Source organism: Sphaerodactylus townsendi, linkage group LG07 (assembly GCF_021028975.2).
Source record: "Sphaerodactylus townsendi isolate TG3544 linkage group LG07, MPM_Stown_v2.3, whole genome shotgun sequence".
NCBI lineage: Eukaryota > Metazoa > Chordata > Lepidosauria > Squamata > Sphaerodactylidae > Sphaerodactylus > Sphaerodactylus townsendi.
In genome coordinates, this window is record NC_059431.1 from 24,154,635 (window position 1) to 24,298,813 (window position 144,179).

Consider the following 144,179-nt stretch of genomic DNA (forward strand, 5'->3'; position numbering starts at 1 on the left):
TTATAGAAACTACTTCAAATCTAAACACATAATTGAAGCTCTTTTCTCCTTTGCATCAGTTTTGGTTTGCACCATATTGTTGGAAAATGACTCATAAGTGTTATATACAAGCTCTGTTTGAAGTAAACCATAAGAAAATGTTCATTAGGAAGAGTAGGCTGGTAAAAATGTGGCAAAGGCAGCTTAGTCAAGATGTACTAATTCTTAGGCAAGATGGATAAGGCCAACGGCTGCTATTTCTGGCACCTTTTGAACTGTCTCAATTTTAATAGCTCAGATTGGATTCTTGTATCCCAGAAACGTGATACGAGTAGACAATTTGAGAAGCTGCACCCCACATACGGAATACTGCATCACCTGCAATATAAAATTTATCAAAGAATGCATGAAATTTTAATTCAAACCAAAGCAGTATTCCTTCCTGCTTTTGGAATTTAAGCATGTATTTAAAAAGCAGATAAAAATATGAAGGTGATCTGATCAACTAATTGGCAAAACCTTCTGATGTATATTGGGGCAGTTTCAGAAGACAAGGACAAAGGGAAACTGAATTTTCAGTGGAACACATAGGAAAAAAAAGAGAAGGGGTCTCATAAACAGTACCAAATAAAGAGTGCTGGGAAGGAAATAGTAATGGGGTATATTTTCCTTCTCAGTGTTGGCTACACAACTAAAGCTTCGTAAACATGAGTACAGCCAAACTGAATATTCTTCCATTTTAATTTCATGTAAAAAAAATATTTTGGTGATGAGAACAGATTTCCCTAACAGCACCAAGCAAGTGATGCTAAGTAGGTCTACTCAGAATCCCACTGAAGCCTATTCAATGGGAATACTCCTAGGAAAGTGTGCTTATAATTTCCCTTTCAGGCCCATACTAGATGTGACATCTCCCAGGTGGCTACCACAGAGACTGGCAGTTACACTGCAGTTGAAAGTTCTCTGTGTAAACTCCATTCGGAAGCACCACAGGGAGTCCATTCAGATTGGCACTTCAGAATGGTTTCGGCCTTCAACCCCCCTCCCCCCAATTCCATTTTCCTGACCTCAGATGGCCTGCAGGTACTATTTACTTCACTAAAGAGCTGAATGTGTAGTACACATTTTAACTTGCGCAATATGTAGCATTTTAAATTCTTTTTGGAAATATACACAAGGTTTATTTGCATTGGACACAAATGAGTAAATCAGGGAAATTATAATTGTGTCTAATGTATACAAGGGCTGGATGGTGAATTAGCTCTTTTTCATAAGAAATATCTGAAATGTTATAACAACAAAGCTGTGTGCATGGTGCCATTATTAAGAACATAAGAACATAAGCTGGATCAGACCAGAGTCCATCTAGTCCAGCACCCTGCTACTCGCAGTGGCCCACCAGATGCCTTTGGAACCTCACATGCAGGATGTGAAAGCAATGGCCTTCTGCTCCCAAGCACCTGATCTGCTAAAGATTGTACAAGATTATTGGTGCATACCAGTTTCAGAAATGGTTAAAATTAAGTCCTCCTGTATAAAACTTTAATGGAGGCCTATATAGACAGTGCTCTTAATCAGCTAAAATGTGTGTGAAGCAGTTGTCTTTAAAACTTGAAATAGCTATGTCATATACCAGTGGTGGCGAACCTATGGCACGGGTGCCAGAGGTGGCACTCAGAGCCCTCTCTGTGGGCACGCAAAAACAGAGTGCTTCCCCACACATCTAGGCTGGCCTGGGCCACTGAGCTCGATTATTAGCATTAAACCAAAGACCTAGTTGTGGGAAAGCAGTGTAGGTAACCCTGTTAAGCACTGTTAAACCCCACTGATTTGAATGTGAAGAACTAAAGCACAATCCTTTACCTGGGAGTAAGCTCGGTTGCTGGCAATGGGACTTGTTTCTGAGTAAACCCTCCTAGGGTTGTGATTCACCCATTGGAAGAGTTGCACTGTTGCTCCAAAGCAAAGCCACCAACTACCACCAAGCTTACTCCTGAGTAACGCACACCGCGGAGCCAACCATTTTTTCTAAACTAAAAACTAAGTATCCAGGTTAAATTGCCGTGTTGGCACTTTGTGATAAATAAGTGGATTTTGGGTTGCAATTTGGGCACTCAGTCTCGAAAAAGTTCACCATCACTGTCATATACTATCCCTCAAACCCTGAATATGTGTGAAAATACAAATGTGGTTTTTTTTTTTAAAAAAAGAAGATTTAATACAGCATACCAGAAAGGGATGAATTATCAGCTTGTCCACATTGCAAAAGAACATACTGTGGATTTGACAGCGAGCTATCCAAGTTAAGCCACTGAAAAAGACAAGCTTAAAATGTGCCTGGTTACTAAGATAGAATACAAAAATTGCTCTTTCAGGTTTTAAAGACAAAAGGCCCATTTTCTGGTACAGCACAACCAGGACAGTCTGACTCTTGATTCTTAGTAAGAACTGACACTACCAGCAGGGGTGTAGCTACAGAAAATGGTGCCTGGGGCAAGAATTACAATTGAGGAGGCCTCCAACATCAGGCACCCAATTTCAGATAACTGTATCAAAGCTATGTGCCCCCCCCCCATCCCCTTTCTCTAAAATACCTCCATACACAGGTTTCTTCATTCATATGCAGAATAGGCATAAAATAAAGATCATCTTTACAGTAGGCATCTATACTCCAAGGATTTTTTTCAATTATCAGTCATCTTCCTATCATAATTCTTCTCTTTTCTACTCCCACCCAAATAACCCCCCAGTTCTCATAATTCCTCCCCATTATTGGGAAGAAAAGCCTGTGAAAGCTAAGGTTGTATATGAGGAAGGAACATTCTTGTGCGCTCTTGAGATCTAATAATAATAGTAAAGGTAAAAAGTCTGGAATCCATGCCCTACAAGGAGAGACTTAGGGAGCTGGGGATTTTTAGTTGGTGAAGAGAAGATTAAGAGGTGACATGATAGTCGTGTTTAGATATTTAAAGGGATGTCATGTTGGTGAGGGAGCAAGCTTGTTTTCTGCTACTCCAGAGACTAGCACCAGGAGTAATGGGTTCAAGATGAAGGAAAAGAGATGCCAGCTAAACATCAGGAAAAACTTCCTGACAGCAAGGGCTGTTCAACAGTGGAATGCACTACCTCAGAGTGTTGTGGAGTCTCCTTCTTTGGAGGTTTTTAAAGAGAGATTGGATGACCATCTGTCAGGAGTGCTTTGATTGTGTGTTCCTGCATTGCAGGGGGTTGGACCTGATGGCCCTTGGGGTCTCTTCTAACTCTATGATTCTAATATTGCTAATAATGTTATGATGTTTGGGGAAAGATAGAGTCTGTGATTCTGGAAAGGAAAGGGAAAGAGAGAAAGAAAAATGATGTAGATGGAGAGATAGATGAAAAGAGAGAAAGAAGGAAAGGAGAGAAAGATGACAAAGAGAAAGAGGGATAGATGAAAAGAGAGAAAGTAGGAGTGAGAGGTGGAAAGAGAGAAGGGAAAGCATGAGCTTGAATATTTTTGAGGCTTGGTCGCAAAACTTGCATGGTAATTGACACCAGGTTGTTAAACCCTGAACAAAGTGTCTCTTCTAGGGCAAGAGAACTTCTGAACATGGACCAGAGAACCTTATGTAATTAATAGTGTCATTCTAAACAGAGTTATGTTCTTCTAAGTGTATTGACTTCAATGGACTTTAAAAGGATGTAATTCTGCTTAGGATAGCACAAATCCAGCTTTGACCAACCAGCTATTGCTAAAATGAAGCCCAGTTGCCCATCGTGCCTGAACCAAGCCACAAATGTGTGGTTCTGCCATGTCAAATTAATGACAGAACAGCTTCGTAAACTGCAAGGGTGTTTAATTTGAACAGTGGGTAAGGACCTGGAGTATTGTCATTAGGGTAATGGATTCAGTGGCCTGGGTTCAGATGAATGCCAACGAATTCAGGATTGTAGCATAAGAATCACTTTGGAAAAAGAACAATGCCATTGTGATTAATCTATTTAAAATCCTGGCTGGCACACTAATGGGTAAAAGAGAACAGGTTGACAATGTGCTCGTACTTAAAGGCCTTTTGTAAAATTGCTTGGAAAGATATTATTAAAGAACCAATTACCCATAAATTGAGATGTCTTAAATCAAAAAGTAGCCACAGAAGACAGGAGATGCATTAACGCCCAGAACCAAAGCACTGCACCAGGATTTCTGCGTGTCCTAGAGATCGTAAGATAAGCACGACTGGATTACTCAAATGTCAGCTGTATTGGCACATTCCTATAATTTGATATTACACAGCTGGAGAAAGGAACTCCTGTGCAGTGAAAGAGTCAGTGTAGTGTAGTGGTTAGAGTGTCAGAGTACTGGCTGGGAGACCCAGGTTCGAATACCCCCCTCTGCCATGGAATTTTACTGGATGACCTTGGGCAAGTCATACACTCTCTGCCCAACCTACGTCACAGGGCTGTTGTGAGGATAAAATTTAAGACAGGAGAAGGACTTCAGCCACTTCAGATCCCCCATTGCTAAGAAAGGCTGGACATAAAAAAAATGAACATTTCCTTTCTAGGGAAATCAAGGAGAATTGAATGAAAGAGGTCATTACTGTTCTGTATCCATGCACATGCATTTAGTTGCACGCAACCTAAGGAAATGGTGCATACGCCTTCTGGGGGGTGCCAACCTCCCGGCAGGGTCTGGAAATCCCCTGATTTTCAGACTATAGAGATCAGATCCTCTGGGGGAAAAATGGCTACTTTAGAGGATAGATTCTATGCCATCTCACCCATTCTGTCAATATAGGTGAATAAGTTGGCCCCAGCTGGTGGTTGGCATGCGTTCAACTTTGCAGGATGGGTCACAATTCAGGTAGGCCAGTAGGAGGTTGTGGAGGAAACTGGAGGAAGCTCTGTATGTCTGGTATATTTTTCTACGTTTAAGACCAATAAGGAAAAACAGTGGAAGACAAGAGGAGAAGCACATCTCAACCAGTGAACATCTGAATTCACCTTTTAGCCCTTCTTCCCCTATTCATCAGCCCAAAGTACTGCTCTATGATTACCGTGTGGCATAATTTGGATTAATCCTTTCAAGGCATTGCTATGCAAAATCCTGATTCACTAGTCTCACTGCCCTGGAGGCTCTTCCACTTCTATAATTCTAGAAGATGGACCAGCCACTTCTTAAATCATTCCCTTTGTGAACAGTTCTGCTCTCCCACTCAAGGGTTGGCCTTAACAGTATACTCCTCCAATAAACAACTACTGCATACCCAACCGGCTTTTAATCAACCCAACAAAATCTAAGGTCCTGATTTTCTCAAAAACTCACATCCCCATGATTTGGTCTATTCAGGGCTATTGAGCAAGTCAGATCCTTCAAATATCTAGGGGTTGTCTTCCAACATGAGCCTGGCTGGGCTAAACACAGGGATAACGCCTTGAAGGGTAGTAAATGCGCGTCTGCTGCTGTTCTGAAGTTTTTTACCCTCAATGGTGGCAGATTCATTCCAGCGGCCTTGAAAGAATTCCACACGAAAGTGGTTCAGCACCTGTTGTATGGGGTTCCTGTGTGGATCCACACATGGAAACCCAAGCTTGAACAGTTGCAGTCCAGCTTCTTGTATAAAATCTTTGGAGTTCCACACCGTGTTTTCTACACAGTCCTCTGCCTTGAGGCAGGACAGCACCTTTTGGAAACCAGGGTGTGGGCCGCCACTTTCAATTTTTGGGTGTGCCTCTGCTTCCATTCTGACCCGCACAGTCTGGTCCAACATGTGATTTGTGAACTCCAGACTTCCGACTGGTGGCTACTCATCAAGGCTCCTCCCTGGGCCTTTCCTGGAACTCCTTGCTCATGCTCACTGCCAACGAGATTTATCTTCAACTTAAAAGCAAATTATTCGAGCAGGAATATCATTATCTTCTCAGCAAGGCACAGAGTTCCTGTTCACCCTTGCACTTTGGGAATGTTCCCTGAAAGCTCTGTATTGCCCATTATCTGAACAAACTCCTTAATTATATACCCAGATGGGCATTTTCAAGAGCAAGATGCAATTCCTTTCCATCGTCACTACTTCAAGGCTGGTTCTCAAACATCCCTCAGCATGAGAGACACTGCTCTTTCTGCCCTTCTTATATTGACTTCTGTGATCATACCTTGCTCTTCTGCCTGAGGTACAACAGCTTAAGGCCTGACTTCTCTGCCTTAACCTCGGTTGGGTTCTCGGATCTTTCCATCAATGCAAAGGTGACTCTTTTGCTCAACAATCCTGAGGCTGAAATAACTGAAGCAGTAGCAACATTCTTACTGCCATGTTTTGAACTAGGTATCCTTGGCTTCTTCTGCTAAAGAGTGACTGGGATCTTGGATTCTAGAGATTCATTAGAATGGGCTCTGATTGGTAAAAGCAGCCTCAGACATCAGAGATGGGGATTTGCATGGAATTGACACTCTTGGAAAGGAGCCTGGTTAAGGTCCAACTCCATTTTGCATAGATATCTGTGCCTTTGAGGTTTTCCCTTGTTTTCAGTCTTCAGAGGAAACTGGGTGCACACGAAGTTGGGTAGGGGTTAAGGACTTAGAATCATAGAGTTGGAAAAGACCACAAGGGCCATCAAGTCCAACTCCCTGCCATGCAGGAACACACAATCAAAGCACCCCTGATAGATGGCCATCCATCCTCTGCTCAAAAACCTCCAAAGAAGCAGGCTCCACAACACTCCAAAGTAGTATATTCCACTCTTGAACAGCCCTTACTATCAGGAAGTTCTTTCTAATGTCCAGGTGGAAATCTCTTTTCCTGCACCTTGAATTCATTACTCCCTGTCCCAGTTGCTGGAGCAGCAGAAGACAAGCTTGCTCCATCTTCAACATGACATTCCTTCAAAAATCCTAGAACTTGCTAATGCTGAAGAGCTTCTTTGACTTCTTGTTACCTCAAGAACTCTACACATGCTCTCAGAAATCAGCTACAGCATAGGTAACATATTTAGTTTATTAAGTTCAAATGTACGGCTTTTCATTTGAAAACCTCTGTGTGGTTGTTGCTGTGTGCTTCCCATGTATTTTGTTTTGTCATTTTCCACCCCTTATTTAATCCAACCACTCTTTTCCTGGTTTTTCCTTTTACAATAAACCTTTTCCGAAACACTGTTTTTCAGTTTCGCTTAGTACAATCTATATATCAGGGATGTTTCTCTTAGTCGCTTCCCCATGTGCCAACTGCATAGGTGCTATCAGGTTGGCTATAAGTTATTTTGTTATAGCTCTGATATTGCTCTGGATGACTAAATTCTCCGTAGGTCAGTGTAGAGGTTTTCAGCTGGTTACCAGGTATTTTCCAGGGTATCTTTGATCTAAAGCAGTTTCCCAGCAAGGAAAGGCACCATTCCCCCCTACTGCAAGTCTCCTTTGTGGATAGTTTTTCAGCTGTTGATGTTTAATGGCTTGTGTTTTTAATGAACTGTTTTTAATAGTCCATGTTTTGTACTGTGGGTTTAATTGTAAGCTTCATGAAGCAGGACTCCGAAGCAGCAGCAGAGAATTAATCTAGACAATAAATTTTACATCATCCTATGCTGCATTATTATATTTTTTTTTACATTTTGCAAATCACTCCATTCAGCTTGATTAATCCCCATTCGCATAAATCAGCTTTGCAACATGATCACGGTAGTTACTAAACACTGAAAACACACGATCCATTTGTAGATAGATATTCACTCTCCCAGATCTCATTCAGGTTAACCAGCAAATGAAGTTAAAAGGGAGACAGCTCTGATCAACTCTGTTGCCATCTATCCTGCTGAAATGGCTGAGCACAATTTTAAAGCCCCCTCCCCCCCCCCCCGGGAACAAACCTATTGGGCACTTGTTGCAACAAATCAGCACTTGTTTGTAGCAACCTTTGTTATTGCTCACAGGCAATTCAGAGATCTTCCCTGCTGCCTTTATATTTTTTTTCTCTGTGTATTTACAGAAGCATGGTTCTCTCCATGATTTTTTTATTATGTGCCAGTTTGTACTCAGAATGACTTTGTAGTTGGTAGCACTGCATGAAACACATTCAGTACCAGGGAACCATTAAATCAAATCACTAACTTTTGTGCCTCAAGAATCACAAAGCTCCTACAGCTTTGCAATGTTACACATCTCTCTCTCTCACCATTTTGGTCGTTATAGAAGAAGAGGAGTTTGGATTTATATCCCCCCCCCCCCTTTCTCTCCTGTAGGAGACTCAAAGGGGCTTACAATCTCCTTGCCTTCCCTCCTCACAAGAAACACCCTGTGAGGTGGGTGGGGCTGAGAGAGCTCCGAGAAGCTGTGACTAGCCCAAGGTCACCCAGCTGGCGTGTGTGGGCTACAGGCTAATCTGAATTCCCCAGGTAAGCCTCCACAGCTCAGGCGGCAGAGCAGGGAATCAAACCCAGTTCCTCCAGATTAGAATGCACCTGCTCTTAACCACTATGCCACTGCTGCTCCTATACTTAGTGGGGCTTGGATCAAAAGATTTCCTCTCATGTATGGAAGCTGGTTCCCCACTTCTCTGGCCTCAAGAGCACTCACACACTCAAGGGGCTTAGCCCACTCTGAGCAATTTACGTTTGAGAGGAGACTGCCATTGTGTCTTGGACTGGTTTGGGTTTGAGCTAAGGCCTCTTCCGCACATGCAGAATAATGCACTTTCAATCCACTTTCAGTGCTCCTTCCAGCTGGATGTTACTGTGCAAAATAGCAAAACCAACTTGCAAACAATTGTGAAAGTGGATTGAAAGTGCATTATTCTGCATGTGCGGAAGAGGACTCTGTTTCTGTGTCTGTGACTCAAAATGTGGGGAATGGGAATGCTGATATCCAACAATTTCTTCTTGCTTCCTTCATACAGCTCTTGCTTGCTTGATATGTGCATGCAAAGTGCTGGCAACTTGTAGTGAACTATTGGCGACCCCACAGGGTTTTGAAGACAAGAGATGAACAGAGGTGGTTTGCCATCCCCTGCCTCTGCATAACAACCCTGGACTTCTTGGTGGTCTTCCATCCAAGTACTAACCAAGGCCAACCCTGCTTAGCTTCCAAGATGAGACTCGCCTAGGCCATGTCATTCCAGAGAAGTTCTCATTCTATCAGGACAAGCTTATGAGGGGTACACCATGACTCTAAGGAACCATGGGCCTTTTCTGTCACTACTTGCCTATGCACCAATTCTGGATTCTCTGGACTGCCAGAAAAGGGAATTGGGCTGGAACATGAGGACAGAGGGGGACAATTTTGCTTTCTCCCTCCCTTACTGCAACCACCCATGTTCTTGCTCATGTGTGTAACCCCATCCCCAGCATCACTGTTACAGAACAGCTGGCAGTAGAAATAGATCTATCTCGAGAAGAAGAAGAAGAAGAAGAAGAAGAAGAAGAAGAAGAAGAAGAAGAAGAAGAAGAAGAAGAAGAAGAAGAAGAAGAAGAAGAAGAAGAAGAAGAAGAAGAAGAAGAGTTTGTATTTATATCCCCCCTTTCTCTCCTGCAGGAGACTCAAAGGGCTTTACAATCTCCTTGCCCTTCCCTACTCACAACAAACACCCTGTGAGGTAGGTGGGGCTGAGAGAGCTCTGAGAAGCTGTGACTAGCCCAAGGCCACCCAGCTGGCGTGTGTGGGAGTGTACAGGCTAATCTGAATTCCCCAGATAAGCCTCCACAGCTCAGGTGGCAGAGCTGGGAATCAAACCCGGTTCTTCCAGATTAGATACACGAACTCTTAACCTCCTACGCCCCTGCTGCTCCTTCCATCTCTGCCAGCTCCTTCCATTGGCAGTGCACTGGATTAAATACCTTGTACCCTAGAGTAAAAAGGGCCATACAGGCTATCTAGTCCAATCTCCCGCTCAATGCAGGAACCATAAGAACATAAGAAAGAGCCTGCTGGATCAGACCAGAGTCCATCTAGTCCAGCACTCTGCTACTTGCAGTGGCCCACCTTTGGGAGCTGACATGCAGGAGGTGAAAGCAATGGCCTTCTGCTGCTGCTGCTCCTGAGCACCTGGTCTCCTAAGGCATTTGCAATCTCAGATCAATGAGGATCAAGATGGGTAGCCAAAAATCGACTTCTCCTCTCCAACATATACCATCAAAAAAACAAGGGGGCCATCTTAGATCTGCAAACAAGTCACAGTTCTGTATAGTAGTCAGAAATCTTAAGTGTAACTTTTTTAAAGGGGAACAGTTTAAAATTAAAGGTTTATCTCCCTTTCTGGCAAATATGGTAGGTAACAATCATTTCCCAGGGGCTCCTTAAAGACTAACATTTATGCCAACACGAACATTCATGAGTCAGAGTACGCTTCTCCAAATGCAGATCAGAAGTAACACATTTTTGCCCACACTTATAAGGGAAATTACAGGGAAGGGGAAAAGGAATCGGAGCAGAGAGGTTTAACGGGGAGCCTGTCATTAATATCCCAGGTGTGAAAATCTGCATAAGAGAGCGAAGACTGTTATACATAATGGATGATGAAAGAAATCAGAGGTTCCAGCCTCTCTCTCCTGGTGTGCAGATTACCTGGCTTGAAACACACTTGGCAAAACAAAACATCATGAAGAAGCCCCTGTCCCCCACCAAGTATTTAAGAAAAAGTACTGAGCGATTTGGATGATATTGCAAGTATTAATGCTCCACATCTGGCTTTGCCTGTGAAAATCTGCACTGATGCTACTCCCCCACCCCAAGAAGCCAAACATACACAAATGTGTAAGCGCTGTGACAATAAAGCTACAGACTAGTAACAACATCCTTCTCTTCCATGAGGAAAAGCGGTCAACTGTGCCTTGCTTTCAGTTATAATCCAGCAATCACAGAATTTGGAAATTGGATCTTTTCAAACATTTTTATCGGCAGAAGGGGTGATCCTGCCAAATCTCTCATCTTCATTGCAGCCTTGGACCATATAACTTTTTGTCAGTAGACTTGGTTATGCTTGAAAGTCATTGGGGAGGACTGGGGGAAGGTGGAAAAAGATCCGCTTCTGCCAGAAGAAAATCTTCTGGATCTAACCAACCCTGCCCTTCCCCCCAGCCCGCCCACCGACCAACACCCAGTGCTCATCAGGTGTTTGAATTAATTTTATTTATCTGAGGACCAGGATGCTTAAATGTTGCAATAAATCACTAGGACATGCCCTTTTCAACAAATCCACCCACAGCAAGATTTTCTTAAAACAACCCTCACACTGCAATTCTTGTGCGACTTGTTTTATTGACGGTTTGCAAGTACATATAAAAAGACATGGATGCACAGTTGCCAGTAAGTTTGTTGCACAGGCCAGAGGTTCACTTTTGTCTTCTGAAAGAACAGAACCAAGTATAATGATACACAGGCTATGAAGGAAAGTAACATTTGTGAAGTGGAGGGGAAAATACATAGTCTTGGGAAATCTGACAGGATTGGTTCAGTTTTGCTGTTGTCGTTATTTAGTTTTATACATTTTATATTATGTGTAGTCTGAAAATTACTAAGTGCTTTCAGACTCCTCCTGCTCTGAAATGCCTCGCCACTCATGGTAGTCATATCATCAATAACCCATAAGGACCTGGGGCAGGGATCCAGGGCTTCACACATACAGTGAAAGGGAAGAGAGAGTCAGTATATATCTTTCCAAAGCCCTTTGAGGACTGTTGAATGCAAACTTTTCAGGACTGCTGAATGCAAACTATTGAATGCAAACTTTTCAGGAATCAACCAGGCTCTCCTAACATTTTTTGTGGGGAAAAGGGAGGTGGGGTTGCCTTAAGTGCAACTGATCCCTCATAATATGAGGTACCAGCAGAGAAGTCAAGGGGCTAAGTTGTAGTGTTGACACAAACGATAGCACAGCAGGAGCTGCCATGTCTCAACATACTTGTCCCCAGTTCAACATGAGTGAAAAAATGCCAACCCTCCTCTTTAGGTATAAAGTTCCTGAGCAGCAGTATGGTGATTTGGCATGCACCCTCTAGTAATGCACTGGAAACCCAATCCTGAAATGTTGATAGGCTGCTGGTACTGCCCTGATTCTGATGGGTTCAAGTACCAGTAGCCAGAGATTGGGAAAGGAATAGACTCTACCAAAGTACTAAAGTTCAACCTCAAAACCTCAAAACAAGAGCGGCAGAAACCAATACACATTAAATAATGTACTGGATCATACAGGTGAAGGGCAGAGTTTCTTGAAAAAAGGTTCCTCTCTTGTTTCCTCAGCGCTATCACAGAGTCATATTTTGGCAGAAAATGGGACTCCGGTGGGTAGATAAGCCCGTCTGCGCAAGCTTGATGAAATGAATGCAGTAAAAGTATGGATCTCACAGACAGAGGAACTCATAGAGTCCCACTGACATCTGTCCAAGATGCTTAAATTATTTGTAGCCTAACATACCTTACAGGGTTGCAGACACTCTGTGATTGCCTTATTGCCCAGTGAGATTTGTGTATTATCCAAGAATGTAAGGGTCTCTCATGGCCAAGCCCACCAATTTGTAGTTGGTTCTCAAGAATCAATCATCCCACTGCACTTAAATTATGGTGCAGACATTCCCTTTGTTCTAAAACCTCCCTCATTTAAGTGGTGCAAGTTTCAACCTCAACAGCTCATTTAAATAGACTCTGTAGGTGTAGAACTTCTTGGGACTCTTCCAATGGGGATTTCTGCAAGCCAGAAAAAATTCTGCACCGACTTTAAAGTCCAGAAGAAGGGGTTTGGCTTCAGATAGTGCAGGGAAAAGCTTTACAGCTTACGGATGACACAACAAAAGCCCCAGTGCAATGCCACTTTACTGACTTTACGGTGTAAACAATCTACTGCTCAAAATGGAAAAGCAGAATCCAGACTTTAAATGAGCTATACAATTGTGCGTGTATTTATTAAAAGGTCAGTAAAAAAGACTCACAGGGCTGTTACAGCAGCTTCTGTTCTAGTTGACCTGAAATCTAGTATGTCCCACATACAACCAGAGCTGTATATATTCTGCACAAATTATAACTCTATGCCAAGGGGCGCCAGATTCTGCATAACAAAAGCTGGATTGTCTGATCTATGTCATTGATTCCAATGAAGTATATCTGCATTACCACTTCTATATTTTATTCTGCTTTTGCTAGCCATTTGTGAAGCAGGGAAGCTACTAAGCAGTACACTGAAGTTTCATCCTCTTGTTTCTGAAAATAAAAAATTATTTTCCTGGTTTCTCAGACTTTACCTGTCATTGTCCATCTGAAAGATAACCTTCCAGTCATAAGGAATTAGACATTTGCTTGGGGGGAGGAGGGCGGGAGGGGGGGCGGTCATCAACTTCTGCTCTTGTTATGTTGCGATCACAGAATATAAACAACTCTATATACAGCTTTTCATCTATGTGACCTTCTGGAAATAAGGGTCCTTTTTAGGCAAATACCTAATTACACATATGTTTTTAGATCACTGCCACATCACCCTGTGACTTTTCCCCTTTTCTGTGTGCGCAATTGCAGCCAATGTACAGGCACTTGCAGTTTTGAATTATCTGTGCGTGGAAAATGAACCTCTGCCTGTGCCCAAAGTTATGGTATTAAGATCATATCTGCAAGGCATTGTCTCTTGCTAATGCTTACTAACAGTGTAACGATTAATAAATAAGCTAGGTACCAAATGGGTTTTATTTTCTGGGAACTGTACTGCAATGTCATGTGCAAACAAACATTTACATAGTTATAACAAAGAGTCAGCCTGATGCTAACTACCAGAAACTACTTACAAAGACCTCTTTTTAAAATGCATAATTGCAAAAACAAGACGTTTGATTCCCCTTCGCTGGAAGCATGGAAGTTAAGCCCCACTGTCTACTCCTCAGGTTGAAATCTGCTTCATTGGTTGGAGATTTGGTGATACCTAGGAGGGAAAGAAAAAGGATTTGACACATACTGTGATTTTCGATCATTTTTACTGCAGCATCAAGCTAACAGTAGTGCCATTTTACATAACACTGCCAATGAATTCAGGGGGAAAAATATAAGCCTGTTGACCCCATTACTCTCTATAGATATCCAAATGAATCCAGTTTGGCACCATAAATTAGAAGTTTCAACAGTTTCAATGGAAGTTTAAGCTTTGGCGTGAATTTAGGAAACAGCTAGTGCCAGTAATTAAAAAAAAACTATTTTCCTGTTTCTCCAGCCACCATCAGCTGACAACTCTTGCTAAAATAAATCCACCACAAATGCCAGTTTCTCTCTGTATATTTAACCACCTATGGCTCCAGTGGGTGACAAGCCAATGCACCACTCTCTGTGCCTGTTCTCTGTTGGCAAATTGCCTTATTGCAGATTTCTACACAACCCTCTTGCCTATGGGATGTTGGCTGTGTGGGACAATTGATAATCCATAGGATTTGGGGACTATTGTTTCTGAATCCTAATTCAGAGCGCAGTGTGATGGCACTGGGCTACGCTTGGAGAGAACCAGATTCAAATCCCTATACAGCCATGAAGCTTGCTGGGTGTCCTTGGGCCTGTCTTCATCTCTCAAGACTAACCTACCTCACAAACCATGCATCCCGCCCTAAGCTTGTTGGATGAAACATAGGATATAAACAAATTCAAGACATAACAAATATCAAAGTTCAACCACAGTTTTGGATGCCCCAGCAACAGGCAAGTGTTTATTTATTTATTCATTTATTTTATTCCATTTCTAGACTGCCCTACCCCCGGAGGGCTCAGGGCGGTGTACATCCACATAAGACAATACATATCAATAAAATCAGCCTGATAACAATTTAAAATTCACAGTTCAACGTTCCTCCATGTTAACCGATGGTGACTCGTCCCAACCACATTCCCGCCCACGGGAGACCAAGATGGTATGAGGGTCCGATGGTCACCCCGGCTGGCCAAAAGCCTGGCGGAACTGGTTCGTTTTACAGGCCCTGTGGAAGCTCTGTAAATCCTGCAGGGCCCTGGTCTCCTTAGGGAGCCTTTTCCACCAGGTAGGGGCCAGGGCTGTAAAGGCCCTGGCCCTTGTTGAGGACAGCCAGATCTGTTTTGGGCCAGGAATTTCCAGCAGGCGCTCCCCCGTGGATCGGAGGGCCCCAGTAGGGCAGCACGGGGAGATGCAGTCCCTTAGATATGTAGGCCCAGTGCCGCTAATGGCCCTGAAGGTCAAAACTAGCACTTTGAAAGAGGCGACACAGATGGGCTGAAGGACAATCTGATTTTTGGAGGCTTCCACCCCCAATATGTCAGTTGCCTATGTCAAAAGCCTCATGTTGCTACATTTATAGTGAGCCCTGGCTTTTAGACACTCCTGAGACTCTGTAAAAAACATCCCAAGAACTTCTCCTTGTTTTTACCCCTCTTTGCACAAAGCCAGTCCCCTGTTGACTGTTTATAGCAAGTATTCTCTTCGTTCAGCTTTAAAACAAGAGAGCGGGGAAGGTTTCAACAATCCCCCATTTCCTGAAAGCCTGCTGGGACCGACCACATTATATTCCACTGTCTATAACCCTAACCCTAACCCCAAACGGATGAGAAATCAACTATCGCCTAAGACAGACGTGACTTGCTGCACAATTTGTTGTGCACGTTGCTAAAAGTCAGGAAAGAGTTTGTAGATTACAGCCTGTTAAAAGAGCAAGGGTGACAAATTGCTTTTATTTGAAGCTGGCAAGACGATTCACATTATTGTTTTGTGGATGCACACTTTTGACCAATTGCATTCGTAATCTTGCAATGGCTTTTGCCACACGATAAAACTTGACATTTAGAAGAAAATACGACACAGCATTATCGCATCATGCAGAAGCTGCACTCTTTCAAACTTTTGTTTTGTTTTTCCTGGAAGCAATTTCTTTGCAAGATCAATCATGGGAAAAGTTTGCTGACTCAGCCTGGCTTCTTGTAAAATTCTGTAAAATAAACATTATTGGAAGGGCCTAATTATAATACCGAGAAAAGTTTAAGCAGCTAATTACATAGCCTCACAGCTGAAGTTCCTTTTGCTTCCCTTGTGGCTCCTAAAGCTATTTTGAACGAAGGAATCAAATGCTGCCAATCATATGGAACTCATTTTTTTAAAAAACAAAGGCTCCTTCATGCCTTGTTTCCAAATCCACCAAGAACATTTTCTCCAGAAGACCCTCCACTAGAAGACCCCCTCACCAGTATAAGCACATCATGGGCAAAAAAAACCTGGCTACCCCTTGCCAGACAGAGACCGTCATTTGCTTGTTTATCAAGCTACTCCTGAGATACAAGCGGGCTACAGTTTATCAAACAAACAAGTGACTTACAGCAAATTCACAGCCGGTGCTTTTCTTGATATCGTCCACAGACAGACCTTCCCAGATTTCAATCAGAGTCAATCCCTTTTTCTTATCCACGTCAAAAACAGCCTAAGGGATTTAGATTGTTGGTTAATAGTTTTGAACAAAAAGGGAAGCTATATCGATTACAGCAGAAGGCTAAAGCTAGTGTTTGAACTGATAAGTAAGGGCAGTTCAGAAGATGGTTCTTGAAATCGCTTCCATGGAAGAGAAGTGGGCGAGCACTGCTTCCCCTTCAGCTGAGATCTTAACAACAGCAGGTGATACTGGGTTAGGGTGATCTCATTTAGGCAATCTCTCCCTTCTCTCCAACCCACCCTGATATTACAAGTAGGGCTTCTGTCCACGTGCCTGTCAGCATCCTGTTCACAGACACAACAGTCAGCAAAACAGTAGGTTGAATCCTGTGAACATTTTTGCTCATTGTCACTTAATTCCACTCCTTGTTAGCGCCACCATTCCAAATGATGTTCAGTAAGAAGGGTCTATATACAGTTCCCCTTTAAATCTTTCTAATGCATTGGCTTTCTAAGGTATCCTGGGATTGTCTGTAGGTCATCATAATTGCTACATCTTAATTGGGGTATAACTTATGGGTTGCTCACCTTATTATAAATCTGTTACATGTGCAAATGGGAGTGTATACTGTCAAAGGCTTTCACAGCCGGAATCACTGGGGTGTTGTGTGGTTTCCGGGCTGTATGGCTGTGTTCTAGTAGCATTTTCTCCTGACGTTCCGCCTGCATCTGTGGCTGGCATCTTCAGAGGATCATTCAGAAGATACCACCCACAGATGCAGGCGAAACATCAGGAGAAAATGCTACTAGAACACGACCATACAACACCCCTGTGGATGGATAGACAGATATACACACATATATATAAGTGCACACACCTTATTGTTTCTACTGGTACTGATACAAGCAGTTTTTTAATTTCAGATTCTTGAATAAAACTGAATCCAAATACCATACTGGTATTGGAAATCACGGATATCAGGAATACCAACATTTTTTTAATTCCAATATACCCAAATCTGAAATGTGAAGGAGTGAGGGGTCCAAGCTGGTTCTCCAGATCTGAGTTCAGTGCTCCTCACCACCACACCACACTGGCTGATTATGTCACTGGAACTGATAGCTTATTAAAACAACATTTAGAGTCATCTCTGTTTCTTTAGAAAATATCTGGCTTCAGCTCCTAGCCTGTTTTACTCCAACGCCATCCAGCTGAAGCCACGAGTTTCTAGAATATATGATTTAAGGATGTTACAGTGGACTTACTTAGGGGTGGGAAGGTTCCTAATTTTGAGCAGCAATTGGGAGGAAAAAGGACATAAAAGAAAGGTGGTGCTCACTCATTTTCTTGGACAAGTTGACATCTCAATTTTGCCTGTGTTGATGAACACGAGCTCAGCTATAATTTACAGCTTGCCACTTGTGCAACCCAGTCTGCATAACCAGCCTGTCAAAGATCCTGGACATAAACATCAACGGGTTTGCCTTGGGCCCCTCAACTTGAATCCAGTCAACCACCAAAGGATTTGCTGTGTGCTTCCCTCCCCAGCAGTCTTTTTTTGGGAAAAGTTATTGTTATTGTTAAGACTCACATTGTTAAGACTCACATTGTTATTGTTAAGACTCACATGAACTAAAAGCCACACCAGGCAGAGGATGACAGTGAGTACTGTGGAACTGTACTTCCTCCCCCTTTCGCAAGTACAGCTCCACTTATGGAAAACTGAGAAGGGAAAATGTCATTTGCTTCCTGGTCCTTGCAGCAGCTGCCTGGTTGTACTGGATGCAAACCCTACAAAAATATTGTGAAGGTAAAAATGGTTACCTTTTCCGTTATGATGCGATCCACACAATTCTTCCCCGTAATTGGCAGCGTGCAGTTTTCCAAAATCTTATGGGCATTGCCCTAGAACAAAAACAAACTACAGTTGAATGTTCTGCATTTCAAGAAAGCAGGTTTAACTTTGAATACACAAGGCCTGTGGGAGAAGAAAATCACTCGCCACAAATATATGCCAATTCCACTGTTCAACTATGGACGATCCCTTTCTAAAGGTATATTTGCACTCATTACTCAAATACTTCGGGCTTGCATGGGATATGGATGAGGACCCATGGATGTCGGCGGTAAAGCTGCTCAACAGTTAAGACTTCTGTCAACTGCTGTATTATGTTTCTTAAGCAACTAGTCCATAGGTGTCAAACGCGCAGCCCTCCAGATGTTATGGACTACAGTTCCCATCATCCCCTGCCAGCATGATGCTGGCAGGGGATGGTGGGAACTGTAGTCCATAACATCTGGAGGGGCACGACTTTGACACCTGTGAACTAGACTATGACTCATCTATCTGATCGCCCTAATTCCTAACATTTTGGGACTCTATATTGTCGAAGGCTTTCACGGCTGGAATCACTAGGGTGCTGTGGGTTTTCCGGGTTGTATGGCCATGTTCCAGTAGCATATTCTCCTTTGATTATGCAACTTCAGTGTTACATACATATGCTACAATGGGTGGATTCCACTTAACACATGCAAATTTCACTTGCAAATTGAACACTTAACACTTTTAACCAATGCAAATGGTTCTTTCTCCCACCCTGGACATTCCACGGGTATAGATACTCCACTTGCTTTACTATCATCAGATCCTCTGAAGATGCCAGCCACAGATGCAGGCGAAACATCAGGAGAATATGCTACTGGAACACGGCCATATAGCACGGAAACCCCACAACACCCTATTTGGGGGCCAGTTCTTACTGACTTTCGTGCTGTCTAGCATTAGTAGTTACTTTGTACAGAGCAACCAAATGATGTAGATAAATTATATGGTTGCTTTCCGTGTTGGTGACGCTTCTCCCTGGGATAAGCAGTTGCCCAGTTACTCCCTCGGTGCTGTAAGAGGGGACCACCCCAACGCAGTTCCCAAAACTGGAATCTATCCATTCAATTACTCTGGTTTATTAATAAAATACTAAGGAAAGCTCTCCTTCACTTCATCCACAGTGCATTTTTAGAAAATCTTCCAGCAGCCTTGTCTAGATAATTGGTTTTTTATTGTTTTTGGATGAGGACTCACAAGTTCAAATTTATTTTGTATAGTGACCAGTTGATTTGCGATCACATAACTTTTAGACCATATGTTTTTGGCAGCCATTACTTTCATATGTTTTAACTGCAAGGCTGCCTGTTTTATAACCATCACTTGCCTTATCCAAGCTGACATTTACTTAACACACCTATAAATGTTGAAACATTTATCTCAATTACAAACTTGGTCACAGTTTTGTTCATGCAAATCCTATGCATATCTACTCAGAAGTAAGTTTTTGTATTCAACATTCTGAAAGTAGCCTGAATCTATGAACCAACATACAACATTGCACTCAATTATAATACCAGAAACTACCTTTTATATCTGTTCACAGCCTGAACTGTTCTGGTAACATTTTGCCCTCGAGATTTTATTTTCAATTTTTGTTTGCATTTGTACATTTCAGAAAGAAGGTTAAAAGAATGTTGTGTATTTTTAGAGTGGACATGGTTGTTTTTAAATTCTTGTTCATCACGGGAGGATAAGTGTATCTCCATAGGTGTCAAATTTGCGGCCCTCCAGATGTTATGGACTACAGTTCCCATCATCCCCTGCCAGCTGGCAGGGGATGATGGGAACTGTAGTCCATAACATCTGGAGGGCTGCAAGTTTGACACCTGTGATTCTATTCTTTCATTCAGTGTGTGTATTCTTCCACGCTGTAAGGAATGATTGCTCAAACATTCCTTTTGTGCGGGTGTTCAGTGCTGCAAGCAATTGTTACGTTTTTAATTTCTATCAGTTAAGATCTACATCTCTCTTTCAAGGCTGCTAGATTGCTCAAGTAACATGATGGATCTTAAGGAAAAATGGTTGGAACACCAATGACAATATTGCTACATTAGTTACATTCAAAGACCTTCCAGGTTTCAGTCTCTGGCGCAGTAATGATTTATCTGAGCTATTTTTAAGAAAAGTGTTCCTCAACCCATCAGGTATATTTTTAAGGTCATGTAATATCTCCTCTGAGTATCTTGCAGAGACTGAAACACACAGACTCGTGGAAAAAAGAGACAGCTTTTAAGATAGCGGCCATAACCCCAAGAACTGATGCATTACAGAATGCTGAAGTTAAAGATTATCTCACTGCCACCCGTTATTACAGCTGTGGTTAAAACCTAGCCATAGTCATATCTACAGAAAATTATCAAGATGGAAACGGAAGGATCAGCGAACACCAGGACTTCACAAACAGCAGGGCAATCTCCCAAAAGAGGTGGAAATGGTTATGTTATCTTCATCCCTAACTTCCATGCCAGCCCAATGTCTGTGAATGCTTTATCTGTGCTGAGAGCCAAAGTCTTCTTTTTTTATTATTTCTAACACGTTCACTGTATATTCCTAATTTGCGGGCCTTTCAAAGCAGCCTACCCCTCACTCATCTGTTTGCTTCACTGTATCCTCTGTACTCATGGATATTTTTGCAGGCTTTGGAATATTGCTAATTCCTGAGTTGTGACTGCGCCAGAACACAGGTACAAAAATCATATCCTTATGTTACCTCAAAAATCATATCCTTATGTTACCTCAGCAGAGCCTCCAAGGGCCTTCATGCGAAAACCTTCCCCCTCACATCAAGAAGGCCCAACTCAACGTTGCATGACAATAAAGCCTTTGACTGCCCACACCATAGGCTGCCAAGGTTGACCAGCAGTCCCTAGCCAATCCCCCCACCCACCCACCCCCACCCCACCTCGCCAGCAGCCCTGCCATTCTGGTGTTTTATTCTGCCACAAGAAACATCTGCATACCAGTATATACAAGCAGGGACAATTATTGATTTATGAAGAAGAAGAAGAAGAAGAAGAAGAAGAAGAAGAAGAAGAAGAAGAAGAAGAAGAAGAAGAAGAAGAAGAAGAAGAAGAAGAAGAAGAAGAAGAAGAAGAAGAAGAAGAAGAAGAAGAAGAAGAGGAGGAGGAGGAGGAGGAGGAGGAGGAGGAGTTTGGATTTATATCCCCCCTTTCTCTCCTGTAGGAGACTCAAAGGGGCTTACAATCTCCTTGCCCTTCCCCCCTCACAACAAACACCCTGTGAGGTAGGTGGGGCTGAGAGAGCTCCGAGAAGCTGTGACTAGCCCAAGGTCACCCAGCTGGCATGTGGAAAATATGTCGCCCACCTCTCCAGACTTGTTCAAAGCTTCTTATAATCAAAACCAAACAAACAGGATAATAAATTCAAGTCAATTAGAAAAGACCAATAGAACAAGATTAGTCAATAAAATAATTTAGAATAATAAAATACTTCAAGAAAAAATCAATAAAGCAAGTCAATATAAAGCACATGCAACAAATAGACCAGACTGTCCTCCCACTATGGAGGACATCAACAGAATTGGATCTTTTTGCCTACTCTTGTAACTGCTGAGGAAAGCGTCAAAACTCGAATCAGGAATTCTCCTGACACCTTGAAGGCTATTAATTCATAACATGGTCAACACATGAAGGCTACTCAGAACTTCCTCAGGATGTTGGTCATCCCATAAGAAAAAGTATTTGTCTGCCATACAGATAAGCCTTCAAAGCAGGCCTACAAGATCTCTCTCCACATTCCCACCAAAGATATGTGGCTGGCAGCTTAGAAAGACCAGCCACACATAGTGACTTGTCACTATAGCAGATAAAGGGCACTATAATGGACAACTATTCCCTTTTCCCTTTCAGGGGACTGACTAGAGAGACGCATAAAAGCCGAATACGCTTTTGGATGTTAGAACAGCCTAGCATTTTAAGGGGTTGGGTTTTAATATAGCTCCTGAGAGCTGTTTCCTAATTCCAGATTCTTATAGCTGATATTACTGTACTCTATTGTCCTTGTTGTTCCGTAAGCCTTAGGCCCTTCGTGGTAGAGTACGGCTTGCGTAACATATATATTAATATTAATATTGGAAGAATATTAATGACAATATATGCTAACAACAACAACAAATACAACAACAATACAACAACAAATTAACAACAACAACCAGCAACCAAATGCGCCAACAACAACTGGCTACAAAGGGGCATTATCACTTTCTCTAGGAGTATATGAAACATGGCGGCTGGCCCGGGGAGTTAAAAGGCATTTGTCTGCATTGAAAGAGCTGGCAGTTGCTTAATAAATTCCAGAGCACAGATACTGTCTGGGGCTGGCACTGCTTGCTTACTTTTAGGCCTGCTGGATGCGTTCTCAACTTATGCATCTGCAAATTGGACATTCCAGCAACATTAAATTAGCAATGCTTTTTTTCTTCCAAGGAAAGCAATCGTGTAAAAGATGCTGGGCAGAGGAACCAGGAAGCAATGTGCAATTTGACTTATTGACAGCGTACGGTACCGATCGAATTCTAAGCAGCCAACACCTAAAAAATGGCGTCCCTGTTCTTCCGCGGACTTTGCAACTAACGTTAGAACTTTCACACAGTGCTCACAGCGTGCTACAAACTCTAAAGAATATAGAAGTGGCCTGACCTTTTTCTGAAGGTTGCTCAACATACAGAAAATTAACGCAAATGGGCGATGATAGGGGAGAGTAATGGGCGAAGTTTGCAGGGATGATATATGCAAGCGGTAGAAAGGCACAGGGAAGGTTCCAGGGGAAAGCTTTTGTTGCAGAAGTTGACAAAGAGATTTGGAGGAGGCAGAGGGATTGGCTCAACCAAGAAAGAAGGAGACTGCTTGTTCTGCAGGGCATGCCACAAGGCAGAGACGGGTGGAGAAGGAAACAGCCAAAGGAGGCAGGCAGACAAGCTTCAGCTGAAGCAATATTTTCAGTCTCAAGAAACCAGAATGGAGAGACCAAATTTTACCTTTGCTGAGTGCTCCATGGTGACCACCACTTTGGTTCTTGCACTGGATACCAAGTCCATGGCACCCCCCATCCCTTTCACCATCTTGCCCTAAAAAACACGTGCAAATAAAGAGGTTAAAAAAAAACTCTAAAAAAATGTCAAGAACAGTCTTGCCTTTTGAAGTCTGAATTAACACACCTAAAAATCTGTACCAAAAAAAGATACAGAATTACGCAAATGTATGTTAAATTTCCCCGGATTTTCCCAAATTTTAATTTTTTTATTGATTCATCCCTTTACGCATCAGAAGTGTTTCATAATCTTACATCCATCATCTTTGCATCAATAATCCAAGGAGGGACCAAAAACAAATGCTATAGCTAATAAGAGCAAATCATGTTTCTGCCCCTGGTAACATTTAACATGAAAAAAAATGCACATTGCATGGGTGGGAAGTTTCCCTAATCTGCAAAGAAACTGTCTGAAAAGTAAATGTGTGGAAATGTGTCTAATAACTGGTCTAAATACCGGTAATAAAAGATTCACCTCATACATTCATATTTCATCAAGGTTTTAAATCAGTGTTGCCAATCCCAGCAGGGAAATTCCTGGAGACTTTTGTGAGTGTGTGTGTGTGTGTGTGTGTGTGCGTGCGTGTGTAGTGGGGGTGGGGTATCCGAGAAAGGCAGAGTCTGGGGAGAGAAGTGAGCTCGGCAAGAATGTGATACTACAGCGTTCCTCCCTTCAAAGCTGCTACATCCTCCTGGGAAACTGAGTCTCTGTAGTCTAGAGATAAACTGTAATTCCATGAAAGCTCCAGACTCTACCTGGAGGTTGGCAACCCACCAGATCCCACTCTCCATTATAAAGGTTCAGTACTGAACAACTTGGCTTTGCTAAAACTATTCAACAGCAAGACAGAAATAAGTTACCAGACTATCATACTAGCTTCTAAGTTTATGTATTCAAGTCTCGGTGTTTGGATATTTTCCACAAGGTTAGAGATTCTAATGGAACATTCAATGACATTTGCAACAGAAATAAAACAGACACCTGGTATGTGCAGGAACAGCCCAAAATTCTATACTTATTTATTTACAAAAGTATTTGCAACTCTCCATTTCTCCAGGCATTCAAGATGACCAGCCAATCGTAATGGGCAGAGATTACAACGAAGCAGAGAATAAACGGCAAGCCCAGGACAAAAACCAGTCTGCAAAGAATCTATCGCATCAAATCTGCCTCAGTTCTCCTGAACGATTCAGCAGAGCCGCGCTACAGGCAGCCTCAAGTAAGGGTCACCTGAAATGAAACGGTTTTGCAAGCTTCCCTGAACCCTTTGAGTGAAGGTGTTTCAGCCCCTTCTAGAAAGTCATTCCACGGAATCAGTACAATGAGCAAATCAGGCCTAGAGAGGTAAGAAGAGAAGCACTGTGAGAAGAACATGGTCAGAGGTGCACAATCGGTGCATGGATTCATACATGGAGATGCAGTCCATCAAACAAACAGGTCCCAGATAAATTCCCTCTACCCCGTGAATAATTCTACAAACCTCCATCACGTCTCTTCTTAGTCATCTTTTCTAAACTGAAAAGTCCCAGGCTCTTCAGCCTTCCCTCAAAAGGAACGTGCTTCGATCCTTTAATCATCTGGATTGTCCTTTTTTGTACTTTTTGAGATATGGTCACCAGAAGTGCACATGGTATTCCAAATGAGGTCACACCATAGATTTATACAAGAGCATTATAATATTGGCTGTTTTATATTCTCAATCCCTTTCCTAACAATCCCCAATGTAGACTTGGCCTCCTGTTTATTTTACTAAAATCAAGAATACCACTTAATTTTATAAAATCAAGAATACCACTTAATCACACAATATATACTTCTGTCATATTGTGCATGCTGCTTTCTCAACATAAGCAACTCATCAAATGGATTGGTCTTATTATGAGGAAGGTCTCCATGTCTGGTATCAAAGGTAAGCAGGATGAGCAAATGCTGTGGTTCAGACCCGTGCCTATCAAGCGAGAACCAGTACGTCCATTCTGGCTCTTTCTTGGTAAGAAATCTAGCCAGGCTAGAGAGAGCAAACTTTGCCTCTAACCAAAGGTGTCAAACTCACGGCCCTCCAGATGTTATGGACTACAGTTCCTATCATCCCCTGCCAGATGATGGGAACTGTAGTCCATAACATCTAGAGAGACGCGAGTTTGACACCTATCATAGGGGATTCTAGAATGTTCTCCCAGTTCAGTTTCCACTATCCTCCATCCTCACTAGGTTGGGTCCTCTTGACAAGGACTTTCTACACAAAGTTACCCAAAGATTCCTAAAGGTTGATGCGTACTCTGAAGACCGCATCAGCGCTTCCGGAAGCAACCATGCCACCATTACAACATAGCATGGAGCTCCCTTATCCTGAGACAGTCCATCAGGGTCAGTATTGTCTCCTCAGACTGGCAGTAGCTCTCCGGGGTCTCAGAGGGCTTTCACGTCACTTTACTGGTTGGTCCATTTAACTGAGGGCGTGAGGGATTGAACCTGGGACCTTGTACATGCACAGCAGAAGATCTTTCATTGAGCCACAGCCCCTCCCTGAGCAAAGGGAACCCAAATAAAAACATTTAGAAATGAGTCCGGTAGTTAACTAGACTCAGCTCTGCAATATGTACTGCTACCCAAAGGTGTTAAATGAGATTCTATTTATACTTTCCTTGCATTGAAAGAGCTCACAAGGCTTAAAAATAACTGCAAGAAAACCAGTGTTCAGCAGTATGTTACTTTTTCGCAGGTTTAGAAATCATTAAAGTTATCAACAACTAACAGCAAGGAAATCCTGGATGGTTGTGTGTTCTTCCCTTGAGAATACGTTTCAAATATACATTTACTGTAAAATCTAACAAGGAACATTATTAATATCCACTGCCCAGAACAGCAAGTACATTTTTAAAAAAATAACAGCCTGTCTTTTTACAGTACTGTGATTTCCATTTTTCCCCAAACGGGAAAAAAAATTGCAGGCGTTGGACTAGACCGAAGATTAATTCGTCTGAAAATATATTTATTCTGTCTCTTTCCCACTGACTGAAAGACTCAAAAACAGGACAATTACAAAATTATGGTGATTTCCCAGGTCAGTTCCGACAAACAGATTAGCTTTATCAAAGGGGGAAAGAGAAGAGAAGGAAAAGAAAGGCCAAAGAACACTAGGAAATTGCAACAGAATGGTATTTTCTCTGCAGAAGAATTGTTAAAAGTAGTATAATGGCAACTGGTTAAAATCGCATGATGCATACTGATCAATACATGCCGGGTCGGAACACTAATAAAAGGGAGAATTTGTTCTTATATCCTCAGTGCAACAGCTCTAGCCTCTTGGTCATGGCAACTACCAAGACATTTTTTTTAAAAAGTCAAGCTAGATAGGTGTGATCTTGTAAATAACCTAATTCTGTGGGTTTTGGAGATGGCAGAATGGGAGCGGGTTTATCTCTGCAGGTAACAGTAAAGGGCTGCCCAGGATGCTTTGGAAAGAAGGTAAACAACCCAGGCCTGTGTTGATAACCACAATGATTGTAGAGTATGAAGTCAGAGTAGAAGCAGGGAAACCAATTCAAATACCCTTCTGAAATGAAGTTCAGAGAGTGACCTTCAGCTGGTGAATCTTTGTCTCACTATTATATTTACTTCACAGGACCAATGTAAGGATAATATCCAGGGCGGGGAGAGGGCGGGGGAAGACCACGGCTTGAATCAAACACAACATGAATAGAACTGTTACACATTAATCATACCTGTCCCATCACTCTCCTTCCTAAAAAATTATTATATTCCCTAAAATTATATTCCCTGCACTATTATATTCCCTGAGATTTTGACCATGAACAGAAAGGAGGTTAGAATTCATGCCCATGTAACTCCTCTAAACTCTGGCCCTTTTTGCACGGCGGCAGCAGCGCTTCTCCACCGGCATAATTTATGCCGGTGGAGGTATGGGGATTGCTTGCACGAGCAGTCCCGGCTCCCTCCCTAGTCAGAGAGGCAGCTCCGCACGGAGCCGCCTCTCGGTCGCCCTCCCCCACTCACCTGCCTCTCCAGCATCACTCTCGAGGGCTGCAGGGACCTGCCCATGCTGCCCTCCGACCCCTGGAGGTCAGAGGACAGTGTGGGCGGGTCCCTGCAGTCCCCCAGAGCAACGCTGGAAAGGCAGGTGAGTGGGAGCGACGGGAAAAGGGGCGGCTTCCCTCCGGTACGGTTCGCACCGTGCCACCAGGAAGACGCAGTTTTTTGAAAACCTCACTCAATGAACGAGGTTTTCAGGGACGGCTTCACGCCACCCGGGGAAAGGCAGGCCGGCGTGCTGCGATGCAGCAACGCCGGCCATGTGAATGCTCTCCCAGTGATGGAGTTTTTGCCATCCCTGGGACACTTCATTTGGCCTGTGCGGAAAGGGCCTCAGTTCGGGAAGGGCAGGAAGAGCAGGTTGGCAAAATCATAAAGTGTGTATATGTTCCACTTGTGGCTAGTATATGTTCCCTAGCAATCCAGAAAAACTGTTATGGGTAGATCTCTGGGATCAAAAGGGCGGGGGGGGGGGGAACCTACTATGAAAATCTTACAAAGACTGAGAGCCAGCATGGTGTAGTGAATTAGAGCAGTGAACTCTAATCTAAAGAACTGGGTTTGATCCTCCACATGAGCAGTGGACTCTTAGCTGGTGATTGGATTTGTTTCCCCACTCCTCCACATAAAGCTTGCTGGGTGATCTTGGGCTAGTCACTGTTCTCTTCAAACTCTCTCAGTCCCACCTACCTCACAAGGTGTCTGTTGTGGAAAGAGAAAGGGAAGGAGTTTGTAACCTTTTTTAAGACTCCTTACAGGAGAGAATGGCGGGATATAAATCCAAACTTTTATTATTATCATTTGATTAAAACTGCCTCCCTAAAGCTACTTGTGTACCCCAAACTGTGAAATAATTAATGCTTCATTCACAGGATTATGGTCTTAGTGTTTTGGCTGACATTGACCTCTACAGACAGAGAACCAACAGAAGAATTATAATATCCGACTTAACTTTTCTTGTGGCTTCAGTGAAACAAATTAAGCAAGGAGCAATTGACAGAACCAAAAAGGAACCCAAGGGCAACCAAATGTCAGCAATGCTAGTCACAACATTTGCTCCCAAATGTCAGTAAGCCTAATGCTGCACATTACGCTATCAAACAGCACTCCTGTAATTTTAACACACGGAAATATTTTTTAGCATAAAGACTCACAAGGCAGCTTCAAAAGTCAAGAATAATGATATGCACGAAAAAAAACCCAGCTATTAATAAAACACCTTTAAAAGAAGCAGTAAAAGTCAAACATCCCAGCATCCAAGACATGTGTTACAGCTTGTTTAAAAGAAAGAACAAGAGTCAAATAAATCAGTGAAACAACAAGGGAGCTCTGAAAAGCAGCATAAAAATGAATTCTGACCAGGACAAATAGCTTCTCGACACAAACATCTAACGCGAGCCATTTTTGAAAGCGGGGGAAAAAAGTTAGAAACAAGTTCATATGCTAATTTCGGAAGTTTTTTCCCCCCACATCTGTTTTTTGGGATTCATCAACCGTTTCCCCCCAAGACATCTCTGTCACTGGTTCGATGCTTTATTCTATCTTCAGTGTATTAGCAAGAGCAATATTTATGGTACTAATATTCATAAATCCGTGGAAGACTCCATCCATCACTTTTAGCCAGTCCTCTATTCCATTACCCCTCTTTCCTTAAAGTGAGATATTCAACAGCTCAAAGCTATTTTACCAGTATAACAGGCATCATTAATCAAAGAAACTACATTTATGCCCAATATAACATTTGAGACTTCCTCCCTCTCTCCCCGCACAAGAAAAGTAACAAAATTCTTTGCAAAACATGCTTATGAGGCATCAAATCTAGACAATGAAACCTGGGTCCACTCCGCACGGGCCAAAAACAGCGCCCCTGAAACGGTAAAAACACAGTTCGAGGGGCACTGTTCGCACGGTTGCCACCTCTGCATCCAGGCAGCGCCGTGCTTTCCCCCCAAAACCAGTGGGGAAATGCTGTTTTCCTGCCTCACTCAATGAGTGAGGCTTTTGGGAAACAGTGTTTCCTAACCAGTGCCATGGAAACGGCACCAGGTGGGAGGCACCACTTTTAGGCACCTCCTGCTTTCCCCACACTTACCTTCTCACCCACGCTGCCCTTCGACCCCTGGGCCCTGGTTGCAAAAGAGCTCTGATACTGCTGTTCCTAAAAGTAACGGTCTCTCACAAACTCCAGCCAAAAAAACCAACGAATATCCACACCAATTAGAGCTTCAAACACCATTTTGTACAGACAATGAGTCAATATCAGCTTTTCAAAAGGAATGCATCAGGATAAACAGTACTAAATTAGGGGAAATGCTGTAAATTTTGTTGTAAAATTTGTTGTTGTATCATGTTGTCCACCGCCCAGAGCCCCTTTTTTTTGGGGGGGGGGTATATAAAATGATGATGATGATGATGATGATGATGATGATGATGATGATGATGATGATGATGACGACGACGACGGACGGACGGACGGACGGACGGACGGACGGACGGACGGACGGACGGACGGACGGACGGACGGACGGACATGCAAAATCCAAAAACAAGAACAAAGCCTGTATAATGTCCTTAATTGTGTATCCTTAAAAGTGGCATCAGCTTGCTTCTGACTTATGGTGACCATAAGGTACTCTAAAACTTCCTGTCGTTAACAGCCTTGCTCAGGTCTTGGAGACTGGGACCAGGACTTCCTTTATATACAGTCAATCCATTTCATGTTGTATCTTCCTCTTTCGCTGTTGCCTTCAGCTTTTCCTAGCACTACTGTCTTTCCTAGTGATTCGTTTTCTCATGTGACCAAAGCACAATGGTCTCAGTTTACATATTTTAGTTTCTAGGGAGAGTTCAGGAGGTGGACAAAATGGCGGCTGCTAGAAAAAGGAACATAACAGCTGCAAGTTGGGGGGGGGGGAACAGAACTTTGTGTGCTCTCCTCAATCTCCTAAAAAGTCATGAAGGTGGCTTTATTTTATTTCTTATTTTTGCATTCGAACTGGAGTGGGGGGAACAGAACTAGATAGGCACTGGGGTCTCTGAGGAGCATTCTACTACAAAGAAGGTCCAGGATATGGTAGATTAATACACAATTGTGTATTGCTGCTCCATGTAGTGTCACAGCACAATGTTTACTAGGCAGTCTATATTTAATTAGCAGCTACCAAACTGACCAAAAAACAAAAAACAGACACCTGTGACAATTTCCTAAGGTTAAAGATCACCCAAAGGACTTTCTGCAACTTTTCTTATTCTTCTGGAAAAAAATGTTTGAAGAAATGGTAATGTATTTATTTTACTGCGTTTGTATCTCATTTCTCTTCCCAATGAGGACTCAAAAATGGCTTACAACATCCTCCTCCCCCATGTTACTCTGAGAGTATGGCCCAACATCACCCAGCAAGCTTATACAAGAGCAGACATCGAAACCTGGTTCTCTCAGAACCAGCACTCTAACCACTATTACATGCTGCCTCTCAGAATCTGCTGCCGGCAGCTCTACCGGGACGGTTCGTGCGAATGGTCCCGGGGGGGGGGGGGGCGTCGGCATTATTTATGCCGACGCACCCCCACACAGCGTCTGTGCGGAAAGGGCCTAAGCCTGGGTACAAAACTCACTCACTTAAATAAACAAAGTTAACTTATAAAACAACCCCCTCTCAAGGTAACTATGATAAATATGGGGAGATGTGATTTCAGGTTTTAAACTGTGCATGCCAAGGGAAAAATCAGGTTTATTATAGCATCTGCAGCAACTTAACTATGCACTACACCCAACAAACCCTGCTAGAATGCTGTCACACTTTCCAGATTCAGTTACCTAGACGGAGGAACTTCATCAGAGATCTGACACCTATGTGTGTTATGTGCTGTCAAGTTGCTTCCAACTTATGGCAACCCTAGGAATGAATGGCCTCCAAAACATCCTATCATTAACAGCCTTGCTCAGGTTTTGCAAATGGAAGGCCATGGTTTCCTTTATTGAGTCAATCCATCTCATGTCGGTGACACTATAGGAACACACACATCTATACACAACTTTTATCTACCCTCCTGTGAAGCCAGCCCTTCAACCATTCTGTCTCTCTCCCAACTTCAAACTGTCAAATCTTAACTCCCTCTTTCCCAGCATTCCTTTCAATTGTTGTTTCACAGCACCACTCTCACTGGCTTCTGTGTGGCTGAGGCAATTTCTGTCGCTCTTCCTGTCAAAACACCACTGCATGCATTGTCTTTTCACACTATTTATGTCCAAAGGATTCACAAAGAAGACCTGTAACGCATTCTGACACGAACAATGATAAATCAATACAACTAACTAAATGCACATGGACTTAGCCTGCCTTGCCACCTGAAGAAAAGGAGCAGGTTCTAACGATGATACAAAACAGAATGTTATTGATCTTTTTTCACAAGAGTTTTTAGACTTTCCTGTTAAGGCTTTCTCAGAAAGGAAAAATGATTATTCTATGGGCGATTCGGCACTCACCAACTCAACCTAGGTTCCACCTAGGTTCCACCTAGGTACTCTCCACATCTGGCAAGTTCCACGCGGGTCCGTTCCTGCTCTGCTCCGTCCTGCCGTTAAATTTCCAACTCCATCAGGGAGGGACAGTTTTTTCAGCGAACCCAGGTTGAAGCTAGTAAAGTGGGGAATCTCCATCGCCTCGATTCGCCCGTTCAGCCAATCACAGACGAATGTCTTGGGGAAGCGAGGAACGGGAGACTCACAACAGCGAAAAGTGCGCCTTTTCCCCCCTGCTTCTGTATAGAAGCGACAGCCATGCGCATAAACAGAGGACAGATTACACGCTGCTCACAGCAACACAGCAGCCTATCAGGAACGTGCCAGGGTGATCCCGCCCTCTGAGCTCGGCTCCGGCAGGACGACCTCACTGCTGTGCAGAGTAACCTAGGTCGGCAATTTCAGCCCAACGGGACGAACCTAGGTTGAGTTAGTGAGTATGGAATCGCCCTGTATGTAGCTTGCCCTGATCTGGATGGCCCAGACTAGCCCAATCTCATCAGATCTCAGAAGCTAAGCGTTGTCAACCATGATTAGTTCTTGGTGGGAGTCCACTGAGGAAGTCCACAGCTGTCATGCAGAGGCAGGTGAAGGCAAACCACCTCAGAATAACTCGTGAAAGTCCTGTGAGTTCACTGCAAGTTGGCAGAAACTTGATGGCATTTTCCATACACATATCTAGCTTGCAATCAATGCTCTAAGGCATAGGTGTCAAAATCGCGGCCCTACTACAGTTCCCATCACCCCCTGCCAGCATCATGCTCTAAGGGGTACGAGTTCTACATTGCAGAAGTGATGAGGAAAATGGCACTGATTGTGGTGAAGATAGATTTTGGATGATATTTTGAGCAGAGCAATACCGGCAGGTCGTAAGGAATGAGAGAGATACCAGATACAAGTCACTTTGAGTCCCTACCAGGGAGAAAACTGGGATAAAAATATACTAAATGTGTAATAAATAAATTCCCAGTGGAATTACGAAGGGTTTAATCCCTGAAAAATGAGTCTGGCTCATCTGAATTATATATTGCACTAAAACGGTTTCTTCCCCTAAATTCGCAATTCTCTCTCTCTTTATTTCACAGCAGATTATTATCTTAAGCAGAAAGAAAAGCATGCTCCATTGATCACATCCAGGTTGGTTCAACGCATCTAACCTCACAAGAGAATAAAAAGACATCTAAGTGTTAGCCATCTTCAATTTCCCTTTGATAAACCCTTGAGAATAATAAGACAGACTATTTTCCAGGAACTCTAAATTGGTGTGTGAGCTGCTGGCATCAAAACACTACAGGTTGCAGGATCACAGCGGGAAATGAATCAACTCCTAACTCCAGAGAAACGCAACAATAAAAAAGGAAATTCTTACAAAAGAAAAACTATCAGATGGGCTTTGACACACTTGTTATTACAAATGAAGTTGCCCTGGTGTATTTATATGGGGTTCACCAATTTGGCTATGAACAGCAGGATTCCTTTCCTGAAAATGAAAATGCCTGGAAACAATTTGAATATGAAGCATAGAAAGCTCTGGCTGCTAGCAAGAGATTTCCATACCCAGAATTAGAAAGCAGTTAGAAACTCTATACCAAAGTTGGCCAACCTATGGCACTCCAGATGTTCATGGACTGCAAGTTCCATCAGTCCCCAATTGGCCATGCTGGCAGGGGCTGATGGGAATTCCATGAACATCTGGAATGCGATAGGTTGGCCACCCCTGCCCTATACTAAAGAGAACTCTCCAAAATTTGAGGGAGTGGGAGGGGAGAAATGCTTCAGACACACTGCAAGTGATCATTTACAATGCAAGGAACAGACGTTCAGAAGCCGTAATTCTTTTCCAGGTTGAGAACAGGTAGAACATTGCAATCAACTCTATTTTGCATTGTGTATTCGTGGCACGGCTTTTAGAATGGCAACTCTGATTACTCAGTGAAAATATTTGCTGGTGTGGGACACCTGCACCCATTTTGCCCAGATGAGACAGCATAAACAAAAACTGGATTTTTAAAAAAAGATGAATTACGAAACAAATATACAGCTAGCTTTGAGTAGCATCATAGAAACCCACAAGATTTTCAAGGTATGAATTTTTAAGAGTCAAAGCTCCGTGTACTGTCGAAGATGCCAGCCACAGATGCAGGTGAAACGTCAAGAGAAAATGCTACTGGAACACGGCCATACAGCCCGGAAACTCCACAACACCAAAGCTCCCTTTGTCAGATACAAGTAGAGAGCTTTGATTCTTGAAAATTCATACCCCAAAATCTCATTGGTCTCTGAGGTACTACTGGATGCGAAACTATCTGTTTTACTGCAGACCAACATGTCTACCCACTCTGAAACAAATACACAATATTGAGATAATCTTGGGGCAGAGGATGCAACAAAACTATGCTAATGAAATATGCACACTAGAAGCCTGTACAAAAATTTTAGAGGTTCTTCAGCATCTCAAGGCCTTTCCCAAGAGATGCTACCCAAGATCCCTGGAGATTCCAGGCACCTCCTACATACCAAACACATTTTCTCCCGTTCCTCCATCTCCACCATGCTCAGAATAGTTTTGCCTTGAAATCCCTGTGGCTTTGAGCAAAGCACCCCAGAGAACACCTTGAGATTTCTAGGACTGGAGCCATTTGGGCTCAGGGAATACTTCAGATTAAATTTCCTTAAGATTTGGCAACATGACAGCGGCCTCCTGTAGTTCTGAAATTCTACCCAACTTGCATAAAAAACATTCCTTTGCACTTTTCATTGGGCTGCAGAGTTTTTTGAGCTGGTTTAGAAGCGCTAGTGCTACTGCACATTCTACTGAACATTTGTTTTCCTGGATTGCTTCATTACTGGGCTTATGTTATTAGGGCGCTTTTACTGTTTTTTCTTCTGTTTAGCTACCGCAAGCCCAGGGGCAACTGTGTTACAAATATGGAAAAGAAAAGAAATTAACAAAAGCCTGAAAGGGGGGGGGGGGCAGACTATAAAACGAGTCAGTGCTATGGCCTCTCCTTCTAGATCCCAGCGTTATGCACAAATTGGGGCACAGGAGAGAACACGGAGCTGCTCCCACTGCCAGGTCACCTCTGTCATCCTCAAAGAACTATCAACATAGTGGGCCACAAATAATATCAGCAACAAAAGAGTGCTGCTGAAAATCAAAGAACAATTACTGGGATATCATCTTTCTGAGATTTCACCTGGACAAACTACAGCATTTCACAGACACTTCACAATCTACCCGCCACAATAAAATCAGCTTCCTAAATCTTCCCTTCATTGTCTTGGAACATGGATGCTGTTTGGACTACTTTGGATCCCCTCTTCTGCTCTCAATAACTGCAGCTTCTCATCAACATTTGAGAAAGTCAACAAAAAGTGCAACATTCTCCCTTCCTTCCTGGGTCTCTAGCCTCACTGGAGCACATTTACTTCCTTGTTTCCATTTTCTGCTTCCTGGCCTTAATCTGTCCTCCTCAAGTTCTTAACCTCAAATTCTTAGACTTGATATTTTTTGTCTTGAATGTGCTAAGCAATTTTGCAAAAGAAGCTCTAATGAAGGACAGAAAGAACCAGAAGAGAACTTGGAAGTATGTTTCTTATACCACAGACATGACAGACACATATACCAGGTTGGATCTGATATTGGTCTCCTTCTACCCTATTGCATGTGAGCTGTTTCCAGTCTGCATTTTTAAAAGCAATGCATGCATTTATTTGTGGGTTGTAAACCTTGGAGAAAAAAAAGGGGGGGTTGAGAAGTACAGAATTGCTGTGCTGAATAGGAAGGCTTTTGACGTCATCATGGGATAATCGACCAATCAGCACCATGTTTGGCTAACAGGCGCTTTAAACCTGCGCAACCCACCCTCCCCCCAGTACTCGACCTGAAAGGGAAAGACAGCCGTGTATTCCAGGGCAGCAGCAACTGTGCTAACAATTTCTTTCAATTTCTCTAAGATCAGTTCTTGTCAAATTTCTTAAAACCTAAGCTACTGGGCTCTATTGCATATCAGAATTTCTTAGTTGGTAGCGGTTCTAATAACCACACAATTACAAAGCAGGTCATTTTCCCTGAAAAGAACAATTTCTTTCTCCAACCACCTACTCTTGCATACTTGACCAAGGTCAAAGAGCCAAGTCTGCGCTGAATAACTTTAAGAAGTCAAGTTCTTTTCTTCAACAATAATTTGGCTGAACGTTTGCTTCAAAAAAAATAAAGAATCCAGAAAAGTAACTTGGATACTTCTCAGTGACCAATTTTTCCTGCCTGCTCTGTTCAAGCCCCCCTTCTCAACAGTATTGACAAAGACAAAGATTTCAGCGAAGTGCACTTTGCAAACATATTTATACTGTGTTAAGTTAAATGCAGTGATAAAAAGAGAAAATGTTTTCCATGCACTTACAGGAATCATCCAGTTGGCTAGATCACCGTGTCTGGACACCTGCATTGCTCCAAGCATAGTCAGATTAACATGTCCTCTAACAATCAAAAAAGGAGGGGGGAAAAGGAAATTAGCATATTCATGATCAACAGTCAGAATCCTCGCACACTTTTTATTATTTATTTTTACAAGCTCACTAGACGGAGAAGAAAATTGTTATCAAATATAACTGCAGATAAAAAAGGTGAAGTTTCCCCTTCAGTCGTGTCCGACCCTGGGGTACCACTATGAGCAGTGATTTTATAGGCAAGCCTCTTTTGTGGGATAGTTTGCCATTGCTTTCCCCAGCTATTCTTTACCCCATAGTGATGAGCTAGGTACTCATTTACCGATGAAGAAATGGATGGATGGCTGAGTTAATCATGAGCCAGGTGCCAGGATATCTGACCCACAGGGGGCTTGAATGCCTGACCATGTGAGTGGCAGTGCAAGCACTTAACCACTACGCCACACGGCTCTTAACTGCAGATAGGGTGACCTAAATTACTATCCAAAGCAGAGTTACACCCTTCAAATGCCTTCAAATTCAATATTTTATTTATTTATTTATTTATTGTTTAGTTTTATAGACTTAGAAGGGGATAACTCTGCTTACAGAGTTGAATTCCTAAAATAGGAATAACTTCCAAATGCCTGTATTCTGATAGGCCTGAGATTTCAATGCACACTTATTTGGCAACAGGTCACCTTGTTTGGTTTGGTTATTTAAGGACCAAATAAGGAATTCTAAGAGACGCAGAGCTCTGACTCCCCTGTATCTTTTCACTCTTCCTTAAAACCCTCAATGCATACCAACTTTTATTGTGTATCTCCTCAACCAGCCACTAGGCAGGGGAGTGTGACACACGATAAGACCGCATGTCAGAAATGGAAGACAAAGACAATGCAAACCAATAGCACCTCCAGTTCAATCTGGTTTTATTCTCAGAAGGTGTCTGTGCTTCCAGAAGACTAGCTAATCTGTGTTGTATTTACAGGATTCAATCCAGCAACACTCAAATGTGTGTCACTTATTCATGAGCTTATCCTTCCTGCTGTTCCTCTCCTATGGACTTACAGCCTGATTCAAAGTTGCATGGGTTTCACAACTAGGCTTGGAGATTCGGGTGAAAGAAATACCAGATTCGACCCGAATCTGGGCGAATTCGGGCATATTTGGGTGAAAATCGGCCAAATATGTACTGCTGGAATATGAATGAATCCAAATGCAAGGTATTTGGGCTTTTGGGGGCGGTGTTTTTTCACGTTTTGGTCTGCAGGGAATGCATTTTTAAAACTAGTGGCACCAAAATTTCAGGATATCAACTTCATCCAAATTTCAGGTGGAATCATCAGGACAGTCTCCGAATGACACCCTGAAATTTTGGTGCTGCCAGCTTTAAGAATGAGCCCTGTGAAGGCTGAAACGCGAAAAAACACCAAAGAAATACCAAAACAATCGGACAGACCTGAATTTTTCAGGTATATCCGAATATTCAGGTACACCCGAATATGTTATTTGTCTTATTCAAGCATACAGATAATTTTATGCCTGAATAGATCTGAATTTTACCGAATTTCTAGGGTATTGACCAAGCCTAGTCACAACTCCTAGACTTGCTCAATGAAGGACTCAATACTTCGAAAGCAGAATTCTTTATTGATGGCAAAGCATAGGAAAGCTGTTGACTTGTATTGTCAGAACTGAGTACACAAAAACAGGCAAAGCATTATATCCTCGAGCACAGATACGTCAGGCACACAAACACACCCTTCTCCAGAAGCGGGAAGGCACACAAACGCACACACATTCCACAGACAGTGAGAACTACTAGCAGTTTCTACCCCTCCCCCTTGCTGCTGCAAAGATAAGGTAAACCGGTATAGGGAAACATTCTCAGGCCTGTGAACCACGAAGCATTAATTAGATTGAAATATGGTGGGACTCAGGCTAAAATATTAGCGGGGTCATGACAACAGGGCTCCAAACATACACCTGGAGCACTGGCACAATTAGGGGCTTCCTGAGACACACCAAGTCAGTAATATCACATGCTTGCAACAGCAAAGTGAATGCAAAGCTGTCCTTGACATTGTAGTGTATAAGCACGTTCTAAATTCCTTCAAGTGATAGAGAATGTCAGGAGCCTGCAAAAGTAGCAAGATTCCTACAACTTGGGGAGAGGAAGAATTTCATATGAGTAATATGTGGGTAACTTCCTGCCCAGTGTGAAGGCCCTGCTGTTATGGTTTTTCCCTTTTCCCTCAAGCATTCCCAGCCTCAAACACAACCCAGGGATGGGGGTGTTACAGTATCCAAAATACCTGTCACATCTTGAGAGCAGACAAGTAGATCAAACTGATCTAATCTGACAGCTGCTCCTCCCAGCACTTTGTCAGAACCAGCTGAAACCAGTCAGCTGTTCTTGGTTATGATTGGTTACTTGTTATATAAAAGCAGTGCTTGCTTACCAGCACTAGCTCTTAGGGTTTACCTGTTGCTGCAGGGCATGCTGCCCGTTTGCTGTTGGAGTTCCTGTATGCACTGTAAATATCTGCACTGGTGATAAAGTTTTTCCTCACAGTTAAACTTCTGTGTGCAGTGGTAATTGCTTTCAGCTGTGCTCAAGCCGAGGGTGCTTAGTCACACTCCTTGCCTGGCTTCTCTGTAGCAGGCTGCTTCTTCGCGTAGAAATCTCGCCAACTCTGTGTCAGGGGGAGGCATATTCTCCTGATCTTCCCCCCTCCCCACAAAGCTAGTACCAGCTTGGAATCGCAGGAAGAGGAATATACTTGGAATTCCAGGATCTGCTGGGAGATGTCCCATGTAACAAAATTTTACCCTTTGTTGTCAACCTTGTTCCTATAAAGCCAAGGACTGCGGACAACAATGATAACCATTAGATCTAAGAAGCGCACATCTGACGGCAGAACCACATGCTTAACACGGAACAAAATTAAGTCACCTTTTACGTACCCCCTAATCATAGCAAAAGATTCGTCGCTAGAGAAATAGGAAGCTCCTGGAAGCACGGTGACTGTCTCTTTTCCTGCAGAAGAAACAGGATGTTGCATTTATTGATGAACCCCCTTTATTTATTCTATTAGCCTATTAAAAAGTTTTGTAGAGTCATAACCCTTATTTAGAGGAAAGAGACAAGGACAGTAGACAAACATTTCTCTTGCAAATACGGTCACTTTAAGTGAATTATAACAGAAAAAAATATGAGAGAAGAGACCCCCTATGATAATAACTCAGGTTGAATGGCATATTGGATTTCAGCTAGTGAGGTCAGGATACGAGTCCATACTTAGATACAAGAACCAGCGTGATGCAGTGTTGGACTAGGAATCTAGGAGACTCAGGTACGAATCCTCAGTCGGCCATGAAAATCTGCTGGGTGACCTTGGGCCAGTCTTAGTCTAACCTACCTCACAGGGTTGCTGTGAGGATAAAATAGAGGAAAGGAGAAGCAGGTAAGCTGCTTTGGGTCCCCGCTGCCACATTTGAAATTAAAAATAAAGTTCACTGAAGAACTTGCACACTCATCTTCTCTTAGTCTAACCCACCTATGGTATCATGAGGATGCAGTGGAAAAATATGTATACTACTGTAAGTTTTTTTAAAATAGCATAGGATATAAGTGCTGTAAGAATATAGACAGAGTGAAGTACCTGCATTGATGAGATCAGGATCAACTTCATCTTGCAGTGGATAAGGCCCCTAGTTTTAAAACAAACATACATAGTCTTACAGCAACTTTCCAGTCAAATATTTTGCTAGCATCCTATTTGCCTCCCTTTTTTCAGGAGTCTCGATTACAACTTCCATGTTTATTCTTACCAAACCAAGTACTCCGTTTTCACTTTGCAGGTGAACTGTTATGTCTGGACTGATGAAGTTGCTGGCAAGCAGTGGGATTCCAATGCCCAGATTTGCTGGCGACGAATCAGTCAAGGTCCAACTCAACCAAAGAGTCTCAAAACTTCTCATCAATGCCTTCAAAAATCACCTCAAATAATTCAGTCACAGAGAAAGGATACCGTACATGCCATCCTCAAATTCCAGAGCTGCTCGCCGGATGATCCTCTCTCTGACGTTGTCTCCGGCTTTCTTTTGCTTGGTTTGTGAGTCATCAGCTTTTCGAAGGGACAGTCGCTAACAAGGAAACAGAGGCCACAGGGAAGGTTTTAAGGACAGCTATCTTTCATAGCTCTTATGTGAACTGACATTATAGACATTACAGTCATTTTAGAACTATTAAGAAATATTTATTTATTAATTACTAAAACTACTACTACAATAATTTATAAAGTATTCGTAGCACCATTCGGATATCTGACATATTCCAGATACATTGTGTTGCTGTAACTCTTAAAAAATACTGTTGAAGACTTTCACGGCCGGTTTCAACTGGTTGTTGTTGGTTTTCCGGGCTGCGTGGCCGTGGTCTGGTAGATCTTGTAACAGACTTCTCTCTGTGATGCACCTCTGAAAATGCCAGTCACAGATGCAGGCAAAATGTTAGGAACAAGATCTGCCAGACCACGGCCACACAGCCCAGAAAACCCACAACAACCACTTTAAAATACCTTTGTAAGGTCATTATTGTCTCCAGATTGTAGCGGGGGGAGCTAAGGCTGAGATTATAGTGGTCTGCCTAGGGCCATCTAGTGTAAGAGTCTGCCAAAGCACATTAGATGGGTTTATAAAGAACAGGGAGGACAGGTTATCAATAGCTACTAACCATAGTGACTAAAAGGAACTGCCATATTCAGACGCAATAACTGAGTACAAGTGCTGAGAGACAACATCAGGAGATAGCTACGGAGTTTTTATGATGCTCTAGTGCAATTTTCCACTGCCCCATCAGGGTATCCTTAAACAGCAGAACAATCACCAATTCTGCAGATGGAAAGCCACCAAGTGTTGCTCTAGATTGCCACTTGCTGGTCTGCCTTAGCACAGTCTCCAAAGCAGAAACCTATGCCTCATTGCCTACAAGCAGTTGCCCAGGAAACGTTCCTGAATTCAATCCTAGAAGCGAAACAACGAATGGCAGTAGTACCAGAAAAGTAAGAGCTCTTCAAGGTTCAAGGTGACAATGAACGGCGTGTGTGTGTGTGAGGATTAAACCTGTTCAGAATAGATGCTTGTTATTCTTTAAAAAAAGAAATTCAATACCATCTGCTGAATGTGCTCTTCAGGAGATTGTTCCTACATTGGAAAAACACCTGCATGGATTGGGGGGGGGGGGGGGGGCAAGCTGTCAATGTTCTGCAGCTCTCGAGAACTCGGCTTACAAAAGTACCAGGCCTGCAAATGGATCTGAATAGCAATGCAGAGGACTTTGATTACAGCCAGCACAAAAACTTTGGATGTAAATGGATGTTTTGTAGATGTCAAACGTTTCTAAAAATCCATCAGAATACTTCCCCTATATTGTTTGAATGTTACAAAACTATGTTTGAATCCAAGATCTGTGCCTTTTCTTTGGCGAGATAGATTTCCAACAGAACTTCGAGAGGGAAATTAAGCCTCTTCGCCTCCCTCTCCAGACATGCAAAAAAGCTAGACAAAGAAGTCAGAACCATTCCTGTAAGCTGATTAGAATACATTAAAGTCCATGGAGGGGGCTAGATCTGAGCGACTTGAAGCTAGATCTGAACTACTCTCCTTCTTCCTTTGTCTAATTTTTATGAAGTCACTTTAGAAATCAAGACAGAAATCAGGTTTCTCCTCAGCCTTTTTGTTCCCTTTATACCAAGCCACCTGCAGGAGTTTAAATGATGCTCTTCCAACGGGAGAAAAGAAACGTACCTTCTTTTCTCAAGGACGACCTGAAATTGACTTTACACTGGAATCCTCACCCAGCATTCTAGTGAAAAAAGGCATTATATCTGACACAATTTACGCTTGAAAATGCAGTGGACGCCCCCTCAGGCGGATGCTGCTTTTATAGACTTCTGCCCATGACAATAAATGGAGAAGCCTCTAATTTTCTTTTGCCATTTACAATCTGACAGGAATGATCTCTAGCAGGATTACAAAATTCAGCAGACCGAATTAATCCCTGCTGTAAATTTGGTCTAGACGGCATGAAAAAAAAAACCTGGGAAAAAACCAGACTGCAACAGAACCAGGGCAGAAAGAAAGAGAAAATGCAAAGTATGAGTATATGACAGTGATGGTGAACCTTTTCGAGACCGAGTGCCCAAACTGCAGCCCAAAACCCACTTATTTATTGCAAAGTGCCAACACGGCAATTTAACTTGAATACTGAGGTTTTAGTTTAAAAAAAACAGTTGGCTCCAAGGTGTCCATTACTCAGGAGTAAGCTTGGTGGTAGTCAGTGGCTTTGCTTTGAAACAACTGTGCAATGCTTCGAATGGGTGAATCATGACCCTAGGAGGCTTTACTCAGAATCAAGCCCCATTGCCAGCAACCGAGCTTACTCCCAGGTAAAGGATTGTGCTTTAGTTCTTCCCATGAAAATCAGTGAGGTTTAACAGCACTTAACAGGGTTACCTACACGTCGTGCCCAGTGACCCAGGTCAGCCTAGATGTGTGTGTGGGGGTGTGATTTTCCACGCTCCCCATGATAAACTCTGTGTATGCGTGCCCACAGAGAGGACTCTGAGTGCCACCTCTGGCACCTGTGCCATAGGTTCGCCATCACTGGTATATGATGAGGTGGATTTCCTGACGACCTAGATCAGGGGTCCCCAAACTTTTTAAACAGGGGGCCAGTTCACTGTCCCTCAAACTGTTGGAGGGCCGGACTAAAAAAAACTATGAACAAATTCCTATGCACAAATGATTGTAAAATGTTTGATTTCACCTTTCAGCCTTTCTGTCATGGTCTATTTTTAGAACAGTGACCAAAGTATGTCAAGTACAGGGTGGGCTCCAAATATTGTTGGGGAGGCTGTGGAATACCTTCCCCGGTAAAAAAAAAGCAGAACTTTCCCAATGAAGCATTCCATCTAACCCAGGATTAGGTATCTTCCTGGGTTCTTCCTCCCTAGCAGCCAGCCGAAAGCAATTCTACCAGCCCTGGCTGAATTGCCAATGGGGAGTGAGAAGCGGAACGAGAAAGCCCTGAGAGCAACACGCACATTGGAGTATGCCAGAGAGGGAAGAGGCTGGAGCAGGAGTTGCCGTCACGTGTAAAGGTTTTCCAACTCTGGGTCAGAAAATTCATGGAGATTTGGGGGTGCCATCATGTAATTGCAATCAACAGCCGTTGGGGCCGGTTCCTCCTCTCCCTCGAGCCCTCACTGCACATGAATGGAGCCATCGCCGCCATGCCTGGCGGGCTGGATAAATGCCTTCAGGGGGCCACATTTGGCCCCTGGGCCATAGTTTGGGGACCCCTGACCTAGATGAACTCTTTGGATCCAAAAAAAAAAAAAAAAAAAGCAATGGGAATAACATCTGAATACTAGGCCTGAAATAAGAATTGTAAATTACCTTTAGGAGAATTAAAAATAATTGTCAAGTATTCAAAAGAAGTACTCACTGGTTACAAACCCATGAAGCACATTTTACCTCAGGACAGTTACTTTCAACCATTCTACCAACAGGTAACAATTTCTATATCAAGTAGAACCTCTATGTGTCTTCCACGGAACTTTGTACTATGCAGGGAATTTGGGGGCATGTTTCAAGATGTATACTTTCAACATTTTCTGGGAAATCTGTGATGTTTATGCTGGTCTTTGACTGTATAATAAAAATTGATGTATACTCAGCCAGATCTTTCCTCCAACACTCCCAAGTTAAAAGTGTGCTCTGGAACACACCCAGCATTTCCCCGAAATATTGGTTTCCTTATTAGGTAGGGTAAAAGTTGGAAAGACCTGGGGAAAAAAATAATTTTTTTCTGACGCTCTTCTCCCCAGTTTTTGCAATGGAAACATTAGAAATTTGGGAGAGAACTAAAAAAAAACACTTCTATGAAATCTTTTCTTTTACAGAATGAGTGAAATGCTTTTGGAGACACTGACAGCTCATACATTCAAGATGCCTTTCTGCACCTAAAGGAGGACACTTAACCTTCATGAAAGGAGCATGCACGGCTCTTACTGCCATACAGGTGTTGTATGCCTTCGGTTGTCCTTTCAACGTGATGTGCTTGGCCTTACAGTTGATCTTGTCACTTTTCCCTAAAACAGGGGTAGGGAACCTGCGGCTCTCCAGATGTTCAGGAACTACAATTCCCATCAGCTTCTGTCAGCATGGCCAATTGGCCATGCTGGTAGGGGCTGATGGGAATTGTAGTTCCTGAACATCTGGAGAGCCGCAGGTTCCCTACCCCTGCCCTAAAACTACTGTGTACGTTGACCCACAGAGTAGTTAACAAATAGCTGATTGCTTCACCATTAATTGCTCTACCGCATAGGTGTCAAACTCGCGGCCCTCCAGATGTTCTGGACTACAGTACCCATCATCCCCTGGCAGCATGATCATGGCAGGGGATGATGGGAACTGTAGTCCATAACATCTGGAGGGCCGTGAGTTTGACACCTGTGCTCTACCGTACTGGAGAGAGGGAAAAAAAGGTGGGACAGAATGCACCAAAGGCTCAAGGGGGAGGGACAGAATGCACCAAAGGCTCAAAGAAAAACTCAGAAAGTTCCATTGAGAACTGACAGCATAGGTCTGCAGTTTTCTCTGAAGTGTGGGGTACATGTACAATTTTCCTTAAAGAAAATGAACAGCCCCATCCAAACCCGGAGACAGCAGGCAGCAGCACTGATGTGGTGCCACCCTGCCTCCTTCAAAAGGACATTCCGACAGCATGGGGAGCAGGAAAAAAACCCCAAAACTGTCCCACTGCCGAAAAATCCCATAGAGCTGAAAGGAGATGCACCACAGAAAGGGAGGTGTACGTCCAAGGGCTGGTGAGCCACTCCACCAGCCCTCAGTCCCAGAACAGAGCCCAACCCTTCCCATGCTGGCATCCGAGTGAGACACCAGGGCTGCCCCACTGCAGCCCGAACTGTGTAGTGTAATGGTTAGAGTGCTTGACCAGGATTAAGGCAACCTCACTAGGGTCGCCAGTCTCCAGTGGTGTCTGGAGATCTCCCAGCAATAGAGATCAGTTCGCCAGGAGAAAATGGCTGCTTTGGAGGGCAGACCCCAATGACTTTATACCCCCACTGAAGTATTTTCCCCTCCCTAAATCTCATCTTCCTCATGCTCCATCCTCCAAATTTCCAGGCATTTCCCAATCTGGAGCTAGCAACCCTAAACGCCACGCTGCCCTGAATCTCCTGGGTGACTTGGGCCAATCTCCACGTCTCAGCCACATCTATCTCAAGATATTGTTTTGAGACAGGGGATGCCCATTCCACTACTGAAGTCCAGGGCAAAGACTACAGCAAAATCTCACTTGGATGCTAATTCTTCCCTATATTGTTAACAATTGGAGGTAACCCTGCAAATTTATAGGGTGACACTGTAAAGTAAAAAACAACAACAACAACAACATGGCCAAAACATTAAACCTTACCTCAATCCTTTTTTCATAATTTCCCCCTTGGATGAGGCGATGAACATAGATCTTTGGGACATGAATATCTTCGGCGGCAAAAGCTCCTACATCAACAATTTCCTCCACCTTTTTAAAGGGGAAGAGAACAAAAACAGAATCAGTGTGTGTTGACTCTTACGAGTTATACAAAATTAGAAGATGGCAACTCATCAGTTCCTTCTGCTTCTGAGGGCGTGAATCAGTAAGTTACTTTAAGTCTCATCGGGGGGGGGGGCAGATTTGCCCTCTCCAGGGCAGCACTTATCCTGATGGAGAGGCGATTTCGCTGGTGGGCGACCACCAACACCAGCCCTGCCCCCTTGCATGCAGCACCAATATCCCAGTGCCTCTGTTGCCACCAGCGTAACCTAGGTGGCCCGGTGAGAAGCCAACTTTAGTCGACTCCCTCCTGGTCATTTGCAGTGTTACACCAGTAGTCAGAAATTTTTGAGCCCCACAGAGGCCTCTCAGCAACAGGGAGATGTTTTCACTTTTCTAGCTTCCCCGTGCCAACGGGAAGCCTCTTTTAGATCAGTGTTAGAGAAATAAACACAACATTCCCTTCCGTTATCCATTGCTTCGTAGTAACTTCCAGTCAGGTCTACTATCACCTCTGCCTTTCCTTAGCTTCGCTCGAACAACAGCAGCTAGCTGGTACGTTTTGCTTTCTGGGTCAAGAGCTTTACTATGCGCAAACATAAAATAAGCTTCCAGACAGACAAACAAAGATGTGAGTATGGTAATGTTTCTACTGAACATCTTTCGAAAGCCTCATGTGGATGTGACTTCAACTGTGCCCACCCACATACTCCCACCCACACCAGATGCTTTGTTTCAGCAGAGCCCAATCAGTTTAGATGCAACTACACAATCTCTATTCCACTCCAACTCTGAGGAGCCAAGGTTGCACAGATTGGGACTATGCACATAGAAAACACAGATCAGCCCGCACACACGGGTTAATGAACATCTACCGTCAGGGGACCCTGGGATAGGGGGGACACAATCCCAGTATTCTACAACCCACTGGCACGTTTGCAAACAGTTGCTTTTACTGGAACCAAACTGTCCTCACTGGTTTCCCTGCAGCTCTGAAATAAAAGCACAGAATTGCAAGGTTGTTTTTTATTATTAAATGGTTTGGGAAATGTTTCTTTTCAAAAGATGGCAGATGGTAGTATTGGTACATCACATACTGTCCCCCCTTCCCCATTTTCAAATTCTGGAAATTGGATTGTGTGTGTCAAAATACCCTTGACAGAAGGCCATTCAGTCTCTGTAAAAAAAGAGACTCCATCACACTCTAGCGCATTCCATGGTCGAACAGGCATTACTGTCAGGAAGTTCTTCCTAACGTTTAGGTGGAATCTTCCTGTACTTTGAATCCATTACGCTTTGTCTAGGCTCTGGAGCAGAAGAAAACAAGCTTGCTGCACACCTTCAACATGGCATCCCTTCAAATATTTTAACATGGCTATCAAATCACCCCTTAACCTTCTTTTCTCTAGACCTAGCTCCCTAAGAAGTCTCCAGAAGAAGTCCCTTCCAGAGCTCAAGAGCCATTACTAAAAAAAGGGCATAGTCCTCACTTTCTTGTGCAAGGAGATAGGAAGCAGGGATTGGCACGTGGGCTCAAACAGGAAGAGGTAAGTCCTTTAGGTATGCCAGTCCTGGGCTGCATAAGGCTTTAACAGTTAAAACCAGGAACTTAAAGTGAGCCTGAAAACTAATAGGAAGTCAGTGCAAGATGAATGGTGCTGGCAGAATCACAGTCCATATTAAACAGATCTGCAAATATATACAGTCAAACCAATACTAGAAAATCTGAGGCCAGCCAAGCCTAAGCAGCATGGATTGTATATATAGAGACACAAGGCAATGAACTAATTGGTATATGCAATTACTAGATAAGTCATACATCATTCATAAAGATATATTGTGATTATATTATAAGTAATATGCAACTGGATATAAATGTAATAACAAAACATACAATGAGGGCACTTAGGCAACCTAAGAAGCGTAATGGGACAGTACTTAGTAACAAATTCTCATAAACATTGTATAAGATCTCATAAACATTGTACATAAGGCAAGAGAACCTGTAACATTCATATTTCGTTCCAATAAATTGAAAGAGTCAGTATCACGAATTGCATATTACTTATAATATAATCACAATATATCTTTATATTCGAAGTAATTGCATATACCAATTAGTTAATTGCCTTGTGTCTCTATATATACAGTCCATGCTCCTTAGGCTTGACTGGCCTCAGATTTTCTAGAATCACAGTCCAGCCAGAAGAAAGGGTACTACATTCTGCTCCAGCTATAGTTTCTGGACTGTGTACAAGGGCAGCCCAACATACAGAGCACTACAGTAATCTAGTCCCAAGGTTACAGTAGCAGGGACCAGTAAGACTAGATCGGCCAAATCTGAATAGGAGATCAATCTGCAACCAGGTGTGAAAGAAAGGAGGCAGTTTTCCCCCCGTAGGTATTCTTGGATGCACTGATGTTGGGATATTCATTCATAGCTGTGCCTCGGCTTCAACTTTTAGGCTGGAGAAAGTTTCCACAACTGAAGAAACCTTCCTCCAACTTTAATGGCTCTTCCACAGGAAGAAGAATGCAAATTTGGCTCAGCGAAGCTTAGCCTCCAATTCTACACCCTACAGAACTTGTTTCCCTGCATGAGAGAACTTGATTCGGTTAAAAAAAAAATCTATAATGCTTGTAGTATCATTTTCCTTTCTTGAGTGGAGGTTTGCCTGATCAATTCTCTAGTGGTTTTTTACTCCAGAGACAACAGAAGCAGACAATTTAAAGATATTACCTTCAACAAAAATCTTCTCTAGTTCTGAAAACTAGCTACAAACATGAAATTGAATTGACAGTGGGAGTCACTGACTGTCGGATAATGAAGCAGAGTTTTAAAAAGACTTGAGTCATACAGTTTCATATTATTCAAAATTCCAGACAAAAACTCTCCAATTACCAGAAAGAAATCAAAAGCAAAAAACTGTTGTTGTTTAGCAAAAGCAAAAAACTGTTTAGCATGGTTTAAATATTAATTTTATGGGTTTGAGAGAGACATTTACTATTTTAACATAACATAATCTGGAAATGATGGTACTCGCCGTTTCTCAATTATTTCACATTATTTTGTTAATTGCGCCGTAAAAGATAAGGAAATAACTGTAAACAGTTCCTCCTTCTATGACATAGTATGGAGGTGGGAAAAATGAGTGGCAAATTTTAACGAAAAAACATGGGCAGCCTTCAAAACTAATTTTTCAAATTAACAAAAATATTGTAAATGTTCTTAAAACTGATTTTGTACATGAAGTGACTGCCTTGCTATAGAAGACTCAAAGTCATTTACAAACGTATAAAATGTAATAATAACCCCACATGAAAACAAATAAAATCCTGTCTTTGTTTCCTTTTACCTTCCCATACTCCTAGAGTCACAGCTGACTCGCACACCCAGCAGTGGAAAGACATGCACATTTTTCACCCTAATTTGTGGGGTTTGTTAGCCTCCTACAAGGAAGCTGTTTCGTTGCCCTGTCTTTTTAGTTTATTTGAGAATTTTTCAGTTTATTTGGGGACTCGTTAATTGAAAGGGCACTGGGGTCAGCTAGATTCCACTTAAAGTAAGGGTCAACTGGTGGCAGTAAAATACCATTCATCCAAAATACTGTGTTTTACATGACGTTAGAAGGCATCACCACACTCTAGCAGATCCCAAATCCTAGTCCTAGTATCTAACAGCTAGGCAGCCATCAATGTGGCATGTCTTTAAGAAAAATAATAATTAAGAAACCAGTCTTTATTATATATTACAAAGAGTAAAGGGGGAGCATTTTTATACTTGGCAAAAAAAAGTGTGTGCATTACTACAAGCAGTTATAAAATGTTGGCTGGATTAAATTTATGCTTCTTAATGCAATGGAGCAATTCAGGCCATCCCAGAAAGTACAAAGACAGCCTGAAGGATTAAAGATGTTGCTTTATTCATTGTTTAAACTGTTTTGGACATGTTATCATTTCTGGAACCAGCTCTAGAAATCAGCCTGCATAAAACACAACAATTCAAGAACTTTTCACTCATCCAAAATCTTATTCGAATCCACCAGGAAGTGAGCTGCCTTGATCCTAACTCCCGAGAAACCCAAGACAGCTCATGGCAATAGTAGATATCATTACAAATTCTCTTTTTTTAATTAGAGGACCAGATACCATGTAAACATACATCTTAAAATAAAACCTGTATACTTGAATGGTCACAAAGCCAAATGGCTTATGAGCTTAACTCAAGTAATTTTCAAGAAGCACTAAGAGAGGAAGCAAGGAAAATATTCTTTTTTCCCAATATTGCTATAAAAGAATTTCAGGGCTGAGTGAAAACTATAATCATAGAATCGCAGAGTTGGAAGAAACCCCAAGGGCCATCAAGTCCAAACCCCTACCATGCAGGAACACACAATCAAAGCTCTTCTGACAGATGGCCATCCAGAACGGGACCAGAAGGGGACCCAACTTGAGATGCATTTTAAACAGTTTTCAGACAGAACCTGAGTTGAATCAATAGCGCCTGACATCATTTAGCATATAGTCATGTGGGTAGACAGGTTAATAAAATGTTGAAGGACCTTTCTAACATTGAAATGTTATTATCAAAGATGCTTTTATTTTAAGCAAACATCTCAAACTGTACACAAGGTAACTGGAGACAAATATTCGGGGGCACTGTGAGAAAACTTCAGTCCGTTTGTAAGACCGTAATGGTTCAGGAAGAAGAGTTGGTTTTTATACCCCACTTTTCTCAACTGTAAGGAGACCCATTCCAGGGAGGGGGGGTGGAATTCGCCTAAGGAAGCAGGGCAATGGCCATGCTGGTAGATTTGTGGGGCACTTACACCAGTGGAGGGGTGGTTTCGCCAGCACGCAGCTGCCCTGAGGAACTGGGATGCAACACGGGACACTGTGACAGCATCCCAGTGTCCCTGCCAGTTTAGTGGGAGCAGGGCCAAGGGAGGACCTGACAGTAGTTAGCTCCCCCCTGGCCTTTCCAGTGTTACACAAGCAGGCCACAGCTCACAGTTAAGACAGCCTTTTGGCTGGCGTAAGTCCAGTGTAGCCCACTGGGGCTTCTTGGCAGCAGGGAGGCTTTCAAACCTCCTCACGCTACTGGGAAGCCCCTGTATACATGGTAACTGGACACCTGACTAGTGGATGGGGCTGCCTATGGCTTACAAGCTCCTTCCCTTCCCCTCCCCACAACAGACATCATGTGAGGTAGTTGGGGCTGAGACAGTTCTCAGAGAACTGTGACTGGCCCAAGGTCACTCAGAAGGCTTCATGTGGAAGAATTGGGAAACAAATCCAGATTAGACTGCAGATTAGAGTCCACTGCTCTTAACCACTATGCCATTCTGGCTACACCAAGGGGCCCAGAATGCAGAAACAAGATGTTTGAGGATCACACCTGCTACAGTCAAGAGCTCCTAACCAGTTCTGGTTTTGGAAAAGTCTTTTTCAAGCTCCTGGTGATCTGGCTGAACACTCCCAAGAACCGCATCCTGCAAGAACTTAGTGTGAAAATGTATTCTCTTCTTATTGAAGAAAAACTACAGGGATGCAAAAACAAAGGCTGCATTTGCTATTAAACATGTGTTTAGAAGCAACACCATTTCTCAGTATCTCATTCCCAACAATAAAACAATGCCGCAATTTCAGATGACTAACGGAACCCATTCATTTCTGTCCCACAGTGCAATGAAGTCCATTGTACCTATGAGAGTGGAATGATAATGCAACAGGAGAACAGTTGCTAAGCAACCAGAGATACAATGTACGGGTTTTTATTTAATTATGTTTATTTAATTAGTGGTGTGAAATAGGATTTTTAAAAATAAAAACTGCCAAATTTCTATTTCTTCCTCTCCCTTGCTAACAGCCATCTCAATACGAATGAAGCCTGAGATTTAGAACAAGAGCTTTTATCCACATACAAAGAAAAGTTAGCTGTCATGATGGCCCATCCCTTGGAGAGTGATGAGTCTTCAGGGGATGAGCAGAGCCCAGTAAGCCCAGACCAGGTTAGGAACAAACAAGGGCTGGGCTTGGAGCAGCCAGGGCCCCTGCAGAATTTACAGTGTAGGTAAAGACCTAGAGCCAGAAATGCCTGCAGAAGCAGGCCATGCATCCAGCTGTTCCAGCTGCAAAGACTGAAGCACCCAGCTCACCTGAGCCCACACGTCAGCAAAGGCAGAGGGAGTTGTTGCATGTTAAACAGAGAAGCACACACCTGCTAGCTCAGAGAAAGCACCTTCTGCAGCAGGGGGAAGCAGAGTCTTCACAGGATGAAGCCTAACCTGCTGGAAGACCCTGTATCAAGCAGGTTCACAGAGTATATCAGCCTGGACTCAACAAAGCACGTGACTGCTGCAACGCTTCCTCTGACTTGTGGATTCTGGGCATTCTGACCCTCAGACCAGACTTCTGATGCTGAAATCTGACTCTCGGACTGGACTCAGCTCCCTGCTGTAACCGGATACCTCTGCCTGGCAGTTCAAGCCAGGACAGTAGCATGACCTGCAGAAGTCTAGACTAAAAAGCTTCCTTCCAACATGCTAGCTTTCTATGTCAAGGAGCTTTACCCCTTTTGTGTTTTTTTTCCCTTTTAGCAAAACAGCATTGTGACGCAAGTCCCCATCCTACAGTCGGAGGAGCTTTATTACTTCCTCACCAGGGAGGAGTCATGGCTCAGTGGCAGAACATCTGCTTGGCATACAGAAGGTGCAAGGTTAGATCCCCAGCACTGCCAATTTAAAAAGGATCATGGAGTAGATGATGGTGTCAAAGTCCTCTGTCTAAGACCCTGGACAGTTGCTGCCAGTCAGAGTAGACCTTGCCAGCATGGCCAATTGTAGTCCATGAACATCTGGACTTTTGTAGTAGGCTGATGAATTTGTAGTCCATGAACATCTGGAGAGCCACAGGTTGCAGATCCCTGGAGTAGACAATACCGGCCTTGATGGATCAAGGCTCCAACTCAGTGCAATACAGCTTCACACATGTTCAGTTTGTGCTCTGCTGAACTGTTGCTAGTGCAGGCGAAGCTAATGTAAACTCTGCCCACAACGGCCTTCAATTATATGCAAGCAAGCATTGGGCATCCAGCTTATCTGAGCTCCTCGCAAAGATCTGCATGAGCCTCCGCAAGTTTCACAACAGGACAAATATAATTAGACAGATTTAACCCAAAGCACTAATTGTACAAAGGAGGGTTCATTTTTCCTATGGCCAGGTAGAAAAGAGAAGACACACCTAGAACTGTCCAACGGCATCATCGCTGTAACAAAAGCATTAAACGTCTCATTAACCCTTTGGTTTTAAAATGTATTGAACGACTGGAAGGATCTGTCCGCTTAGCTTTGATAAACAATACAGTTAGAGTTGCAGGTGAGGGGAGGGGGAGAAATCTGTTCCAGCTTACCTCTACGATGGTTGTTCTGGCAGCCTTGCACATCGGCTGGTTAAAATTTCTTGCAGTTTTCCTGTTTGGGGAACAGAAGGGGTGCGAAACATAAGGTGGCTTAAAACAGTAAACACTTCGCATCCAGGCTATGTTGCTTTTGGATCAAGGGAAAAGAAAAGCATTCCAGCAACCTAACAAAATCAGCGAAGGGCAGTTTGTTTTTTAAAAAGTTTTAAAGTGACGGTCTTCAAAAAAAATTCTGAAGTGGAACCCACTTGTAAAATTACTGTGGTTTTCAGGATTTGCTTGCAGACTAACTCTGCACAACATTCCGGTTTCCTAATATAAAATGCAGAACTTTTACTTCAGATAACAATGGACACATTTGTGTTGAATTTATACAACATTACTGAGCAATAAGCTGTATTTCTTGGCCATCTCACTAACTCAAATTTGCCATTAAGCCTCTTCTCCCTGGAAGAGAATCTTCTTGGAATCCTCTTCTCCCAACTGCGAGGTCCTTCCACACATGCAGAATAATGCACTTTCAATTCATTTTCAATGCATTTTGCAGCTGTGTCAAATAGCAAAATCCACTTGCAAATAGTTGTGAAAGTGGATTGACAGTGCAGTATTCTACATGCGTGGAAGGAGCCTCAGAGAACCAGAACTCAGTTTTCAGACTTTACAGAAGTTGTTTAAGCTCATGCCTACATAATTTGCCAAGTATAATTTTTTCACTTGCAGAGTCCTGATTAACCTCTCTCGCTTAATAGCTGCCTGAGCGCTCAATAGCTCCCGCTAATGACCCTTTAACATTGCCTACCTTGATGTCAGCCTCCTAGCGGGAGGAGGGCGGGAGGAGGGCTGGGGGTGGGGGGGTCGCTGAAGCTGAACCTATATCTCCCTTTGCCTTTCCTGGGTTTTCCAGATCTGGCTATGACAAGTTTGGTACCTCACCTTGCCAAGACTTGCCAATAAAGACTAAGAACATAAGAACAAGCCAGCTGGATCAGACCAGAGTCCATCTAGTCCAGCTCTCTGCTACTCGCAGTGGCCCACCAGGTGCCAATTGGGAGCTCACATGCAGGATGTGAAAGCAATGGCCTAACTACTGTTATCAATATCAGAGTCTGGTTAAGGTCTACTGACAGGCGACCTTACACTCACTGGCAGTTCCTAAGTTAGTGTTTCACAAAGTTCAAGATTTGCCTTGCTTGGAATATTGTCAGGTTCAGAGACCTTTATTAGGCATATAGGAACATTGTCTTTGAAATGTAAAGATAATTTTAAAAGATCTTCATACAGATACAGAGGCTTAAAGGAGCATGTTTCTTAATAACACTGAAAGCTCCTTTAAGCCTCTCTGTGCAGAAGACGGAATGTCAGGGAAATAAACATTATTTGAGATATTTCTCTTCACCTGCAGTGATGCCTACAACATATAATTTTGGGCTTCCAGTGCCCCCAACTGGTTAGTTTTGCTTTATCTCCCACCATGACAACAAATTCAACATTTAGATTATTCAGAGAAAGAAAAGATGCACATTTATTACTTCAGTTTCACAGTGAAACACAGATTTCTTTCCCCTTGTAAATTAATTGCTGTCAGATGTAACAACATTTTCATGAAATCACAAGAGACAGAATTTCACCGAAGAAGATTTTAGAAATGTATTATTCTACTGATTGTCGTCACTGTGGGACTTTGCAGATAATTGCATTTTGAATCCTTCTCTAGAAGACAGCATGGCCTGTATATAGCAAGCCCTGAGAGACTTCCTTTTCTAAACAGCAGCATCACCCTACTCAGCCCCGGAAATTGCTTCTTGAACAACTCCCACACCAACAGCAGCAGTTTTGTGTTCAAATGGGAAAACACAAATGAGAAACAAATGAGAAAAAAAATTCTACTATGTTCCTTGTCACAGATTCATGTCTGGAGGACCAATCAGGTCAATTATGTGGATTCTAGCCCACATAACAATTAAGATGCATCTCAGAACAGAAGTCCTCTGTGGCTGCATATTGCACATTAGTGGTCGTAGTGGAACCTGCTATCAAGTGACAGTGAACTTACAGGGTTTTCAAGGCAAGAGACATTTGGAGGTGGATTGTCACTGTCTGCCTCTAAGCAGCAACCCTGGACTTCCTTGGTAGTCTCCCATCCAAGTGCTAACCAGGGCTGACGCTGCTTCTGAGACAGAGCTAGGCTGGGTCATCCAGGTCAGGGCTTGTCCACCATTACTGATCTTCTAAACAAGGATCGCCTAATAATCCCCGGAGGTATCCCAGAAGACCATTTGAAAACCACTGCACTAGAGACAATGAGCTCCAAAGTACCTGAAAATGATATTCCCAGCACGATCAGACTTCCATGCCTTGACTAATGCAAAATCTCCTGTGATTGATTTTTCCATAATGAAATGACGGCCGTCAAACTCCCGTACCTAAAGTAAAGAAACCCACCGAAAGGTCAAAGTTTTGCCCCCTAAAATGAACCTGCTTGAGTGTTTAGGGGAGAAGGAGCCTGGTGGAACGTTGTCGGAGGAGACCAGGGTTCTATGGGATTTGATACAATTCTGCAAGGCCTGTAAGATGGAGCTATTCCACCAGTTCTATGGCTGAAGCCGCAACTCTATTCCATATAGCAGGCCACCCACCTCCCTCCTCTTTTATTGTTTTGTTATTTCTTCCGCCTGAACTTGATAAAACTGTGTAGTATAGGGAAATGGTTGTGTAAATTGCTATATTTTAATGCCATCTGGAATTAATTATCAGAGACGATAGGTTGTATATTATATATACTATACTGATTTTATGTTGGAAGCCACCCTGAGCTCAAAAGGGAAGGGCGGCCTCTAAAGAGAATTATTTTTTCCAGACTTAAGTGGCAAGAGAGCAACAGTCAATGTGGACCTGGTAACACTCAGTTTCAATATTTCATTTAGATTTTTGAACTGTCCCTCTGTACAGGAGAGTGTTTATGCTTGCAAACTTAAACTCCTTCCCCTCTCAAGTAATGAAAGGTTGAATGCAAAGGACTGCATATTCTGGCAGACTTTGTGTCTGTGCTTCTGACAAACTGAGCACTGTTTACTGGAATGCAGTACCTTCTGTGGTATTAGGAATTTCTGGATGATTCCTCTTTTGTGTGATAATGTGGGGTTGTCAACACCAGATCAGGTTAAGCAATTCTTGGCAGGTATGGATTTAGGAGTTACAATGGTTGTAGGCAATTTTTTTGCTCACATAGTCAAATTCAAAGGACATCAAGTGTACTAACTGATTGGCTATTTAAATTGTTTATTTTTATTGCACTGAGCATGACATTGCTCAAGATCTGTGGGCTAAATGAGCAGTATCATTAAAATATCGATTTTTCAAGTTCTCAATATGAAGCCTTGGGCAAATCAATCACCACTTCAAAGGCTACTATGGTAACTAATAGGCCATGTCAGTCAAGCTACTTAAGGAAAGACAAGATACAAAGGTCAGATTTGTATTATCAATCTTAGCCTTGGGCATAAATGTTAAATCCACCTGTAATTGGTCCATTAAATTCTCATAAGCAATTAAAGAATTTTCTGGATGACTCGAATTTATAATATAGGACTTAAGTTAAATCATATGATCAGTATTCAATCTATCGGTCAGCTTCATGCTTAAGTTTTGGAGCCATTTAGATTGGACCCTTGCTTCTGGGGGTTCAATTTTATGGACCCCCAAAAGGTTTATTTTGTTTCCACACTCCTGCACATGACGCCTGCTGGCTGAGTTCTCTCAGAACTCTCTCAACCCGCTCCCCCTCCCAAAACAAAGTTCACCTAGACTGGATGCTATAACCAGGAAGGCCTCCTGGAGCCACCTTGAAAGTCTGGTGCCTCTACCTTGAAAATGCATGCTTACACACTCAGAAATTTCCCATTGGCTACAATGGAGCCAAGGCACTGCAAAGCAGAGAATCTGGGCAAATTTCTTGGGGTGCTTATCAGGAGTGCATTGTTAAAACAACATTTCTGGGTAACATCCAGAGACTGTCCTAATAATACCACCCAGGTTTTGTGAAGTTTGGTTCAGGGGGGCCAAAGTTCTGGACCCTCAAAGAGGTAGCCCCATCTCCTGTCAGCTCCCATTGGAAACAATGGGGGATGGGGGCACCCCCTTTGGGGGTTCATAACTTTGGCCCTCCTGAACCAACCTGCACCAAATATAGGTGATTTCATCAGGACAGTCTCCGAATGATACCCTGAAAATTTGGTGTCACTAGCTTTAAAAATGCACCCCCTGCAGGCCAAAATGCAAAAAACACCAAAAAATACAAACAAAATCAGACCCAAATTTTTCGGGTATACCCGAATATTCCGGCATATCCGAATATGTTATTTGTCTTATTCAGGTATATGGATAATTTTATGCCTGAATAAATCCAAATCCAAATTTTACCAAATTTCTAAGGTATTGACCAAGCCTATTCAACGGGACTTGTTCAGAAAGGCCATACATTTCTTTTTAAAATGTCTAAATGACAATTTCCTCCTTTGGACTAGAACTCTCATTTATAAAAAGAGACAGAAAGGAGAAAAACAGAAGCAGGAAAATAGCCACTTTTCTAAGACAAGTTGCCTGAAATTAGAAGAAGCAAAGCATTTCTGCAATGGTATAGATCAATGGTGGCGAACCTTTGGCACTCCAGATGTTATGGACTACAATTCCCATCAGCCCCTGCCAGCATGGCCAATTGTTATGGACTACAATTCCCATTGGCAGGGGCTGATGGGAATTGTAGTCCATACCATCTGGAGTGCCAAAGGTTCGCCACCACAGGTATAGATGGAACCAACCACTCTGGTCTTTCAATGCGCTGGATCCAGCCAGCTCCCCTTCAATGTTCTACTTACAGACACCATCTCACATGGCTTTTTGTCCATGCAGGTCCCAAGTCCCCAGCACAATCTTTCCTTGGTGGCCCCTCTCCCTTTTTAACCAGTGGGAAACTGGTTATATTCAGCCCAGTGTCCTTCCTTAAGCACTGATCTGATGACCTGTCGTTGGACAAAAGCCATACCGGAGAGGAAAACTAAAGGCAAGGGGGAGAAAAGGAAAGCACGGAAACTGGATGAGCTACCTCCAGAAAAACACTCACCCAAAACAGGTGTTCCTACTAGGATTCAGGTCATATCAGTGATGGAAAGGGCTTGTCTTCTCCAACACGTCTAATTTACGATCTTCTCCTGGCGGTTGGTAAGCGACCAGCTCCCACATGCCTACGTGATTTACCTACACCGTCACAAACTGACTTTTGAAACATTGCCTTTACTCATGAATGGTCTCCTATCTGTGGGATTTATGAATGAACTTGATTCCAGTGCTATTCCATTCATGTATAAAAATGTATTTATAATACTATTAATGCGTTTAGACTTGTCATTCATGCTATAAATCAGTTTGTTGTACTTCCCTGTTTTGGGCGAGTGTTTTTCTGGAGGTAGCTCATCCAGTTGGACAAAAGCCTACACCAGGGATGTCCAACTCTGGCACTTCAGATGTTCATGGACTACAATTCCCATCAGCCTCTGGTGGCATGGCCAATTGGCCATGCCAGCAGGGGCTGATGGGAATTGTAATCCATGAACATCTGAAGTGCCAGAGTTGGACACCCCTGGCCGACACCAACAACTACAGTGCTGACCTCCACCCTCAGTAGTATCAATTCCAAACAAACATTCACACCCCAAAGGACAGTATACCTCTCTTGGTTCACTGGCAAGGATGACAGTACCATCTTTGTTGTATTTGATCGGGGCCCCTCCTTCTTGCACCAAGGTTCCATAGCCAGTGCTGGTGTAAAAAGCTGGAATTCCTGCTCCCCCCGCTCGAATCCGCTCAGCAAGTGTACCCTAGCAAGAGAGAAATTGAGAAGGTCCCAGCTTTGTTAACTGAAAAGAACATCCTCGTGGTCAATTCCCCTATGCTCTGTCTACGCCATACAACAGAAGTCTACTTTTCATCTCACATGCCTGCAAATATCCTTCTACATAAGCCAGCAGCTAGTGCCATCTGCTGGTATTCATGAAAAGACTCAAAACTCACAGCCACAAGCTGTCCCTTCAAAGTACATGCAAGCAATCCTTAAAGTTTAATTCCCCCAAAGTTGTGAGTTGACCTTAGAATTCAAATCATTTAATGCCACTGGCTGGATTGCTCCGATGTCAAAAAGATTATTTGCATGAATAAGTCAGTGCAGATGAGCCAAAGAAATCAAGACAAGCAGAACAGCCAGAAGTCATCAAGAAGGTTTCATGAGGCAGAAATACATATATACATATGTACACCTACAGCATACCACACTGATGGGCTATTGTTAGGCAGGTTATAAATCCCAAATTGAACCTTCCCTGAATTACTTTAGACACATGAAGCTACTTTGTACAAAGTCAAACCATTGGTCTATCAGGGTCAGTGGCTGTTAGATTCATACCTATCAAATTCCGTCCTCTCTATTCCCCTTACTTTGAAATTTGCATGTGAAAAATCAATGGTTAAATCCACTTGGAATCTCTGTCTCAGCTCCTCCCCATTGAAGGGTTGCCAGTCGGCTGGGATGGGTAGGAAATCCGTTTCTGGCCACCCTTTGGAGTGGCAGGAGAAAAACTATTAAATGGTCATTAGGCAAAAGGTGTGACATCACCTTCAGTAAAAACATGGACGTAGTTATCTGCCTTCCTATGGTTTTTCCAAAGAATCTCCAGCAATTCTTAGAAAGGAATGATGTCACTTCCATATTTTTACTGTAAGTGACATCATGCTATCATTGTTGGCTACCTCAGCATGGGGTAGTGGTTAAGAGCAGCCGCGCTCTAATCTGGAGAACTGATTCCCTGCTCTGCCACTTGAGCTGTGGAGGCTTATCTGGTGAACTAGATTAGCTTGTGCACTCCAACACATGTGAGTTGGGTGACCTTGGGCTAGTCACTGTTCTTCAGAGCTCTCTCAGCCCCACCCACCTCACAGGGTGTTTGTTGTGGGAGTGGGGAGGGAAAGGAGATTGTAAACCCCTTTGAGCCTCCTTACAGGAGAGAAAGGGGGGGATATAAATCCAAACTCTTCTTCTTTTTCATGTCCCTACTCCTACTCTCCGTCCCCAGAATTTTTCACTTAAGAAGAATTCCAACTACGATTTTCTGTTCATGTATCTGAACTACTAAGTTGCAACTCATGAAAGTCCACTGTTTTGAAATATACGTTATTATATTTAAGGTATCGTTGGATATTCAGTTAAGCTACAACAGACTAGCATGGCCAAAGCTCTTCACCCTCACTTTATCGGGTCACAACAATTTTTTTTAAAGGTAAAGCCTTTTAAATGTTTTGTAATCCACACGGGATTTCCATAAGAACAAATGGGCAACAAATGAAGTAAATAAAAAAGACTGACATTAAGAATTTAGAATTTTTGTCTTTAGTATTTAGAATTTCTCATCTCCCCATTTACCCAGGCTCTTATCTCTCTCTTTAATAACTGCTGCCTTCTTTTATTACTCTTCTATAACTTATTATGTCTCAGTTCACATATTCCCTACAGGAATATGCCATACAGATAACCCCAGAGGTGGGCTCCAACCAGTTCTCACCACTTCTCTAGGAGTGGCTACTAATTTTTTCTGAGTGCCGAGAAGGGGTTACTAAAGCAACCTCCCTGCCCAATAGGGACTGGAGGTGCGTGTGTGCGGCGGCGCCACTGTTTGAATCCCACCACCATCAGAACCTGTTATTAAAATTTTTGGATCCCACCACTGGATAACCCTCATGTTATCATGTAATGATATTCAGCTACCTTCAGGGTAATTAGGAAATATCTCCCTCTGAGAAAGAGAAAAATCATGAAATAAAATCTGCTTGCAGCACTCATCAGCATTCTCTGCATGGCAGGCAGTAGAAGAGCCAGCAGTCCCTCCACTATGTGAAGATTCTTGCTGGCTGGTGAATACATGCAAAAGGGCTTTGTCAGTCTGGGAAAATTCAAGCATTCACTTGGTAAACAGTTTTACCCACAGAATGGCAGCGATTATATTTATTCCAGAGTTTTCTGATGATGGTAAGTGCTATACTCGTTTCAACAAAAAGATGACAACAAATGTGTATTTTGGTCCTACATTTCCTGGGCTTTCCTTGTAGCAGAATACATTAGGGCAATCCTAAATATTATATGCCCATGAAAAAAAAAACTGTTTTATTTGGGATTAAATTTAATTAAAGCAGTCCTAAATTGTGATTTTTTAATTTTGTTGTTGTGTTTTTTAATGTTTTCATGTATTTTATTCATATTGCAAGCCAATCAGAGCGTTGGAAGAAGAAAGGCAGCTAATAAATATTTTAGATAAATACATTTCCACAGCTTCCTAGCCTCCCACAACCTATTAAAGAATACCTGCATTGCTATTAAAGAATGCCTGGCTATTTAAAAAAATGCCTGCAGATTGCAAAGTTGGTAATGTCATATTCAGAGTACACACTGGACAGTGTTCAGGCACGCTGGCCTTCTTAATCTGCATGAACCAAGAACAGAGGCATAGCTCCAAGGGGACAGGGGGTGCATGCAAGGGGGCACCAGGCACGTGCCCCTGTGGGGGTGTGGCAAGGGCATTTTGGGAGCGGGGCAGTTCCAGGGCGGGGCCGGAGGACGCACCAGTGCACCGGGCGCTTTTCCCCCTTGCTATGTCTCTGGCCAAGAACGTTACTTTCAGCATCTCTTCAAAGTTATGCACTGCGAGAGAAGATGCATAAGCAATGGGAAAGTTATTTTCAGGGATGTTATTCGTGACGGTCTACATTCAGAATCTTGAATGCAGTGACGAAACCGATGGGGAAAACAACTGTCACTTTAGCCGCCACTCCCATCTATGCATTAGCTTGTAGAGGTGCCTATGCATTGAGCCATTTAGACATTCAAATTGCTCCCATTGACTATGACGACCTGCAGCACTCAGACTGATTTAACATTTACAAGCTGTATTTCTATGGATGGCCGAGTCCCACTACAATTTTGCAGGTATGAACCACTAAGTAGAACGTGCTACATATTCATGGGCTTTGAATTCACAAGCATGCCGTAAGTAAACAACTTAAAAATATTTCAGAGTTAACAACCATAAAAGACATTAATATTTTTAAAAAAAACCCTAAAACTGAAGTGGAATAATACTTTCAGCAAGCTGACATCTATACATATGCAATATTTCTCCAGTGTTATTCTAAGATGCCGCTTGCAATGAAGAGCAAGCACAGAATTTCATTACTCTGCAGTCTAGTCATGTGACTTCTGCTGCAGTGCAACCTAAACATTGGATCTGAGGAAGAAGCCAAGAGGGCAGCTATTTGTTGTAAGAGGCTACCTCCCCTCCCCCCACTTATTCACCCCTTGAGGACAGCATTTTACCTGTGGCGTAAGCTCAACTTCCAGTTCTCCAGATAAATACTGCCGCTCAAATTCTGCATTCTCTCCAACATAGGATGAGACCATGCGCTTGATTTGCTTGGTTTGAAGTAAAAGGCCGAGCCCAAAATTGTCTACTCTGCATAGGAAAAGTAATTAGACAACTGTCACTGCCAGAGAAGAGTCACAACATATCATGGAAATGGGGTCAGGGGGATGCAGCCCTTGGTTCTCCGTTCTGGAAGGTTGCTCTGGTCCTCCACTGGCCTCCTATTTCAGGTTATAAAGGCTTAGTCATTCAAAATAACTATTTTCCAAAACTAAAAAAAAGGAAATATCACCTAGCTCCGTGGTGGCGAACCTATGACACTCCAGATGTTCATGGACTACAATCCCCATCAGCCCCTGCCAGAATGGCCAATTGGTCACACTGGCAGGGGATGATGGGAATTGTAGTTCATGAACATCTGGAGTGCCATAGGTTTGCCACTACTGACCTAGCTTGATAGTGAGTGGGACAAGTAGGTATGTAAATTCTGCTCATAGGATTGACACTCATTAGGTGGGGCTTGTGTAGGGATTGTCGGTCACTCCTGGGCGTCAGTGAGGGATGGGGCAGTTAGAGTTGGGAAACTCCTGAAGAATTGAGGATGGAGCCTGGGGACGACATGGACCTCTGTCAGATACAATGCATCACAAGCCACTCTCCAAAACATCCATTTTCTCCAATGGAATTGATTTCTGTAGTCTGGATATGATTCATGGGGATCTCCAGATCCTACATGGACATTGGCCTGGATAGATCTCCCAGAATCAAAACTGATCTCCAGACTACAGAGATCAGTCCCCCAGAGAAAACACCAGCTTCAGAGGATGGACTCTATAACACTGTACTACAGTGAAGCCCCTCCTCTCTCCAAACTCCTCCCTCCCGAGGCTCCACCTCCAAACCTCCAGGAATTTTCCACCCTGGAGTTGGCAACTTTATTTGCTCATGTGCAAGGGTGACTAAATTGTAGCTTCCCATATTATCATCATCATCATCCTCATCATCACTACTACTACTATTATTATTTTATTAAACTTGAACAGTATTATTCAAAGTATAAAAAAGGTTTGTCTAAAATTTTACCTATTATGAGGATATGTGTTCAAATTGCGAAAAAAAAAGATAATCTACAGTACAAGTTTTTCATATAATGGCTCGGCTATAACTGTGAAACCCTTTGGTTGCTAAGATGTTGACTGAACATTTGTGAAGAAGTCTGTCTACCAAAAGGGCAACTAGTCTCCTGGGTCCACACACTGAAGAACCCTAGGCCTGGCTGTGGAAAGGAGTGACAATTTGGGTTAGGGAATATAATAATTTTATTTGCTTCATATATAGCTAGAGTTGCCAAGCCATAGAGTTGCCAAGCCATAGAGTGATTTCCAGAGAGATGTGACATCACTTCCAAGTTTTCCCAGGAAAGGGCATCACACTGTGTGTGACAGCAGCTTTTCCCCCCGACTGCTGCTACCGCAGGAGAACTGACTCCAAACAGATTACAATTCCCCTCATACACAGAACACACAAAACAGATAAAGAATTAACATGCTTCCCAACTACCCCTGAAATCCCAAAATACTGTATCATGTACACACACACCCCTTAAATTCTTGGTTTATTTTTCAGTATCATGGGATACAAGAAATATAAAAGCATTAACGCATTGAGGACAGAGAAATTAGCTCAAAAAAGCAGCTAATCTTCAGTAGGCACAACTGTGAAGGAAATATTCAGGTGTCTTTTCTGCCTGCTTTGGGAACACAGAAACGGCTGACTAGGAAACTGTAATTCATCAGAGGTCAGAGAGGAATTAACAATCAGAGATTTATGCCTGTAATTATCAAGGCCTTCTCTAATCTTGCATCAGCAATACCAAGCCTGAACAGAAACAGGATTAGGACTCAAGATGAGATTTCAGACTTTCCTGTGTCAGCCAGCCACACCAATGAAACACTTCACTGTTTTTGGAGGCCTTTTTTCTTCATCAAATGTTGTTTTAAAAAGAAGAATTAAACCTGGAAAGGAAAGAAGCACTTCAACTGCCATTTAGTCATGCGAATATCATAATAAGGAGTGTACCAAGTTCTACAATGGTCTTGAATGCCTACTTTTTATGTAAACGCTTTATTTCACTCACCACACCAAGTCATCATTGTTTTATTGCTTTATAGCTATCTGGAGCAAACATCCTCAATCCAACATAAAATCTGATTTTCAGAGAGCTGTAGGCAGTGGTGGGATTCGGCCAGTTCGCACCACTTCGGAAGAATCGGCTGTTAAAATGGTGCTTGTAAACAACCAGCTGTTAAATTATTTGAATCCCACCATACCACCGGAACCGGTTGTTAAATTATTTGAATCCCACCACTGGTTGTAGGCATAACATAACCAGGACTAGCACAGGGTTAAGATGTCTCTAGATTTAGACAGGTGGGAATGAATGGTAGGAAACTCGCGCTATTGCTTTGCACTACTAAATTATCCATCAGAAACAATACCGATTTGGATGGACCACCAGTCAACTCTGTCAACAATATACTTACAAAAGCCAGCAAGCAACAAAAATATAGAGCTAGAAGGTACCAGTCACAGCTCACAGTTCAGGGAGGCTCATAGTTTGCCACCCACCAGTAGCAGCTGTAAGGTCTGCCAAAACACCAGCGCAAACAGCCAATGACATTGCTCATTTTCTTGGACCATGGGGTGCGTGCCATACTGGGGCGAGGGGGGGGGGGAACGGGACATGGATAACTCGGCAAAGAGCCAACTTTAGTTGCCAAACTATGGTGTATATTGGTCTAAACATAACTGGCAGGCAGACAACAAAACAAATCACTGTATTCAAGATGTTCAAAAGCAAATATTTCAGCAGGACTAAACTCAGGCATGCAGAGGAAAATGGCACCCAGGCTGTTTCAGGTCATTTCACCATATTTTTGCCTTGGATAAAGTTTCATGTCCCCATTGACAGATGCTTTTATATCAAAGCAGCAATAACTGGAGGTAGAAAGGTGGCATGAGGGGGGAAGGGGTGTATGCAAAGAATTATCTTCCCTTTCTGTTCCTCCATGGACATTACAATACATTGGGGGGCATTGGGGAAAAAAGGACCTATGAATTTTGTTTTCTTTTGGAACAAGTTAAATGCTTTTAGGGCCAAGCTTTATTCACACAAAATGGATAACAGGATTATACAGAGCAGAATTTGGGAACCTGGAAATATCCCCAGATGTTTTAAGAACTACAGTTCCATTCCAGCCCTACCAGCATTCCAATTGGCCATGCTGACTGAGCTTGATAGAGATTATTCCTGAGTATCTGGAAAGCTATGTTCCCTACCCCTTCTCTAGAACAATCAATTCTCAACCTTCCTAATGCCGCGACCCTTTAATACAGTTCCTCATGTTGTGGTGACCCCCAACCCTAACATTATTTGTGTCTCGGTTCCTAAGACCATCGGAAATATGTGTTTTCCAATGGTCTTAGGTGACCCCTGTGAAAGGGTCGTTCGACCCCCAAAGGGGTCGCGACCCACAGGTTGAGAACCGCTGCTTTAGAGTCCAAGCAACACATACTTAGGATGTGTTGCTTAGGATGGCTTATGTTTCTTGGCTGCGCTTAACATACCAGGAATAAAAGCCACTCTTTATTTATATGCTGTGTCACATGTTTCAGACAATACTGCAATCACAATAGTCAGAAGTCTGGTGAGTGAAATCTAATAGGACTGCAAGCAAAGGTTCATTACAGAGCATTCTTAGGCAGTTAAGTCAACCTTAAGCTTGGAAAATCACGTGGGTGTTTCCAACCCTCATTTGTAGCCTGAATATCATACAACTTTGTCACTGTTTGACTCCTTAAAGCCTCCATACTTTAGCAACACTAAGGTAAGTTAACCTGCCAGGACTCTTAAACAAGCACTTGATGGAGAAAGAAAGGCCAGTTCTGAAATACGACTGCTGTTAATTTTAAAAAATAAGAAAAATGTTGATAGGATTTTTTTTAATAATTATCAAAGTTGAGGTGTGTGAATGTGCATGCATCTATAGATACACCTTTGTACATATTCCCTAGCTTCAGTTGTGTTATCTTTCAATCTTAAACTGCAGGGTTTTGTTGTAGCAAATAGGTGACATACGGGTAAACACTGAAGTAGTGTATGGCAGATTCTTACCAAATTTAACAAAACTACTTTTTTGACTCAGAGGCTCATTCCACACACGCAGAATAATGCCCTTTCAAACTGCTTTCAGTGCTCTTTGAAGCTGTGTGGAATAGCAAAATCCACTTGCAAACAGTTGTGAAAGTGGTTTGAAAACTCATTATTTTGCTTGTGCGGAAGGGGCCAGAGTGTCAATTTGCCACAATTCCTTTCTCTCTGGGGCTGATTCCGCATAGACTGAAAAGCAGAATGGCAATGATGTGAAAGCAATTATAAGCGGCACTTTACACCATTTTAAACCTGACCTTTTACACCCACATTTTCCTACTGTTTTCACGCAACGAAACTTGCAGCCGCATGCGGAATCCAGCCACAAATCAAGGAAACCTCTTATTTTTCCTTGCAAAATGTAAATTTAATCAGTCAGTATACGTTTTGCAGCTCTCAAAGCAATCTGTGATTGCACATCAGTTTATTCAGGGGTAAAATGGTAACCTTTTGTGAAATGCTAGCTGCAATAATTCTATTTGGATTAGAAGATGGAAGTAATATACAAAAGGTTCTCTCTCTACAGAAAAACAGCTGAAATTAAGGTAACCTCACTACTATTGACTTGCTCCTACAGGCATTTCTTAATCCAACTCTGTGAATGGAAGATTTTCAGATAGAGCTGGATGAGTCAGCTGCTCCTGGAAAGTTCACAAGTGGTTTATGACTGGTATTTACCCCTTTTTATCTCTAGCATCTGACAAAAATATATGCTCTCTGAAAACAGAGCATCTACTCTCATCTATCATACTGACAAATCTATTAATGAGGCTATAACTTATAAACTGGAAGGGAAAAGTAATTCCAAAGGAGCAGCAGTGGCGTAGTGGCTAAGAGCAGGTGCACTCTGATCTGGAGGAATCGGTTTGATTCCCAGCTCTGCCGCCTCAGCTGTGGAGGCTTATCTGGGGAATTCAGATTAGCCTGTGCACTCCCACACACGCCAGCTGGGTGACCTTGGGCTAGTCACAGCTTCTCAGAGCTCTCTCAGCCCCACCCACCTCACAGGGTGTTTTTTGTGAGGGGGGAAGGGTAAGGAGATTGTAAGCCCTTTGAGTCTCCTACAGGAGAGAAAGGGGGGATATAAATCCAAACTCTTCTTCTTCTTAATTAGGCAGAATATAAATTATCACACTCTCTTCAGGAACTGGCACAGTCTGCCTCATGCTCAAGACATCACAGAGAAACATTTCCTCATTTCTATTGGTTTTATCCTTAACAGTCCAGGTGCTCGGGAGCAACAGCCGCAGAAGGCCATTGCTTTCACATCCTACATGTGAACTCCCAAAGGCACCTGGTCGGCCACTGCGAGTAGCAGAGAGCTGGACTAGATGGACTCTGGTCTGATCCAGCTGGCTTGTTCTTATGTTCTTATGTTCTTTATGAGTTCTTCTTGGGCTCACTTCTGTTATTCTAGTTCTCTTCTTTCAGGTTTCAAGATGACCCCACATGAACTTCTCACAGCCATCAGATGAAACACAGGAATAGGTTGATCCAGGCTCTCTGGAATCCTTACACTTGTGCCAGGACCAACTGGTACAAAATTAAAAATAACCTACGCAGAAATCCGACACTGTCACCAGCATGACCTGATGAACTCTTTGTTGTTTTTTGCCCAGTCACTGTGGCCATATGGCAAATGCACAAATGGCAAGAAGCCCTAGAGCCCTTTGGGGATGAGGTGTCCTATAAAATCGAAGGAAGGAAGGAAGGAAGGAAGGAAGGAAGGAAGGAAGGAAGGAAGGAAGGAAGGAAGGAAGGAAGGAAGGAAGAGCAGGCGAGCGAGCGAGCGAGCGAACGAGCAGACGAGCGAAATGACGAGCGAGCAGGAAACGAGCGAGCAAGCCAGGAAACAGTGAAACAGAGTGAAACGAACGAACGAACGACAGGCTGAAGACAAAACGAGGCTATTTTCTGTACTGTTGAAGGCTTTCACAGCCGAATTCAACTGGGTGTAGTGGGTTTTCTGGGCTGGACACAGCATGTAACAGACTTCCCTCTGTGATACACCTCTGAAGATGCCAGCAACAGATGCAGGCAAAACGTTAGGAACAAGATCCACCAGATCACGGCCACACAGCTCGGAAAACCCACCACAACCAGAGGCTATTTTTTGTACATATCAGCCTTAAACATATACTCACACACATATGGCAAGCAAGGTCACCATAACTCTTGCTGAAGAGAAAATTATTGGGTAAAACGTTTTCAGAGTTTTGCACAAACAAGCAAAGTATGTGAAACTGGGCAATATGCACCAAAGCAAATTCCTATTTTGAAAATCAAAATAACTCATTAAAGCTATTCTTTCTACAGAGAAGGGCAGGCAGAGGTCAGCAACTTGCTGAGCAGTCAGACGGGATCAGCAGCAATCCCACAGATGGTTACCATTTCAGAAGATCATCTCAAGAGATTAGAAAAAATTAAACCGAAAGAACACCAGTCTTCAATGAAAGTTCACCGTATTAGTTCCACAGACATCAATACAGACCAAAGCAACAGACCAAAGCAAGCCCAATTGTCTTTTGATATTAAATGCCAGGTCACTATTAGCTTGGGAGAAGGGTTGCATAAGGAGCAGAGTAGACAGGTTACATTGAAGAAGGGCTTATATTACAGAAAAGACTCAGCAGTGTGAACAGTTCAGCAGTGGGTTAAGCTCTCAAAGAAGCCCACAGCTTCTCCTTCCTTAAGACTGAAGGAAAACAAATGCTTTACAGCAGGAACGGGAAACACACAGACGGCGTGTACGAGAGGTCCACCAATGACTACAGGCCATGATGACTAAGGGGAATTTCCTTTCTCCCTTTAAGACACAGTGCGATGGGAGTTGGAGGGTGTAGCTTGTTGGGTCATATGTCTTTGTGTTAGTTTTCTGCAAAAAAGCTAACAAAAGTTTATTTCCTATTTGTAACACTTGGAATGGAGGGACCTGCTGATTCATTCTTTTTTCATGGAATTTATGCATTAACTGCTGCCTCATCCTAGTGGAAATGTAAGTTGTTGAAACAAGCATTTTTATTTGGTTCTGAGCCAAACTGGCAGCCAAGGCTCTGAAACCTGGAAGTGTGTACTTTACTATTGGAAGCGATGCCTACTATAGTCTGTCTCAGAAAAAGATATTAGTAGGGCTTTATACTCAACATGCGAGATCTTCTTTGTTGTAGAATGCTTTGCCTGGGTCCCAGTGCCTACCTAGTCCGGCTCCCCCCATCCGTTTGAAAGTAAATGAACTATAAATGTTCTTGAAGCAAAGAGCCATGTTCAATAATGCACAAAATAATGGTTTTGACAATTAAAGTGTGTAAAAACGAATGATAATTCTCATATTCACTTGGCACTGTATTCTAATATGGAAGCGTACAATTTTCTTGCATGAACCTCAACTGACCGTACTAACATCTTTTTCTGAGGCACAGTATACTGCTCTAACTGTCCCCTTGCCGAACCAGTTAAACCAGCTTCACATACAGGGCAATGCAATAGTCTACCCTAGAACTAGCTGGAGCACGGAAAACTGTAGCTAAACTCTGCTGCTCAAGGTAGGGATGCAGTTGGTGATCCAGCCAGAGTTGGTCAAAGACATAACACAACACAGAGGAGATCTGAGCTGCTACCTGCATCCTGGACTGAGAAGTATCCCAAATGCATACCTGCTCTTTAAAAAGAAGTGTTACTCCATTCAGAGCAGGTGGACATCCTCTACTGGTTTTACTATCAACCAACAGCACTTGGGTCTTATCAGGACACCGCCTCAGTTTGTTGCCTTGCATCCAACCAATCACGCAGCAGTGGCGTAGTGGTTAAGAGGAGGTGCATTCTAATCTGGAGGAACCAGGTTTGATTCCTCACTCTGCCGCTAGAGCTGTGGAGGCTTATCTGGGGGAATTCAGATTAGCCTGTGCACTCCCACACATGCCAGCTGGGTGACCTTGGGCTAGTCACAGCTTTTCGGAGCTCTCTCAGCCCCACCCACCTCACAGGGTGTTTGTTGTGAGGGGGGAGGGGCAAGGAGATTGTAAACCCCTTTGAGTCTCCTACAGGAGAGAAAGGGGGAATATAAATCCAAACTACTACTACTACTCCTCTTCCAAGCGCGACTAGCCCATTTGTGTTTGCAAGTAGCCCGTTTCACACATGTTGCTTAGTATTGCTGTTTTTGTTCTGATAAGGTTAATACTTTAAAAATTCTCCACTGCTCAAGTCTTTACTTAATAAAATTCCCAATCCTCCTCCATTGTTAAAAAAAAAGATCCTATGTGCATCTATAAGGTAAAACTGCACACATACGCACAGCAGGGTTCCATAGCAAACAGTTTTGAAACTAATCAAAGGGTATATTATGAAAGAAAAAAAGCAGAACTGAAAACCGTTCAGAATTACTCGGTTCTACAATGGTTCCTAAATATTTCACCCACAATGAATTCAGAAGTACAAAATCCCAGTGTTTTGTAACAATTATAGTAAAGTGACTTCACTCACTAACTGTAACGCTTGCCAAATATCAGGATTCTCTGAAAATACCCCTACTATTACCAAACAATATGCTGTGAAGTTTCCAGAAACAACGCTCAAATTAGATAATGGCAACAGATGGAAAGTGTTTTAATGGTGGATAAAAGAGATTTATCTTATCACTCAGGTGCAGTGTCAATAGAGATAAAAGATAAAATGAGGGAAAAGCTTGATTAATGTTTAACCCCCAGATGGTTAACACTCAAGGAAAGAAAGTTGGGATTGAAAACCTCGTCATGTCCTTTCGCACTACACAGCAAGCATCCAAATCCCTCTGCTATGGTATTTGTCCTGCTACAGTACTTGGTGGTGTGGTACTTGCTACACAGACTAAGTACGATGACAGTAGTGCCACTTGCTGAACTTGTGGAATCAGCACAGACTTGGATTTCATCTAAAGTTTCTGGCAAACAAGTTCCTTCTGGCAAACGTGACCTCTCTGATTCCCATTACTGCTGCAGTCCAAAATGCCCTCCGGGACGCAAGCAGTGGATTGTCGTGATTATGCACAGATAAAACCTTCTTTCATGCATCACCTTCTCCCATTTTCCATACCCACTTTCTGGGCCTCTGTACTCCCTCTTCTATCATTCACAAATTTCTGCAAACCTTTTATGGCTTTCTTTAACTAGAGTTTATTGTGGCACCTCCATCTATAGTTAAGAGTTAGGATAGCCTGAAAAATGTTTTTCCAGGTTACCCTTCAGCTATAACAATCCCTACATTTAGACATAATCGCAAACTACAGAATAGCCATACATAGAAGGGAGGTGGAGTCCACACCAGGGGAAAGAGGGGGCAAATGCAAACCATGGCATATTTGTACATTAGTGTTGGAAGTTCACACATATGATGTCCCAAGTGAGTTGTGAAACAGTTGTGGCTGCTGCCTGAATATTAGTATTTTCCCAAACACCCCATTATTCAAGCACCACAATCAAAGCGCAATGTAGGAAAGCATTTTCAGTTGTTGTTTTCCATAATCAGGAATCCCCTTACTCTGAACTCTATATATCTGCCAAACCCCAAGCTATCTACTTCTATTAAGCCTGAACATTTCATGCCCATAGATAAGGAAACGTTGTTTTTAATTACTTGTATTTTAAGTTACCACTTATGAGGGTCATTGAGTTACCACTTAGTGACTCAGAAAATTTACCACGTCAGGTCTATCAGCAGACTTCCAGCTCCCCCTCAAGCTTTTGGCAGCAGCCCAATTGTAATTTTAAATTTAAATTTTTATGTTTTAATGTAGTTTATCTATGTTGTGCCAGCATGGTGTAACGGTTAAGAGCAGGTGTATTCTAATCTGGAGAACTGGGTTTGATTCTCCACTCCTCCACTTGAATGGTGGAGGCTTATCTGGTGAACCAGATGTGTTTCCACACTCCTACATTCCTGCTGGGCAACCTTAGGCTAGTCACAGTTCTTCGGAACTCTCTCAGCCCCACCTACCTCACAAGGTGTCTGTTGTGGGGAGAGGAAGGGAAAGGCACTTGTAAGCCACCTTGAGTCTCCTTACAGGAGAGAAAGATGGGGTATAAATCCAAACCCTTCTTCTCTTCTTCTTCTGTTCACTTTCTCTCACCTTTTGGTAATTTGTTGAAGCTCAGTATATTAAGGATCTGCTTGTTAAAACCAAGGACTAGAATTCTCTTTGTCAAATGCTCCCTTATTTCAGAAGAGCACCCCTCCTGAGAAATGATTCGCACTTAGACCACACATTTGACAAAATTAACTATCCTGTGCTACAACAATGATAATGCCACATAATTGTATAACAGCCCCAAAGCATCTAAAGGAAAAATAGAAGAACATAACCAGTTACAGTTCAGGGCACCAAAGACCTCATTCAACTTGCACAACATGGTCTCAGCATGCCAAGCTGAAAGAAGGGTTCTTTCAGAAAGATAGTTCAGATATCCTTTTCCCTATTCAGGCATAGCAGAATATTTATTAATTAATTAGTTAAAGTGGATTGCAATTAAATCCTGTATCAACAGTATTCGCAAAAAAGGCCATACATACCCAGCATTGTTACTGACAGCGGTTATCCCTTTTACACCGGTCTTCAATAAACCCGCTATGAGGTTCTCAGGAATTCCACAGAGCCCAAAACCTACACAATACAAACAAATTGTTCAGTAGCAAGTCATTACATTCTAAAATGAAAAACCCTGGAAATCTACTAGTCAGGAAAAGACTTCAGATAAACATGAGGGAACCCCATCCCCAGAGGTGGGATCCAGCAGGTTTTCACAGGTTCCCAAGAGTAGATTACTAATTATTTGTGTGTGCCGAGAGGGGGTTACTAATTGGTGATTTTGCCACATGATTTTTGCCTTAGTTACGCCCCTCCTCTCAGCAGTAGCGCGCAGAACTTGAAGCAGTCTAGCAGGAGGTACACAGGCGTGCGTGGCAGCCTGCGCCTGCGTGCATTCGTTTCCCACCCAAGGACTGACGCAGCAACTGCGTCCTTGCCACAGCCCCACCCAGGAATGCCCCGCCCCCGGAATGCCCGGCCATGCCCCCGTTGTGCCCCGCCCAGCCCCATTGGCGCTACGCCACAGTTTGAATCCCACCACCATGGGAACCTGTTACTAAAATTTTTGGATCCCACCACTGCCCATCCCCATCTCTGGCTCAGGAAAAAGGGTCTCTCACCATTTTTTTTTTTTAGCAAGCAGCCTTCTTGCTCAAAAGTCCAACACTATACAAAAGAAACACATCCCTCTGCAAATTATCTTGAAGGCCCAATAATGGCCACAAATCACAGCTAGCAAATAAACCAATCCAGAATTTGTACAACCACATTAAAATGGCCAATACAAGGATCAGCACAGGTCAGAACCTGATTAAGCAGCAATGTGTACTTTAATCCTTGTTATCATCTCTACATGAAGAAAACAGGAAAAATTCAAAATCTTAAATCAATAATAATTAATAAATAATTAATAATAAAATGCTTATTGAAAAACTGGTTGACCAGAAATTCAGTTGTTCCTTTCCTTTTAACAAAAGCCAGCCTTCTGTCAATTTTTCTCCCCCTCCCCAATTGGTTGCATGTAAACCCTACTCCTTTCTCATCGTATTATCACAGATTCCGCATCTGTAGGGCCCCTTCCACACCTGCAAAATAATGCATTCTCAATCCACTTTCACAATTGGTTGTATGAAAAAAAAAATTTTTGGCTATTCGATAAAATAGCAATTTTGCTATTCTGTAAAATCCAGCTGCAACGTGCATTGCAAGTGGATTGGAAGTGCATTATTCTGCAGGTGTGGAAGAGGCCTGAAATGGTGCCCTCCACTTTTCCCCCTTTTTGGAATTACTGGTTTCTAACATCTCCTCTTCAGCAACAGAACTACATAATGTTTCCTCTCGTATATTCTGGTCACCCTCAGATGTTGATTTTTCCAGAGCAATTATCTTAGTAATGAAGGTACAAGTCTGGAATCAGCAAGTCACTTTCTATATGTGCTACACAAAAAAATACATACACTTCCCTGTCATCTGTCATCCCTTAACACCTCTCACTTTTTACTCAGATTTCATACAAATTCATTTTTAATACACTCCCACCTTTAACCTAGATCTGATACAAATTTGCTTTTTTATATGCTAAGAACTCCACCCATGCCACCTACATTCTGAAGATCTGACAACCCAGAAACTTTACAAGCCTAACCTAGAATGACTTTTATGCTTGTACACCTTCATACTGCAAGGTTATAAAAAGAAGTTTTAGTGCCACAGTTACCCAATGGTGAAGACACACATTTGTTTATGCAAGTTTATTTAGAACATTTTTAAGCCACCTTTTCACTCAGTTTAGGATCTTCAAGTTGGTGAACAATGGAAACATTAAAACAAGATTAAAAACACATATAAATATATAAAGATTAAAAGAGAACACAAATACATGAATAGGAGGAAGGGTCAATGAGAACCAGAGAGGGAATACCAGAGAAACTGAGAAAGTCTTCACCTGCTGGAGGAAGGCAATGACAGACACACCTCCCTGGTGATGGAACTCTATAATGTTGGTACCATGATCAAGAAAGCGCTTTCTCGGCTTACCTGCCAGCTGGACTTCTAGCAGAGGCACCCAAACATGATCACAGAAGCTAGGTAGGTTCATATGGGATAGGTATTATTTAAGGTATGCTAGCCCCAAGCTGTACACCACTTTAAAGATCAATACCAGCATGTTGAATTGGGTCCAGAAGCAGATTCAGAGCACATCCAGGTGGAATAAAACTTGAACTATCCACTCTTTATTACCCATTCTAGCTAAAATTCAGGTCACAGAATTCCATACCGGTTGTAGCTTCTGGACACTTTTCAAGGGCAGCCCTGTTTAGAGAGTGCTGGAGTGTAATCTAGATAGAACGACGGCATGTACCACAATGGCAAGGTATTCCCTGTCCAGGAAGGGCTGCAGCTGCCTCACCAACCAAGGGTGGTGAAAGGTACCCTGGCCATTATTGCTACCTGTTAATCCAACAGAAGACCATGATCCAGCAGCACCCCAACCTACAAGCCTGTTGCTTTAGATAGAGCGCAACCCCACCTGAGAACAGGAGACACTTCAGATTTACAGTCATAGAAGAAAATAGTTTGAAGAACTGAACAAGTCTAAGAACAATGGCTTCAACCTTCACTTACCACCAACAAGAAGTGTTGATCCATTGGGTATGTCTTTCACCGCTTCCACTGGATCAGTATAAAATTTGGTGTTGTAACAGTTGCTGGTGGAGAAATAGCAGCCGCAAGTCTAGAAGAGAAGGGGGGGGGTGCGAGGTAGAAGTCGGTACAATATTATTTAACCACAATAATGAAAAATTGCTTGTTCGCATGTTCAAAAGACAAAATGAACAAGGAGCAGCAGTTACAATTCCCAATATAACTACAATGTATTTGAGAAGGATCACAGAATCATGGAGTTGGAAAAGACCACAAGGGCCATCCAGTCTAACCCCCTGCCAAGTCTCTTGTCATAGGGCATGAATTCCAGACCTTTTACCTTTTTGGTCTCCCTCCTCTAGCCATGCTGCAGCTTGTCAATATCCTTCTTCAATTGCAGTGGCCAGAAATGGACACAGTATTCCAGGTGAGGTCTTACCAACACACAATAGAGTGGTACAATTATGACGCTCGATCTAGACACCATACTCCTGTTGATGCAGCCCAGAATAAATATTTATTTATTTAAACCTTACTTTGCTCTCCAGTGAGGGCCAAAGCGGCTTCAATGTTGTTCTCTCCTCCATATTATCTTAGAAACTGAGAGGCAGAATAGGCCAAGTTCACCCATTAAGCTTTCTTGGCAGAGCGGGGATTCAAACCGCCCAACTCTTGGCCCAACAACCAATGTACCACATTAGACTTTGATCTAACTGTATTTGCACAGTTGTACTTTTCAGGATTTGTAATTACACACAGAGAGAGACTAGTCTTGATCTATGTATTCAAAAGGCAATAGATAAACTACCATTTCAGAGGAATGAATCACTACAGTCAGAGCTCTGCACTTGTTGAAATATCAATCAGATAGAAGAATTCACTCGTAATACTGTGGCAGAATTTGGTGTTATGAGGATCTCTACTTTTTAAAAAGTAATTTTCTAGCCCTTCTCGCTGTGAAGACACCTAGGACACCAGGTGAAATGCAAGTTAAAAGGTTTTTCTCAGGAAAAGGTTTTTTGCATCACTATCTTACTCTTTCTTTTTAACGAGAAATGCTGAGAGTTGGGAGGCCATTTAGCTAGGATATTTCCACCGAAGGAGGAGGAGGAGGAGGAAGAAGAGAGAGAGAGAGAGAGTTTGGATTTATATTCCCCCTTTCTCTCCTGAGAGACTCAAAGGGGCTTACAATCTCCTTGCCCTTCCCCCCTCACAACAAACACCCTATGAGGTAGGTGGGGCTGAGAGAGCTCCAAGAAGCTGTGACTAGCCCAAGGTCACCCAGCTGGCATGTGTGGGAGTGCACAGACTAATCTGAATTCCCCAGATAACCCTCCACAGCTCAAGTGGCAGAGCGGGAAATTAAACCCAGTTCCTCCAGATTAGAATGCACCTGATGTTAACCACTACGCCACTGCTGCTCCTTTGGAATGTCTCCCTTGGGAGACATTCCAAGGGTCCTTTTATGAGAAGGAAGGGAAGGAAACAGGTCACCCGACCCACATAGTGAGCCAATACTTGCAAAAAGAGCTCGCCTTGCACCACCAGATGCCACATGGAACCATGCAAAGCAGCCTCTACATGGGAGCCTGACATGAGATGGCCAAGATGCAGGTGACGCAAGGGTTGGAAGGCTGGGCTTATTAAAAGAACAGTGACATCAGGGAAATGGAAGAGAAACTGGTAGGAGGAAGTCCAGATGCAGCACAGTCAAAGCACAGAGGGGTGATGCAGAAGGTCAAACGATAAGAAAGCACTGTGACTTTCAGGAAACAATTTTGAACACATTCCTTCCTCATTACTGTCACTGGGTAATAAGATGCCAAAATGAAAGCTTAGCATTCACAGTGCTTGTAAGCGTGCATTAACCTGTTACAGGGTTGAAGGCTTAGCTAAAGAATGGATGACACTTTGAACTTTTTTTAAAGGGAAAAGGAGACCATAGGAACCAGATCATCTCCTGCACCAATCCTAATTTAAGTGGTTGCCCATGAGCTTTGAGAATTCAGAATCTAATGGAATGCCACAGCGACAGCAAGTGTATTTGCTGACCAAAATACACAGCACAAGGAAGTAAAATGCATGAATCATTAGTCTGCACATGCTTACACTTTAACTGGAATCATTTAGAAATATTTGAAGAATAGGGGAATTCAGAGAGTTGGGTCAATCTCTTCTGTTCAGAATTTCTTACAAAAAAACTGTGAGAGGAAAATATTTCAAAGGAAAAGCATGCTGGTTGGCAGCAGAACAGTTAGATTTGAGTCCAGTAGCACCCAAGGAAACGTAATGCCTCTCTTTTAAGTTTCTCATTTTTCATTCTCATAATTAACTTTGCTCTTTCTGTGTGCGTCAAGATCCATCCTGCTATCACATTTTTATCCTGTTCTTTCTCCAAGGAATAAACACGGTTCTCTTCCTCTCCGCTCTTCTCTCACACTCAACTCATGAGGTAAACCTGGCTGAGATAGGCTGACCAGCATGTGGCCAACAGCATTTATCACATTTCCGCTAGCCTGTTAAAGGAGACACCTATATTGAGGATGGAGTAATATTTCAATTCCATCACTCGCTGGCAACAGCAGAATTAATTGACCACTTTAATGCCTGAAAACATGAGGCAGGTCTACTGAAAAGACATGTCCAAGAGATGTTTAAGATAAATGCACACGTAACAGTGTTTCATTCAATAAAGTATGAAATACAAAAAAGCAAATAAAAATATATCAAGAATAACTGAAAGATTATAATTTGTTCACAACTTCTCTTCTACTTAAGAATAAGGTTACTGAAGAGGTGGAAATGAGAAGTATTACAGACACCAATATTCTTAAGCAATATCAACTCTGATTCAAGTCTGGATTTTCTCAGGGACTCGGAAGCCACAGCTATGACTTCTGTTATCAGTTCCCACCCTGTTAAGAAACTTTCTGGAAGTTCCTTTCCTGCTGAAGCAATGAGGACAAGAGTCAGCAAAATTATGAAAAGCAGGCATCTCTGGGGCAAGGGAGGATACTGGGAATGTGTTATTTTATTTTGGTTTTATCTTGCAACACTTTACTTCTTACTGAGCAAGCTTTCATCGCAGAGTGGAGATCTGAATCTGGCTCCTCCACAAGCAACTCTGGCATTGTTGTCAGTTTCTACTGGACTCAGCTCTAGTTGTTCTACCTCACAGGGTTGTTGTGAGGCTAAACTAGAGGAGCGGAGAAAAGGATAAGACCGTCTGGATTCCCAATAGGGAGAAAATAAGATTCTCTGTTTTATTGCAATTAACTTATATGGCTTTGGTGTTATTGCTGTGCACAGTGTAGATTGTGTAAATGACTGGAACCTGATGGTGGAAAGGGAAAACAGTCATTTACAAAAGCACAGTTCTAGGATTCCCAGTTTTTTTAGCATGTTTTGCAGCTGCCTCTTCAGCAACACATGGATATGCAGCACTGGTCATATTTACCTCAAGGCCATAAAAAAGCAGATTCCTGTAAATTCAGCTCTCAGAAAAGGACCAGGAGCTGTTTCTTGGACAGTTGACCACCCTAACTAAGCTTGATTAACCAGTTTGCACAGCAGGCTAAAACGTTTAGCAACAAAGGAAAGAACCTTGCAACCTGTTCTAATGATGTGGTTCGCAAAATATACATTCAATATAATCAGGGCTTAGCCATCCTTGCCTCAGTACAAATCCCAAAAGATACGTACACACGAAAGTATATAGTTGAGGTCTGGAAAATAAAGTTTATGTTTGGTACAAAAAGAACAGAGCAAATCACCCAAAAAGAAAAAAAATCCAAATATTTTCTGGTGCCAACAAAAAACACACCGTAGTTTTTAACCGAACAACATAAGCATCCAGTTATCAAGAGCCACTTTACACTGATGTAGCCGTATACAATTCAATTCAATTCAACCTTTAATGGCATACATAGCTGCATACACACAAAGAGGTATTTACACACACCGCTGGTACATCAAATTCAGTATTGTTTACTCTCACTGGGTCATTATCTAGTACCTGATCCTTTTAATTGGAGATGCCAAGGACTGAACCTTGGATTTTCTGCATACCAAGAAGATCCTCTTTCTGTTTCTTCTGCCATTCCTTCAATGATCTCTCCATCCTAACCAATGCTTTTTATCTTTTGTATGGATTGTAACTGTTTTGTATGTGTTGTACCAGGTTTAACTCTTTTTTAAAAAATTGTTTAAATGATATATGTTTGGAAAATATTTCTTCTACAAACAATACTATAACATTTTCAAACTCTCACCTCAGTAGACAATGGCAGACATTTGTTTGCCTTTTACTGCTTCACACCAAGCTCATAATATGCTTTAGCTAGCCATAAACATTCATCAGTAATTAATTTTACTTTCACTCCTTTCTTTCTTTGAAAGATACTTGTTTTATATACAGTTCCTAGGCGGTCTCCCATTGAGGCTGTTTATAGCACCAGATCTGCTTATATTCAGGAGAAGGAGGAGTCATTACTGACTGACCTCCCCATTAGGTGTATTTGCTGTTTTTTTCTACTGCGTCAACTAACTTCTACCCCGTTAGTTTGGTGCTTCTGCTGCCCAGATTGGTTATAGTTTTAGCTTTCTGTATTTGTTCATTTGCAAGACCTCTTTTTAATTTGATGGAAGACATCTTGTAGATTTAGATAAATCAAATAGTGATTGGAAGGGAAGGTATCTTGTTAGTACCCTGCAAAAAAAAAAATGAATTTCTTTTCAGTGTAGCATTTTACAGAAGATTCTTTGATTTTTTTTTAATTTTATTTATGTATTCGATTTTGTAGACCACCTCATCTCCAAAGATGCACTTGAATATGTTCACATTCAAGTTCTGGAAATAGAAGCAGATATTAGAATTATTGTGATTTTTCTTTTTTAGTTTTATGTGTTCAATGATGTATATTCTTGCCAGTATAGTTCAGGCATTTCATATCCACGATTAAGAATTCCAGGATGAGAATGTGTTTTGATTAGGGCTGTCACCCAGTTTAAAGAAATCATAGTCAATCATGTGAGTTTTAATTGATTAAATTTGCATATCTCTACATATGAATGAAACAATACTCCTGAAGTGAAAATCATACTGTCTTGTTTCTAGACAATAATTCCAGCCCAGTTATTTGCATACATTTCAGACGAGGCATTTCCTCCTGTACCTAGAGATAAGGGACAATATCTTTTTAAAGAATATGACACTACAGTATTAAAAATAACACTACTTTTATAAAATGAAAAGGTACCTGGAAGCAGTTCTGAAATGAATCAGGACTAACTAGCTGAAATTTAACCCCAACAAAATGTAGGTGCTAGTGGTGATGGGAAGATCAGAACCAGGAAATGGGTTATCCGCTGTTCTGAATGGGGTTACGTTCCCCTTAAAGGAGCAGGTATCTAGCTCAGGGTGCTTCTGGACTCAGACCGCCTATTGGATAAACAAGTAGCAGTGGTGGCCAGATATGCCTTTCAGCAGCTTTGGTTGGTAAGCCAACTGCAGCTCTTCTTAGACAGAAAGGACCTGTATGATGCATGCACTGGTAACATATAGATTACATTACCGCAATGAAAGTCTGCATAACACTGCCCTAAAATACTGTCTAGAACAGGGGTAGGGAACCTGCGGCTCTCCAGATGTTCAGGAACTACCCCCCCCCCCACCCCCCCCCCCCCCCCCCCCCCCCCCCCCCACCCCCCCCCCCCCCCACCCCCCCCCCCCCCCACCCCCCCCCCCCCCCACCCCCCCCCCCCCCCACCCCCCCCCCCCCCCCCCCCCCCCCCCCCCCACCCCCCCCCCCCCCCACCCCCCCCCCCCCCCACCCCCCCCCCCCCCCACCCCCCCCCCCCCCCACCCCCCCCCCCCCCCACCCCCCCCCCCCCCCACCCCCCCCCCCCCCCACCCCCCCCCCCCCCCACCCCCCCCCCCCCCCACCCCCCCCCCCCCCCACCCCCCCCCCCCCCCACCCCCCCCCCCCCCCACCCCCCCCCCCCCCCACCCCCCCCCCCCCCCACCCCCCCCCCCCCCCACCCCCCCCCCCCCCCACCCCCCCCCCCCCCCACCCCCCCCCCCCCCCACCCCCCCCCCCCCCCACCCCCCCCCCCCCCCACCCCCCCCCCCCCCCACCCCCCCCCCCCCCCACCCCCCCCCCCCCCCACCCCCCCCCCCCCCCACCCCCCCCCCCCCCCACCCCCCCCCCCCCCCACCCCCCCCCCCCCCCACCCCCCCCCCCCCCCACCCCCCCCCCCCCCCACCCCCCCCCCCCCCCACCCCCCCCCCCCCCCACCCCCCCCCCCCCCCACCCCCCCCCCCCCCCACCCCCCCCCCCCCCCACCCCCCCCCCCCCCCACCCCCCCCCCCCCCCACCCCCCCCCCCCCCCACCCCCCCCCCCCCCCACCCCCCCCCCCCCCCACCCCCCCCCCCCCCCACCCCCCCCCCCCCCCACCCCCCCCCCCCCCCACCCCCCCCCCCCCCCACCCCCCCCCCCCCCCACCCCCCCCCCCCCCCACCCCCCCCCCCCCCCACCCCCCCCCCCCCCCACCCCCCCCCCCCCCCACCCCCCCCCCCCCCCACCCCCCCCCCCCCCCACCCCCCCCCCCCCCCACCCCCCCCCCCCCCCACCCCCCCCCCCCCCCACCCCCCCCCCCCCCCACCCCCCCCCCCCCCCACCCCCCCCCCCCCCCACCCCCCCCCCCCCCCACCCCCCCCCCCCCCCACCCCCCCCCCCCCCCACCCCCCCCCCCCCCCACCCCCCCCCCCCCCCACCCCCCCCCCCCCCCACCCCCCCCCCCCCCCACCCCCCCCCCCCCCCACCCCCCCCCCCCCCCACCCCCCCCCCCCCCCACCCCCCCCCCCCCCCACCCCCCCCCCCCCCCACCCCCCCCCCCCCCCACCCCCCCCCCCCCCCACCCCCCCCCCCCCCCACCCCCCCCCCCCCCCACCCCCCCCCCCCCCCACCCCCCCCCCCCCCCACCCCCCCCCCCCCCCACCCCCCCCCCCCCCCACCCCCCCCCCCCCCCACCCCCCCCCCCCCCCACCCCCCCCCCCCCCCACCCCCCCCCCCCCCCACCCCCCCCCCCCCCCACCCCCCCCCCCCCCCACCCCCCCCCCCCCCCACCCCCCCCCCCCCCCACCCCCCCCCCCCCCCACCCCCCCCCCCCCCCACCCCCCCCCCCCCCCACCCCCCCCCCCCCCCACCCCCCCCCCCCCCCACCCCCCCCCCCCCCCACCCCCCCCCCCCCCCACCCCCCCCCCCCCCCACCCCCCCCCCCCCCCACCCCCCCCCCCCCCCACCCCCCCCCCCCCCCACCCCCCCCCCCCCCCACCCCCCCCCCCCCCCACCCCCCCCCCCCCCCACCCCCCCCCCCCCCCACCCCCCCCCCCCCCCACCCCCCCCCCCCCCCACCCCCCCCCCCCCCCACCCCCCCCCCCCCCCACCCCCCCCCCCCCCCACCCCCCCCCCCCCCCACCCCCCCCCCCCCCCACCCCCCCCCCCCCCCACCCCCCCCCCCCCCCACCCCCCCCCCCCCCCACCCCCCCCCCCCCCCACCCCCCCCCCCCCCCACCCCCCCCCCCCCCCACCCCCCCCCCCCCCCACCCCCCCCCCCCCCCACCCCCCCCCCCCCCCACCCCCCCCCCCCCCCACCCCCCCCCCCCCCCACCCCCCCCCCCCCCCACCCCCCCCCCCCCCCACCCCCCCCCCCCCCCACCCCCCCCCCCCCCCACCCCCCCCCCCCCCCACCCCCCCCCCCCCCCACCCCCCCCCCCCCCCACCCCCCCCCCCCCCCACCCCCCCCCCCCCCCACCCCCCCCCCCCCCCACCCCCCCCCCCCCCCACCCCCCCCCCCCCCCACCCCCCCCCCCCCCCACCCCCCCCCCCCCCCACCCCCCCCCCCCCCCACCCCCCCCCCCCCCCACCCCCCCCCCCCCCCACCCCCCCCCCCCCCCACCCCCCCCCCCCCCCACCCCCCCCCCCCCCCACCCCCCCCCCCCCCCACCCCCCCCCCCCCCCACCCCCCCCCCCCCCCACCCCCCCCCCCCCCCACCCCCCCCCCCCCCCACCCCCCCCCCCCCCCACCCCCCCCCCCCCCCACCCCCCCCCCCCCCCACCCCCCCCCCCCCCCACCCCCCCCCCCCCCCACCCCCCCCCCCCCCCACCCCCCCCCCCCCCCACCCCCCCCCCCCCCCACCCCCCCCCCCCCCCACCCCCCCCCCCCCCCACCCCCCCCCCCCCCCACCCCCCCCCCCCCCCACCCCCCCCCCCCCCCACCCCCCCCCCCCCCCACCCCCCCCCCCCCCCACCCCCCCCCCCCCCCACCCCCCCCCCCCCCCACCCCCCCCCCCCCCCACCCCCCCCCCCCCCCACCCCCCCCCCCCCCCACCCCCCCCCCCCCCCACCCCCCCCCCCCCCCACCCCCCCCCCCCCCCACCCCCCCCCCCCCCCACCCCCCCCCCCCCCCACCCCCCCCCCCCCCCACCCCCCCCCCCCCCCACCCCCCCCCCCCCCCACCCCCCCCCCCCCCCACCCCCCCCCCCCCCCACCCCCCCCCCCCCCCACCCCCCCCCCCCCCCACCCCCCCCCCCCCCCACCCCCCCCCCCCCCCACCCCCCCCCCCCCCCACCCCCCCCCCCCCCCACCCCCCCCCCCCCCCACCCCCCCCCCCCCCCACCCCCCCCCCCCCCCACCCCCCCCCCCCCCCACCCCCCCCCCCCCCCACCCCCCCCCCCCCCCACCCCCCCCCCCCCCCACCCCCCCCCCCCCCCACCCCCCCCCCCCCCCACCCCCCCCCCCCCCCACCCCCCCCCCCCCCCACCCCCCCCCCCCCCCACCCCCCCCCCCCCCCACCCCCCCCCCCCCCCACCCCCCCCCCCCCCCACCCCCCCCCCCCCCCACCCCCCCCCCCCCCCACCCCCCCCCCCCCCCACCCCCCCCCCCCCCCACCCCCCCCCCCCCCCACCCCCCCCCCCCCCCACCCCCCCCCCCCCCCACCCCCCCCCCCCCCCACCCCCCCCCCCCCCCACCCCCCCCCCCCCCCACCCCCCCCCCCCCCCACCCCCCCCCCCCCCCACCCCCCCCCCCCCCCACCCCCCCCCCCCCCCACCCCCCCCCCCCCCCACCCCCCCCCCCCCCCACCCCCCCCCCCCCCCACCCCCCCCCCCCCCCACCCCCCCCCCCCCCCACCCCCCCCCCCCCCCACCCCCCCCCCCCCCCACCCCCCCCCCCCCCCACCCCCCCCCCCCCCCACCCCCCCCCCCCCCCACCCCCCCCCCCCCCCACCCCCCCCCCCCCCCACCCCCCCCCCCCCCCACCCCCCCCCCCCCCCACCCCCCCCCCCCCCCACCCCCCCCCCCCCCCACCCCCCCCCCCCCCCACCCCCCCCCCCCCCCACCCCCCCCCCCCCCCACCCCCCCCCCCCCCCACCCCCCCCCCCCCCCACCCCCCCCCCCCCCCACCCCCCCCCCCCCCCACCCCCCCCCCCCCCCACCCCCCCCCCCCCCCACCCCCCCCCCCCCCCACCCCCCCCCCCCCCCACCCCCCCCCCCCCCCACCCCCCCCCCCCCCCACCCCCCCCCCCCCCCACCCCCCCCCCCCCCCACCCCCCCCCCCCCCCACCCCCCCCCCCCCCCACCCCCCCCCCCCCCCACCCCCCCCCCCCCCCACCCCCCCCCCCCCCCACCCCCCCCCCCCCCCACCCCCCCCCCCCCCCACCCCCCCCCCCCCCCACCCCCCCCCCCCCCCACCCCCCCCCCCCCCCACCCCCCCCCCCCCCCACCCCCCCCCCCCCCCACCCCCCCCCCCCCCCACCCCCCCCCCCCCCCACCCCCCCCCCCCCCCACCCCCCCCCCCCCCCACCCCCCCCCCCCCCCACCCCCCCCCCCCCCCACCCCCCCCCCCCCCCACCCCCCCCCCCCCCCACCCCCCCCCCCCCCCACCCCCCCCCCCCCCCACCCCCCCCCCCCCCCACCCCCCCCCCCCCCCACCCCCCCCCCCCCCCACCCCCCCCCCCCCCCACCCCCCCCCCCCCCCACCCCCCCCCCCCCCCACCCCCCCCCCCCCCCACCCCCCCCCCCCCCCACCCCCCCCCCCCCCCACCCCCCCCCCCCCCCACCCCCCCCCCCCCCCACCCCCCCCCCCCCCCACCCCCCCCCCCCCCCACCCCCCCCCCCCCCCACCCCCCCCCCCCCCCACCCCCCCCCCCCCCCACCCCCCCCCCCCCCCACCCCCCCCCCCCCCCACCCCCCCCCCCCCCCACCCCCCCCCCCCCCCACCCCCCCCCCCCCCCACCCCCCCCCCCCCCCACCCCCCCCCCCCCCCACCCCCCCCCCCCCCCACCCCCCCCCCCCCCCACCCCCCCCCCCCCCCACCCCCCCCCCCCCCCACCCCCCCCCCCCCCCACCCCCCCCCCCCCCCACCCCCCCCCCCCCCCACCCCCCCCCCCCCCCACCCCCCCCCCCCCCCACCCCCCCCCCCCCCCACCCCCCCCCCCCCCCACCCCCCCCCCCCCCCACCCCCCCCCCCCCCCACCCCCCCCCCCCCCCACCCCCCCCCCCCCCCACCCCCCCCCCCCCCCACCCCCCCCCCCCCCCACCCCCCCCCCCCCCCACCCCCCCCCCCCCCCACCCCCCCCCCCCCCCACCCCCCCCCCCCCCCACCCCCCCCCCCCCCCACCCCCCCCCCCCCCCACCCCCCCCCCCCCCCACCCCCCCCCCCCCCCACCCCCCCCCCCCCCCACCCCCCCCCCCCCCCACCCCCCCCCCCCCCCACCCCCCCCCCCCCCCACCCCCCCCCCCCCCCACCCCCCCCCCCCCCCACCCCCCCCCCCCCCCACCCCCCCCCCCCCCCACCCCCCCCCCCCCCCACCCCCCCCCCCCCCCACCCCCCCCCCCCCCCACCCCCCCCCCCCCCCACCCCCCCCCCCCCCCACCCCCCCCCCCCCCCACCCCCCCCCCCCCCCACCCCCCCCCCCCCCCACCCCCCCCCCCCCCCACCCCCCCCCCCCCCCACCCCCCCCCCCCCCCACCCCCCCCCCCCCCCACCCCCCCCCCCCCCCACCCCCCCCCCCCCCCACCCCCCCCCCCCCCCACCCCCCCCCCCCCCCACCCCCCCCCCCCCCCACCCCCCCCCCCCCCCACCCCCCCCCCCCCCCACCCCCCCCCCCCCCCACCCCCCCCCCCCCCCACCCCCCCCCCCCCCCACCCCCCCCCCCCCCCACCCCCCCCCCCCCCCACCCCCCCCCCCCCCCACCCCCCCCCCCCCCCACCCCCCCCCCCCCCCACCCCCCCCCCCCCCCACCCCCCCCCCCCCCCACCCCCCCCCCCCCCCACCCCCCCCCCCCCCCACCCCCCCCCCCCCCCACCCCCCCCCCCCCCCACCCCCCCCCCCCCCCACCCCCCCCCCCCCCCACCCCCCCCCCCCCCCACCCCCCCCCCCCCCCACCCCCCCCCCCCCCCACCCCCCCCCCCCCCCACCCCCCCCCCCCCCCACCCCCCCCCCCCCCCACCCCCCCCCCCCCCCACCCCCCCCCCCCCCCACCCCCCCCCCCCCCCACCCCCCCCCCCCCCCACCCCCCCCCCCCCCCACCCCCCCCCCCCCCCACCCCCCCCCCCCCCCACCCCCCCCCCCCCCCACCCCCCCCCCCCCCCACCCCCCCCCCCCCCCACCCCCCCCCCCCCCCACCCCCCCCCCCCCCCACCCCCCCCCCCCCCCACCCCCCCCCCCCCCCACCCCCCCCCCCCCCCACCCCCCCCCCCCCCCACCCCCCCCCCCCCCCACCCCCCCCCCCCCCCACCCCCCCCCCCCCCCACCCCCCCCCCCCCCCACCCCCCCCCCCCCCCACCCCCCCCCCCCCCCACCCCCCCCCCCCCCCACCCCCCCCCCCCCCCACCCCCCCCCCCCCCCACCCCCCCCCCCCCCCACCCCCCCCCCCCCCCACCCCCCCCCCCCCCCACCCCCCCCCCCCCCCACCCCCCCCCCCCCCCACCCCCCCCCCCCCCCACCCCCCCCCCCCCCCACCCCCCCCCCCCCCCACCCCCCCCCCCCCCCACCCCCCCCCCCCCCCACCCCCCCCCCCCCCCACCCCCCCCCCCCCCCACCCCCCCCCCCCCCCACCCCCCCCCCCCCCCACCCCCCCCCCCCCCCACCCCCCCCCCCCCCCACCCCCCCCCCCCCCCACCCCCCCCCCCCCCCACCCCCCCCCCCCCCCACCCCCCCCCCCCCCCACCCCCCCCCCCCCCCACCCCCCCCCCCCCCCACCCCCCCCCCCCCCCACCCCCCCCCCCCCCCACCCCCCCCCCCCCCCACCCCCCCCCCCCCCCACCCCCCCCCCCCCCCACCCCCCCCCCCCCCCACCCCCCCCCCCCCCCACCCCCCCCCCCCCCCACCCCCCCCCCCCCCCACCCCCCCCCCCCCCCACCCCCCCCCCCCCCCACCCCCCCCCCCCCCCACCCCCCCCCCCCCCCACCCCCCCCCCCCCCCACCCCCCCCCCCCCCCACCCCCCCCCCCCCCCACCCCCCCCCCCCCCCACCCCCCCCCCCCCCCACCCCCCCCCCCCCCCACCCCCCCCCCCCCCCACCCCCCCCCCCCCCCACCCCCCCCCCCCCCCACCCCCCCCCCCCCCCACCCCCCCCCCCCCCCACCCCCCCCCCCCCCCACCCCCCCCCCCCCCCACCCCCCCCCCCCCCCACCCCCCCCCCCCCCCACCCCCCCCCCCCCCCACCCCCCCCCCCCCCCACCCCCCCCCCCCCCCACCCCCCCCCCCCCCCACCCCCCCCCCCCCCCACCCCCCCCCCCCCCCACCCCCCCCCCCCCCCACCCCCCCCCCCCCCCACCCCCCCCCCCCCCCACCCCCCCCCCCCCCCACCCCCCCCCCCCCCCACCCCCCCCCCCCCCCACCCCCCCCCCCCCCCACCCCCCCCCCCCCCCACCCCCCCCCCCCCCCACCCCCCCCCCCCCCCACCCCCCCCCCCCCCCACCCCCCCCCCCCCCCACCCCCCCCCCCCCCCACCCCCCCCCCCCCCCACCCCCCCCCCCCCCCACCCCCCCCCCCCCCCACCCCCCCCCCCCCCCACCCCCCCCCCCCCCCACCCCCCCCCCCCCCCACCCCCCCCCCCCCCCACCCCCCCCCCCCCCCACCCCCCCCCCCCCCCACCCCCCCCCCCCCCCACCCCCCCCCCCCCCCACCCCCCCCCCCCCCCACCCCCCCCCCCCCCCACCCCCCCCCCCCCCCACCCCCCCCCCCCCCCACCCCCCCCCCCCCCCACCCCCCCCCCCCCCCACCCCCCCCCCCCCCCACCCCCCCCCCCCCCCACCCCCCCCCCCCCCCACCCCCCCCCCCCCCCACCCCCCCCCCCCCCCACCCCCCCCCCCCCCCACCCCCCCCCCCCCCCACCCCCCCCCCCCCCCACCCCCCCCCCCCCCCACCCCCCCCCCCCCCCACCCCCCCCCCCCCCCACCCCCCCCCCCCCCCACCCCCCCCCCCCCCCACCCCCCCCCCCCCCCACCCCCCCCCCCCCCCACCCCCCCCCCCCCCCACCCCCCCCCCCCCCCACCCCCCCCCCCCCCCACCCCCCCCCCCCCCCACCCCCCCCCCCCCCCACCCCCCCCCCCCCCCACCCCCCCCCCCCCCCACCCCCCCCCCCCCCCACCCCCCCCCCCCCCCACCCCCCCCCCCCCCCACCCCCCCCCCCCCCCACCCCCCCCCCCCCCCACCCCCCCCCCCCCCCACCCCCCCCCCCCCCCACCCCCCCCCCCCCCCACCCCCCCCCCCCCCCACCCCCCCCCCCCCCCACCCCCCCCCCCCCCCACCCCCCCCCCCCCCCACCCCCCCCCCCCCCCACCCCCCCCCCCCCCCACCCCCCCCCCCCCCCACCCCCCCCCCCCCCCACCCCCCCCCCCCCCCACCCCCCCCCCCCCCCACCCCCCCCCCCCCCCACCCCCCCCCCCCCCCACCCCCCCCCCCCCCCACCCCCCCCCCCCCCCACCCCCCCCCCCCCCCACCCCCCCCCCCCCCCACCCCCCCCCCCCCCCACCCCCCCCCCCCCCCACCCCCCCCCCCCCCCACCCCCCCCCCCCCCCACCCCCCCCCCCCCCCACCCCCCCCCCCCCCCACCCCCCCCCCCCCCCACCCCCCCCCCCCCCCACCCCCCCCCCCCCCCACCCCCCCCCCCCCCCACCCCCCCCCCCCCCCACCCCCCCCCCCCCCCACCCCCCCCCCCCCCCACCCCCCCCCCCCCCCACCCCCCCCCCCCCCCACCCCCCCCCCCCCCCACCCCCCCCCCCCCCCACCCCCCCCCCCCCCCACCCCCCCCCCCCCCCACCCCCCCCCCCCCCCACCCCCCCCCCCCCCCACCCCCCCCCCCCCCCACCCCCCCCCCCCCCCACCCCCCCCCCCCCCCACCCCCCCCCCCCCCCACCCCCCCCCCCCCCCACCCCCCCCCCCCCCCACCCCCCCCCCCCCCCACCCCCCCCCCCCCCCACCCCCCCCCCCCCCCACCCCCCCCCCCCCCCACCCCCCCCCCCCCCCACCCCCCCCCCCCCCCACCCCCCCCCCCCCCCACCCCCCCCCCCCCCCACCCCCCCCCCCCCCCACCCCCCCCCCCCCCCACCCCCCCCCCCCCCCACCCCCCCCCCCCCCCACCCCCCCCCCCCCCCACCCCCCCCCCCCCCCACCCCCCCCCCCCCCCACCCCCCCCCCCCCCCACCCCCCCCCCCCCCCACCCCCCCCCCCCCCCACCCCCCCCCCCCCCCACCCCCCCCCCCCCCCACCCCCCCCCCCCCCCACCCCCCCCCCCCCCCACCCCCCCCCCCCCCCACCCCCCCCCCCCCCCACCCCCCCCCCCCCCCACCCCCCCCCCCCCCCACCCCCCCCCCCCCCCACCCCCCCCCCCCCCCACCCCCCCCCCCCCCCACCCCCCCCCCCCCCCACCCCCCCCCCCCCCCACCCCCCCCCCCCCCCACCCCCCCCCCCCCCCACCCCCCCCCCCCCCCACCCCCCCCCCCCCCCACCCCCCCCCCCCCCCACCCCCCCCCCCCCCCACCCCCCCCCCCCCCCACCCCCCCCCCCCCCCACCCCCCCCCCCCCCCACCCCCCCCCCCCCCCACCCCCCCCCCCCCCCACCCCCCCCCCCCCCCACCCCCCCCCCCCCCCACCCCCCCCCCCCCCCACCCCCCCCCCCCCCCACCCCCCCCCCCCCCCACCCCCCCCCCCCCCCACCCCCCCCCCCCCCCACCCCCCCCCCCCCCCACCCCCCCCCCCCCCCACCCCCCCCCCCCCCCACCCCCCCCCCCCCCCACCCCCCCCCCCCCCCACCCCCCCCCCCCCCCACCCCCCCCCCCCCCCACCCCCCCCCCCCCCCACCCCCCCCCCCCCCCACCCCCCCCCCCCCCCACCCCCCCCCCCCCCCACCCCCCCCCCCCCCCACCCCCCCCCCCCCCCACCCCCCCCCCCCCCCACCCCCCCCCCCCCCCACCCCCCCCCCCCCCCACCCCCCCCCCCCCCCACCCCCCCCCCCCCCCACCCCCCCCCCCCCCCACCCCCCCCCCCCCCCACCCCCCCCCCCCCCCACCCCCCCCCCCCCCCACCCCCCCCCCCCCCCACCCCCCCCCCCCCCCACCCCCCCCCCCCCCCACCCCCCCCCCCCCCCACCCCAGATGGGAATTGTAGTCCATGAACATCTGGAGAGCCACAGGTTGCAAACCTCTCATACATCAGCCTAACTCACGTCAGCTTGTGAGTCTATTAGGAGTCAAAGGCATTATGTTTTATTTTAGATTTCATTATCACAAGAACAAACTAAAACAGCTGCCAACAAAAATCTAAAATTCAAACACCAGAAAAGACTGCAACTAATAAAAAGACTCTGATCCAATAAAATGGCTGATGATAAATAATTACCGTTTCCCCAAAAATAAGACCTACCCCCCAAATAAGCCCTAGCATGATTTTTTGGGATTTTTGGAGGCTGCTTGAAATATAAGCCCTACTCCAAAAATAAGCCCTAGTTACAGATTCCCCAGCGCAGCTGATCTGGTCACGTAGGGGGGAGGAGGGGCGCAAAATCATGGGAAAAAAATAAGACATCCCCTGAAAATAAGCCCTAAACGCATCTTTTGGAGCAAAAATTAATATAAGAGCCTGTCTTATTTTTGGGGAAACACAGTATTATTAACCTAGGCTCCTTATCTGGTTATGTTTTCTATCTTGTAGGGAGTTTGTAACCATAACCTTCAAAATATTTTCCTGCCCAAGCCATTGCCGTCTACAACCTCATTCTTCAAAGCTCCACTGCATACCTGGAAAAATGAGGTCCTAGGAATTTAACCCAGCAGAATAAGCTGTATCATTGAAGCTGAAGGGTGCAATTTTTCAGTGCTCTTCCCTGTGAAAATCCAGGCAGCTGTTAGCATATCAGGAAGAAAAGTTCAAGCCCCTATCGCACCTTTCTTTTCTACCCACAAATAAGTCTTTTAAAGAACACAGCAAAGAATTTAAAAATTATACATCCCCTCCTTTCCTGTTTGAACTAGTATAAACTACTCTACCACCTCATTGTGATGCATAGGAAGACCAAACCTTACTTCTGAGTAAGCAAGCACTGAATTGCAGCACATGTCTATGTTTTTTTTTAATTTTATTTATAGTCTGACTTTCTGACTAGGACCCCAAGTGGATTACACAGAATATGTCAATACAATCAACAGAATGGGACATCTAATAAAGAATGGAATAGGATTTGGACTGTAGAAATCTGGAACCAACCAGTAATCTGAAAACAGAAATGAAGCAAAATGTAAGTATTAAAATGATGCATTAAACAAACCAAAAATTACGTAGTAGGCATAAAAAGCATACATAGCAGTATAGGCCACAGTCCCTAATACACAGTCCCTAATACACATGATGCTGGCAGGGGATGATGGGAACTGTAGTCCATAACATCTGGAGGGCCACGAGTTTGACACCTGTGCCCTAACACTTTACCTGAGTATCATTCTGAACCATTTTGTAGCAGTGCAGCCCTATTGCCTGTGAAGAAAATTTCGTTGTGCGTGCACAATGTAAATTTCGTTGTGCGTGCACAATGACAATAAAAATGCTTATGCTTATGAAAAATGCTTATGCTTATGAAAAACTCCCTTGAATAAGTCTGTTTGGGGTAGTTAGTGGAAAGCTAAGGAGTCTTCCTGACTTCATCATGTAGATGGAGGCCACAACAAAGAAAACTTATCTACAGGGAATTGTAGAACAGAAGGAATAGAAAGGTTGATTTCAATGTTGGCCACTTTTGAATTGGCCCCTGTACCTGCCCCTTTTAATAGCAGTTTGGTTGTCAGCAATTACTAGGTGACAACAGTTGGCCTCCATGCCTCAAACATTTTCACTGGTGGAAAGTACCATCAAGTCACACCATTTATCCAAAACCATATTAAAAGCACAACAGTCAGAGAGTGTAGATAAATACTTTTGGACCACTGAACGGTCCCTGAAACTATTGAAAGCCAGTATTCAGATTGTAGCTGGCAGGCTTATTGGCCGTTACCATTTGACACCACCTTCTAATATGCACCCTGGGTCATGTCTCCAGGGTGTCATTTTTCAGTTAAGAAGCAAAAAATAAATGTAGGGAAGGTAAGAGGCGCAACAAAATTAGGACAGTTTTTAACTATTTCATTGCAGAGCACTTATTCAATTAACATGTTATGTCCAGTCATTAAAGCTATTAATTTTAGATACATTACAGATAATATAATAACGTTTAATGGGGGGTTTTTTACAGTTGAGCATAAGTCACAGTTGCCTTATGGTGACCCCTTAGGGTTTTCAAGACAAAAGACGTTCCGAGGGGGTTTGCCATTGTCTATCTCTGGGTCATGCCCTTGACATTCCTTGGAGGTTTGCCATCCAAATATTTCCTAGGGTTTAGGCTGAGAGTGTGCCACTAGAAGGGTCTGCAACCTACGGTTCTCCAGATGTTCGTGGACTACAATTCCCATCAGCCCCTGTTAGCATGACCAACTAGACCAAGGTCACTCAGCAAGTTTCCACAGCAGAGTGAGGATTTGAACCTGGGTTTTCCATATCCTAGTCCAGTGATGGCAAACCTATGGCACGGGTGCCAGAGGTGGCACTCGGAGCCCTCTCTGTGGGCACGCACACACAGAGTTCGTCATGTGGGGGCAGAAAATCACCCCCACACACACACACACATCTAGGCTGGCCTTGGCCACTGAGCACGAGGTGTGCACACCACGGTGAGCAGGGAGGACTCAGCTGGCGGGCCTGGTGCCTGTGCTCTGGGTGGCTGCTGCCTGGGAAGGGGCACAGAGGAGGCAGAGATGCTAGAGAGGCACAGAGCAAGTGCAGCATGGGATTGCATGGGAGGCTAGAGCAGGCTGGCCCTATACTCCAGCAGGGTGAGGCTGGGAGGAAGCAGGGGAGCCAACTGGTTTTTTCTAAACTAAAACCTCAGCATTCAGGTTAAATTGCTGGGTTGGCACTTTGCAATAAATAAGTGGGGTTTGGGTTGCAGTTTGGGTACTCGGTCTCAAAAAGGTTCGCCATCACTGTCCTAGTCTGACACCCTAACCATTATGCCACACTGGCTCTCTCTAGCAAACCTAACAGGGTCACCAATAGGTAACCCAAAAAGGCTTACATAGTTATTTTCTCTTTCATTTTATCCTGTATTGAATTATTCTGCTTTGTCTGATTGAATTCTTCTGTTTTTGTCTGATGTTCTTTCTGTGACCCCTTCTTCCTCCTGTCATTATGTTTTTAATTGCTGTTTGCAAATGTGTATTTTACTTTTTGATTTTAATTGTGCTTTTATCTGGTGTGAATTGGTTTTTGCCAATTTTTAATCTGTTAGCTGCTTTCGTGGCCCTGGTGAAGGTGGAATATAAGTCTTGTAAATAAAATAAATAAAATAGGATCAGTAAAGTACCATGGCTATGTCTATTCTTACCTAAAAATAAAGTATGCCTTAAATACTCAGCCTTGAATCTCCTTTATGGATCACTGTCCTTCCTTTTTCAGAAATTAATACATTGCTCCAAGTAGAACCAAAAATCTTGCATATCACCTATCAGTCTGTGTCTTTTTCATCATCCAGACTGTGTCTAGAAATGCTTGTGCAAATTGTTAAAACCTGCAACTGTTGGGTCAAATCTTTAAAAAAACCCGCCATTACTAACCTCTATTACAAACAATAAGATGTTAGTTACAACTAAGTCCTATTGTATTGCTTTTGAAGTGTCAGTTGTGGCTATGACTCAAAACTACAGCTGTAGCCAGCTTTCCTTGCAAGGTGGTGTTAGAGAAATAAGTCTATTTAAACAAACAGTTGGTCTCATGTAGTAGCTTTTATTGCAATATAGTGGGGACACTTAAATAAACCTGTGTGTCTCAAAGAAGAAAAAATAAAGATATTCATTTATACATTTTTTCTCTACCATCTAGAAAGCTGAGGCTAATACTGATTGGTTGCTCCATATAAGGCAAAATGGTTTCTAACTAGACGGATAATTGGTCTAAATAGACAAAGAACATAGACCCTATTCAAAAATAGCACTTATCTATTCCGGCTTGATAAACATCAAATGTCTGTTGCATATACTCTGCAACAGCAGCATTTTTCAAATGCCAACCCTGGCCTTTGACCCTGGCTTTTCTGCCTTAGGCCCCTTCCGCACACACAAAATAATGCATTTTCAAACCACTTTCACAACTGTTTGCAAGTGGATTTTGCTATTCCGCACAGCTTCAAAGAGCACTGAAAGCAGTTTGAAAGTGCATTATTCTGCATGTGCGGAATGAGCCTTACAGTCTAAAACAGACATTGTTATTTCTTTTCTCCAAAACAGGCAGTATTTGTCCCACAGTGAGGCTTCATGGAAAATCCCAGTTTTCCTCCTAATTAACCATAACTTTTATAACCCTATCACCAAACCCAGTTAGCCATGTGGAATTTTCAAGTCTATGAATCGTTAACACAGAACTGTATAAAACTAAGTTCATAATTATAATGAACTCTCTCCTTAAATCATAAACTGACCCATAAAGTGAGGATAATAAAAATCCACCAAAAAAAAAAAGAAACCAGAAACAGACATGAGATTTCTCTACATACTTGAAGGAAGCCCCAGGTTTAATGTGGGATTAAAACTCTTCAAAATAACAATCTCTGGAGCACTGAGAAAAGAATCCCCACTTGGACTACATTCTGAGATTTCAGGAGTCACTAGGCAACCACAAGAATATTGTCAAGCCTTCTGTGAAGCAAAACCATTTGGGAAGTGGCAGGAACTTGGAGTCCAATATCTGTGGCAAATTTCCCACCCCCTTCCCATAGGTGTCAAACTCGCAGCCCTCCAGATGTTATGGACTACAGTTCCCATAGTCCATAACATCTGGAGGGCCGCAAGTTTGACACATGTGCTGTACCCTGTTGGAGCAGGACATGCTAGACACAGACTCTGGGGCAACTGCTGGAGCCTCACCACCACCCACACAACTCGGCTGGGCCACCATGCAACTAAGGCTCATTCCACACATGCAGAATAATGCACTTTCAAACTGCTTTCAGTGCTCTTTGAAGCTTGCTGTGCTCTTTCAGTGCTCTTTCCACTTGCAAACAATTGTGAAAGTGGTTTGAAAACGCATTATTTTGTGTGTGCAGAAGGGGCCTAAGTCACACTTTTCAAAGGAGAAGATGACATAGGGGGGAAAGCTGAAGATGGACAGGCAGGTAAAGGAAGGTTGGCTGGTGGTTGGGAAGGAAAGAAGGAAGCAGGAAAATGGGAGAGGACGCAGGGCTGCCCGGGAAGGAAAGGGGATGTCTCCTCACAAGTTGTTGGCTCTTGTTGTACTGTAATTATTGATTATACGTTAAATGTTTTTAGATTGTTTTAAAACTGTTGCATGCCACCTCGACTCCGAAAGGGAAGGGAAGGGATATAAAAACTAATAAATAGTAAATAACACAAGTAGTCCTTGGAGGTAACCCACTCGTAAATTTTTATATATATATTACCCGTTACTGATTTCCCCTTGCAACACCCTGAAATGCATAGGCTCAAATTACCTTTAGGAATAATACACTCTTCCTTTCAGTGCTCTTTGAAGCTGTCTTGAATGGCAAAATCACTGAAACAGTTGTGAAAGTGGTTTGAAAACGCATTATTTTGCGTGTCGCGGAAGGGGCCTTACAGTCAGAGTAGTGAAAGGGATTTATTCAGGACTGTGAGCAGCGGACTTTTAAAAGCCATCATGCACCAGGGGAAACTTTAGATTAACAGAGCTGGGAGTTTGGAGCTTAAAACAGAGGGGTGGTAATGGTCTCTGAAGAACACGATCCATGCCAAAAGAATAAATAAATAAACCAACAACCCAACCCCAAGTTCTAATTCTTTGGACAGAATTATAAACATCCTGTTTTTCATAAAATTATTAGGTAGGTAGCCCCATCTAGGCATTTAACTCAGAAGTAACTAGTGGACTTAAAAATAAATACGAAGTAAATAAGTATATAAAAATTGATCATGAGTATTTTTGCCATATTTTGACCAAACAAACTATAGGAAGTAAATTCAAATTACTCTTCAAACAGCATACAGACAGAAACACAGAAACTTTTCTTTGTCTGCCTAAAATGTTCCCATTTCTTTTATTGAAGGGACCACTGCTACACACGCCAGCAAGAAATAGTAGCCATTTTTAAAAAAAAGTTTAGAAACAGGAGCTGGCATTCTGAACCTTTAACACTAATTTGCAACAGTAAATGAGGGAAGAAGAAACACAACAGTTCTGCTGGAAGTTAATCATTACGCATTCTAGCCATATAATATATTTAAAACTTAACCACAACATAAATTCCGTGACACAGCTAGCTAACATGGACAGGCAGAAGTCATCCGTTCTGGGGGTGTACCTAGAAACCAGGTGCCCGAGGACCAAAATACAGAGTTTAGTCACCCTCCCATTGTGTATGGGCGACCACCTCCCTGTGACCAAAATGGCCGTTTTTGTACCAGCTCACAGGCACCTCCCACTTCCATCCAAAACATACATGGCTTCTCTCCCACCAACTCTTTTTCCTAATTTTACTAATCACAACAACCCTATGGGAGGAATTTAGCCTGAAAACATAACTCAAGTCCGTATAAATCTCTCACAAATCCCACCCCATCAAAACATTTTACAAAACAAATGTCATCATCTCACAAAACACCTCCAGTCACCACCCCAAACAGCATCTCTTTCCAAATAGTGTTTGGCCTTCAGAACTCAGATTCTTCTTTTAAATCCCACTTTAAAGGGAGAATCGAGGGTCCCCAGTTAAACAAAATTAAGTGATGCTGTTTAAGTGAATTCTCCACCCTGAGGAAACAGATGAAACAAATAGCAGATTTGGCTGGAATATGGGCAATTAGACACATGCAATAAAAATTGTCAATCCTGTAAATATGAACAAATGCGAATGCAAGGGTATTTTGGTTTTGGGGGGGTATTTTTTGGTGTTTTTTTTTAGGAGGGCATTTTAAAGCTAAGCTGACACCATGATTTCAGGGCATCATCCAGAGACTGCCCTGATGATACCACCCAAGTTTGGCGATGTTTGGTGTCACTAGCTTTAAAAATACATCCCTTCCAGGCACCAAAGAAATTTTTCCCAAGATTCTTTGTTTGCAGTGACTTTGCTCCATTGTAGCTAATACAGAATTTCACAGAGGCAGGCTGCACATTTTGAAATAGAGGTGCCAGACTTTGAGGTGGCTCAAGGCCTTGGTAATATCATCCAAGCTTGGTGAGCTTTGTACAAGGTGGGAGTTGAGAGAGTTCTGAAGGGAACTCAGCCTGAGCTTTCATGTGTGCAGAAGCGGAAACAAAATAAGCCTTTGAGGCCCATAAGAATTGAACCCCAAACAAAGGTCTCAAACTTGGATGCTATTACCAGGAGGCCCTCCTGGAGCCACCCTGAAGATCTGGTGCCTCTATCTTCAAAAAAATGTGCAGCCTGCCACTCAGAAATTTCCCCATTGGCTACAATGGAGCAGATCACTACAAGGCAAAGAATCTTGGGCAATTCTTGGGTTGCCTAGAAGGTGTATTTTAAATCTAGTGTCCTGGAATTTTCAGGGTATCATCTGTTAACTATTCTTATGATGCCACCAGGTTTGGTGAGGATATGTTCAGGGGACCAAAGTTATGGGTTCCCTCAAATGGGTAGCATCTCAGGTTGCTCCCATTGAAAACAATGGGGATAGGGGGCACTTACAGGGAGTCCATGCTTTGCTAGACAAAGCATCATAAAATCTGGAGATTGTATCAAATCAGGACAGTCTCTGGATGGTTCTCTGAAATTTTGGTGCTGCTAGCCTTAAAAATGCGCCTGCAGGCCGGAACGTGAAAAAACACTTAAAACATTTAAAAAAACACCTGCAAGCGACCACAAGTATTTGAAGCACCCCCATTGACCAAATGGGGGCCCCTGTCCCTAGGCAGAACCTCCCTGCTGCATCCGTGGAGAAGGTTTAGAAACAGCCTTAATAAATTCACAGTACTAAAAACTACAATCAGATTTGGAGACTGAGTTATCACTGAAAACACTGACCTCTGCAATGGTGTGTTATATATTTATTAAATCAAGATAACACAATATGCTGTATTAATTGGGACAAATGTATCTGATAAGTTTATTGTATGTTTCTACTGTACACACAGAAGTTGGCAAACCTAAGTATGGGGCTACACTTAGGACTGCACTACTGAGCAAGCATTTAAACTCATTCATTAGTCAAGGGATGGCTTTCCCCAAGAAGATGGGGAATGCTCCTGGACTGACTCTTGCAACTGGATGCTCTAGTGGAAAGTATCAAAGCTGGGTCTTTTGTCTCAAAACACTCTATCCATTGTACAGTTCTTACCATCAGTACCAGCACAAGTAGCTTACGTTTCCATCCTGCTAATGCCTCGATTTTTTCCTGGACTTCCACACGTTCCCGCCACCCCATTTGGTTCAGGAACATAAGAACATAAGAAGTAGCCTGCTGGATCAGACCAGAGTCCATCTAGTCCAGCACTCTGCTACTCGCAGTGGCCCACCAGATGCCTTTGGGAGCTCACGTGCAGGATGTGAAAGCAATGGCCTTCTGCTGCTGCTGCTGCTCCTGTCCTGAGCACCTGGTCTGCTAAGGCATTTGCAATCTGAGATCAAGGAGGATCAAGATTGGTAGCCATAGATCGACTTCTCCTCCATAAATCTTTCCAAGCCCCTTTTCCAAAAACCTTTTGCCTTGTTTTTGAAACCACTTTGATTGTGATGTCTTTCCCTAAAACATTTCCAAGCTAGCTTCCCTTACAGTACAATCATACCGATCCAATCTTTTGTTTCCTGCCCCAAAGCCTGGCTGTTCATCCACGCCCAACCTCCCCTTCAGGGTACAATTCTGTAGAGGCCGCCCTCAATAGCATCCATTTTCTCCCAGGGAACTGATGTGTATTGTCTGGAGTTTTACAGTAATCCCAAGGGATTCCCCAGATCCCACCTGGAGGCTGTACCCCTAATTTGGAGGCTTAAAAAATAATAGAATAATATTAATATTAAATAATAAAAGGAGCACCTATGGGTTTAAAAAAGGAATGCCCTTATTGGCCATTTTGGGATTCCTAAGCAACTGTTGTGTCCCTGCAAGTCCTTGTGGGTTCCACAAAGACTCTACCCTTCAAAGCAGCCATTTTTTTTCCTGAGGAACTGATTTCTGCAGTCAGGAGATCAGTTGTAATTTTGGGGAATCCCCAAGCCTCTCCTAGAGATTGGAAAGCCTACTCACAGGATTGTTGTAAGGCTAAACTGAAGGGGAAGAGAATGATGTAAGCTGCTAAAGGTCCACATTGGGGAGAAAGGCAGGGTATACATGAAGTAAATAATAAATATAGCTGAAGATGCGGGGATATAAACGTGGTTTTGGCTGTGGTGGGTTTTCTGGGCTGTGTGGCCGTGGTCTGGTAGATCTTGTTCCTAATGTTTTGCCTGCATCTGTGGCTGGCATCTTCAGAGGTGTATCACAGAGGACAGTCTGTTTCACATTGTGTCTAGTGAGAAGGGAAAGTTTAGTGGGGTATATATTGTCCATGTCCCAGGGTGGGGGACCAATCAGTAAGGCCGTTTCCGCACAAATGCCAGGTTGGCGTACTCGACGCTGGGACCGTCCGCACGGACGGTCCCAGAAAGAACCGGGGAGACGGCGCCACTGGCAGAAAGAACCGGGGAGACGTTCGCACGGCAGCGGCTTCCAGCCGTCATTTCCCCAACAAGAGAGCTTCCTAGCGCTCTGGGAAAATGCCGGCGTGGGGACGGGTGGGTGGCGCGAGGGCGGCGCGGCTGCGATGCAGCTGCGCCCCCTGTGCGAATGGCGGCCTGGGGACGGCGTTTTTACAGTCCCCAGGCCACTATATTCCGCCCGTGCGGAAACGACCGCTGTGTTTGGGTGGAACTTGCCATGCAAAGGTGTGGTTGAGTGCATTGTATTGAGAGTGGGGTTATCAGTCCATTTTTAAGTACTATTAGCCAAGCTTTGCTAATTTTCAGAGTCTCTTCTTTCTTGTTGAAGTTGTCTTGGTGTTTGTGAATTTCAATGGCCTCCCTGTGCAGTCTGACATGGTAACCTTCCAAATTGTCCAGAATTTTAGTGTTTTCAAATAAAACACTACCTACCAAATAAAGTTGGGATGGTCCCAATTATTCATGCCTTGAGAACAGGATTTTTTAGATTCTAAAATCTTAACCTGCGTACTTTTATTCCAATTCTCTGTATAAGCAGGGTAATGCATGCTAATTAATTGAAGAGGAGAGTAGGGTTTGACTCAAAGCTAAATGGAAGGAAATATGGCATGCTGGGGTGGGAGGCTGGGGAAGGGATATCTCCCTTTTTTGCAATAATAGCAGTGCTGAAAAAAGACAACGGTCAACACACTGTAACACTGAGAGGCAGCCCCAAGTAAAATTATATTCAAAGCTCTCTCCTTTAGCCATATTGTTGTCCTCTGAGTAACACTGGATTTACTGCAGACATTGATGCTCCCTTGTGGGAGCCTGGTGGTACAGCACCACCAACAAAATCCCTGTCAGTCACAGAACTGTTCCAGATCCAAATTTTAAGACGACATTGCAGTTCAAGCTGCAATCTTACGCATGCTTAACCTGGAAGTAAGCCCCTTTAAACACAGTGCAGCATATTTACAAGTAGACTTGCATGGGACTTTGGGGTTGCATTGCAGTTAATCAGTTACTTTCTTCTAAGCCCATTGACTTCAATGAACCTTAAGGTTTACACTGTGCTTCTAACCGCTAAGATAACCACTTATTTTCTGCATTGGAGTCAGCTGCGACTTATGATTTAAGTGATCAAAGCATGCATAGTGATCCAACGCAAGTTGTCACAGGGCCTAGGTAAAAGCCACATCCAGATGATTTTAAATGGAAACTTGTGCATTCATATGATTTTTACATTGGAATGAAATGAAACCACCATGTTACTGGGGAGCATGTCTTAGTCTATAGGCAGAACTACCACAACTACTCATTCAGTGCTTCGTGACACTGCAGTGACACAAATATGTAGTTGAAAAGCATGAATCCTCATGATTTTTGCACTAGGCCACCCCAAAATCACCATCAGATAACAGAGCTTTTAAACAATCACGCATCCAATGCTTTGTAGAGCTGCAGACAGTGGTGCAAAAACATTGTGGCAAAGCAATGTGATGGTTGTTGTGGGCTTTCCGGGCTGTGTGGCTGTGGTCTGGTAGATCTTGTTCCAAGTGTTTTACCTGCATCTGTGGCCAGCATCTTCAGAGGTGTATCACAGAGAGAAGTCTGTTACACACTGTGTTCAGTGTCCAGTTGCACACTGTGTCCAATGTGATGATGATTTTGGGGTGTCCCAATGCAACAAAACTGAGGACCCATGAAAGTCTACGGTTTAGAACCATGTTTTTGCACTATTGCTGTACCATAAAGTCATGGATCTGTGATTTTTGTGGTGCAAGCCGTGGCCATGGGCATGATATGCAATTTGATAGTGATTTTGGGATGACCTGACACCAAGATCTTAAGGATCCATAAAGATCCATGGTTTATAACTGTTTTTGCACTGTGGCACCACCATGAAGTCGTAGATCCATGATTTTTGAGGTGCAGCCTGGGGCCATAGACTTGATAAGTAATTTGATGGTGATTTTGGGGTGACTGAACACCAAGATCTTAAAGATCTATAAGGATCCATGGATCAGAACAAAGTTTTTGCACCACTATGGCATCAAGATGTTGTGGATCCATGATTTTTGAGATGCAAACTGCGGCCATGGACATGATTTGTGATTTTGATAGCGGAGCCAGGAGAGAATCCCGCTCCTGGACTATGTCTGAATTAAAACGATTGGAGGATTTATTCCGTTTTGTATTTATTTAGGTAGAAACTGGTTTGTATTAGGTAGAAATAGGATTTGTAAGTTTCCCTGTATTTGTGATTGTATGGAACCTCCTTGGCCCAAGGCAGAGAGCCATCTCTGCCCCACCCGGACCCTTCCCATTCACGTGTAAAAGTCTCCTGATACGCACGCGACAAAGGGAAACCTCGGTCAAGCGCCTTTGCCCTGCCTAATCTCTCTGCGTCAGCAGGCAGGATAAGGGGACTCACGTCATCAGCTCTTTGCTTCCTGACCCCGGACAACCTGGAGAAAACTCTTTGTGTGTCCCGTCCAGTGGATTACTTGGCATCGCCTACCTGCCCTGCTCTGGCCCTTGAGGAAACTTGAAGAAGGGGATGCCTATCGGACACTGATTGGTTCCTGCATGTTGCAAATGAATGATTGGTTGTTTTGAATTTTGTTAAGGAAGGGTGGTGGGCTGTGTTTGGGTCTCCCGGGCCCCGACGGGAGAAAGTGTACTTAAGGGGTTGCAAGGCTGCTAGGCAGCGCAGTGTTTGTGCGGAAGGGAGGTGCTGACACTTAGGTCAGCATCTCAATAAATCACTTTTATTTATCCAAGCCTTGTCGGGTCTTGCTTGGGTTCCTGGGCGCTGCCAAGAGCGGGATACCTCTGGAACGGAAAGTGTTATCCTGAGCAGCGCGGTAACAATTTGATGGTGATTTGTGGTTGACCCAATGCAAAAAAAACCCCAAAAGATCCATGAGGATCCATGGTACGAAACCTTGTTCTTGCTCTATTATGGCGCCACAAAGTTGTGGATCTCTGATTTTTGAAATGCAACTCGTGACTATGATGTGTGATTGATGGTGATTTTGGGATGACCCAATGCAAACAAGGAGGATCCGTGCAGTGCCACCAAGTTTTTGTGTCACTGTGGTGCCATGAAGCATTGGATGAGAAATTGTTGTGTTCAGATCTTGTTGTGCTAGCGGCATGCCTTGTGATCTGATGGTGAATTTGGGGTGGCCTGAAACAACAATCCCAAGGATCCATGCTTTGCAATGACGTTTTTTGCCACTGTGGTGCCACGACACATTGGATCCATGATTGTTGTGTTCAGATCTGGGGCTACAGACATGACATGTAATTTGATGGTGATTTTGGGGTGAACTGATGGAAAAATCATGAAGATCTATGAGGACCTATACCTTGCCACCGCTGCAGCACCGGATAAGTGATTGTTGTGGCTCTACTTATAGGCTAAGACTTGCTTTACAACATCATGGTGGTTTCACCGATTAAAATCATCTGGAGTTGGCTTTCGCCCAGTCCCATCATTCGTGGGACTCCTTACAAATACTTGGAAATTATCCACATTGAACACAATGGGACTTCCTCCCGAGCAAACACATAAAAGATCAGACTGTAATGTGTTACTTTTAACTTAAAGGCCCCTTCTGCACCTGCATAATAGTGCACTTTCAATCCACTTTCAATGCACTTTGAAGCTGTGCGGAATAGCAAAATCCGCTTGCAAACAATTGTGAAAGTGGATTGAAAGTGCATTACTCTGCATGCGCACAAGGGGACTTAGTTAAACATCAGTTCATGTGATCCGTTTGGCATGCTAATTGCAGGCCTTCCAATCTCTTACAGGCACATGTGCAAGCCACCCATGTTCTGTGCTTGTCAGTTGGCAAACCTGAGAACCCAGCTTGCAACCAAGATACGCGAATTGCAACTTGCCTCTAACAAAGGTCTCGTTCGCAGTGAGGCTTGCCTAGCACAGCTCCGCCCCTTGCGCCTACCCAATGCTCTGCGCCTAAAAGGGAACCTTCCTGCCCTCGGCTCGTCCTCCTCGCGTGATGCGCAGGGGAGGGCCTGAGCACGCGGGGGGGGGGGCCGTCACGTGAGAAGGCTGACTCCAGCGATCACGTGGACTCAGGCACCCACCGTGGCAGAGTGGGTGCCCCATGGCAGGGGCTGGCGTTTTGCAGCAGCGGCTGGCGGGGCTGGAGGCGAGATTGTGCCGTTTGCGCACCGATGGGGGCTCTGATGGTAAGGGGAAAGGGCGGTGCGTTCTCCAGGTTTCCTTTGTTGTTGTGCATTGTCTAGTATTCTGCACGAATTCATCTTTCCACCCTTTGTGTTCATCCTAGTCTCGGTGAGCCCCGGGCACGCGTTACATTACACGTGTTGCCCATGATTTTTCTTCGTCTGTCATCCTCGCATTTCATTCAACGTGGATCTGGCCGAATGCACGATATGTGTGCTGCGTTTATTCACGCGCCGGCCCATGGCGTTATTTTTAAAGTGATTATTTTTTTTGGTCCGCATTTCAATGCAGTATATGTGCTTTAAGTGATGTGTGTACCGAGCTACAGATTTAACGCGGATTAGACTTTCACCCTCTAAGCCCTTGTAGAGAATTTAGGCTTGGAAGGCACAGAACAGAAGGGTGCCTGTGTTGGTAACTCCAACCCAGTCTCTCCCTGATCCACTGGGAGTAAACCGTAGGAGTTCTTGGCCCTGAGTTAGGATGTGCAAATTCAAGGCTGGGCTAACTTTTTGGAATTTACCTGCTTTCTATCCTACCCTCCCCTTTCAATACTCCGTTGCGTTCTCTTTATTTCCTCTCCCGCTACTCACGAATTTTCTCTGGATTTTCCACTTAATAATTTGTGACAATATGCTTCAATGCATGTCTGTTCAAGTTTTAAATTTAGTAGGATTCCATTGCAAATTGGTTATGTGGAATTGTTATGTTCCTTGTGATATATTTTGGAGTTCTTCAGTGCGATACCGCTTTCTGTTGCAGGTGACATTCCTGTTCTGTGAGTAAATTAGTGGTAAAGGTTTGGGTCTCCTGTGTAATGCTCCAAAATAGATCTTTTTCTGTTTAAGTGACTTCCTTCATTGGAGTTTATATCCTATTCCAGTAGTAACAATACAACTCTGGTAAAAGACAGCTGATTTGTTTGTGTTTGATTCTTGCATTATATCCTTTTTCCTGTTAGCTCTGACTCCAATTTCCTCTTACTGATTTCTCTCAAAACACACTGCACCTTCCTGCTGTGAGTTAACTGTCACCATAGTGTATGCTTGTTATGCCCAAATTCCATTAGGATATTCCTCTGCCTTTTCTGAACCGTCCACCCTCAAGATCTGCTGTCTATTTCACCTCTTACTCCACTTTCTCACCGGCTGCTAAGTAAAGGATCAAGCATGTTTTATTATCTACAGCAATTTGGCAATAACATTGGTAATTCTCCTGGAGGGGAGAGGATTGTACAAATATATAATGGTATCTGCTGTGAATAAAACACTTCAAGGGGGGAATATTTAGTCTACAGCTAGATTTAGGGAGGGCTTGTGGCTTGGAGTGGAGCAACTGGCTGGTGTGCAGAAAGTCCCAAGTTCAATCCCCAGTATTTCCAGTTAAGGATCAAGTTGCAGGTGATATGAAATTCTTGTGCTTGAGATCCTGGTAGTAGATAATAATGACCTTGATGGACAGGTGTGATTCAGGGGAAAGCAGTTTTTTTTCCACTGGACACAGTGTGTAACAGACTTCCTCTGTGATACACCTCTGAAGATGCCAGCCACAGATGCAGGCAAAATGTTAAGAACAAGATCTACCAGACCACGGCCACACAGCCCGGAAAACCCACAACAACCAGTTGAATCTGGCCGTGAAAGCCTTCGACAATGCATGGCAGCTTTATGTGTTCATTTGTATTATTTACCTTACAGCTGTTGAAATCTTAGGCCACTAACCTGAAAAAGTATTGATTGCACAATTATGTTCATATGATTCTCTCTATTCAGATATTTACTGTATATTCTTATTTTCTCTCCAAAGCAGCTACAACCTCATTTTTCTCTGATCCATTTTTCCTTTGAACAACAACTCAGCAAGGTACCTTAGACAGAGACCAAGGTCCCCCAGCAAGTTTCCATGCTGAGTGGGGATTTGAACCTGTGTCTCCTGTATCCCAGTCCAACAATCTAGCCCTATATATTGCTGGTTTAACAAAGTCTTTTTGCCTTTATTCATCAACAGATCCTTTCTTAATGCAAGCTTCTGGTACTCTAGGAAATCTGAGGCACCTATTTGAAGATGGTGGAGAGAACAGCACGTTTTCCAACCTCTTGCAACTTTATGCTCAGGTATTATGCTATAATGCAGAGTCAGCTTTCTTAGATCGCAGTTCAAAGGCAGCCTAACACAAATTGCAGCAAGGGGTTGGAACCTACCAGTCATTTCCATGGACAGTACGGGAGGTGGTTTCTGATTCCCCCAGCTCCAGTATATCTCAAATCCCCTTTCATACCTATGTCCCCCAAGAGCAGCTTTGGGGAATGTTCCTTTCATTGAGGAGCCAGCGTGGTGTAGAGGTTAAGAGCAGGTGGATTCAAATCTGGAGAACCGGGTTTGATTCCCCACTCCTTCACCTAAGTGGCAGAGGCTTATCTGGTGAACCAGATGTGTTTCCACACTCCTACATTCCTGCTGGGTGACCTTAGGCTAGTCCAGGGGTCTGCAACCTGCGGCTCTCCAGATGTTCATGGACTACAATGCCCATCAGCCCCTGCCTGCATGGCCAATTGGCCATGCTGACAGGGGCTGATGGGATTTGTAGTCCATGAACATCTGGAGAGCCGCAGGTTGCAGACCCCTGGCTAGTCACAGTTCTTCGGAACTCTCTCAGTCCCACCTACCTCACAAGGTGTCTGGTGTGGGGAGAGGAAGGGAAAGGAGCTTGTAAGCCACATTGAGTTTCCTTACAGAAGAGAAAGGTGGGATATAAATCCAAAGTTGTCTTCTTTCCGGCTGCAGTGGAGATGTGGGGAGGCAGAAACATCCTTCCTGCAGTGGAGACTTTAGGCAAAACCTGAGCCATACTATGGAAGCCTATTGTCTGAGTCCCTGTAAATGGAAATAGCCCAATGCAAAAGGATGCTGAGTTTGAATTGTCAGCATTAAGAACAACATTTTATATTTGCTAAGAGTATCAAAGAGTGGATAGTCTTAAGAACATAACGGTAAGTAGAGCCACACTGAATTAGACCAGTGGTTCATCTAGACCAGGGTAACAAACAGGACAGAGAGGCTGAGGTCTTCCTCTGATGTAGTATTCAGAGATTTGCAGCTTCTGTAGATGGGGACTAGTACTGCTGATGGAGCTATATCCTTCATGAAGCCATCTGTGCTCATCCACTGTCAGTGAATCCCACAATTTAAGTAATCATTGAGTAAAGATATAATTCCTTTTGTCCATCCTGAATCTGTTGCCTTTATTGGATATCTTTAAATTCTTGTTCGATGGGAGAGGGAGAAAACATCAGCTATCCATTTCTCTACCCCGTGTGTCATAATTTTGTAATTATCATGTCTTCATATCTTTTTTGACTGAGAATTCCCAGACTCTTCACCTTTTCCTCGTAGGAACAGTGCTCAATCCCTTAATCATCTTGGTTGCCCTCTTCTCTGTTTCTTATAGCTCTGCAACTTCCTTTTTAAGACATGGAAACCAGAACAACAAAATATTCCAAATAAGGCCACAGCAAAGATCTACACAGGGGCCTTACAATGTTAGCTGTTTTATTTGTAGCCCCCTTATTAATAATCCCAAACAAGGAGCTCCCCTTCTTTAGTACTGCTGGAGCACTGAGTTGATATTTACACTGAACTATTCATTACTGTCTAAAGATATTTATTTATTTATTTATTTTATTACTTAAATTTGATACACCGCCCACCCACAAAAGGCTCTGACTTTTTGCCTCTTGGTCTCAGCCAGTTCAGATCTGATCAAATATATATTTACAGTTAGGTAGAACTTTTTGCAGTGTATATCACATTATACTTACCTGAATAGAACTTAGTTGTTTATTTTTATCGATTGTTTATTTTATATGTTGTAACCTGCCCTGAGCCCTACAAGGGTAGGACGGGAAATAAATTTTATATAGTTAATTAATTAAAATGTATTTATTACAATAAATAAATTAGCCATGTTATTGCCCACTCACCCAAATTGGAGCCCCATTGCTGACTTCCCTCTGTTCTGAACTGTTTTTTTCTGTTCTGTTTTATGCTTAACTAGTTTTCTGATCCATAAGGGAACCTGTCCCCTTACCCTGTTTAATGGAATCCATTTAAACTGACTGACTGATAGTAGACCACAGGTACAGTTCTCAAATAGTTCAGGAATGTGTTTTTTTATAAAGATTGAGACTATATAGTGTTCGGTATGCATTATCTGTTGGCTGTATGTGCTAATTTGCTCACCTGCATTGTCTTCTACTTACTGTATACCATTTTTTAAATTGTTTAACATATGCCTGACACACTTTGTTTGGAGATTTGTAATCCTAGTTTTATTGATTACATTGATTTACACTGTGTGATCTGCTTTTGCCCTGGCCTGGATAGCCTGATCTCACCTGGTCTCAGGACTTAATCTTTCTGAGACTATGTCAGTGGGATCGTGAAAACAATCCTGAACTACTTTTTTAATTGTATCATTTTAAAATTGTGCTTGGTTTGATGTTTCATAAATCATCTGAGCTCATGCATCCCCTTCTCCCAATTTCGGAGCGGTGGCAAACTATAAACTGCTAGTTTGGATGAAAAGGCAATATCAGGTTTGTTGTCTCAGACTTGTTAAACTTATATTTTTGTAGGCAATTCTGGATATCACCTACTTTGAGGAAAACCAGCTTGTAGATGAAGATTTCATGGAAGTCTCATCGTTACAGAAAGTGGAAGAACTCATCCATGTACTTTCAGAGCCAGAAACCTTGATTGAAGGAAGCAGTGAGAATGAAGTGAGTACTGAACCAGAGCTACTCGTAATCAGATCTTAGTCCAGTAGCACCTTTGAGACCAACAAGATTTTCAGGGTGTAAACTTTCAACAGTCAAAAATCCTTTTGTCAGACATGGAGTAGCCTTCCCACATTTAGTAAATATATGGGATTGTTGCTTGCTGGGTTTATGCGATCCTGTTTGTGGAAGCCTGTAAAGCATAGAGGTAGTGTGATCCTAGTGTGATCCTAAAGGCACTTTTCTGGGAGCAAGCCCAATGGAGTAGAGTAGCTTTCTGAGTGGATCTGCTTAGGAATGAACTGTAAGTGATCTTTTTATCTAATTCCAGAGATGTTGTTCCCCCATTCTAAAGTAATTATTTGTAAGAACCAGGAAAATGGCATTTATTACTATCTTGCAAAAATAACATTTAAAAAGTCTTGCCTGCTTTGAAATGTAGTATTGAAGCTGGCAAAGCTCCTTTCAGGGTTGGAAAAGGATAAAGGAGTGTAACACTATGAGAGACATGAGAAACGGGGTGGGGGAAAATTGGGGGATACCTTTGCCGTTGTGTGGATGAGCCCTCCTTGTACATCTACTCAGAAGTATTGTTACATGTCTAATTTATTTTAGTATATCTTGATCAGAGTAGCATACATTGGTTTCCCCTCCTCCATTTTACCCTCACAACAACCCTGTGAAGTAGGCTAAGGGCTGAAAGACCATGACTGGCCAGCAGTGACTCAGTGAGTTTCATGGCAGGTTTGACCCCAGATCGTAATCCAACATTAGCAACTGCACCAATGTGGCTTTCTGATTCTACCTGTTTTTTCCTTTGACACGTGTAGCTGCACCGTCATGCTTTATCTCTCTTCAGTCAGAATCTGTCAGTATGCTGAGTGTTTTTTAAAAACCTTGTTGTTGAAAGCATTATTATTTACTCCTTTAAATCATGCTAATATATATTGTGGTTCACTGTGCTAACAGGAAACGTCTCTGAATGTGAAACAATGCTTGTATTTGCATTTTTCCCCCTTTGGATTTCCAAATAATTTAACTGATATGGGTCACGTTTCAGCCGCTCACTGTGCTTGGTGTAGAATTACTGGAATGCCTTTACTGGAGAAGAGGAGCCTTGCTCTACATGTTCTGTCACACAGTTAAAGGAAGGAAAGAATGGTTAACGGGCAAGATGGAAATCTTTAAAAAGGTAAACACCCCTTCTGCTTAATAGCCGCTGTAATAAAATTATGTGCTTCTGTAAGGATCATGTCATTCCTTCAGAGTCTTCATAATAGCATAAACCTCAAATAGAATTGCACATATGAATCTGCCTTTTACTGAATCAGTCTGTTGGTCTACAGTGTTTAGTATTGTCTGCTCAGACTGACAGGGGCCCTTTAGGGTTTCAGAAATAAGTCTTTCACACCCCTCCTACCTGTCTGGTGTTTTTTTTAAAAAAAAATTGCCTAACTGATATGATTTAAACTTCCTGTGAAAGCATCAAAACAGCCACCAAAGTCATTTAAAAGACCACTGTGGAGTCTTGCATTGAATGTAGCCCTAAATTTGTCTCTGTTCTGCTTTAGTTCCTTAGTGAAGGAGTCAATTACTTGGTGAAGATGCTTGGCTTTAGATGTTCTGTTAATCCCATTGAGGACTTTGGATATCAGGATCCAGACACAGCTAGACTGCTCCATGAAGGTAAATATTAGACATATTCTGGGCTTTTCCTCTGTAAAAGAAACTGTATGGGGGAAAGGAAGCATTGGATTAGAAAGTTAGAGGGTGGAAAATTAAGGCTGTGACTCAAATTAGATGTCTGTCATCTTTTGAGTTAAGTTATTTGTAAACTACACAATATCCGGACTTAGAGTCAAGCTTGTTTAAGTGACTTTTATTTTGTACATAGTGTATATGAGAACTGTCTTCACTTATGTTTCGGATGTTTGTGGTAGAGAATCACTTCAATATAAGACCAGAGAATCTCTTATGAAGTAGCTCTTCATTTTTCTTTTTCTGCTTACAGGGACACTTTGTGTTTCCCTTCGATGTTTATAATCGATTCAGCTGTTTGAGTGTAATTGTGCTTTCAGTGTAATTGTGCTTTCAGCTTTTTCTGAGTTACGCCAACCCCCAATTGATGGTTGCTATGGTGGATTCCCCTTTTGAGTTAAAGCATCCCAATAAAAGAACAAGTTATCAAGCTGGAAAAAAATTAAGTTTATTTCTGGTACAGCAGCTTAAGTTGCAGATTTTTGGCAAGAGGCTGTAGTAATAGCTTTCTATCCATCTGAGCTTTATCACTTTCTTTAAAGAAAAAGGCCCTGTAGTAAGAATTATGTCTAAACAGCAGCTGAGTCAAATCTCCTTTTGAGTGAACTTACACTGCCTTTGGGCAACTCCCAGATGGGTAAAATGGGTATAATATTGACCTGCTTTATTAGGTGGTAGCTAGTGTACTGAGAGAATGTATTGTGAAGTCCTTTGAATGCTTGGGGGAGGCACTGTGTTAAATATAGTAAAAACAGTGCTACACACTGGAAAAAATCACACTGGTAATTTTCGGCACACTGATCCCCTCAACATGGGCTTGAGGAGGGGGGCTCAACACAGTGTGTTGGTGAGAGAACTTTCCACAAGGTTGCTTTCATTCAGTGGAGCGTTTGCAGACAGAATTTCTGACTGTTGAGCATAACTTCCTTGCTCCCCTGCTCTCATTTTAGCCCTTTTACTGTGTATGTGTGTGAGAAAGTTGTTGTCTGTGGGCTGAAATAATTCTCTCCATTGGAACACTCCTCCAGATCCAAGCCATACCAAGTGCAACAGGGGTTTAAGTGGAAGAGTCTGCGGTAAATCTTTTAATACATTGTCACAAGCTGTGACTGCAGAATACGATCTCAGAATTTGATGCTTATTTTCTCTATGTTTATTCATGTGCAAAGCAATGAGTGAGCTACCAGAAGGAAACAGCAGGCTTTGTGAACAAGAAGAACACATTTTCTTCTTGAACACATTTTATTGCCATTCCCACATTAGAATATTGTTTTACCCACTGTCAGTCTCCGTTCATCTTCATTCATGGCTCCATGACTCTCCTTATTTCACTGTATCCACTACTGACTTCCATCTTTTCTAAGCCCAACATTTTCCTTACAATTTGGGAACTGCACAAAAGTTCAAATTTTTGCATAAAAATGCACCCGCAATTCAAACGCAGAATGAAATCTGAGCTAATATTGGCAGATATCGCAAATTCAAACTGATAGGTTTGTCTACTGCACCCCCAAATATGTCTCAGCTTACAGTGCTAAGTGTCTGTACATACCCAAAATCTGTATCAATTCCAACTATTTTTTTCTCCCTTTCCGTGAGCAGGTATATTCAGTGATACCCATCTACTAGCTATGATGTACAGCGGAGAAATGTGTTACTGGGGACTGAGTTTCTTTGGAAAAGGAAAACCACAACTGCAAAATGCAGATGCTGGATCCAACAGCGAACATCATTGTAGCGCACACACTGAAGTTCTAGACTTTCGAGATATGGGAGAGAAAATGTTGCAGAAATACGTTGCTGTGTGTGAAGGACCTTTAAGAGCACATGAATGGAACACCAGAAACGCAAGGCTTATTTTGGACTACTTTAAACAGCTATCAACCTAATTTACTTAAGTGTCTGTATGCTTCTAAGAAGAAATATTAAACTGGCAAGAAAGAAAACCACATTTAAGCCTCAAGATTTCTGAAAATGCATCTCTTGTGGCTTTTTAACACATCAATGTTAGTGAAACTGATAGGGGAAGTTCAAACATTGTTAGATGCTGCACAATTTTCTCACGCGTAATCCTGATGGGCGATTCAAACTTTTTGAGTGCAGACTTTTTGCTAGAGAATGTTAAGCTTGTTTTGACAGAATTAGTTAATGATCATTAGTTTGTTGAAGGAAGCAGAGCTGTGCAGGAGAAAATAAAACAGGGGTTGTGTGGATTTTTCTGGGCTCATACAAACATTATTCCAATCTTAGCCAGTCTGCAGGCTAATAGCAGCATATATCATGGGCCTTGTCCAGAATAGCTGAATCTGGTTTATATGGATTCAAACTTGTAGCCTGTCTATAACTGGTAGCAGCTTTCCAGAGTCTTGGGCAGAGATCTTTAACTGGAAATGCTGAAGGTCAAATATGGTATTTGATGTATGCAAAGCCTATAGCACACTCCTTTCCTGAAGATAGAGGTGTAGGGGAGGATTAGGGTTATTCTATATATTATACAATATGATTATGCTAGATCAATTAAGATGGGATTTTAAGTTCAGAGGCACAACCTGTGTCTGCTCCAGAAACAGATATATGCTTGGTATAGGTCAGATTAACTGCATTTGGCACAGCAGGGCTCCCCTACTTTGTTGAGCCTGAGGATGCTATTGGAATTTTGAGAACAAGTAGCTAACTGCAAAACGACTGTTCTTGGTATAGGAATCAGGTACAAAACGTTATCTTGTTCCCAAATGGGTGCTCCCTGCAGTCACAACGGAGAGAACTGATGGGGCACAGTGGTTCGGTTGCTAGACTGGCGGCCCAATCTGGGGAGAGGGGAATCGACTCCTAGAAGCAGTATGGGCTTGTGCCTGTGGATTTGCCCTTTCTGGGCCACCTCGTTTGGCAACGGGGCAAAAACACTGGTAGGCTGCAATACCCTGGAATGTCCAAACACAGCTCTGGACATGGTGTCAGTGCCACAGCCAACCCCATCTGCACAGTGGGGGGCAGACCAGAGGCATTCCTGGGGGTGGAGCTGACTAGTTGGTTTCCGTCTGGGCTTTAGAACCAGGAATGCCACAACTTGGGCTTCAATGTTATTCAGCCCTATGAAAGGCTTCCAGGTGGCCAGGGTTTCTCCCTCTTCTTTGTTGCACCCTCACACTACCTGAAAGCCCTCTAGAGGTGGCACACCAGCAGAGCCGTTCCTGGCTGCCATGGCCTCTGAATTGGGCTGTAGGACCTGTAATAGCTGGGTTCAAATCCATGCTCTGCCATAAAAGCTTGTTGGTTGGTGCTGGGCCACTAGAACCTCTCAGTTTAATCTACTTCTCCAGGAGGAGGAGAGAGCAATGTGATAAGCTGCTTTGGATCCTGATTTGAGAGAGAAGCAGGTCCACAGAATAAAGAGATGCCACATTAGAAATCCCTACAATGAAGTACGTTGCCACATGACTTACAAAGCTGTCTTCAGCCGAGCTAGATCACTGGTAGCAGCAGTCCAAAATCTCTGGCAAAGGGTTAATGTTTTTAAACAAGACTCAACTAGCATTTGAGGCATGACTCTGTAGTCTTGCAGCAACGGAGACAGAATGTTGTTTCGGCAAGTGAGGGATGCAGGGGACAACTCTGCCGTCCTGTTTCTCCCCAAGCCCTTTTATTGACAGTTTACAAGAGGAAAAACAAGGCAGGCAGGGGTTTGCAGCACCTGGATACAAGACAATGAACAGGGCAAAAGGGCGCAGGGGGATTTGGCAATTGCACGTACACATTAGAGCCAGGAGGTCTTGCAACGTCAGCGGTTTCTCCGAATCCACATTTTGGAAGGAGAGGTCAGTTGGAGGAGTGTGAGATACCCTTTTCCGGGGGTGTGCCCATCGTACTCCAGCGTCTCCCAGGCATTCATGCCCTCCAACATGACTTTGCAACCAAGGTATATAGCCCCCTCCGGCATATAGAAAAAGGTGGCTACTCTTGTGTACATAAGCACGGGTGTTTTTTGCTAAAGTTTAGAACTACACTATTGTCAACTTGAACAGAAGAAGAGTTTGGATTTATGTCCTGTTTTTATTGTACAAGGAGTCTCAAACCCCTTTTCCTCTCCCCACAAAAAACACCATTTGGGGTAGGTGGGGCTGAGGGAGTTCTGAGAGAACTGGGCCTAGCCCAAGGTCACCCAGCAGGTTTCATGTGGAGGATCAGGGAAACAAACCCAGTTCACCAGATTAGAGTCCACCACTGGTTCTCCAGAGTACAGTCCACTGCTCTTAACTACTATACCATGCTGTTTTCCACGACAAATCTGAGCGTCTTAGAGATACAAGCATGGAGAGCACCTAGATCACGTGTATCTAATCTGGAGGAACTGGGTTTGATTCCCAGCTCTGCTGCCTGAGCTGTGGAGGCTTATCTGGGGAATTCAAATTAGCCTGTGCACTCCCACACACGCCAGCTGGGTGACCTTGGGCTAGTCACAGCTTCTCGGAGCTCTCTCAGCCCCACCCACTTCCCAGGGTGTTTGTTGTGAGGGGGGAAGGGCAAGGAGATTGTAAGCCCCTTTGAGTCTCCTGCAGGAGAGAAAGGGGGAATATAAATCCAAACTCTTCTAGATGTAGAAGTCGCTGGAGAGCCAGCATGGTGTAGCGGCTAAAAGCAGGTGAATTCTAATCTGGAGAACCGGGTTTGATTCCCCACTCCTCCACCTGAGTGGCGTAGGCTTATCTGGTGAACCAGATGTATTTCCACACTCCTACATTCCTGCTAGGTGACCTTGGGCTAGTCACAGTTCTTCAGACCTCTCAGCCCCACCTACCTCACAAGGTGTCCATTGTGTGGAGAGGAGGGGAAAGGAGTTTGTAAGCCACCTTAAGTCTTGTTGCAGGAGAGAAAGGTGGGATATAAATCCAAACTCCTCCCCTCCTCCTCCCTAGCCTGAAACAGAACAGAGGAAAGACCAGTGGAATAGAAGCTTGGCCTCTGGAAAATGAGTGTAAAGTTCATGTCTGCCATGGGTTTTCTTACTCCCGACTCCCCCATAACACTAGAACACTAGAACACTAAAGCTGAAGACGGACAAAAGGAAACATTCGTTAATACACCACAAAGTTAAATTGTGGAACTCACTGCCTGCCACAGGATTCTGTCACGGCTGCCAACTTTAAGGGCTTTAACAGAGTTGTGGACAAATTCATGGAGAACAAGGGCTATCAGTGGCTACTAGACATGATGGATATCTATTCCTGGCAGTACCAGGAGCAATAGATTTCTTTATATCATGTTGGTAGGGAGCACATGAGGGAGAATGTGGTTACAATCTTCCTGCTTGTGGGTTCCTATAGGTAACTGTTTGGCCATGCAAACACAATGCTGGACTTGATGGGCCTTTGGTCTAATTCAGCATGGCTCTTAGGTTTTTACATCACAACTGTGGAAAACGGCCTTCTTTTTTCTTATCAGTGCCACTCCCCCGTCTGAGCAACAAGACCAGCAACTGAACTCCCAAACTAGGTGGGAAGCCAACAAATAGGAGCTTCATGAATCTAAAACTATTTGTTTGCTCCGCTGCCCTCAATGCCTTGCAGTTGCACAAACAAGTTGGCTGTTGTGGGTTTTCCAGGCTGTGTGACCATAGTCTGGAAAATCCACACCAGTCAGTTGATTCCAGCTGTGAAAGCCCTGGAGAATACATTGCGCAAAAATACCTTTGTGTGAACTTGTCACCTTTCCCCCCCCTCCATTTCGGGGAATTAAACTGCAGATCTTCTGTCGACTGGCCAGATACAGACATATAAATTAGGGAACTTGGGGTTTTAGAAACCCATTGGCTTAGCTCTGAAGGTGCAAAGAATCGGAGCACCCTGGTCCGTTGGCCAATGGGTGGGTAGGTGGAGCAAATGGGACCCAACGAGGCCAAGGGGCGGAGAGACAGCGGCAGCCTCCCCAAACACCAGGGCTCGCCGATGCCACCCAGCCAGTTGGGAAGCGAACTGGAACCAGTTGGACGGGATGGCAGCCGGCGACACCGGCGACTGGCACCGCTTCGAGCGCGCGCTCCGCGGCAGCCTGCGCCTCCTGCGGGACAGTCTCCGGCAACGGGAAGAGCCGCCGGGCAGGACAGAGCGCGTGGAGGCGCAGGAGCAAGAGCAGCAGCTCAGCGCCCTGGAGGCCTTGCCGGTGAGTCAGCGCCGCCTCTTCCTCCTCCTCGGATCGTGCCAACTTGGCCGGTTCCAGCGCGACACGCTTTCCCCCAAGCTGCATTTCCGGGAGGTGTTGCAATCCCACGTTACGCAGCCAGCTCGCAGCGCCGCGTCTTCGTCTTCTAATTGGCCGCATCGCTTTGGGGGCAGCCCTCGTCCTGAGCGAATGGGCGGGGCGCAGGGCAAGGCGGGTTGCTGTGAATGCTTTTTAAGTGGATAGTTTATTTTGGACAATGCGGGTACTTGTTCCTCATAACGAGTAAGGCAGCGGCATTTCAGTTATTCCTGCCCTCGAGCTACCTGGTAGGAAGCTAGAAGCCAGAGAGAGTTCTCCCATTGTAAACTTAAAGCAGAAAAGTCATAATGCATGCTGTGAAACTTATACTTCGTTGCATGCATTACACTCATTTCATATATCATGCCTTATTATACTTAGTCACGCCACTGAGCTGGACCAAAATGTTGCCTTTGTTACCTGAGCTAAAAACTAGAGTGCATAGCATGTAGTCTACCAATACATAAAAGAAAACTGTGAGAGTTTAAGTTCAAATGCTTCCCTTTCTGTCTCAGGCGCAGGACGTCTTACAACAAAGAAATTGCATATGGTAAAGATTGTTATACAATAAAGCCCGTAAAACCTGACATAAAATTCCCTAATACACAAAAAAACTTGGTGCCTTGAAAACGAGGCTATTAGTCAGGAACACTCAGCCTAATCTACCTCACAGGATTCATGTGAGCATAATATGTAGGATTGAAGAATGATGTGAGCTGTTTTGGGTCCCCATTGGGGAGAAAAGAAGAAGGGTACCTTTAAGCAGTCACGAAGTGGTTTACAGTCACCTTTCTCTCTCCACAACAGGCACCCTTTCAGGAGGGGGGGGGAGAGAGTTCAAAGAGAATTGTGGCTAACCTAAGGTCACCCAGCAGGCTTCATGTGGAGGAACAGGGAAACAAACCTAGTTCACCAGATTAGAGTCCACTGTTCTAACCAATATATCATGCTACCCACGCTGGTGAGGTATAAACAAAGTAAATACAAATAATAAGTACAAACCACTCTTACCTTTCTACTTATTCTTCCAATAAAAATATAATGCTATGCAACATTTCCAATATAACTCCTTCTCCCTAACAAGCAAAGTCGCACCATATACTCTGACTTAATATCAACCTATGAAACAAAATCTATTTTAAAAATTCTGTATGCACCCAAATATTCAAACATGCAAAAGCTTTTTGATCAACACCGTGTTCAATAAAATACATTGGTTTCAAATCATGATGGTAGAAAGATGCGGTGCTGGTGTAATGAAAGTTTTTAAAGGCTTTTTTTTTTTCATTTTCAGATTGATGTCAAGTTATACATTCTCTCCTTTCTCACACCCGAAGATCTGTGTCATCTGGGAAGTACAAGTCATTATTGGCAGCCAATAGCTAAGGACCCTTTGCTCTGGAGATACCATCTCATTCGAAATATCCCTTCTTGGCATTCTATTGACTGGAAGTCTCTCCCAGATGCAAATGTTTTAAACACACCTTTCTCTGCACCCCTTGAAGGTGACTACATGGCAGTGTAAGTATCTTCAAAGACTTAATTAAGACTAGTGATGGAGCATGTTAACCTGAATTTCAACTACATTTCAGTTGTAAATACAATTTTTTTTGCAAAATTCTGATTTGAAAATCTCTATTCCTGCTACTTTGTATATATTTTGTATATATTTTGTATATATATCTACTTTGTAAATATTGTATAGTACAAACAATGTGAAGGGCATTATGAATGCAGTCACAAGTGTGTTTGCTTAGAAATAAGTGCCACTGTCCTCAGTGAGGCTCACTTTTAGATGGTGTTCTTGGTGTGTTTTTTAAGAAGTTTGCACCAATTTCCAACAACTCTTCCCTGAGCACCTTTCCAAAACTGGTTGTTGTGGGTTTTCCGGGCTGTGTGGCTGTGGTCTGGTAGATCTTGTTCCTAATGTTTCACCTGCATCTGTGGCTGGCATCTTCAGAGGGGTATCACCAGTCTGTGATACCCCTCTGAAGATGCCAGCCACAGATGCTGGTGAAACATTAGGAACAAGATCTACCAGACCACAGCCACACAGCCCGGAAAACCCACAACATGTTGAATCCATTGTGAAAAGTTTTCGGCTAATGCATCCCTTCCAAAAGTTGCCAGCATTTTAGGTAGGTATGTATAGGATTGCAGGCTGAATCACTGAGGGAAAAAACCAGCTAAACTAGGGGTGAGAATTATTCTACTGTGTCTCATTCTACCACAAATTCACTTCTGAGTGATTGATATGGGATCACATTTAGTATCAGATGTACAATCATTTCCTTCCTCATCCTCTCAGTCCATCATCTTGAGTGAGAGCTACTTTTTAGTACTTACAAAGGAAACACTACATCCCACAGATTGAAGGCCAATCCCACAGATTGAAGGAGCAGCAGTGGCGTAGGAGGTTAAGAGCTCGTGTATCTAATCTGGAGGAACCGGGTTTGATTCTCCGCTCTGCCACCTGAGCTGTGGAGGCTTATCTGGGGAATTCAGATTAGCCTGTGCACTCCCACACATGCCAGCTGGGTGACCTTGGGCTAGTCACAGCTTCTCGGAGCTCTCTCAGCCCCACCTATTTCACAGGGTGTTTGTTGTGAGGGGGGAAGGGCAAGGAGATTGTAAGCCCCTTTGAGTCTCCTACAGGAGAGAAAGGGGGGATATAAATCCAAACTCTTCTTCTTCTTCTTCTTCTTAAAAAACATGTTGGGCTGGAGTTTATTTTCTTCATTTATACCCTGGCTTTTGTCCCCAGTGGGGACCTAAAGAGCTTACATTGTCTCCTCTCCGCCATTTTATCCTCACAACTTCCTACATGGTGAGGTAGGTTAGGCCGGGCTGTGTGGCTGTGGTCTGGTAGAGTCAGTGACTGGCCCATGGTCACCAGATCCCCAGCCAGACTCCAGTTCTCTTCAGTCTGATTGGAAACGAATCTCCAAGTGCTACAGGGCCCAAATTTGGATCATGAGGAAGGCTGGACCCCATCCTCCATACAGCAGTTCTGAAGGACTTATACTAAAGTTTTGTAGGATAATTCTGGCCTACCTCAAGAACTGTACATAAATGACTGAGAAGGGCACTGAATACCGAACATGCTACAAAAATAGATGGCCCAGGTTAGTTCCATCTCATCAAATCTCAAAAGCTAAACAGGATCGGCCCTGGTTAATATTTGGATGGGAGACCACCAAGTAAGTCCAGAGTTGGAATCCAGTGTCACATTATAGAAGGAGACAGTGGAAAACTACGTCTGTTTGTCTCTTTCTTTGAAATTCTGCAGGGTCACCATAAGTCAGCTGCAACCTGAATAGCACTTTCCACTGCAGTAATTCACATTGTTCTCTTACATATTGCTTGTTCTTAGAAAGTTCCAGAGCAGCTTTACATGGGATATCTTCACCTGTTGATAGATATCAATTCTACTCTTGTTTGGTATAATACTCTCCCATACTTTTGCAAAGTCCTTAACAGAATCACAGATCATGCTGCAAAGCATTCACTCTGCTCCTTTCAAGGTGCTGTTGTCTCTTATTATCAATGTGTTATTTTACACACAGATATAAGAAGTGTTCTTCGTGTCAGAAAAGACCTCTGAAATCCAGTCAGTCCACTTATAGAATCGTGACTTCCCTTTTACATTCGTTGGTCACAAAGACAGAACCCCGCTTTGCTATGTTTGGCCCAGGACTGGAAAACTTGGATGAATCTTTGGTGCATAAAATGATGACGAGTCCAGATGTTTTGCCGCTCGCTGGTATACCTCACAGACAAATACATGGTAAAATCAATTCGCTTATTGTCTTTATTTAAATGAAGGGGCCACAATATTGAATATATGGAGCTGCTTTATGTGGAGACATTTATCCATGTCATTCACTGGGGTACACAGTACAAGAATAAACAAATCTCATGACACAAAGCTGAGTAAGCAAACTGCAGACAAAGGCAACTTCAAACATATATAGCTGCTTCATTACATGACGGCAAGAAGGGATGAGTCACTGCTTACAGCCAGCGTGGTGTAGTGGTTAAGAGGAGGTGCACTGTAATCTGGAGAACCAGGTTTGATTCCCCACTCTGCCACTTGAGCTGTGGAGGCTTATCTGGTGAACCAGATTAGTTTGTGCACTCCAATACATGCCTCCTTGGTGACCTTGGGCTAGTCACAGTTCTCCAGAGCTCTCTCAGCCTTACCCACCTCACAGGGTGTTTGTTGTGGGGGGTAGGGAAAGGAGATTGTAAGCTCCTTTGAGTCTCCTTGCAGAAGAGAAAGGGGCAATATAAATCCAAACTACTACTACTACTACTACTACTACTACTTCTTCTACGCTCTCATGGCCCTTTCTTACATGCCCAGGGTAATGCCAATTGCCACTTCAGGGTCAGGAAGGAATTTTCCTCCAAGTCAGATTGGCAGGGGCGAACCTAGGCAAACTGGAGCCTGGGGACAAAACCTGAGTTTGCCCCCCCCCTGGCGAATGGGCAGCCACCCTCCCCCACCATGAACAAACAATTATTTTTTGCACCACCAAACACTCCCACTCCTAGCAAAACATACATGGCTCTCCCAACAACCTTCCAACTTCCTAATCACAAATAAACCCTATGAGGTAGGTTAGCCTGAGAAACAACTCCAACAGTAAGCGGGTATTAAGCATGTAACTTCAAACCACACCCAGCAAAACATTTACCAAACAAATGTCAGCATCATCTCTCACAAAACACCTCCAGTGGAACACTCTTCAAACAGCATCACTTTCTACCAGGCCACTGAGGAGTCGACCTTCTAACCCACCCCAAAGGAAGAATCTGGGGTCTCGGTTAAATAAATTGGAAAGTGATGCTGAAACAACATCACTTTGAGGCTGAGATTTTAGGATAATGGCCCTGATTCCAGCCTTTGAATCTGGGTAAATTTAAATATCTGTTTCTGCCATCTAGCTACAGGCGTATGGAGGTTTCAACAGGGGCAATGTGGTAGTGGTTCAGGGAAGGCACTTCAAAGTTGCCTGGGATACCGAATGCCGTGGCATCAGGTTCACCCCAACTGAAACAATGTTACTTTAGCAAATTGATTAGGAGACCACCAAGTGCTCCCAGCCTCACCCAGTGCACTCAAAGCCTCATTGAAACCTCTACCAGAGCCATCCCCAAAGCATAAACAGAAAAGTTCTATTGAAGTCTATGTAAAAGCAATTTTTCCCACCAACTGGCTGAAGAGTCACATATTCTGGGGAATTTCTATGCCACCAAGCTGCACATTTTGAAGATAGAGTAAACAGACCAAGGGTGGCTCCAAGATAATCTTGGTAATAGCATCCAAGCTTGGTGAGCTTTGTGTTTCTGGAGTGGGGGGGGGGGGAGGGGGAATGAGTTGAGAGAGTTCTGAGAGAACTCAGCCCACAGGTGGCATGGAAACAAAATAAGCCTTTTGGGGTCCAAGGCAAATTGAACCCCTGTGGTCTCTATGCGCCTGGAATGCTATTACCAGGGCTCTGGAGTCAACCTTGAAAGTCTGGTGCCTCTATCTTCAAAAAAAAATGTGCAGCCTGCCCACACACTCAAAAATTTAATACAGCAATGAAGCAAAATGCAAACAAAGAATCTTGGGCATTTTCTCTTTAGTGCCTTAGGAGTATGTATTTTTTAAAGGTGACACCAAAATTCCCAGGGTCATCTGAGGAACTATTCATGAGGCACCCAAGAGGGAGTTATTCAAATTCAAAGTGGTCCCTCAAAGGGTAGCCCCAACTCTCTGTTAGCTCCCATTGAAACATCACTGATGGGGGGCACCCTTTGGGGTATCCATAACTTTACTTCCCTGAACCAAACATCACCAAACTTGGATGGCAGGTATCATCAGACAGTCTCTGAACGGTACCCTGAAAATTTGGTGTTGCTAGTCTTAAAAAAAATGCGCCCCTGCAGGCCAAAACGTAAAAACATTAAAAAAAATTTAAAAATCACAATAAACGCACCCTAAATGGCCTACCGACCAAAATGGGGTGGGCGCCTGGGGGGATGGTAGGGTACCCCCCCTGTCCCTAGGCAGGAACGCCACTGCAGATTGGTCCAGGATTTTCAGAGAGTTTTTGCCTTCTGGGCATAGAACAGAGGTCACTGGTGTGTGTGGGAAGTAAATGTCCTTGAGGTCCCTGCAAATTCTATGTTTTTATGATTGGCTACATTAAAGCTGCGGGTGGTCGCTTAGGTCCCCACAGTGCATGGCCGGTTTAAGAACAACCATGTACTTTCGATGCCTAGTTCTAGCATACAAGCAGCTAGCATTAAAGGCTGATATGAAACATAATGCTTTGACATAAGTTTTAGCAAAATAACCATTTGGCTTGATTAATCTCCTGATTGGGTATTGTTGTAAACTGGCCTCTCTTTGTGATAACCTTCCCACCTCCTTTTATCTCCAGATTTGCAAATAAGTATATCTGCCTAATAAAGAAATGCTTCTTGCCTTTAATGAAGCAACTCTAACTCAGAAAAGTTTATATTGGAATAAACGCTATTTTTTTCAGTCACTGCTAATTTGTGTTTTATTTTATGTGACAGACTAATGCAAGTACCCATCCTGGAATAATCTTCTAATACATAAGGCTGAAGCCGAGTAGGAAACATTGAAATGGTTGAACTATTATTTAGATCCTATCCTTTATCCATACACAAATGTGACCTCAAGCATGAATAAAGATTATTCATCATTTATTATTATTTATTTATTATTATTCTATTTTGGTTGATTTCACAGCTGCCAGTTCTTTAGCTGGTGGTTGGCCTTTCGTTACAATTCGAGCCTCACCCTGAGGCCTAGGAAGTTGTAATGTATCGGCATAGTATCCGTTCGGATCCCAGCAGGGCTGAATCTGTATTATTTATTTATTTATTTATTTATTATAAATTCTAGTGATAATCCTTTAGTTCGATTTCAGCTTTGAACGAATCTTAAAGTTTTTCTGTTTCTTTGTTTTTATCCCAAATAGGGATAGGATCAGGAGTCACATTTCGTTGTAAGAATCACCAGAGATTCAATATTCTGACCCTATATTCAAAGACAAGGTAAGGTTTATTTGATGAGAAGTGGCTCACTGGGTGAGCATCAGCCTCGCATGCAGAAAGTTCTTGGTTCAATTCCCAGCATGTCCAATTGAAAGCATCAGGTTGTAGATAATGTGAAAGTCCTCCACCTGAGACCCTGGAAAGATATTGACAGTAAAAATAGCAATACTGTCCTGGATAGACCAAGAACTGACTCAATAATAGGACAGGTTTATGTGGAATACCAGGGAACATGCAAGGGTGAACTGCAAGATTCATTCTGCTCATGTAGTGGAAATTTTGGCTTGTGTTTCAGCATCAGTTCTTCAAGATAGAAAGCTGATTCCTTCTGAATCAAAGGAGATTTGAAGAACAGTTGGTTGTGATGCTGAATGGACATTATGATGACAGGGAGGGTGGGACAGAGTGATGCCCTGAAGCGCCTTCCCGCTGACTTGAGTCCTGAGGTGATTTTTCCCTCAAAAATTCTAATGGTCAATTATGCTTTGACTAAGCCACCCTTTTGATTGTTTACTCTGGCATTAAAATCAGTTCTTCACTCAGAACTCTTAGTGCTCTGGCTAAGAACACTCACCAGTTCTCTATAGCCAGTCATGTAGAGTTCCATGTTAACCCTTTCGGCTCTCAATATTCTACTGCCTGAATGTGCCTAAGTGTCTGTATACATCAGGGGTCTGCAACCTGCAGCTCTCCAGATGTTCATGGACTACAATTCCCATCAGCTCCTGCGGCATGGCCAATTGGCCATGCTGGCAGGGAGCTTTGGAGATTTGATTCCTAATTCATGGGCTATCTGGAAATGAACCCAGACCCCTTGTGCATCATGGTGCTACTATGGTGCTACTATGCATCATAGTAGCGTGAATGTGGTAATTTTGTAGCAGTATAAAATAAAAGGCCTCTCTCTAGCTCTTGTATGGACTTGAAAGTTAGCTCTCTGAATTGTGGCCTGTGCCCAAAATGAAGGGGAAAGGCCCTATTGAGAGGCAGAAAGAGAGAGCGAGAGAGATTTAAAAGTGCAGTAAAAGTGATCATTGACTTAAAGACATCATAACACATCATAATAAATCTAGGGAGAGAATACCTACTTGAATTCCTACTTGAATTATCTCTCTAGTTTTATTATGATGTCTTTAAGCATCTTACACAAATTTCACCCACATACAGTAAGAAATTCACTTTCCCCTTTGTTCTGTATGCATACATACAGATGCAGAGGTGGGATCCAACCAGTTCTCACCACTTCTCTAGAAGAGGTTACTGATTTTTTCTGAGTGCCGAGAAGGGGCTACTAAAGCAACCTCCCTGCCCAATAGGGACTGGAGGTGCGTGTGTGCGGCAGCGCCACTGTTTGAATCCTACCACCACCGGAACCTGTTATTAAAATTTTTGGATCCTACCACTGTACAGATGCATACATCTTTTAAGACACACTTCATGATATGGAACAAAACCAATATCTTATTAAAATAAAAAAGTAGGGAGGCAATTTATTCTGCTTTTCCCTGTGCACAGAACTGCATATATAGAAGGGAATTCTTGATATAGCTCTAAGGAGACTATCTGTTCCTCCTTCTATTAGTTCTCAGTCCAATGTATTGCAATGTGCCTGGCTTTTACTTTGAATGGGAACTCTTTTTAGAGTTTTTTTTAAACAGAAAACCTCCAGCTCATCACCAAAATATGTTGAATGGGTGAATCCTAGCCAGGGACGTAGGTATAGATTTTTTATGGGGGGGTTGGGGGGCAGGGCCATGCCCCCACCTGTCTCTGGGGGCGTGGTCACGCCTCCCCAAGCCCCGTCCCCAGCCTCAGTGCTTATAAAAGCAGCTCTTCCAGGCCGGGGACAACAGACTCCCCTGCCACACCCTCCCCCGCCCCCCCCACCAGCTGGGCTCCCAGCTGGCAGCCAGCAGCCCCTTCTGCCCTTCCCTCTGGGCAGAGGCGTAGCTAAAGAAAATTGAGCCCGATGCAAAATCTGAGTTTTGCACCCCTCCCCATGGGCAGCCGCTGTGATGCTGGAATCCACCCCCAAACAGCATCACTTTCAATGGTGTTTAAACTAGAGAGCCCAAATTCTCCTTTTAAATCCACCTTAAAGGGAGAATCTGGGGTCCCCAGTTAAAACAACATTGAAAGTGATGCTGTTTTGGGGTGGATTCTCCCCCATCCTGAAACAGCATCACTTTCAATGTTTAAACTGCAGACCTCAGATTCTCCCTTTAAATCCATGCTGAAGGGGGTGGATTTAAAAGGAGAATCTGGGGAAATTTGGGGGGTGCCTGCTGACAGGGGTGCAATTGTTAAGCTAGCAGCACCAAACTTTCAAGGCATCATTAGAAGGCTCTCCTAATGATATCACCCAGGTTTGGTGAAGTTTGGTTCAGGGTGTCCAAAGTTATAGACCCTCAAATGTGTAGCCCCCATCTTCTATTAGCTCCCATTGGAAACAATGGGGGATGGGGGCACTCCCTTTGGGAGTCCATAGCTTTGGACCCCCTGGACCAAACTTCACAAAACCTGGATGGTATCATCAGGAGAGTCTCCCAAAACATCCCTGAAATTCTGGTGCTTCTAGCCTAAAAACTGCGCCCCTGCAGGCCAAAAACCAAAAAACACTAAAAAAATACCAAAAAAACACAAACAGGGGCAGAGCTTTGGACATGTAATCGGGAGGGGGTTTTGAACCTGAGAACCCCCCCTTACCTATGTCCTTGATCCCAGCCATGTAGATTATAGAAGTCTGAGGAGAACAGAGTGCATTCCGTAAGGACTGTAAGTCGAACAAAGCTGCAAGGGTGAAGTGTAGCTATTCTTGGAAAAGAAAGATGTGGCCATCTATACTCTGATCATATCAAGGTTAAATAACTGCAAGATGCTGCATGTGAAAAAACAAACCAACCGTGCAATCCTAAATAGAATTACACCCTTCCAAGTCAATTCAAGGATGTGACTGTGCTTGGGGCAATTTATGGACAACAATAAGAGACCTCTTAAAAGTTTACAGTTGTGGAAGAGTATACCAAGAAACACAGTCTTTTAAAAGTTAATAGTTGTGCAAGAATATACCAAAAAGCAGTTTGCATTTTCTTGAGTCCAAATTTAAGATTTTTTTTTTAAAAAACTTGGGTTTATTTATTTGTGTAGCTTGTTTGTCTAAGGCCCCACTCATCTGTTCCTTCTGAACTCTGAGAATTCTCTCCATCCTACTTTCCTCTTAAATGGGTCATGCCTCTCTTTCCAGCAAGGAAAGACACACAGCCAGAGAAGAGTCCGCCAATCCCATCAACAAGATGTTCCATGAAACAAACAACATTGATGGGACGGTGCAGTACAATCCAATTGAACATGTTAAAAACCTGTGCCAGCTGGTTGATGGGTTTATCTACGTTGCAGATGCTGAAGTCCACAAGAGTAAGGATATCTGAATGTTGATGATGCATTCTAAGGGTGGCAGCTGGTGAGGACTGGTGAAACAACATTCTCTCTTGCAGGACACAGACGGCAGACTGAAGTTGCTCAGATGGTGGCAATGCTTAATCCGGCCCTTGGGCCTCCAGGGAGACCTGTGCTGATTTTATCCTGCATTTCTAGCACTGGGATTGAGAGAATTCCTTGTGTTTACATGGCATATCAACTACAACTCAACTCACTTGGCCAACCATGGATGGTACGTTTTGTTCATTTTTTCTTCTTAAGTGTCTTCCCTTTTATTCAGCATTGACATCGCGAAGCTGACTGGTAGTAAGTTCCAGAAGTACAAAAGAAAATACTTCTTCGTAGGATGTCTTGTTAGGTCGCTCACTGAACTATGACAATAGTTGTAGTAATGTCCACCAAACCAGACGGCTTTTGTTGGATAAATTCAGGGAGGGACAGGTGCATCACTATCTGTTAGTTCTTATAGAATGGTAACATTAGCGGCCAGAGCCCGCACATCTCTGAATATCACGTACTGATATCCCTCTTGTACATTGTGCGACTTCGGAATGGTTCCTGTTAGAAACAGCGCTTGATTCAATGAAACATGATCTAATCCACAAAGCAACTATTGCATTTCCTTTGTGAAACTAGCAGCCTCATCCAGGCGGCCAGCCGTGGTGCTGCAGTCGCGCCACCCAGCTGCTCCCATGGAGGCTTCCTGGCAGCGTGGGGAAGCTTGCCAAGTGAATAAGGCTCCCTGTCGCCAAGAAATCCCATGGGGTTCAATGTACTTACACCACCATTTTGGTGCTTTAAGTCTAAAGTAGCAGCCATCAGTGCAAGGTGGCAAATGGCCAGGAGAAAGCCGGCCTACATCAGCTCCTCCCCCTGCCCGCCCAAGCTAAACCAGTGGAGCTGGGATGTTGGCGTTGTGACCCAGTGTCAGGGAGGGCCATGGTGGCTGCATGCTGGCTGATTCGCCCCTCTGCTGGGGCAAGTGTCCTGGAAGGGCAAATCCGCCAGCACAGCCATGCACCGCTCCCATGGGCAGATTCACCCCTCCCTTTGAATGGGGCCATTCTCCTTCTAAGTATACCTGAATTTCAACTACTGAACTTCTCCAGCATGCTTTGTTCACCTGAGAAGATATATCTTTATGTGATATATCCCTGACAGTAGCATAAATGGTTTGTGAAGTCCCATTAGTGGAATCTTGGATTTGTCTCTGATATAGTGCTCTATTTCTTGGGGGGGGGGGGTCAGATGGAAGTTAGTTCCAGACCAGTGAGGTGCTAACCTACCCAGTGTGTTGGGTCTAGCCTGCTTTTCTGCTTCATCTTCTCCTTATTACAACCCCTGCCTGACATGGCTTTTGTCCATTCAGGTCCCGCGATCTCCTTCATAGACTTTTTTTAGTGATCCAAAAGGATTCCTTCCTCTTTTTTCACCAGCAGAGAAACTGATTGGACCCAACAAGTATGACAGAACGTTGCTCTTTCTGTCCATAGCCCCATCATTTCTTCTCTACTAAACAGTCAATTTTGTAAAAATGCACATGTATATGACTGCTGTATGCCGCCCCCCCCCCCCCCCGGTCGATAACTTCCTGTTGTAGTAAGGATGGTTCTAATTTTGTATAAAGAACTAAAATTTGTTTCTTTTCTTTAAAATCAAACAGATTCAGGATACCGAAGCTGTGACACTGGCAGGACTGTTGGATGGAATTGATTGGCTCTTGGGAGAAACTGGATATGATACCGCCCAATGATCAGAGATGGTTAGAGTGCCAAAAGAATGTCATTTTAATGCCTCGTTTACAAGGAGTGATTGATGTGAACAGTCACTTTTCTCAAAATTTGGAATGAGATGATGGCTACTCATGAGGATCCGTTCTAAATCACTTCAATTTAAAATACAGATCTGGAAGTGCAGAGAGGTAGGATGGGATTCTTGCAGCATCATACTGTCTGTGATACCAAATCTTAGAAGGTCTCTCAGTAAGCTGCAGGTCTCTGTGAATGACCAAGCTAAGCTGCTGCCAGTGGGTACTCAACTACAGGGTCACTCAGTGTGCCCACAAATGGTCCATAAGCTACTTGCTGGAGTAGAGCTACAGTGAAGTCTTCTGCCTGGAACTCGAATTCCCCAGAGACTGTCTTTCCTTGTACAAACTTCCCTGTTAACTCAATTTCTCTAGTCAAGTCCTGAGTTAGAGACCAACAGTGTGTGGACCATGAACAGCTGACACTAGAAGCACAGAGCTTTTCCAGGTGTTGCCCTAAGATTGTGGAGTTTGGGGATTTCTCCCCTTCACTCTGTTTTAGGAAAGGTGGTATCAAGTATGCTAAAAAGGGGGGAAAGGTAATTCCCCTTTCACAAGCCCCAAAACAGAGGAGCTATCTCCTAAGGAATTATTCCCCATTTTCCCCTGAGTTCGTCTGGAATAATCAGCACCTGAGCCCATATCGCCTTTCAGCACAACAACAAACAATTTTATTTAAATAAACAGAAAAGCTAAATGTCCCTTAGTACGATTGAGGAACACATAAACATATAAAGAAAAACAGAAGTATGTACTGTTATTCAAACTAGTATTTAGGGTCTCGTATGGTCCTATGCCCACAGGTGAGTTGATTGGGTCCCTGCCTAGAATCCCCATGTCCACTGGCTTACACCAAGAAGGGTCCCAGCTATCCCCTCAGGAAGCTGGTATTCCACTTCAAAACTGACCAGTCTCCCTCAGGTGCTTCCCTGCAGCCATATCTAGGAGACCTCCTTTATATGGAGAGTGAACAAGCCCCAATGATACACTCCAAGGGTCACCCTAATTTTACTTCTTTGGTAGCCCTTTCAGGTTTTCAGGCTCAGACCCCTTTCTCGGAGTCTCCTTTCCTGGGACTCTGCCCCAGAAAACAGAAATCCCCTCAGGATTCTTGCTGCCCTTTTTTCTACCCTCGGGCAATTTCTCCCACCCAATCAGGACCGGGCAGGAATTAACCGTCTCCATGCTGTCTATCACTTGAAACTACCTCCCCTATGGGCGTTTGTCACATGGTACAACTCACCGTGTTCATTTGGCTTTTCATCTGTAGATTTGTGTGGGTTTTTTACGGGGGGGGGGGCATTCTAAATTGTAAGTGGCTTTGAATTTTTTGAATTTATTAAGTGTATTTGTGTGTATACACAAGGGGAACATATAATTAAGCAATACTGTAATTTGGATTATTTACAGTTGAATTCATGGTATTTCAATATTTAGTAAAAGGTTTCAATTGCTGGAAAAACATCTTGTTTTTTCTGAAAGATAGTTATATGCAGTTTGTTCATTAACATGATATGCTATAATCTCTATAAATATATTTCTCTTCTAGATACATTTTGTATTTTCAGGACTGAGCTCATAAAAATCTTGCAACAATCGATAACTTCATTAAAATTATAATTATTTTAAATCCATCTTGGTATATATCCAATTATTGCCATCATTGGACTTTTGTTTAACCTAGGCTTAAGTTTAGGAATAAGTTCTCCAGAGCTCTGGAAAATGCAGTGCAGGTTAATGTTTACAACATTTAACATTTGTGGCAAGGTCTCTTGCTAGGTGTAACATCACCAGCTAGGAATGTGGTAAGTGTATCATCTAGCCTTAGAGGCACTTTTTGCCCTAACCTGGATGCCCAGGCTAGTCAGACCTTAAAAGCTAAGCAGAGTTGATCCTGGTTACTTGGATGGGAGACCACCCAAGAAGTCCAGGGTCACTATGCAGAGGAAGGCAATGTCAAACCTCCTTTAATTTTTATTTAAACATGGCACATAAATGGTTAAGGCTAGCTCTGCTGCATCTCCTTTGTCAGTGGAAGGAAGGAAAGAAAGAAGGAAATGTGGGAGATTTTGCCCAATTTCTCTTTACATCCCATATCCCCACCCACCCCAGGTCCACATTACAACATTTTGTCTGTAACAGCCCCTTGATTCCCAAGACTGGCTTTTAGAGAATGCTAGAAGAATGCTAAAATATCCACCACGATCACCTTGTGTTCACAGTCCATAAGCTAATTCAGTGGTGGGATTCAGCAGGTTCGCACCACTTCGGCAGAACCAGTTGTTAAAATAGTGCTTGTAAACAACCAGTTGTTAAATTATTTGAATCCCATCACCGGAACTGGTTGTTAAATTATTTGAATCCCACCACTGGTCTAATCCCTATTAATTAAATTTACATTTAAATAGAAACGCTTTAAGAGCGTATGGTTAAGCTGTAGGTTTTGCAGTACAAGAAATGTTAAAAACGGGATTGAATAGCAGCAGCACAATTTAGAGGGTTGTGGGTAAAAGAGTTAACCAACCACCAGGTGTCACCTTGGCTACATGGAAGTCTTATAGTCAGCCCTCTAATTAAAAGATTTAAAAGCCATGTGCAAAAAAGGGAACGCTGTTATCCTGATGCAGAAAAAAAACACAACCCCATGGCCAAAACAAAAAGAATCACGTCTCAGAAACTGACACATTTATTACAGCATACCTTCGTGTGAATTTCAGCCCTCTCATCAAATGCATGCACAGTCCATAAAAGCTACTGTCACAATAAAACAATCTGTCTCCAAGATTTCCCACAAAAAACTTTGTTTTTTTAAACAAGGTAGAACGTTGTCATTAAGATGTCCTCAAGAACAACAATGCATACTTGTTCCACCCATCAAATGTAAAACAGATAGCCTTTGAAAGTAAGAAAACAAATAAAAGTTGTGTTCCCATACTCCTGGAGAAAACCTAAGCAGAGTTACTATTCTCTCCAGGAAAGTTGTTCACTTACATTAAAAAAAAACGCTTGAATACAAGTACTGATATAGTTTCAAGCCTGTTTACATCATCACTGATTCTGACTTTATTCTTGTACCCAGGTGAATATACCCAAATATGTGGTAGGTATGTACACTGAAAAGCATGTATGTTTGTGTTTATAAAATTAGACATGTTGCTTTTGAAATCTCCAGAACGTGCACTGCAGAGGTGCCACTGATTAAACATGCTCAGACATTCACATTTGATCTGGTACGTGCATATCTTGTAATCAGATATACATGCTCAAATACTAAAATTAGGACTGATCTGTACAAGCTGATTGAGTTTGGTGAAGGATTATATTGCGAACCTGGTGATGACTCACAAAAATTCTGAGAAAGTTGTACTCAACGTACTATTGGCCCTTTAAAGGTAATGAGAGTTGGCTGAAGAAGATCATCTGTGGACTTTGCTTATGGAGGACACAAGACACTCAGAAGCTGGGGTGCACAACCTTTTTGAGCCTTAGACAGTTTGGAATTCTGACTCAAGGTGGTAGACACAACCACAAAATGGTCATCGGGGTAGGTGGAGCCACACGCAAAGGAAGTCAAAGGGCAGGAAATAAAAGGAACAATTCTTTAAAAATACACTGGGAAAGAGGAGCGAGAGAAAACCAGCACTGTGTAAGCACTGTGGTGTTAGCTGCTACTGAAATAAGTTATTTTAATTTGCACAGCCAATCTCACTTTAATATGCAACTTATCCCTGAAATCAGGCTTCATCCCTGAAGACTGGAAGATGTCACACCAATCTTTAAGAAAGGATCTAGGGGGGACCCGGGAAATTACAGGCCAGTCAGTTTGACATCTGTTCCTGGTAAATTAGTAGAATCTATCATTAAAGATAAAATTATAAAACATGTAGAAAAGCAAGACCTGCTGAGAAAGAGTCAGCATGGCTTTTGCAGAGGCAAATCCTGTCTTACAAACTTACTAGAGTTCTTTGAGGGTGTAAACAGGCATGTGGACAGGGGTGAACCGGTGGACATTGTCTACTTGGATTTCCAAAAGGCTTTTGACAAAGTTCCTCACCAGAGACTGTTGAGAAAACTCAGCAATGAAGGAATAAGAGGGGAAGTCCTCCTATGGATTAAAAACTGGTTGAGAAACAGGAAACAAAGAGTGGGTGTAAATGGGAAGTTCTCACAATGGAGAGATGTAGGGAGTGGTGTTCCCCAAGGATCCGTTTTGGGACCAGTGCTCTTTAACCTATTCATGAATGACCTGGAAGTAGGGGTGGGTAGCGTGGTGGCCAAGTTTGCAGATGATACCAAATTATGTAGGGTGGTGAGAACCACAAAGGATTGCGAAGAACTCCAAGCGCACCTTGATAAATTAGGTGAGTGGACTCAGAAATGGCAAATGCAGTTCAAGGTAGCAAAATGTAAAGTGATGCACATAGGGGCAAAAAATCCAAACTTCACATACACGCTACAGGGGTCAGTGCTATCAGTCACAGACCAGGAAAGGGATTTAGGAATCGTAGTTGATAGTTCCATGGGAATGTCAACTCAGTGCATGCGAGCTGTAAAAAAGGCAAACTCTATGCTGGGGATCATTAGAAAAGGAATTGATAATAAAACTGTTGGCCTAGTGCACAGCGGAAGGACTAGGTGCCAACTCACCCTTGCTAGAACAGGAGGTAACTGCTTGCAGTATAAGAAAAAGAAACACTCAGACAGTAGATTTAGTTCCAACAGGAATACTTTATCTCTTGTTTCTCAAAGGAACAAAAATAACAATAACTATCCACTCTCTACTCTGACAACAATCTGAGCCCGAACCCGAAGGTGAAGGAGAGGTACTGAATTGGGTATGCAGTCTTCTTATATAGTTTTGTCCAGCAGATCTTTAGCTAGATGATCTAATCATCCTGGCCTGTGACCTTTTCACTTCTGCTGGCTGTTACATGCCAATCTCTGCAGAGCCAGACAGAGAGTCTTCGACCTTTACAATTCTGCTGACTGTTACATGACAATCACTGCAGACCCAGACAGAGAGGCTCGACCTTTACAATTCTGCTGACTGTTACATTCCAGTCATTCTAGACCAGCATATGACCACCTTGCAATTTTCAATATCCTGACACCCCTTCTCATATCTGGTTGGAATGTTGCCTCATTACATAATATTTACAAACAAAATAATTACAAACAAAAGTCATTCACATTATTTACACTCATTACATAGTTAGTACATATTCAGTACACAGAGTTACTTATTCACTCACTTTATACACAGTCCTTGCCAAGTGTACATCTGCTAACCCAAACCAAACACCAAGTCATTATGTTTTGTATTGGTAATGGCTTTGTTAAGATGTCGGCTATGTTTGCAGATGATTCACAGTACTGCAACTTAATCATATTTGACTGTATCAGTTGTTTTACATTTTGGATTTCACAGCTACATGTTTAGTAATGCGACTTTTAAGGTTTTCGCTCTCTGCCATGGCTATACATGTCTGTGAGTCTTCAAAACTGTTATAAGGTTGTTCACATTTCTCACCCAGGTCTTTTTTAGCAACTGCATAACCCATTGTAGCTCATTGCATGCCTCTATTAAGAGCAGCATACTCTGCCTCAGCAGTTGAAGTGGCAACCGTTGTTTGTTTCGAGATCTCCAACAAATCGGATGGCTGCCATATTGCATATAATAACCACTCCACTGACTTACATCCTGAGTCCTCTGCCAAATGAGCTGTCCATACACCACTAAGTCCTTATTGTTTTGGTTAGAAAAAGTGTGAAACCATAGTTAGCAGTTCCTTCAAGTAGCGAATTACTCTTTTAGCCCCTGCCAGTCTTTCTCAGTAGGTTTTGCAAGCTGTTCTGCCAATAAACCTACAATAAAGCTATGTCTGGTCTTGTCCAGTTAGCAATGTGCAGCAGGCTGCCAATTAAGGAACGATATAGGTCTTGCCTTCAAATGCTTTGCTGTTATCTTGCTTTACAAAAAATCAGCCACCATTGGGGTTTGTGCCACTTTGGCATCTTGCAGACCAGCTTTTGTATGACACCCTCTATCTTTTGTTTTGTGTCAGAAGCACATCCCCTTCTTCAGATTTACTGACTTGAATACCCAGGTATTGCTTTAGATACCCCAAGTCTTTCTAGCTTAAAGGTGTTTTACTCAACTCAGTGTAAAGTTGTTTGATTTGGTTGTCTGTTTTGCAACCACACAGAGATTATCAACATAAATCTTCAAAATGATATGTTCATAACCAGTACTTCTGGTATATATAAAGGTATAGGCCACACGTTGGTCAAATTTCATTTCAAATAATGTTTTGTGTATGAACCTGTTCCAACATCTGGCTGACTGTTTCGGCCGTGCAAAACTTGTTGAGCTTATAAACTTTATCAACTTGTTCATGCTCATAACCTGGTGCTTGCTTCATGTATATGGTCTCTTGCAAATCTGCATTTAAATAAGCTTTTTCAAAATCAAAGTGCCTCATTTTAAAGTCTCTTTGCTCAGCCAGAGCAATCACTAATCTCATGGATTCTGCCTTTTGCAGTGGGTGCATAAGTCTGATCATAACTGTCAAACTTTTGTTTGAGAGAAGCCTTGTGTGACTAATCTTGCTTTATATTTGCAAGTCCCATCGGGCATAGGTTTACGCCTGTATACCCATCTTGCACCTATGATTGGCTTATCAGTAGGTTTATCAACAATGTTAAACACTTTAAGTTCACCAGGATTCAAACTCATTGTCCAGCCTGATTCCATTTTTTCCTGTTCCTCAGGTGGACATTTCAACATATCATGGAAACCTTGTGGTTCTGGTCCCTAATTGGCAATTAATTCTCACTTCTTGTACCATAAACCTTTTGGTGGTATGCCTTTTATTTGCTCTTTCTGATCTGGCGTGGTATAGCTATTTCTCCAGTTTGCTCTAGCCCTCCCTCTCCCTGGCTTCCTTCCTGATCACTATCACTGTTCTGTTGTTGCTTAAGGCCGAACGGAGATGTGTGACCTTGAACAGGAGTGGGGGTTGTGTGCTGTCACTAGGTACTGTGTCATGGCTTACTGGTGGTAAGAACACTTGGGATTTTGATGCACATGTTCCCAACCTGTATGCTTTTCAAAGTTGGCACTGCGTGAGATAGCAATTCTTCCATGACCCAATGAAAATCTATAGCCTTTTGGTATTCTCGCATATCCTACAAAACGCAGTCTCTGCCATTTCTTTTGTCCTTTTTCCGTTGCTGTCTGGGAATGAGGACGTTAGCAAAACTCCCAAATATTCTAAGGTGTTTCAGGGAAGGCCTTTTGCCAAACATTCTGAAAAAAATGGTGTTTCATTGATACTTGAACTCCAGCAACCTGTTTATTACATGTGTGGCAGCTAAGACAGCCTCTCCCCAGAAATGGAATGGAACCTTGGCATCATTTATCATGCAATCCCGCATTGTTTGAAGAATGCCTAGTCTCCTCTCAGCCACGCCATTTTCAGCCGGGCTGAACGGATTTGTTCTCCTGTGGCTAATACCTTTCTGTGTCAGCCATGTTTTGGAATTTGTTCCCCATGAACTCACCGCTTCTGTCAGATTGCAGGCAAGCCACCTTGTGAGGGAACCTCCGCTCAATCATTGAGACCCATTCCTTAAACCTTGTAAAGGCTTCATCCTTAGATTTCAACAGCAAGCAGTAAGAATATCTGCTATAATCATCAATCAGCAGAAATATATATCGTAAGTAACCCCTTGCTTTGATTGGAAAGGACCAGCTAAGTCTTGCATGGACTAGTTCAAATGGTCTCTTCCATTTGTCTGTAGCTCTTTTGGGGATTGGATAGGATTTCACCTTAACCCACTACAGACTGAACAGTTCTGGGAATGCTTTGCAAGGCTTTACACTCAAATCACATACTTTGCCAACTGCTTGATGGTAGCAAAACTTGCATGTCCTTGGACTCTGTGGAGCTAGTGTACCCAATCCTCATCCATAGGCTTATTAGCTAGACTTGAAACATTCATTACATTTTCATTTTGCCCTTTATCAGTCATAACATACATTTGTCGCAGAGTGTACCTTTTGCACACTCTATGTCATTCTGCCATACTGTACAACCCTGTCTATCAAATATAGTTTTGTACCCTTGTTCCAGCTAAACTTGGGACGCTTCAACAAACAAAAAAATCCAGTCCAGGAACACACAACACATTTTGCAACTTTTTTACCTAGGCATGGTATGTGAGCAGTTCCTGCAGCGTAACAGCAGCTGGTGATCCATCGGTAAGCTGACATGCTTCACACACTTTGCCTTGGACTCCTCAGTCAATAGGTGATGAGCATTTACTGACGTACTCTGAGCAGGCAGAGTCCAAGAGCCAAATGGGTTGGTTTCTCTGGACATCGGTTCTCAGCAATGCCGTCAAAGTAGTGCTCCCTTCTTTCCTCTTCCCCGTTGTCCTTTAGCTGGCCCCTTCTTCTCCCCTTCTGTGGGCATTCTCCGGAGAAGATGATTAGTAGAGCCACAACAGAAACAACGCCCAACTGCTTATGACCTTGGACAGTTCAGGCAACGCTGGGTTTCACTTTTGCCTCTGGAAACAGCAGGCTTCTCTCTGGCTGTGGCTTCAAGGCAAAACTCTCTTTGTTTCTGGAGCTCCAGAAGCCGTGCAGTCACATAGTCTAGAGTCAAAATCATCTTCCTTTATGCTCTGCATACTATAGACAAAATTGTCCCAGCTGTCATCTAGGGAAGATAGTACAATATAGGCCCTATGCTGTTCAGTGAAAGTCATGCCTCTGTCTTCCAGCTCGGCGAATGAGTATGCGCTGTTGGACATGGTTGGCCACATTTTCACCTCCTTTCAGCTTCAAATTGTATAGCGTCTGGTCAAGATTACCTTTGGAACCAGCAGTCTCGCGTCTGGTACCAGGTCCTTCAACACCTTCCAGCAGTCTGAAGCCGTCTCCGCAGCCCGTAGATAGCTGAGCTGGCACGTTTCCACAGCGAACATTTTGGACGCATGTGCTCTGGCATCTGCCCTCTGCTCTGCTGCTGTGCCTGGAGTTCGGGGAATTGGGGTCGACTACAGCCCATAAATCTTCGCATGATGAAAGCTCTGCATTTTCACACTCCATGCTGAGTAGTTCCCTGCAGTCAACCGTTCAAAAGGCAAACTGCACATGGTGGATGTCATCGTCACACGCCTCGACACTCTCTAGCTTCAGTGGTTAGGATAATGGGCCCATCGCAAATTGTTGGCCTAGTGCTGTGAGGACTAGGTGCGGACTCACCCTTGCTAGAAAAGGAGGTAACTGCTTGCAGTATAAGAAAAAAGAAACATGGAACAGTAGATTTAGTTCCAACAGGAATACTTTATCTCTTGTTTCTCAAAGGAACAAAAATAACAATAACTATCCACTCTCTACTCTGACAACAATCTGAGCCCGAAACTGAAGGTGAAGGAGAGGTACTGAATTGGGTATGCAGTCTTCTTATAGTTTTGTCCAGCAAATTATTGAAAGCTAGATGATCTAATCATCCTGGCCTGTGACCTTTTCACTTCTGCTGACTGTTACATGCCAATCACTGCAGACCCAGACAGAGAAGCTCCGACCTTTACAATTCTGCTGACTCTTACATGCCAATCACTGCAGACCCAGACAGAGAGGTTCGACCTTTACAATTCTGCTGACTGTTACATTCCAGTCATTCTAGACCAGCATGTAACCACCTTGCAATTTTTCAATATCCTGACACCCTTCTCATATCTGGTTGGAATGTTGCCTCATTACATAATATGTTACAAACAAAAAATAATTACAAACAAAAAGTCATTCACATTATTTACACTCATTACATAGTTAGTACATAGTCAAGTACACAGAGTTACTTATTTCACTCCACTTTGTACAGAGTCCTTGCCAAATTGTACATCTGCTAAACCCAAACCAAACACCAAGTCATTATGTTTTTTGTATTATGGTAATGGCTTTGTTAAGATGTAGGCTATGTTTGCAGATGATTCACAGTACTGCAACTTAATCATATTTGACTGTATCAGTTGTTTTACATTTTGGAATTTCACAGCTACATGTTTAGTAATGACTTTTAAGGTTTTGGATTCTCTGCCATGGCTATACATGTCTGTGAGTCTTCAAAAAAGCTGTTATAGGTTGTTCACATTTCTCACCCAGGTCTTTTAGCAACTGCATAACCCATTGTAGCTCATTGCATGCCTCATTAAGAGCATACTCTGCCTCAGCAGTTGAAGTGGCAACCGTTGTTTGTTCGAGATCTCCAACAAATCGGATGGCTGCCATGTTATAATAACCACTCACTGAGCTTACATCCTGAGTCTCTGCAAATGAGCTGTCATACACCACTAAGTCCTTATTGTTTTGGTTAGAAAAGTGTAAACCATAGTTAACCAGTTCCCTTCAAGTAACGAATTACTCTTTTAGCCCCCCCTGCCAGTCTTTCTCAGTAGGTTTTGCAACTGTTCTGCTTAATAAACCTACAGCAAAAGCTATGTCTGGTCTTGTCCGGTTAGGCAATGATGCAGCAGGCTGCCAATTAAGGAACGATATAGGTCTTGCTTTCAAATGCTTTGTTGTTATCTTATACAAAAAATCAGCCACCATTGGGGTTTGTGCCACTTTGGCATCTTGCAGACCAGCTTTTGTATGGCCACCCTCTATCTTTTGTTTTGTGTCAGAAACACATCCCCTTCTTCAGATTTACTGACTTGAATACCCAGGTGTGCTTTAGATACCCCAAGTCTTTCAGCTTAAAGTGTTTACTCAACTCAGTGTAAAGTTGTTTGATTTGGTTGTCTGTTTTGCAACCACACAGAGATCATCAACATAAATCATCAAAATGATACATTCATCACCAGTACCTCTGGTATATATACAGGCATCGGCCACACTTTGAGATCAAATTTCATTTCACATAATGCTTTGTGTATGCACCTGGTCCAACATCTGGCTGAGTGTTTCAGCCGGTACAAAGCTTTGTTGAGCTTATAAACTTTTATCAACTTGTTCATATCATAACCTGGTGCTTGCTTCATGTATATGGTCTCTTGCAAATCTGCATTTAAATAAGCTGTTTCAAAATCAAAGTGCCTCATTTAAAGTCTCTTTGCTCAGCCAGAGCAATCACTAATCTCATGGATTCTGCCTTTGCAGTGGGTGCATAAGTCTGATCATAACTGTCAAACTTTGTTTGAGAGAAGCCTTATGTGACTAATCTTGCTTTATATTTGCAAGTCCCCATGGGTATAGGTTTGCAGCCTGTATACCCATCTTGCACCTATGATCGGCTTATCAGTAGGTTTATCAACAATGTTAAACACTTTAAGTTCACCAAGGATTCAAACTCATTGTCCATAGCCTGATTCCATTTTCCTGTTCCCTCAGGTGGACATTTCAATATCATGGAAACCTTGTGGTTCTGTCCCTAATTGGCACACTCTCACTTCTTGTACCATAAACCTTTTGGTGGTATGCCTTTATTTGCTCTTTCTGATCCTGCGTGGTATAGCTATTTCTCAGTTTGCTCCAGCCCCTCCTCTCCTGGCTTCCTTCTGATCACTATCACTGTTCTGTTGTTGCTTAAGGCTCGGAGCAGATGTGTGACCTTGAACAGGGGAGTGGGGTTGTGTGCTGTCACTAGGTACTGTGGCATGGCTTACTGGTGGTAAGAACACTTCCAGAGTTTTGATGCACATGTTCCCAACCTGTATGCTTTTCAAAGTTGGCACTGCATTGAGATAGCAATTCTTCCATGACCCAAATGAAAATCTATAGCCTTTGGTATTCTGCGCGTATCCACCACAAAGCGCCAGTCTCTGCCATTTCTTTTGTCCTTTTTTCCGTTGCTGTCTTGGAATGAGGACGTTAGCAAAACTCCCAAATATTCTAAGGTGTTTCAGGGAAGGCCTTTTGCCAAACATTCTGAAAAATGGTGTTTCATTGATACTTGAACTCCGCAACCTGTTTATTACATGTGTGGCAGCTAAGACAGCCTCTCCCCAGAAATGGAATGGACCCTTGGCATCATTTATCATGCAATCCCGCATTGTTTGAAGAATGCCTAGTCCTCTCAACCCACGCCATTTTCAGCCCGGGCTGAGCGGATTTGTTCTCCTGTGGCTAATACCTTTTCTGTGTCAGCCATGTTTGGAATTTGTTCCCCATGAACTCACCGCTTCTGTCAGATTGCAGGCAAGCCACCTTGTGAGGGAACCTCCGTTCAATCATTGAGACCCATTCCTTAAACCTTGTAAAGGCTTCATCCTTAGATTTCAACAGCAAGCAGTAAGAATATCTGCTATAATCATCAATCAGCAGAAATATATATCGGTGCACCTTAAGCTTGATTGGAAAGGACCAGCTAAGTCTGCATGGACTAGTTCAAATGGTCTTTCCATTTGTCTGTAGCTCTTTTGAGGATTGGATAGGGATTTCACCTTAACCCCACTACAGACTGAACAGTCTAGGAATGCTACCAAGGCTTTACACTCCAAATCACATACTTTTGCCAACTGCTTGATGGTGGCAAAACTTGCATGTCCTAGGACTCTGTGAAGATAGTGCACACAATCATCATGCATAGGCTTATTAGCTAGACTTGAAACATTCATTACATTTTCATTTTTTTGCCCTTTATCAGTCATAACATACATTTTGTCGCATGAGTGTACCTTTTGCACACTCTATGTCATTCTGCCGTACTGTTCAACTCTGTCTATCAAATTTAGTTTCGTATTCTTGTTCAGCTACACTTGGGACGACTCAACAAACGAAATCCAGTCCAGGAACACACAACACATTTTGCAACTTTTACCTAGGCATGTGGTATGTAGGCAGTTCCTTGCAAGCGTAACAGCAGCTGGTGATCCATCGACCAAGCTGACATGCTTCACACTTGCCTTGGACTCCTCAGTCAATAGGTGATGAGCATTCTGACATGCTCTGAGCAGGCAGAGTCCAAGAGCCAAAATGGGTTGGTTTTTTCTCTGGACATCGGTTCTCAGCAATGCCGTCAAGTAGTGCTCCTTCTTTCCTCTTCCCGTTGTCCTTTAGCTGGCCTTCTTCTCCCCTTCTGTGGGCATTCTCGGCGGAGAAGATGATTAGTAGAGCCACAACAGAAACAGCATGAACTGCATATGACCTTGGACAGTTCAGGGAAAGGTAGGTCTCACCTTTTGCTCTGGAAACAGCACGATTCTCTTTGGCTGTGGCTGCAAGGCAAAAATCTCTTTGGTTCGGGCGCTCCAGAAGCCGTGCAGTCACATAGTCTAGAGAGTCAAATCATCTTCCTTTTATGCTCTGCATACTATAGACAAAATTGTCCCAGCTGTCACCTAGGGAAGATAGTACAATATAGGCCTTATGCTGTTCCGTTAAAGTCATGCCTCTGTTTTCGAGCGCGATGAAGAGTGTACGCGGCTGTGG

At 46.3% G+C, this 144,179-nt stretch overlaps 3 protein-coding genes across 3 annotated transcripts; 2 read left to right on the plus strand and 1 right to left on the minus strand.

Moving 5' to 3' along the window:
• Positions 1-11,177: 11,177 nt before the first annotated feature.
• OXCT1 (3-oxoacid CoA-transferase 1) lies at positions 11,178-79,280 on the minus strand. The gene is made up of 17 exons (XM_048504342.1): positions 79,218-79,280; positions 76,132-76,240; positions 73,491-73,581; positions 62,692-62,827; positions 59,003-59,152; positions 55,596-55,702; positions 53,271-53,331; positions 45,740-45,847; positions 40,266-40,380; positions 40,066-40,160; positions 39,897-39,945; positions 39,199-39,271; positions 36,204-36,279; positions 23,172-23,261; positions 18,115-18,195; positions 16,240-16,341; positions 11,178-13,841 (listed from the first exon to the last, which is right to left on the minus strand). Exons 1-17 carry the CDS (start codon positions 79,278-79,280, stop codon positions 13,800-13,802), a joined length of 1,548 nt encoding a protein of 515 aa, XP_048360299.1. The 3' UTR covers positions 11,178-13,799.
• A 26,202-nt stretch (positions 79,281-105,482) lies between these two features.
• Positions 105,483-114,130, plus strand: RIMOC1 (RAB7A interacting MON1-CCZ1 complex subunit 1). The gene is made up of 6 exons (XM_048504473.1): positions 105,483-105,648; positions 107,654-107,760; positions 110,281-110,424; positions 111,482-111,613; positions 111,993-112,107; positions 113,782-114,130. Exons 1-6 carry the CDS (start codon positions 105,564-105,566, stop codon positions 114,066-114,068), a joined length of 870 nt encoding a protein of 289 aa, XP_048360430.1. The 5' UTR covers positions 105,483-105,563; the 3' UTR covers positions 114,069-114,130.
• Positions 114,131-118,114: 3,984 nt separating this feature from the next.
• Positions 118,115-132,330, plus strand: FBXO4 (F-box protein 4). Its single transcript, XM_048503789.1, has 7 exons — positions 118,115-118,335; positions 119,708-119,934; positions 121,980-122,200; positions 125,415-125,490; positions 128,735-128,904; positions 128,985-129,160; positions 130,592-132,330. The coding sequence occupies exons 1-7, from the start codon at positions 118,168-118,170 to the stop codon at positions 130,679-130,681; spliced, it is 1,128 nt and encodes a 375-aa protein (XP_048359746.1). The 5' UTR covers positions 118,115-118,167; the 3' UTR covers positions 130,682-132,330.
• The last annotated feature ends 11,849 nt before the right edge of the window (positions 132,331-144,179 follow it).

What these genes read in the sequence shown, in the direction of transcription:
- OXCT1 (XM_048504342.1), bottom strand. Translation starts at nt 79,280, where the DNA reads ATGCCAGAGTTGCTTGTGGAGGAGCCAGATTCAGATCTCCACTCTGCG. An exon ending in TTGCCAGTGAACCAAGAGAG is followed by an intron (nt 55,703 to 59,002) that starts GTATACTGTCCT and finishes TCTTTACTTTAG; the next exon opens with GTACGGGAGTTTGACGGCCG. An exon ending in ATTATGAAAAAAGGATTGAG is followed by an intron (nt 40,381 to 45,739) that starts GTAAGGTTTAAT and finishes TTTCCTTGTTAG; the next exon opens with CGACTGTCCCTTCGAAAAGC.
- RIMOC1 (XM_048504473.1), top strand. Translation starts at nt 105,564, where the DNA reads ATGGCAGGGGCTGGCGTTTTGCAGCAGCGGCTGGCGGGGCTGGAGGCG. An exon ending in AGATGGAAATCTTTAAAAAG is followed by an intron (nt 111,614 to 111,992) that starts GTAAACACCCCT and finishes GTTCTGCTTTAG; the next exon opens with TTCCTTAGTGAAGGAGTCAA. An exon ending in AGCTAGACTGCTCCATGAAG is followed by an intron (nt 112,108 to 113,781) that starts GTAAATATTAGA and finishes TTCCGTGAGCAG; the next exon opens with GTATATTCAGTGATACCCAT.
- FBXO4 (XM_048503789.1), top strand. Translation starts at nt 118,168, where the DNA reads ATGGCAGCCGGCGACACCGGCGACTGGCACCGCTTCGAGCGCGCGCTC. An exon ending in GCGCCCTGGAGGCCTTGCCG is followed by an intron (nt 118,336 to 119,707) that starts GTGAGTCAGCGC and finishes TTTCATTTTCAG; the next exon opens with ATTGATGTCAAGTTATACAT. An exon ending in CACTTGGCCAACCATGGATG is followed by an intron (nt 129,161 to 130,591) that starts GTACGTTTTGTT and finishes AAAATCAAACAG; the next exon opens with ATTCAGGATACCGAAGCTGT.